This window comes from Vombatus ursinus, unplaced genomic scaffold (genome assembly GCF_900497805.2).
Source record: "Vombatus ursinus unplaced genomic scaffold, bare-nosed wombat genome assembly UNPS02012319.1, whole genome shotgun sequence".
Classification (NCBI taxonomy): domain Eukaryota; kingdom Metazoa; phylum Chordata; class Mammalia; order Diprotodontia; family Vombatidae; genus Vombatus; species Vombatus ursinus.
In genome coordinates this window covers 2198342-2342520 of record NW_020952097.1, presented here as the reverse complement: position 1 = coordinate 2342520, position 144179 = coordinate 2198342, and the positions used below count along the sequence as shown (strand labels likewise).

The following is a 144179-nucleotide window of genomic DNA, read 5'->3' as shown; positions in this document are numbered from 1 at the left end:
GCAAGTTCCGTCCATATACCACAGCAGGATTACCTCTTATTTTATGGGGACGTCATGTTCTTACAGACATGGGTGTTACAATCAGCACGGATTTTTCATAAGGGCCACTGATGTTTCATTAACAGCACATAAATTAGTTTGGCTTTCAAAAGAGCCAGTGTGGGTTGATCAGTGGCCCCTTACACAAGAGAAACTCACTGCTTTACATTCTTTAGTACAAGAGCAATTACAGCAGGGACACATAGAGAAAAGCTCTAGTCCATGGAATTCTCCTGTATTTGTCATTAAGAAAAAATCCGGAAAATGGAGAATGTTAATAGATTTAAGGGAAGTAAATAAAAGAATGGAAAACACGGGTTCTTTGCAAACAGGACTACCTTCACCTAATATGATCCCTTGACATCAACCCTTGTGGATCCTTGATATTCAGGTTTGTTTTTATTCCATTCCCTTGCACCCTGATGATTGTAAATATTTTGCATTTTCTATACCTACACTAAATCACTGTGCTCCTGCTCGGAGATATCAATGGAAAGTTTTACCACAAGGAATGAAAAATAGTCCTACTATTTGCCAAAGATATATAGCAGACCTACTAGAGCCTTTAAGAATCAAATATAAAGGAGCCTATTTAGTGCACTATATGGATGATATTCTTTGTAGTCACGCCAATTTAGAAGTCCTTGAGCAAATGCTCCAAGAAACAGTATCTATTTTGACAAACAAAGGGCTTCAGATAGCACCAGAGAAAGTGCAAAAACAACCTCCCTTTCAATATCTGCGATTTCAGCTTGACTTGGAGGAAGTCTCTTTACAACCTCCTGAACTTAGACAAGACAAGGTACAAACTTTAAATGATTTCCAAAAATTGATAGGAGATATTCAATGGATATGACCAAAGATAGGCATTACTAATGAGGAGATGCAACCCTTATATTCTATCTTAAAAGGGGATCCTCACTTAAATTCTCCTAGAAAATGGACCCCTGAGGCTGAACAAAGCTTAAAACAAATCATTAGGAAGTTAGGAAATCACACCCATCGGGTATCTCCACAGAAGGAGATTGAAGCCACATTGATAATGGCTCAGCAACATCCACACATTATACTTCACCAAGAAGAAAACATTATAGAATGGTTATACAGCAAAACCAGTAATAAAAGAGTTTTAACTAGTTATCTAGAAGAAGCCTCTATGTTGGCTAAAAAGGCACTTCTTTGCATTTCACATCTTAGTGGACAGAAAGGCACTTTGTGGGTCCCTGTTACAAAAGAAAGACTTGAGACCCTTTTATATTGTGATGAAAATTGAACTGTGTTATTGAATCTAGGTAATATTCAAGCAGGACAAAAATACTCCTTTGCAAAATGGTTTAACAACTGGCCATGGATATTTCCCAAGATTGTCAGGAATACACCTGTTGATGGCTATAATGTCTATACTGATGCTACTAAAGAAAAGAAAGCTGCTATATATTGTCCTGACTTAGACATTCATACAGTTATACAGACTCCATACACTTCCACTCAAAAGAATGAGCTATATGCTCTTCTACATGCTTGCAGAATACCTCAACCTATTAACATTATTACAGATAGTCATTATGCTGCTGGTGTGCTTTCTCACATCGAAACAGCATATATTAAACCTGAAGGCTCACCAGTAACAGAATTGTTTTATGAACTTCAATCATGCATCAGATCAAGACAATATCCTCTGTATGTAATGCATATAAGATCCCATACAGATGGATTAGGTCCCATATTTTCAGGGAATAATATTGTGGATTCTATGCTTATAGGCAATTGTCAAGAAGCACAACAAGGACATGGTAAGTATCATATGTCAGCCAGGTCTCTACGTCGCCTTTATGGCATAACCAGAGAACAAGTCAGAGCTATAGTGAAAATGTGCACTCAATGTGTTCCTTTCAATTCACCATCACTTTGCTCTGGTATCAATCCTAGAGGATTTTTTCCTAATTCTCTATGGCAAATGGATGTTACACATATTCCACCATTGGGGAAACATAAATCCCTCCATGTTACTGTGGATACATTTTCAGGATTTTGTATAGCTACTCCTCAAACAGGAGAAACTGTTAGACATGTTATTAATCACCTTTATCATGCTTTTGCTATAATTGGCCCACCATGTGTGATAAAAACTGACAATGGGCCTGCTTATACTGCCAAACAATTACAAGCCTTTTTTCTAGAGTTTGGCATACAGCACATATGTGGTATTCCTTATAACCCAACTGGTCAAGCCATTGTTGAATGAATGAATCAAACCATCATAACTTTCTTTCAAAAACAAAAAGGGGGAGCTGAGCGGATATCCCCTCAAAGACAGATTAACAAAATCTTGTATACTATAAATTATTTGAAATTTGATGGTAATGACCTTACCCCTGCTATGAAATTCTTTTTACCTCACAATTCACCTACCTTGACTCATGATGGCCCAACAATATACACAGATAAAAAGAAATTGGTCCTGTGGAAAAATCGCAATAATGAATGGGTAGGACCTTTTAGGGTACTAACCTGGGGATCAGGGTATGCTTGTATCTCAACAGGTGAAGGAGCTAAGTGGGTGCCAACGAAAACTCTCAAGATTGTCCCTACTCAGGAGACACCCCTGGAAGAAAAGGAGGAGATCCAGCAAGAGGAAAAGGAGACGAAGGACAATGCAGACCTGTATGAAGTTGCTTCTCCTACTAAGCCTGTCAACACTTGTGGCAGGGAATCAGATCTTACACCGGTGGGCGATCTACATGGACCCCCCGTGGCCTCGAGTAGTGGCTTGGGGTGAACAGCTACCTAACCTTGTGTTCCAGGGGACTGCATCACGAATGGTGAGGTATGAGTTTGACCTCCCCACACAAACTAATGCGACTCCATCGTCAGTAAAATACAATTTCACAGGACTGTCCATGTGGCAGCCGCTTTGTTGGTCCCGCACCAACAACGTGGAGGGCTGCATACAACTGCAGAACGTCACCCTTGCCATGAACATTCCTGGCATAGGGCCAGACCAGATTCGCCTACTCGGCGGACAGGGGACGCCCTGCTCCAATGCCACCTCCCTGCGCGCGGGGGGTCTGGACAAATGTAAGGTGAACAGTGACTCTGGGTCTGGCTGGCCTCATGTGGAGACTTGTGTAGCAGCGCACCACCTTTGCATGAACTTAAGTGGGACTGTTGTTCAATCATGGCATGATTCGGGTAATATGATGTATGACTCCCTACCCCTACCTGTATGGGTCCCTGAAATGGGAAAACCTTGGAGGGATCTTGGGAAGGCTTTTGCAGCCATGGGTAATATAACAATCACCCAACAACTTGGGTCACAATTTGGAACTTGGAAAGGTGTGCTTGGACCACACTCGTGGTACAAAGGAACCAAAATTGGGTATACTTTTGGCACTCGGGCGTGTCTAGGGGAGCACTATGCCTTTATGTGGGGAAATAAGGTGAATATCACCAGAGAGGGTGGTGGCGATTATTATAATGTTATTTGCTACAATTGTACAGTGTCTGAATGCCTAGGACTTTTAATATCCTATCAAACGGTGTTTGTCATTACGCGTCCTCGTGAAATTATGCTTCCCGTAAAAAGCAAGGATTGGTATCACACTAAATCTGACCGTGTATTTGATACCATAATTAAGAAAAAAGAGAGTCACAATTCCCTCACTTTACATTGAGAAAAACGATGCATCAGCTGTGTTGTCATGGGCATCACTCTATTGGTGTCTTTGCATCCTCTGCCTCGCTAGCAATGGCAATATCCACAGCCCAAAATAACATAGTACAAGCCAGATTTCTAGATGAACTCACACATAATGTTTCTGTGGGTTTTGCAAAGCAAGCTAGAATAGATGAGCAGTTCTATCAAATGCTAAAGGTTCTGAAGGAAGCTACTTTGGAAATAGGTGCTGAAATTGAATTCATCAAATTACGACAAAAGTTATTATGTGATTACTGGTATACAAATTTATGTGTGACACCACTTACACATGACAATTCTACTTACAGCTGGACAGTAATCAGAAACCACTCGAATGGTCTATTCTTAAATAACACAATAGAATCTGACATTGAAACTTTATACAGCTCAGCCTCTGAAATGAAAAAGGCTTCTGAACAGGACTTGGATCCTGACGAAACAGCAGAGAAAATCATACATTGGTTTGATAATGCTTCCAATTGGTGGAGATCATTTGAGTATTGGATTATACTGATTGTTGTAGTGTGCTTACTTTTATGCTGCTTGCCTATTATAGCCGGATGCCTCTTGAAAGTAATGATCTCCACGTTCAAAAATGTTATGTCTCAGCTACAAGTGCTGAAAGACACACACCCACAACGACGCCTTCTTTAAAACAAAAAGGGGGAATTGTTAGGGTGAATGTCTCACGGTCTCATGAGAACTCTGTTGAGGGAATTTTCCCGTGGGAGTTCTAGCTTCTATCAGTAGAAGCTGAGGGTCACAACATAGTTGCGTGGCAAAAATAAGGAAGTCTCCCAGGACCTCTCCTTTGCTGACATGCAGCTCCCACGGTTGGTTTGGCTCTCCTCTCAATGGGAGATGAGCCCTGACACGAGCTCCAGCAGACCAGATGATTGGCTATCACAGGGGGATCACGCTTTGAATATGCATCACTAGGGCCATAAAAGACAGCTAACTGCACTCAATAGACAGAGCTTCTGCCACCTTGCTGTCTCCCGCCTCATCCATGCGTCTCCGGGTTACAGAGCATTGAGCTGGTTTCATGCTCATCACTGCAGCGGCCGTGTCACTACAAAATAATTTTTGGTAGTTCGATTGGAATGGCACTGAATAAGTACATTAGCTGAGACAGAATTGTCATTTTTATTATATTGGCAATTAATATTTTTCCAATTACTTAGACTTGTCTTTATTTGTGTGAAAAGTGTTTTGGAATTGTGTTCATATAGTTCCTAGGTTTGTCTAGGCAGGGAGACTTCCAAGTATTTTATATTGTCTGCAGCTATTTTAAATGAAATTTCTCTTTCTATCTCTTCCTCTTGGTCTTTATTGGTAATATATAGAAATGTTAATGATGTATATGGGTTTATTTAACATCCTGCTACTTTGCTGAAGTTAATTATTTCAACTAGTTTTTTAGCTGATTCTCTAGGATCCTCTAATTATACCAAAATACCATCTGCAAATAATGATAGTTTTGTTTCTTTATTGCCCATTCTAATTCCTTCCATTTCTTTTTCTTCTCTTATTGCTATACCTAGCATTTCTAGTAGAATATTGAATAATAGTGGTGATAGTGGTCATCCTTGCTTCATCTCTAATCTTACTGGGAAGTCTTCTAGCTTATCTCCATTACAAATAATGCTTGCTGGTGGTTTAGACAGATACCAGTTATCGAAGGAAAGCTGCATTTATTCCTATGCATTCCAGTGTTTTTAATAGGAATGAGTGTTATATTTTGACAAAAGCTTTTTCTACATCTATTGAGATAATCACATGATTTTTGTTGGTTTTGTTATTGATTTGGTCAATTACACTGATAGTTTTCCTAATATTAAACCAGACCTGAATTCCTGGCATAGTGTATGGTCTTTGTGATATATAGCTGTAACCTCCTTGCTCATAGTGTATGGTCTTTGTGATATATTGCTGTAATCTCCTTGCTAGTGTTTTATTTAAAATTTTTGCATCAATATTCATTAGGGAAATTAGTCTATAATTTTCTATATGTTTTTGCTCTTCCTGGTTTAGGTATAAGCACCATATATGTATCATAAAAGGAATTTGGTAGGACTCCTTCTTTGCCTATTTTTCTAAATAGTTTATATAGTACTGGAATTAGTTGTTCTTTAAATGTTTAGTAGAATTCACTTGTGAATCCATCTAGTCCTGGGGATTTTTCCTTAGGGAGCTCATTTATGGCTTGTTCAATTTCTTTTTCTAAGATAGGATTATTTAAGTATTCTATTTCTCACATGTTAATCTGGGCAATTTATATTTTTGTAAATATTCATCCATTTCATTTAGATTGTTGGATTTATTGGCATGTAATTGGGCAAAATAGCTCCTAATGCTTTAATTTCAAGTTCACTGTTGATGAATTCACTCTTCTTACTACTGGTAATTCATTGTCTTCTTTAAAAAAAAAAAAGTAAAATTAACCTGTAGTTTACCTATTTTATTGGTTTGTTTGTGTTTTGTTTTGTTTTGTTTTTTAATAAGAACCAGCTCCTAATTTTATTCATTAGTTCAATGGTTCTTTTACTTTCAATTTCATTAACCTCTCCTTTGATTTTCAGGATTTCCAATTTGGTATTTCATTGGGGATTTTTAATTCATTCTTTTTCTATTTTTTTAATTGAATGCTCAATTCATTGATCTACTCTTTCTCTGTTTTGTTGATGTAAGCATTTAGAGATATAAATTTTCCCCTAGGTGCTACTTTGGCTGCATCTCATAAATTTTGTATGCTTTCTCATTGTTGTTGGTCTCTTTAACAAAATTATTGATCGTTTCTATGATTTGTTCTTTGACCCACTCATTCTTTAGGATGAGATTATTTAGTTGCCAATTAATTTTTAATCTATACTTCCACAGCCCTTTATTTTATTTAATTTTTATTGCATTGTAGTCTGAAAAGGATGCACTTAATATTTCTACTTTTCTGCATTTGTTAGGTCTTTATGCCCTAATACATAGTCAATTTTTGTGAAGGTGCCGTGTACAACTGAGAAAAAGTTATACTCCTTTCTATTTTCATTCAATTTTCTCCAGAACTCTATCATATATAATTTTTCTAAAATTCTATTCATCTCCTTAATTTCTTGTTTATTTTATGATTGGATTTATCTAATTCTGAGAGAGAAAGCTGAGGTCCCCCACTAGTATAGTTTTACTGTCTATTTCCTCCTTTAACTCATTTAACTTTTCCTTTAAGAATTTGGATGCTATACCATTTGGTGCATATATGTTTAGTATTGATATTACTTCCTCTTAGGTACCTTTTAGGAAAATGTAGTTTCCCTGTTTATTTCTTTTAATTAGACCTGTTTTTTTGTTTTTGCTTTGTCTCAGTTCATGATTGCTATCTGTGTTTTGTTTGTTTTTTTACCTTAGCTGAAGTATAATAGAGTCTGTTCCAGACCCTCATTTTTAATCTGTATATGTCTCTCTGTTTCAAGTGTATTTCTTGTGAACAACATATTGTTGGATTCTTGTTTTTAATCCGTTCTGCCATATGCTTCTGTTTTATGAGTGAATTCATCCCATTCACATTCACAGTTATGATTATTGTTTTTCCCTCCATCCAATTTTTCCATTTATCTCTCTCTCTCTTTCTCTCCCCCAACCCTTCTCAAAAGTCTGTTTTGTTTTTGACCACTACTTCCCTTAATGCACTCTCTCTTCTATTAATCCTACCTCTTTTCTTATCCCCTTACGCTCCTACTTCCCTGTAAGGTAAGAGAGATTTTTATACCCAAGTAAGTGTATATGTTACTCCCTTTTTGAGCCCATTCCAATGAAAGAAAGGTTCAAGCGAAGCCCCCACTTTTCCCCCTCTACTATAAAATCTCTTCCTTTCATGACTCTTTTATGTGAGATAATTTTCCCCATTCTTCCTCTCCTTTCCCCTTCTCCCATTGCATTTCTCTTTCTCATCCCTTAATTTTATTTTTTTTAAATCATACCATCATAGTCAACTCATACGCATGCCTTCTGTCTATGTATATGCCTTCTAACTGCCCTAATAATGATAAATTCCTTAGGAGTTACAGTATTATCTTGCCATGTAGGAATGTAAACAGTTTAGCCTTATTGAATCCCTTATAATTACTCTTTCCTGTTTACCTTTTTATGCATCTCTTGAGTCTTGTGTTTGAAAGTCAAAATTTCAATTCAGCTTTTCATTAGGAATGTTTGAAAGTCCTCTATTTCATTAAATATCCATTTTCCCCTCTAAAGTATTATGCTCAGTTTTGCTGGGTTGTGATTCTTGGTTGTAAACCTAGCTCCTTTGCCCTTCAGAATATCATATTCCAAGCCCTCATATCCTTTCATGTGAAAGCTGTTAAATCTTGTATGATCCTGACCATGGCTTCACAGTATCTGAATTGTTTCTTTCTGGATGCTTGCAATGTTTTCTCCTTGACCTGGGTGTTCTGGAATTTGACTATAATATTCCTGAGATTTTTCATTTTGGAGCCTTTTTCATAGGTGATCAGTGGACTATTTCAATTTCTATTTTACCCCCAGATTCTAGGATACCAGGGCAATTTTCCTTGATAATTTCTTGAAAGATGATATCTAAGCTCTTTTTTTTTTATAAATAAAATAAAGGGCTGTGGATCTTTTTTTTTTTTATTTTTTGGCTTTCAGGTCTAATAATTCTTAAATTATCTCTCCTTAATCTATTTTCCATCTCAATTGTTTTTCCAATGAGATATTTCAAATTTTCTTCTATTTTTCATTCTTTTGATTTTATTTTATTGTTGCTTGATATTTCATGGAGTCATTACCTTCCACTCAACCAGTTCCAATTTTTAAGGAATTATTTTCTTCATTGAGTTTTTTCCATTTAACAATTTTGATTTTTTAGTTCTTCTCTTCAGTAGATTTTTGTGCCTTGTTTTAACCATTTGGCCAATTCTGTTTTTAAGGTCTTCTTTTCTTCAGTATTTTTGTGTCTTCTTTACCAAATTGTTGATGTTCTTTTCATAATTTTCTTACATCACTCTCATTTCATTTTTCCCAATTTGTCCTCTACCTCTCTTATTTGATTTCTAAAATCCATTTTGAGCTCTTCCAGGAATTCTTGTTGGGCTTGTGTCCATTTTACATTTTTCTGTAAGGTCCTACTTTAATGCTGTTTTGACATCATTGTCTTTTTCTGAGTTTGTGTCTTGATCTTCCAGTCACTATAGTAACTTTTCATGATCAGGCTCTTCTTTTGTTATTTGCTCATTTTGCAGCCTATTTCTTGACTTTTAACTTTATGTTAACATTGGACTCTGCTTCTAGGGTGGAGGGGGTATTGTCCCAAGCATCAGGTTTCTCATGCTGCTATTTTCAGAATTAGTTCTGGAGGTCTGTAGGTTTTTGATTCTTCCAAGGTGGTATGATCTAAGGAGAGGTGTGATCACTGCTCTCCTGGCATGTGCCTAGGTCATTACCTAGGAAGGGACATTGTTTCCCTATAGCCACAAGTGCTAGTGCTCCTTTTAGCCATGAAACTGTGACTAGGTCCCCTGTTCTCCTGCAGCCACAAGCACTAGCACTTGGAATTGAGACCAGGGCCTACTCCCTTGTGAATGACCACAAGCACTTTTCTCCACCCTAGAACTGTGACCAGTGCTCCTACTCCTCCGAAGCCACAAATGCTAGTGTTCCTCTTCACCCTGGACCTGTGGCCCAGAACTACTTATGGGCAATGCAACAGGGTCCTGAACCCAGTGCCAGCAAAGGTCTCTTGTAATCTCTTTCTAACCAATTATCCAACCCCTCTTATCACCTGTGGACTTAAAGATCTCAAAGCTTCTGTTGCCACTGTTGCAGCTGCCCTTAAGGCCTACTGCTGGCATTACCATGGTCCAGGCCTGATCACCACTCCAGTGTGATCAACTTTTTCTGCCAACCTCCTAAGTTGTCTGGTGTTGCTTCACCCTGACCTTTTGCTGGCTCTGTAGCTCCAGAATTTGATTTGAGATGTTATTATACAGTTGTCGGGAGAGTTCGGATGAGTTCCAACCTCTATTCCACCATCTTGGCTCCCGTCCTACTTCCTGTTCTTCTGAGGAAAAAAGGAGATAAATAACTGGACTTCTGAGAATCTTATAACTTCAAAGTTGAAAGAATCCTCAAAGACAATTTAATCAGCCAGTCAATAAACATTTATTAAGCACCTATTATGTGCTATTTGGTAAAAAGTTTACTGGAAAGCAGTCTGGCAGAAATGTGGTATAAAGCAACATCTTACACCAAGATAAGGTCAAAATGGATACATGACCTAGACTAAAAGGAGATATCATAAGTAAATTAGAGGAGCATGGAACATATTACCTATGTTATCAGTATTACCAGATTCATGGATAAGAGATTATACTTAGTTTTGCTGTGTAATATTCCTGGGAGTTATCATTTTGGAATCTCTTTCAGGAGGTGATCAGTGGACTCTTTCAATTTCTACTTCACCTTCTCATTCTAGGATATCAGTACAGTTTTCTTAATAATTTCTTGAAAGAAATGATCATGGATTTCAGATAGTTCAGTAATTCTTAAATTATCTCTTCTCAATCTATTTTCCAAAACAAAAAGGGAAAAGGACCTATACGTACAAAAAAATATTTTAGCAGCTCTTTCTGTAGTGGCAAAGAATTGGAAATTAAGGGAATGCCCATAAAATGGGGATATGGATGAACAAGTTGTGGTATATGATTGTGATAGAATACAATTGTGCTATAAGAAATGACAAACAGGATGCTCTCAGAAAAACTCACCATTACTATATGGAATGTGTGCACACTTATGGGCCACACAAAATCCAGTCGACCTGAAATACGGACAGCTCTTTTTGCAAAGTAACTCAGCAGGTATTGCATCAAACAGCAGCCCTGAGGGAAACAAGGTTGGCAAATGAGGACTAGCTTACCAAAGTTAGAGCTGGATACGCATCTTTCTGGAGTCATCATCATCATGAGGAGCACTGGGAAGCTGGCATAGCTTTCTCAATCAAATCTAATCTAATTAACAAGCTTGTATGCCTCCCAAAAGGAGTGAATGACAAACTCACAATAACGTGATTGTCACTTGCAGGAAAGTGGCACGCTACCATCATCGGTGGGTATGTTCCCACCATGATGAACACTGATGAGGTCAAAGAAAAATTTTATAAGATGTTTCCCATTTTCTTCTATTTTTTTTTTCATTCTTTTAGCTTTGTTTTATTGATTCTTGAAATCTCATGGAGTCATTAGCTTCCATTTGCCCAATTCTAATTTTTTTTGAAACTTTTTTTCCCTTTGATTTTTTTAAAGGTAATTTTTATTTATTTTTTTGTTTTCAACATTTACTTCCGCAAGATTTTGAGTTCCAAATTTTCACCCCATTTTCCCCTCTCCCCGCCCCAAGATGGCATGCATTCTGAATACCCCTTCCCCTAGTCTGCCTTCTCTTCTATCTCTTCCCCTTTCTCTTATCCCCTTCCCCTTCAATTTTCCTGTAGGGCAGGATGGATTTCTGTACCCCATTTCCTGTATTTCTTATTTTCCAGTTGCATGTGAAAACATTTTTTTTAAACATGTGTTTTTAAAACTTTGGGTTCCAAATTTTCTCCCTTCCTCCCTCCCCACCCACCCTCATTGATAAGGCAAGCAACTCAATATAGGTTATACATGTGCAGTTATGCAAAACACTTCCATAGTAGACATGCTGTGAAAAACTAACTCTATTTCCCTTAATCCTATCCCACCCACCCATTTATTCTATTCTTTCTTTTGACCCTGTCCCTCCTCAGAAGTATTTGCTTCTGATTACTCCCTTTCCCAATCTGCCCTCCTCTCTATCATTCCCCTACTCTCTTGTCCCCTTGCCCCCCTATTTTCCTGTAGGGTAAGACAGATTTCCACACCCAATTGAGTGTGTATGTTATTACCTCCTTAAGTCAAATTCTATGAGAATAAGATTCATTCATTCCCTCTCACCTTCCCCTGTTTCCCCTCCACTGTAAGAGCCTTTTCTTTTCTGGGGTTTTTTTGGGGGGGATAATTTACCCCATTCTACCTCTCCCTTTCTCCTTCTCCTAGTATATTCCTCTCTCATCTCTTAATTTTATTCTCCAGATATGACCCCTTCATTTTCAATTCACCCTGTGCCCTCTATCTATCTATCTATCTATCTATATCTATATATATGTACATATAATATTTTCCCCTCCAACTACCCTAATACTGACAAAGGTCTCATGAGTTACAAATATCATCTTTCCATGCAGGAATGTAAGCAGTTCAACATTTATAAGTCTCTTATGATTTTCTCTTTCCTGTTTACCTCTTCATGTTCCACTCCAATCTTGTATTTGAAAATCAAATTTTCTATTCGACTCTGGTCTTTTCATCAAGAATGCTTGAAAGTCCTCTATTTCATGGAATAACCATTTTTTCCTCTGCAGGATTACACTCAGTTTTGCTGGGTAGGTGATTCTTGGTTGTAATCCTATCTCCTTTGCTCTCCGGAATATTATATTCCGTGCCCTACGGTCCCTTCATGTAGAAGCAGCTAAATCTTGTGTTATCCTGATTGTGTTTCCACAATACTTGAATTGTTTCTTTCTGGCTGCTTGTAGTATTTTCTCCTTGACCTGGGAACTCTGGAATTTGGCTACAATATTCCTCAGAGTTTTCCTTTGGGGATCTCTTTCAGGAGGAGCTCGGTGGATTCTTTCAATTTCCATTTTGCCCTCTGGTTCTAAAATATCAGGACAGTTTTCCTTGATGATTTCTTGAAAGATGATGTCTAGGCTCTTTTTTTGATCATGGCTTTCAGATAGTCCCAATAATTTTTAAATTCTCTCTCCTGGATCTATTTTCCAGGTCAGTTGTTTTTCCAATGAGACATTTCACATTGTTTTCTAATTTTTCATTCTTTTGGATTTGTTTTACAGTGTCTGGATTTCTCATCAAGTCACTAGCTTCCAATTGCTCTATTCTAATTTTTAAGGAAGTATTTTCTTCAGTAACCTTTTGGACTTCCTTTTCCATTTGGCCAATTTTGCTTTTTAGGGCATTCCCCTCATTGGCTTTTTGGACCTCTTTTGCCATTTGGGTTAGGCTACTTTTTAAGGTGTTATTTTCTTCAGTGTTTTTTGGGGTCTCCTTTAGCAAGCTGCTGACTTGTTTTTCATGATTTTCTTGCATCACTCTCAGTTTTTCCTCTACTTCTCTTACTTGCTTCTCAAAATCCCTTTTGAGCTCTTCCAAGGCCTAGGACTGATTCATACTTTTCTTGGAGGCTTTGGATGTAGGAGCTTTGGCTTTGTTGTCTTCTTCTGGTTGTATATTTTGATCTTCTTTGTCATCAAATATAATATAGTCTGACTCTTTTTGCACTGCTTACTCATGATCCCGGCCAATTACTTGAGTTTTAAACTGTTTGTTAAGGTAAAAGTCTGCTTCCAATGTGAAGAGTGTACTGTCCCAAACTTCGGGGGTTTGTACAGCTGTTTTCAGAGGTGCTTCTAGTGACCTGTAAATTTTCAGTTCTTCCAAGGTGGTATGATAAGGGGCGAGGTGTTTCCTCTCCACCACCACAACAAGCTCCACCACACCAGTGCTCCTCCTCGACCCAGGCCCACCCCTCAGAACTGTGACCCAGATCCAAGCACCAGTAAAGCAAGATTCCTGCCTCAGTACTGGCAAAGAGATCCTTGCAATCCCCCTCTGATCAGCCACTCAATTCCCCCTCAGTCTGTGGGCCTGAAGCTCAGGAAACAGCCACGGCCCCGGGCAGCGCTCGAGACTTGTGGCTGAGACCTAGCTCCTCTCTCACCTCAGTCACAGACTTTTCCCATTGACCTTCCACATTGTCTTTGGCATCAGGGGTTGAGAAATCTGGAAACCATCACAGCTGCCTGTGATTCAGTCCTGTGAGGCCTGCTCCAGGGTCGTTGCAGCCTGCGTGCCCATGCTGAACTGCGCTCCTCTCCCCACCCAGCACGATATAACTTTCTCGATCAACCATTTAGGCTGTCTTTGGCTGGAAATTTGTTTCACTCTGTCTTTTTGTGGGTTCTGCTGCTTTAGAATTTGTTTAGAGCCATTTTTTTAGGTATTTGGAGGGCTTTGGGAGAGAGCTCAAGACAGTCACTGCTTTCCCTCCACTATCTTGGCTCCACGCCTTGCTGCCCAATTCTAATTTTTAAGGAATTATTTTCTTCAGTGACTTTTTAGAGTTCCTTTTCCATTTGGCCAATTCTACTTCTTAAGGAATTCTTTTTTTCAGTGAATTTTTGTGTACCTTTTTTCATGTGGCCAATACTGCTTTTTAAGGAGTTCTTCTCTTCAGTGAATTTTTGTGCCTCTTTTTCTATTTGACCTATTCTGTTTTTCAAGGTGTTATTTTCTTCAGTATTTTTTGTGCCTTTTTTACCAAACTGTTGGTTCTTTTTCAAGATTATCTTGTGTCACTGTCATTTCTTTTTTCAATTTTTCCTCTACCTCTCTTGATTTTTAAAATCCTTTTTTGAGTTCTTTCAGGAATTCTTGTTGGGCCTAAGACCAATTCACATTTTTCTTTGAGGCTCTTGATGTAGCAGTTTTGACTTTGTAGTCTTCTTCTGAGTTTATATTTTGATCTTTCCTGTCACCATAGTAATTTTCTAGGATCAGGTTCTTCTTTTTTGTTGTTGTAATGTGCTCATTCTTCCAGCCTATTTCTTGACTTCTAACTTTAGATTAAAGTTGGGTTCTGCATGGAACTGTGACCAGGGTCCCCATTCCCCTGCAGCTGCAAATTCTCATGTAGTAGTGGTCATCCTTGCCCTGGGACTGTGACCCAAGACTGTGACCCAGATCCCTGTATGGGCAACGCAACAGACTCTTGCATCCAGTGTCAGCAAAGGGGTCTCTGTAACATCCTTCTGACCAGTTGTCCAACCTCCTTATCATTTGCAGACTGAGAGCTCCAGAAGCCACTGCTGCCTATTCAGTTTCCCCCCAGGCCTCCTGCTGGTTTGTCAGGAGTTGCCCGCACTATACTGTGCTCCACTCTCACCCCAGCGCAACAGACTTTTCCAGCCAACCTTCTAAGTTATCCTGAGCTGGAAAATTGTTTCACTTTGTCCTTTTGTAGGTTCTGCCACTCCACAATTCATTTTAAAGTTGTTTGGAGGGGAATTTGGGAGAGCTCAGGTGAGTCCATGCCTTTTCTCTGCCATCTGGGCTCCACCACCTTCCCCACCACCACCTAAGCCTAAACTCCAAAGACACAGGGCAAGACATTTCCTCAAAATGTCTGGCTCTCTATACCTCTACCCTACAGCCTGAGGTAGGTAGGAGGTAATCACTTAAAAGTTTAGGTTTGTTTCAAGTCTAGAGTTTTCCCAAAAAAAGAAGAGTAAAAAGGCACTCAATGCTCAATTCATATTTGATTCTGGAGGTAATAGGGAGCCACTGGAATTTCTTGAGTAGAGACAGGACATAATAGGAAAATCACTTTGGACATGTGAAAGTTGGAGTGAAGAGACATTTGAGCCAGAAATATCATGTAAGAAATGATTACAATAGACCAGATGAGAGGTGATGAGAGTCTATACTGGTATGTTTTGTGAACACAGACTCCTGATCACCACTGCCCTGACCCTTCCCTCCCACCCCCCAAATAAAAAGCCTCCAAAGGCATTTAACAACCAAGGAGCCTCTTCAGGGACCCAAACCTTGATTCTATTTCAGTGCTGCCAAACCTCACTGAGAGTCTCTTCATGGATATATACACATAGGGTACCAACACCCCATAGGCATCCACATGCCAAGGTACACAGGGGTGCTCCCTTCATGTGATCAGTGCATAGCCAGGGTCTAGGCTGTTACAATAGTAATAGTGATGTTTAGAGGGTCTTAGAGTTCCTTTGCCCTTCTCTATAGCAACAGAACTCCAAACCCCTCTCAAGACACTGGCTGTCAACATCCACAGGAAGGGATCTTCCAGGCCGTGAAGAGCTAGAGATGAGGTGACCCCATGAACTCAATCAGGCTCTAGCTAGACCAGAAAAAAACAGGTCAGCAGCCCCTGACCCCTCAAGGTCTGTCTGCCTTTTCCTCCTGTTGAGTCCCTACCCCCTCTCTCTTATTCCTACCAGGTATAGGGGAATGAAAGGATTGATCCTGGAGGACTGGGGTGGGGGTGGAGGAGATGGGATGGCAGGGAGAGGGAAGAATGATCATAGAATGACAGCAGACTAGATAGTGTGACCTCGGAGGATAAGGGAGTGGGTGACAACCTCAGAGGGATAAAGGAATGGGTGGGATGACCCCAAGAGCACAGAGTAATCAGTGGGATGATCCTGGAAGGATAGATATGATGAACCCAGGGCATAAGGCAGTGGGCAGAATGACCTGGGCAGTGCTCCTGAGGTCCCACATATCCCCACAGGCCCCTCCCCATGGCCTCAAAGAAGAAGAGTGGGGGCTCGGGCCGCCAGGGTGCAGGGGGCCTGGGCACAGATGGCACAGAGACGGCGGTACTGTCGGATCGCTACCAGTTTCTGCAGCGGGAGTTTGCAGCATTGACTGAGCAGCTAGACACCTATGAGAAGCGTGTGCAGAGCGTGCTATGGGAGAATGACTTCCTGGACCAGGAGGCTGCCCAGCTACGTGAGGAGAACCGGCAATATGCATCTTATATGTCCTCACGGGCCCAGCGCTGTGCCAACTTCATCATCACACTGGATGCCCAGAACCGGGCAGACCTGGCCCAGGTGCACTTCCAACAAGAAGAGCTCACTGCTCTATACCAGGGTCGCGAGGGTGTCGTGCGCTCCCAGCTCACAGAGATGGAGGCCCGCTTGGCCAAAATGGCGTACCAGGTGGAACTGCTACAACCCTTCAAGGTCAGTGACCCATGGGTGAGCAGGGGTACAGATGCGGGTTGCACACAGGGCTAAGGAAAAGGGAGAAGACACAGACAAGGGATCAGATAAGGAGGACTCAACAATGCCTTCAGAGAAGGCTTGTAAAGACTCAACCCGCCTAGTTGCTCTTAGCCCCATACACTTACCTGTCTCTGGAACCTTGGAGCCAGAGATACTGGCTCCAAGGTCTGGACATGGGGTATATAGAACCTAAGGGATTGCACAAAGGGGACTGTCCATGTCAACACCTTGGGGCTGATCCTATGGTCCTCTGGACCCGCCCAGGAGCTACAGCTAGAGCAGCTGGCCAGGATCAAGACCCTAGAAAGAGAGTTGCTGCACATGCGGGTGGAGCACACCCAACTGCTGCACCGTGTGAAAGGACACTTCCTGGAGGACAAAGCCACATGCGAGCGTGAGGCCCGGCAACAGGTTCAGTTGCTGGTACGCAGGGCAGAGCGTGAAGCCACTAGCTCCCTCCTCACACACATTCAGTCTATCAAGGCTGAGAATAGGCGTCTCCGGCAGGAGCTCCTGGAGCTCCTGCTCCGGACAAAGCTTCTGCATGATACCAGGCAGGAGCTGCTGGACCAGCGAAGGCGATTACGGCAGGAGCATGAAGACACCAGGGAACTGGCCAAAATGCACGGCTGGCTTCAGCGGGGCCCTGATGGGCCCCAACTTTGGGAGCCACCACTGCATGAAATCAGCTCAACTTCATTCTCATCCTGGCTCACACCTTCCTTACCCATGCCCACCTCTTCATCCTTGACCACCTCCTTACCCATGTCCCTAGCCTCACCTGTTCCCCTAGCCTCACCCACACCCCCAGCCTCACCCATACCCCCAGCCTCACCCACACCCCCAGGATCTTCAGAAAACACTGCAAGGCCCAGTATGTTGGCTGGTAGCCCAGATGCCCCCTTATCTGCCTCCACAATCTCCAATACTGAGTCTCCAACTCCAGTTGGACCTCATGAGGTTTCCTCTCCACCCTGTTTGTAGAGCCATGGTACTTCCCATGATGAGTCTATGAGCATGTGATCAAAGGCAGGGCCCTAAGCAGGGCCCCGGGAGCTGGAGAGGGTTGGGGGTGGGGCGGCGAGGAAGGGGAAGCAAGAAAGGGAGAATTTCTAATAAAGGTCTATGTCATGTCCCATGTCCTGCCATTTATGATGATCTATATATGACCTTCGGCAATTTGCGACCCTTCTCTGTGCCTCAGTTTCCTTAGTAGTAACAAGAGGGAGGTGGGTCAAGTCATCTTTAAGGTCCCTTCCAGCTCTAACATTCTATGATTCTAGACTTACTCTTCGTTCATTTATTTACTGATTTGTTGCTATCTTTCGTTTTCGAAGAGGACCAAAATGACATCACTATACTAAAGTCAAGTTACAGTGTGTCCGACTGTGGCTGATCAAACAAATATGCACTCAGCATGTTCTACCACAGGTTAGGCACAAATAGTTCATGTGAACATTTGGTGTGAATTCTCTAAATGTGTGCATCTCGCATTTCTTTTGAGCCCTTTCAATTCTACTTTGCTTATAGAGGACAGTACCTTCTCTGATGTGGGCATGCCATGCTGGGCAGTCCTGTGCCATTGTCTCCCATGTCACACAATCAATTCCAAAGTTCTTAAGAGAGACCATGAGAGCAGCTAGGTGGCACAGTGGATAGAGCACCGGCCCTGCAGTCAGGAGGACCTGAGTTCAAATTCAACCTCAGACACATAACACTTACTAGCTGTGTGACTCTGGGCAAGTCACTTAACTCCAATTGCCTCACCAAAAAAAAAAAAAAGAAAAGAAAAGAAAAGGAAAAAAGAGAGACCTTGAGAATGTCCTTGTATTGCTTCTTCTGACCACCACATGAACACTTGCCTTGTGTGAGCTCTCCATGAAATAATCTTTTTGGCAAGCGTATGTTTTGCATTTTAACAACATGGCCAGAGCCAAAACAGAGAAAGAAAATTATAGGCCAATTTCCCTAATGAATATAGATGCAAAAATTTTAAGTAAAATATTACCAAAGAGATTATAACAACTTATCTCGAGGATAATACACAATGACCAGGTAGGATTTATACCAGGAATGCAGGGCTGGTTCGATATTAGGAAAACTATCAGTATAATTGACTATATCAACCACAAAACTAACAAAACAACATGGCCAGGCCATCAGAGTTGCGCTCTCTGAAGCAGAGTTTGAATGGTTGGCAGTTTAGTTAGAGAAAGGACCTTAGTCAGGGCAGCTAGGTGGCGCAGTGGATAGAGCACTGGCCCTGGATTCAGGAGGACCTGAGTTCAAATCTGGCCTCAGACACATAACACTTACCAGCTGTGTGACCCCGGGCAAGTCACTTAACCCCATTGCCTAGACAAAAAAAAAAAAGAGAGAGAGAGAAAGGACCTCAGTGTCTGCTATCTTACCTGCCAGGTGATTTTCAGAATCTTCCTAAGACAATTCAAGTGGAATCAATTCAGTTTCCTGGCATGGCGCTGGTATGCTGTCCAGGTTTTACAGGCATACAACAATGAGGTCAGCACAATGGCTCTATAGACCTTCAGTTTGGTAGTCAATCTAATACCTCTTCTCCCCCATACTTTCCTTCAGAGCCTCCTAAACACTGAGCTAGCTCTGGCAATGTTGTGCCTCAACCTCATTTCTCAGCCCTTACGCCCTCCCCCTCAGGGCCCTCTGGAGCTTCAGTGGTGGAACCTGGTGAGGGGACCCCGGCGAGGGGACCCCGGCAACTGCATCTGTGGCCCTCTCCCAAGAGAGAGATTCAAGAGTGAGAGAGAGCACGATGAGAAAGAACACCTGAAGGCAGGTGGCTTTCGGTGGGCCTGTAGGGGGGCTTCTTTTTCCCGAACTGTTGGTTCCTCATTTCTTTCTTCTAATTACTGATTTATTCATAATATGGATTGGTAACTAGCTGGGCTAATAGATAGAGCACTCTGACCAGAGTCAGGAAGACCTAAGTTCAAATGTGGCCTCAGACACTTACTAGTTGTGTGACCATGGTCAAGTCAATCAACCTGTCTGCCTCAGTTTCCTCATCTGTAAAATGGGGGTAATAATAGCACCTATCTTGCAGAGAGTTGTTGTAAGGATCAAATGAGATATTTGTTAACAACAAAAAAAAAACTTAGCACAGCACCTAGCACATAGTAGGCACTACATAAAAGTTTCTTCTCTTCCCCCTTCCCCCGAGCCAAAAAAATGGGATAGTTGGTGTGGGTTCAGTGCACACCAGTGCTACATTTGCTGTAGAATCCTACACCTGGTTTATTTCTCTGCTCTCTGCAACCTACCGTCAATTAATTGGTTAATGAACTAGGAAGGGAATGCAGTAAATAACTTGGCCACCAGGTGGCACTAGCCTCTAGCCACTACTCAAAGGCTTTAACCAGATATTCAGAGCAGATATTCAGGTTTTCCCAAAAGCCTCAATATTTCCACTGCTCATCAAAAGTCTCTCAGTCTACCAACTCTTAGACTCATTCTTCTCCCAGTAATGCAGCCGCAATTAAATGTTGGTCTATGGGTATGGAATAAGAAAATGGTGAGTTGCCCTCAAATGTTAAAATTAGAGAAATGTCAATGGCTCTGCCCCAACCCAGCATTTAGGACACCTCTCGTTCTCATTGACTTCATAAGACTCAAATTTTGACATTTTTAAGTTATATTGTTTATTCAAACAAAGCAGAGTAAATTTTTTAAAGTAAAAGAACTATCATGCCTCACCTTTCCCCAAAATCTTCTACCCACTCCTGCTCCTGGAGATATGAAAAAAAAGAGAAGTTGCACACCTGAGCTGCCAGTATTTAACTCAAAAGGTAAAAGAGCACAAGAGAAAGACATGCCTCCCTCTTCCTCCCACAACTAACTGTTCCTCTTAACTCTATGACAGCAGTCCACCCCCAGCACTCCGGAACATGCTCCAACAGCAATACTCCCACTAGATCTTGTCCCACAACTTCCAACCCCATGCCAGATTCTGACCTCAGTTCTGCCTGGTCTCAGGCCCAGTAGTTAGTATCTCAGAGGCCAATGAAATAGCAGCAGTAATATTACCATTACATGCTGCCACTATCTGTTCTCCTCTTCTTCCTCCCCTCCCTTCCTCTCTCCTTTCCTTCTCTATCTCCCTTCATCTCTCTCTCTCTCTCTCTCCTCTTCTCTTCTGTTCTCTTCTCTTCTCTCTCTCTCTCCCTCTCTCTCTCTCTCTCTCTCTCTCTCTGTCTCTCTCTCCCCCTCCTTCTCTCTCTTTCTCTCCCCTCTCTTTCTTCCTCCCACCCTCTCCCTCTCTCCCCTAACTTGCACTCTAATGGGAAAGAAAGTTGGGTTAGCCATATAGACTCATATGAAATTAAAGACCAACAACCTCTCCCTATGAGTTGCAAGTTTGCATGAATAGTCTCATCCTTCCTCCCAACTTCTTAGCTTCACCATAGTCTCAAACTTGTGACTAAGCAGTCCTGCTTTCATGTCTTGAAAACTCAGTTTCTCCTGTGCCTTGCCTCAGAGTTCCTCAGACTCCTATAGAAATATAACACATTGTTAGCCCTGATCATGGGCTAAAAATGTGAGTCTGCACCTAATTATGAAAGCTTGGGCTACTTTCTCTAGCCTTTACTTTCCTCATCTATAAAATCAAGAAGTTAGGATAAGTGATCTATAATGTCCCTTTCATCTCTAGAGAAGATGATTATTCTTAAGCTACACAGTGGCCTACATGATGCAAGGATGCCCACTCTTTCTACTATTATTTGATATAGTTTTGGAAATGTTGGCAACATTTCACTCTTCGTCATTTTGTGCAAATTTTTCCATGCCTTTCTAAAATCATTGAGCTCATCATTTCTTATAGCACAGTAGTATTCCATCATAAACATACACCACAACTTATTCAGCTATTCCCCAATTGACAGGGATCCCTGAAATTTTCAGTTCTTTGCCACCACAAAGAGAGCTGCTATAAACATCCCATTCATATTCAAAGTTATAATTACTATTTGTGAATTTCCCTCCAGCTTATCTTTACTCACTATTTTCTATATCCCTGTTATCTTATATTCTCCCCCGACACTACCACCTTCCACTTCATCCATCGCTCCAAAAGTCCCCCATTCCCTCCCTCCATCTCTCCAATCTCAATCCAAACACTCCTCCAAAAATCCTCCCCATCCTCCTAAATCCCAATCCACACATCCCTCTAAAAGTCCCTCCCCAACTCTGTCTTCCAGTTTTCTGTTCTCTGGACATGTTCAGAAGACTTCTACACCCTTCCAGATATACACGTTGTTTCCTCTTCAATCTGGACGAGAATAAGGTTCCAACATTATCAGCCCTCTACTTCCACTTGCTTCCTCTGTATTAGTTCTTTCTTTCACACCTCATTTTTATAATATAATTGCTCCCTTTTACCTTTTCCTACCTAATTTTGTTTTTTAGATTCACCCCCAGCTCAGCTCCAACCTTTCTTTCAAACTACTTTAGTAATGATGACAGTTTTAAAAATACTGATAACATTTTCATATATATAATAAGTAAATAGTTTAACCTTAATGAGTGCCTTATAATTAGTCTTTAATGTTTTCCTTATATTCCTTCTGGATCTCTTATATCAAATTTTCCATTGAGGTTTTTTGTTCGTTTGTGTTTTTGTGAGGCAGTTGGGGTTAAGTGACTTGCCCTGAGTCACACAGCTAGTAAGTGTTATGTGTCTGAGGCCAAATTTGAACGCAGGTCCACCTCATTCCAGGGCCGGTGCTCTATCCACTGTGCCATTTAACTGCCCCCGAGTTTTTGTTACAAATACCTAAAAGTCTTTCAGTTTGTCAAATGTCCATTTTTTTTTTCATTTAGGATTATACTCAACTTTGTTTGGTAAGTTATTCTTGGACACAACTCTTTTGCTCTTTGAAATACAATGTTCTAAAAGCTGCTAGGTCTTGTGAAATCCTGATTGTATTTCTGCAGTATTTAAATTGGTTTTTTTCTTGTTGCTTGCAATATTTTCTCCTTAACCTGAGATTTCTGAAAGTTGGCTATGACATTCCGGTAAGTTTTCCTCCTGGAATCTCTTCCAGGTGGTAAACAGTAGGTTTTTTTCTTTTTTCTACTTTACCCTCTTGTTCTAGAACTTCAAGGCAATTTTCCTAAATAATTCCATGTAATACTATATCTAGGTTCTTTTTTTTTTTTAATCATAATTTTCGGATAGTCCAACAATTCTTACATTGTCTTTCCTTGATCTATTCTCCAGATCAGTTGTTTTTCTAATGAGATGTTTCAGATTCTCTCTTATTTTTTTTCAGTTTTTTAGTTTTATTTTCTAGTTTTCTTATTTCCTGGTATCTTATAGTATCATTCAATTCTTCTTACCCAATTCTAGTTTTCAAAGAGTAATTTTCTATTTTTCCAATTGGTTAACTTTCTTTTCATAATTTTCTTGGATTGCTTTTTTCCCCCTAATTTTTCCTTGATCTCTCTTATTTGATTTTTAAATTCCTTTTTAAGTTCTTTCAAGAACTCTTTTTGAGCTTGTGACCATTTGATGTTACTCTCTTTTTATGTCACTGTCTTCCTCTGAATATGAACCCAGATCCTCTTTTACATCAAAGTAGCTATCTATGGTTGTATTCTTTTTCCTTTACTTACTCATTTTTATTTTTATTTTGTCTTATTTTATTTTTAGTGGCTTATTATTATAATCAATTTTTAATCCCAAATTGAGGGAGATGTTGCCCTGGACCTCAGGTCCTCCTTGTTGTTATTTTCTGAATTCTCTCTGAGGACTCAACCTCAAGGACTCTTCTCCCCTCAGCCACAGTTAGAGCCCTCAGGCATGCTGTCCCAAAAATGTCCTTACTCCCTGCGGTACTGCACTCAACAGGCATGTGCTTGCTGCCCCTCCTCACCCACAGCCACAACCCAGGATCATTTCTGGGTCCTTCACTTTTCTCCCACTCAGCCACCTGCTGTTGTTTGTGAGGTGAAAGTTTGTGAGGTGAAATTTTTTTGAGGTAATAAGTGAGGTGAAAATTGAGGTGAAATTTCTTGAGTTTATAAATGAGGTGAAAATTGAGGTGAAATTTCTTGAGGCCTAATCTGCTTCCTAGTGGAGCGGCCCTCAGGGCCTACTGTTTGCCAATTCAGTGGAGTTAGCCTGGAGGTGTCTATACTTTACTTGGGCCAAACCTCAGCCCCTGGAGGTCCTGTCTTTTCTGAGGTTCTCTCGAGTTATCTTAGGAAGACAACTACTTTACCCCTTTACTGTTGATGCTCTACATTCATTTCATAGGGATGTCCTGTCTGTTTGTGGAAGAAATCTGGAGAGCCCGAAAATTTCTGACCTACTCCACCAGCTTCTCAGAATGTCCTTTTCCAAAGGGCTCATTGAAGAAATAAAGAACAACTTAAAGAGCTAGAGAAATACTCAGGCCATGCCAAAATAATAAATATGTCAATACTACCACAGCTAATTAACATTTAAAATGCTTTACTAATCAAATTACCAAGGAGATACTTTATAGAAGTTGATTTTTTAAAAATTATAGCATTCTTCTATAAATGATAATAGTCCACCCCCAGCACTCTGGAACATGCTCCGGCAGCTCCATACCCCCTATAGTCACTGACCAAGATTATACTTTGCAGGGAGTTTCTGACTATGGCTGCAGAGACACTGAAAGGGTATAAATTATAGGGACAAGGGCATGGGAGGAAGTGGGCGGTCAGCTCCAAATGTGGCTAAGCCTGCGAAGGAAGAGTGTTGGCGGGGGGGGGGGGTGGAGAAAGGACTGTTTTATCACTGACATCTCCAGTGTCAGGGGTCCTGGGTTCAAATTCTCACAAGGGGTCCTTTGGTTTCAAGGGTAGTGACAGAGTCACAGGACACCATGACAAATTATTTTAGCTCTCACCTCCTAACATCCCTTAACACCTCAATTAGTCAATTAGCTATGTGCTAGGCACTATTCTAAGTGTTGGGGATACAAAAAAAGGAAAAAAACAGTCCCTGTTCTTCAAGGAGCTCACAATCTAATGGAGGAGACAAGATACAAATAACTATATGCAAACAACATATACAGGATAAATTGAAGATAACCTCAGATGCTAAGCAAGAATAAGAAGGAAAGGGAAAGGCATCTTACAGAAGGACTTTGGGTGAGACTTGAAGGAAGCCACCTAGCCAGGAGGCAGAGATGAAGAGGAAGAGCATTCCAGGCATGGGGGACATCCAGTGAAAACGCTTAGAGTCAGTATCATATTCAAGAAATAGCAAGAACATCACTGTCACTGGATCATAGAGTACAAGGAGGGAACTGTGGTATAAGAAGACTGAAAGTTAGGGAAAGGCCAAATGATGAAGGGCTTTTAAAGCCAAACAGAGAATTTTATATTTGATTCTGGAGGTAACAGGGAGCCACTGAAGCTTATTAAATAGAAGGGTAGCTGGAATTGTTCTCTCCTGTTCAGTCACCAGCTCCAAATCTCAGATTCCAGCTCCCTGGTTCCATATAGGCCCTACAGTGCATTACCAATCTGTATACCAATCCAAACTTCCTGTCACACCAAAGAAGGCGTCCAGGGCTCATTCATGAGCTAGATGTGTTTTCATCTTATAAACGTACCCGAGCTAAGTGGAGTGGGGTAATTTCCCCACTAGGGGACACCTAGTTAACCCATATGTGTTCTCATTCTATAAATGTCTCAGGGTGTAGCATCTTCTCACTTACTTTAAATGGGGTGGGATGATTGTCTAGGCTGACCACCCCCACCCTTACATAAAATTTTTTTAATAAATAAAAGAAGAGTGATTAATTAATAACTGGGACTTCTTGACGGAGTTGAGAGAGCCATTTAGGAAGTCAGTATAAGGAGAACAAACCAGGGCTGGGAGAATAGGGAGAAAGGGCAAGATCATCTGTCATCCAGAATTTACGGAAAACAATAAACAGCTACAGTGAGTCCCACCTAATGATCAAGTAGGATCGGACTGGGTGAGCTGCAAGTCTTTGCTCCTTCACCCTCATTATACTTAAAGAACTATCAAAATGCCCCCCACCCCCACACTCAGGTAGGAGTTTGTGTGGAAATTCCTCGAATAGAAGAAAGGGACAGAGAAAAGAAAAAAAAAACCAGGTAGAGATGTCAATCTCAGCTTACATCCCTATGAGAGTGAGTGTGTATTCAACTTTCATTTTTAATTTTACTTAATTAAATTACAGTAACCATATGTTGCCAACTTGAATTCTTTGGCACAATGAAGAGTATGGAATTGGGAGGGGGGAAAAGAGGAGGGAAAGTGATAGGGATAGTTGTTCCAAAGGAAATGAAGGCTCAATCAAGGTAACCCAAGCTCCTTTAAAATATTTTACTAATTGTCTAATCTTAAAGTTGAATTCTGGCTGCTTTTTGCATAGAAAAGCTCAGGCTTTATGCTCCCTCTAGTGGACAGAAGGGATATTTCAGTCTACCAAAAGGTTGAGAGTCCTGCATGTGTGGTTAGGAAGGAAATGGCTCAAGGAGCGACGCCACCAAGTGGCTAATTTGAATACTGTACTGAGGTACTCCCCAGTCTCTCAATAGATTTTATTTATTATTATTATTTTTTTTTTTGGTGAGGCAATTGGGATTAAGTGACTTGCTCAGAGCCACACAGCTGGTGAGTGTTAATGTGTCTGAGGCTGCATTGAACTCAGATCCTCCTGACTCCAGGGCTGGTGCTCTATCCACTATGCCACCTAGCTGCCCCCTCATTAGATTTTCATACTGCATTCCTTACGCAGAAGGGAGGCAGCGCCAAGTCCAGTGTCACATTAATTATTCAGAAGCTAATTGCCAAAGGCAGGAAATGACAGCAGAGTCAGGGACAGAGGCCAATTCAGGTCCCCCAAAATTTAATTCATGCCCTTTTTTAAGCACATTCCACCTAGATGAACAGATGGAATGCATCTAATAATCATCTGGATTATTTTTCTGCAACAATGATCGTCATTTTGAAGATGGGATGTCCTGCTGTGCCTGGACAGAATATGGCAAGGGATAATTGTATTCTGGTCATTTTAAAAAAAGGAAATTTACAGCATATACATCTACAGCCTATGCAAACATTAGGCATCTGTGGACTAAGAAAGTCTACTTATATGTAACACTGACTACCTTGACTATTCCCTACCTGAAGGCCAGGTAGGTTAGATTTTACACACACTCAGACACACATACACATGCACTCTCTCTCTCTCTCTCTCTCTCTCTCTCTCTCTCTCTCTCTCTCTCCAACTCCAGTACCCTAAAGGGGGCTGGAAGTGTATAAACTCTCTGGCATGGACTCCAGGTCTACTGATGGTATTCCTTCAAGTGTAGACAGTGGTCCCCTACACCCCAGTTCCATTTAGCAGGCTAACAATCAGATTAGCTTTTACACGGAAATATTTACTTCAGAAAGTATAATAAACTATACAAACTTATTCCCCTACATGTCCCCCTTAAATCTCAGTCTCTTGTGAAGGGAAAGTGATTAGGTTCTCAGTTTATCTCAATTCCTTTAGAAAACAATCCTAGTTCCAAGTCTAACCTCCACCCCACCCCACCCCAGTCCCAGGTACCCTGGCTTCCTACAGCTTCTGTGCTGGGCTGGTTGGCTGTACCACCTTGCCTGCTCCAAAAGCTCAGGGACCCCAAAACTGAGGACAAACAACACAGAACAGAAACAAACACTACCAGGCCCATTTCTTGGAGCCAGGGTAAAAGGAGAGCAGAAGAGCTTTCCTTCTCCTCCCAACAGTTCAGTTCATGGTGTCTGCTGTGGGTGACACTTGATAAGAGTTGCTGAAATGGGAGCAGCAGAAAGAATGCAGAAAAGAATGAAGCCAGACCAGCTCAATCTTGCCAGTTATAAAGACAGAGGCAACCAATCAAAGGAGGCTCTCCCCACCCACATGGAAGGGGACGAAGAGACCTCCATGTTAGACAATCTAGACATACTCCAAAGGTAGGGTGCCTCCATCTTAGGTGAAATGGGTATGCCCAGACATACCCTGGTTATATATATTTGGATTAAATAATAGACTGAGCTTGGATCCAGTAGTAAAAACCCATAGCCTCAAATGTCTGTTTGCAAATGCCCAAAGTTTAAACAACAAAAAGAATGAAGTAGAGGTCTTAACACAAAGATGCAAATTTGATCACATAGATGTTGTTGAGACTTGGTGGGATGAAACCCATAATCATAATAAGATTCTGATTGGGTACAACTTCCTAATAAGAAACAAGACAGGTAAAGAAAGTCCACTCATATTAGAAAATGTAAGAACCAGAGTGGGAAAGAATGGTGCGGGGCATTGGAGTAAAGGTGAATGGATAAATAACAGAAGGAATTTCATCAAGTTAGTACACTACAGAGCAAAAGAGCACAGATAAGGAGTTTGAGAAACAGATCACAAGCCCAGTATAGAGGCATGATAAGGTAGTGATAGCAGACTCCAATTATCCAGGCATCTGCTGGATCTCTCTCTGCCAAATGTAACTGATAACTTTTTTAAAACTTTAATTATTTCCTTTTATTTTTATATCACATATATTTCTAAATATATCTTTTCCTCCTTCTCTACCCATTAAGGTTTTCTTTGTAACAAAGATTTTAAAAAGAAAGGATATTTTAACAAAACCAACCAATAGATCTGACACATCCCTTTATAATTTTATGTTTTCTGTTTCTTACATCACCAGTGTATACCATGTATGCCTCCTCCACCCAGAGCCAAACTCTACAGCCATAGTTCTCTACTTCTCCAATGAAAGAATAACAATAAGCTAATAGTTTATTGACATGCCTTAATAATAACTTCATCCTTCGAAGGGTGAAGGAACCAACAAGGGGGAATTTTATTCTGGATCTGACCAACAGGGAAAAATTGGTAACTGGAGTGGAAATTATGGGAACCTAAGGAGTAAATGACTACTGTTTCCTAGAATTAGTGGTAGAGAAGAAGAGAAAAGTCAGGCATAGTCAGGTATGAACTCTAAATTTTTAGGAAACTGTATTTCAAAGAGTTCAGATGAAGGATAAATCAGATCCCATAGACTAAAGTTATTCACTGAAAGTCAGTTGATGATGGATGAAAAACTCTCAAAAATGAAATTCTGAAGTCACAAAAGAAAACAATTACGATGAAGGAAAAAAATGGGAGTTGTCTGAAGAACACAATATGGATACATAGAGAACTCACCAACTTTCTCAGATTTTTTTTTTTAATACATATAGAGTATAAGAGCAAGGCAAGGTAACAGGATAAATACAAAAGCTTAGCACAATTCTGTAAGACATGTGCCTAAACAACAGTCAATGTTGGAGAGGTTGCAGGAAGATAGGCACACTAACATGTTTTTTGGGTTTGTTTGTTTTTGGTGTTTTTTAGTTTGGGTGTTTTTTGGTTTGTTTTGTTTTTGGTTTTTTGTTTTTTGTTTTTTGTGGCTAGGCAATGGGGTTAAGTGACTTGCCCAGGTTCACACAGCTAGTTAATTGTCAAGTGTCGGAGGCCACATTTGAACTCAGGTCCTCCTGACTCTAGGACCGGTGTTCTTTCCACTGTGTCACCTAGCTGCCCCAATATGTTGTTGGTAGAACTTTGAAATGGCCCAACCATTTTAGAAGGTAAATTATGCAAATAAAGTGACCAAAAAGTTCACACCTTTGAACCAGAGACTCCATTACTGGACTTATACCCCAAGGTATAAGAAAAAATAAGTCACCGTAAGAAAAATAAGATAAGAAAAAAAGTCACCATATATTCTGAAATATTTAGAATATCACTTTTTGTGATAGATACAAATTGGAAACAAAGTCAGAGAATGGTACACGTAATTGTGGCACACAAACATAATGGAATTCTACTGCACTGTAAGAAATGATGCACACATTTGCATCATCCATCTTCATTCTTGAAGCTGGAAGTCAGAAGCCTGAAGAAACTGAAGAGGTTGGCTCTTTCTTCTCTCACTAACTCTGCCCTACTTCTCATGAAGGGGCATTTTTCTCCACCAGTAAACAGAGAGTCCCATACTCATTGGCTCTTGGGTTAGGGTTGCACATTCAGTAAGAGGCATTTGAAGCATTACCACAAAGGAAAAAATATATTAAAAAAAAAAAAAAGACATGAGCAAATTATGAGACGTGCAAACATCCCAAGCAACAGAATCATAAGAAAGGTAAACAAATGTGACAACCAAGGAAAGAATAAGTAATGTTCTTGTAGTAATCTACAGATATTTTTACAAAGAAAATAGAAAGAGAAAGACATTTATTGTTTTTTTTTAAAAGGGCCATTAAGAAATTTCTTTTGGAAAGTACACAAGGGGATAAAGATAAAAGTGGAATTTAAAGAAATAAGGGACATGACGATAAAGGAGTAAGTCTGAAACACCGTGGAGAAACCAGGAACACGTTCATCAATTTGAATCAATGTATTTTATGGGACTAAGTTTCAGAAGAAGAGGAATATATGAAATGGCAGAGGATGGCTGAAAATGTTTGATGTACCCTAATCAAATCCATGGGTAATAAAGTAAAGATAACTCCTGTAGTCAGTCTTTCAAGGAAAGAGATTCAAGAAAATTGAAGAGGCAGTAAAGGAAAAATTGAAATGGGCAAAAGAAGGAGAACTTGTATAGATCCAATCCAATTGCAAATACTCCTACTAATAGTTAAATCAGGGAAGGATAAGGCAAAAAAGAAAAGGGAAAAGTTAATCCAATAGGTGTCAGAAAGAGCAGAAAAAGCCAAGAAAACTTGATCAAGATATAAGAGTGGTAAGGCCTGTGGTCCATTTTCAGGAAAGGAGAATCATAAACATTCCCCTTGAGACAGAAAATAAAAGTCAGTATTGTTTTCTTTGGCTATCTACACATGATGACAATTTTCTCAAATGTTTATTAAAAGTGCTATATAAAAAAAAAAGAAATGATGTACACAATAAATACAGAGAAGTGTGGAAAGATCTACATGAGCCAATGCAGAATGAAATAAGCAGGGCCAAGAAAACAATACATGCAATAACTTTGTTGTTTAGTTATTTTTGGTCACGTCCAACTCTTTGTGACCCCTTTTGGGGTTTTCTTGGCAAAAATACTAAAATAATTTGCCATTTCCTTCTCCAGCTCATTTTACAGATGAGGAAACTGAGGCAAACAGATTACGTCACTTGTTCAGGGTCACACAGCTAGTAGGTGTCTGAGGCCAGGATTGAACTCATTAAGATGAGTCTTCCTGACTCCAGGCCCAGCACTCTATCTACTGTGCCACCTAGCTGCGCCTTATACACAGTAACTACAAAATGGAAAGAACCACCACACACAAAAATCAAAAGGAAATGTAATGATATTATATGGATCTAGCAGGACTCAAGTGAGAAGATAGGAGAAGACCACCTATCCCTTGGTGAAGGTGGGAAGTCCACAGGTGACACACATTGCACATGCTTTCAGACTTTCTCAATATATCTATCTATTATGCTGATTTTTTTCTTTCTCCTCTAAAAAAAAAAAACACTATCTGTCATATGGGATGGCTCTCAGGGGAGGGATAAATGGGATACTATGATGATCTAAGAAACAAAAAAAAAATCAATAAAAATTATTTTAAAAAACAATGTGCCTAAAGAAACAAAGCTCAGAATGAGCTGAGGGTGGCAGTGAGAACAATGGAGGACAAAAGGATGGGGTTTTAAGAGTGAGGAAGAGTATTGAAGAGAAATATGTCTACTGCTTGGTGTTAACCTAAAGGTAACTTCCAAAGCCAAGAAGCCAGGACTTCCCACACAGGCCAAATGAACATGAACACTTCTGCTTTTGCCATGGTATTCTGTAGGGAATCCCTCAGCCCCTTTGCTGCAATCAGTTCTTCCACTGGAAAAGCCAATTCTCAAGCCTTCCATCTCTAATTTGTTCTCTTGGATACAGGATGAACCTTCACTCATTCATCCAAACTCAATCATCATGGTTGGTTCAATTAAATTATGCCTTGCTCCCTATTGCCACTTCCAGGCTTTCCTTCTACCACCATGAGTCAGTCACCTCTCCTACCCTGAGGTTTATTCAATATATATTTATCATCCAATCAAAAATCTGGTGGCCATTGTCTACAGACCTCCAAAACACTCTTCTCCCTTCCTTAATAAGTTTGGTGACTAGCTCGAAGTATTTCTCTCTTCCTCAATTCCTGCTTTCACACTAAGGAACTCCAGCATATATACTTCCTCAACTACTCTAACCTCCTAATTCCCCAATTTATTAATTCCCTATGAACTACATCTTTTCACCACCACAAGTCTACACATCAAGGGTCATACCTTTATTCTTTCCATCAGTCACAAATGTTCTACATCTATGTTCATGAACTCTAAAATTCCTTTATCTGATTATAATGAGTTGTCATTCTACCTCTCTCTCTGCCTTGCAAAACCACTACAAGTTTATGTTACATAGTCTCAAACTAGGAGCTCACCACTGCAAGGCAATCCTTTTACACCTCCTTAATCTAATCACCATCCCATTTACTACAATGGCTTTTCCAATACCTTTTCTTCTCTCTTTAAACCTACCCTAGCTCTCCCTACCCCTACCCTCTCAGTTAAGAACCTTGCTTCATATTTGAGGAATTTTGAAACGAAAAAAAAAATTGATGCCATTAGCTAAGAGCTCCCTTTTCTCTCTTGTTCCTCACCTCACATTACTCTGGATGCCTTCTGCCACTATTTCCTCTTTCACCCCTGTTTTACATGAAGATGTGGTCTTTCTCCTTGTCAAGGATAACCCCTCTTTGTGAAGAAGTGATCCCATTTCATACAATCTTTCCTGGCAGATTCCCCCACCCTGTCCTGTCTCATTATCCCCACTCTCCCACTACTATTCAACACAATTCTCAAAAAACCTTCACTTGATCCATCCATCCCCACTAGCTATCATTTTATATCTCTCCTTTTATTGGCTCAGCTCCTTGTGAAGGCTTTCTATAATAAGTGCTTCCACTTCCTTTCTTCTTACTGTCTTAACACTTTGCAATCTGATCTCCAACTTCATCATTCAACTGAAACTGCTTTTTCCGAAGTTATTAATGCTCCCCAAATTGCCAAATTTAATGTTCTTTTTTTCACTCCTCATCCTGCTTGCCCTCTCTGCAAACTTTGACACTGTTGATCACCCTCTTTTCCTTGATAATCTCTTCTCTCTTTCATAACACTACTTTCTCCTGGTTCTCCTCTTACCTATCTGACCACTCCTTCTCTGTGTGTTTTCCTGGATCTTCAGCCATGTCATGCTTGCTAAATGTGGGTGTCCCACAGGGCTCTGACTTGGACTTCTTACCTCTCTCTAAACTATTTCATTTGATGATTCTCATCAGTTCCTATGGTTTCAATTATCACCTCTATGCAGACGACTCTCAGATCTACTTGTCCAGACCCAACTTTTCTTCCAGTCTCCAGTCTCTTGTCTGATCTGCCTATTAGACATCTCGAACTGGATGTCCTGTAGATATCCTAAACCCAACATGTTCAAAACTGAACTCATCTGGGGCAGCTAGGTGGCGCAGTTGATAGAGCACCAGACCTGAAGTCAGGAGGACCTGAGTTCAAATGTGACCTCAGACCAAACACTTGATGTGTACTAGCTGTGTGACCTTGGGCAAGTCACTTAACCCCAATTGCCTCACTAAAAAAAAAAAAAAAACTGAACTCATCTTTCTCTCCAAACCCTCCCCTCTTCCTAACTCCCTTATTACTGTGGAGGGTACCACAGTACTCCTAGTTACCCAGGCTCACAACCTAGGTGTCATCCTTACTCTCAACCCTCTCCCCATATCCAATCAGTGGCCAAGGCCTGTCATTTACATCTTTGTAATATCTCTCATGTATGCCCCCTTCTGTCTTCTGACACTGATACCACCCTGGTTCAGGCCTTTATCACCGTTCACCTGGACTATTACAATAGCCTGCTGGTTGTTCCCCCTGCCTCAAGTCTCCCCTAACTCTAATCTAAATTCAGAGAGAGAAAAGAGAATGAAAAGGAATAACTTGGTGTAACAGCTCTCTTAAACATACCATGAGAAGCAAAGGCAACAGTCCTTCCCCCTGAGTCTCAGTCAATCAAGTTCCCTGTGTCTTATCAAAAAAGGTACAGGTAAGTGTCCCTTAAGTGGCTTCAAAGAAAGGATCAGACTCCATTTGTCATCATAGTGATTGGGAAATTCATGAAACTGATCATTTTATACTAAAATCTGGGTGAAGTATATCCAGTCAGTCAACAAGCATTTATTAATCTACCAGTTTAATAACCTTGCCAAAAGTGGCACAGTGGCTAGAACTCTGGGCCTGGAATCAGAAAGACCTAAATTCAAATACAGTGTCAATTACAAGCAGTGTGACCTTGGGCAAGTCACTTAATCTCTGTTTGCCTTTCCTCAACTGTTTAATGGGGATAATAATAGCCCCTACCTCCAAGGGTTGTAGTGAGGATTAAATATTTGTAAAGCACTTAACACAGTGCCTGGCACACAATAGACACTATCTAAATGCTAGTTGCTATTATAATTATTATTATTATTAAAAGGAAATAAGGTTAGTCTCCCATGAAATGCTGTCTCTTGGTCACCTGCTCATGTGCACTCATGCCTGTACAAGCATGCTGACTTGTACACGATACATGCACAGGCAAGGACACGCACCTATCACCTGGCACGTCCTTGTCACTCTCTGGGCGTCACTTTCCTCCTCTGTGAAATGAATGGGTGGGACTCTAATTTCAGCCCTTCCAGCCCTCAATTTTTTTGAATCTATGAGACACTGTTGACTAGCTAAGGACAAGGTGACGAATCAACAAACTGAGGCTGCAGGAATAATGGAAACCGATCCATGAGGAAAAAGAAAAGAATGAAACTCTCAGCCACCTCCATCCCACATCCTGGGGCTAAGTAATGGGCGGGAGAAGAATGTTGGGAGCAGGGGGCGTGGCCACGAACGCCAGGGAGGAGCTGGAGGGCTAGGTGGGGCGGGGACTAACTTCAGGTCACGCCCAATGTGGGCGTGTCCCGGGCTCCCGGAAGTCACCTCTGAGAAGAGAAAGGGGACTGGGCCAAACTGGAGGCAGGGGCCAGGCTTCCCCGCGCACGATCCTCGGATTGGCCCAGAGGCGCTGGCGCCGGCGCAAGCGCAGCGTCGCCTCTGGTTTCCACAGCAACGAGTTCAACAGCTGCTCCGAAGAAGGGGAAGAAACGGGAGGAGACGAAGGAAACGGAACGTCCTTCGGCCATGAGTTTGTCCGAGGTGGATGAACACGTGTCCCAGCGCTACCTCATCAAGCGGCGGCTTGGGAAGGGGGTGAGAGACCCGGTTGTGAGGGAGCTCCTGGTGTGTGAGGAAAGACACCGCCGGACCTGCCCCCGAGAAGACTGCGGTCTGTGGGGGCCCCAGGGTGGAGCCCCCTGTCTGAGGAGACCCACCCCCTCCTGTCCTTTAGGGGCCCCCAGATCTGATGGGTCCCAGGACCCTGCCCTGGGGGAGCCCCTGTCTGAGGAGGAGACCCACCCTTCCTGTCCTCTAGAGGCCCTGAGATCTGATGGGTCCCAGGACCCCACCCTGGGGCAGCCCCCTGTCTGAGGAGACCCACCCCCTCCTGTCCTCATGATATCAGGGGAACTCAGAACCCCCACCCTCAGGAAGATCCCTGGTATGAGTGAAAGAAACACCTCTGCCTATCCTCAAGGAGCCCCCTGATCTGAGGAATACCCAGGGTCCTACCCTCAGTGAGCCCCCTGTCTAAGAGGAAAATACAACCCTGCTTGGCCTCTCTAGGCCTCTGGTCTGTAGAGAACCCAAAGGCCTGTTAAGGAGATCCTGGTATAAGGGAAAGATACAGCCCTACTGTCCTTAAGGAGCCTCTGGTCTGTGAGAGACCCAGGGGCCTTCCCTCAGGGAGCCTTTTGTATAAGGAGGACTATAGCCTTGCCTTTAAAAAGCAAAGGGTCCATAGAAAACTCAAGGACTTGACCTCAGGGAGTTTCTTACTTAAGGGGGTAATAGCCTTGAACTGTCCTCAAGGACAGGCCTGAGGATAAACAACCTCAAGGGTCTTGTATTCTATGAGAGACTCAGGGTCTTGTCCTCAAAGAGCCCCCTATCTGAAGTGGATAGACAGCCTTGCCTCTGGTCATTGAGGACCCAGGGCCCTGCCCTCAGGGTTTCCCTGCCTGAGAAGGAGACCAAGCACTGCTTATCTTTAAGAAACTCCATGATCTGAAAGGACTCAGGACTCTGACCTTAGGGAGCCACTGGGCCTGGCCCACAGGAAGACATCTGGTTTGTCTCCTGCCAGTCCTCAAAGAGCTTCTGGTCTATGGGACACTCAAGGAGTCACCTATCTGAGAGGAAGACGTATACTTACCTATATTCATGGAGCTTCTGGTCTTTGGGGTGGGGGAGAGGTTGGACCCCACTCTCAGGGAGCCCTTGGTCTGAGGGGGAGACCCAGTACTGCTCAGTTCAAAACAGAAGAGGCAAGGTATTGAGACAAGAAAGGCATTGTAGCAGATTATATAGTGTCAAATAAGTATAAATAAAGCACCATTTTGCTTTTTACAGTGGAAAAAACTGCAAATCAGAGTTATATAATGTAACATCACATACCAATTCTGCCCCATTGGATCTCTCTACATGCTTAGGGTCATGTCTCTCTCAAACACTCCTTGGCTGTGGAGATCTCTGGCTAAGCCCTGAAGCTAACCTGAGTCTCTTGACCAAGGACAAACTAGAGTTGGGTGCTAAAAAGCAGGTATGGTAGTAATTGTTAGAGAAGGGGTGAGGAATGAATTCTAAGAAGGCCCACCACCAGCATCAGGTTGTGGAAAGGTCAGAGGTCAGGGATGAAACCATCCTAGCTGGGGTGGCCCCTAGCCACCCTACTTTCCAGGTCCTACGGAAAGGAAAAGGCACGGTTTCTGCTCTCCCAGGCCTATGGCATCGTTTGGAAAGCTGCAGATCGAAGGACAGGAGAAATTGTGGCCATCAAGAAGATTTTTGATGCCTTCAGGAACAAGACGGATGCACAGGTGAAAGGAGTAACAGAGAAATGAAACTTCGGAGGGAAGGGAAAGGTGATGGTAGAAGGGACAGACATATTGGGGAAATGAGATCACGTACCACTAGCAATGCCCTTTATGTTTTATTACAGAGAACGTTCAGAGAGATCATGTTTCTCTAGGTGAGCATCTATGATGTGACATGACCTAGCTTCATGCCCACAGCACTCCTTAGACACATAAATACTGCCCCAGGTTCATGCTTACTTGGATGAACTTGTGATTGCATTGATATGGGTACTCTCTCTAGTAGTTCAGACTTATCTGTCCTGAATCAAACTCACCCCTATATCAGAGGCCTTTTAAGGGAAAAATCTAGCATAGGGAGGGAGACATCCCTGCTTCCATGAGAGTCTGGCCTTACAAAATCACAAAATTTCAGACTTAGAAGAGATCTCAGTGGCCATCTAATACAATAAATATCCCCTCTATGATCTGTACAACTAGCAGTTTTCCAGGTTTTATTTGACAACCGCTATGCTTTAGAAGAATCTGTTTGGAGGCAGCTAGGTGGCGCAGTGGATAGAGCACTGGTCTTGTATTCAGGAGGACCTGAGTTCAAATCCAGCCTCAGACACATAACACTTACTAGCTGTGTGACCCTCGACAGGTTACTTAACGCCATTGCCTAACCAAAAAAAAAAAGAAGAAGAAGAAGAAGAATCTGTTTGGCAGCTGTGTGGAGGAGAGGCTGGATATAAGTTCATATGAAAAAAGATCTGGGGGTCTTAGTGGATTGCAAACTCACCAGTGAGGTGAAAACCAAATATACCAATGAGATCTTAGGCTGTATTAAAAGAATAAAAAATGAGACAGTAAATCTACTATACTTCCCCTGGCGAAACCACAGCTGGAGCAATAGTGTTAAGCACCACATTTTCAAAGATCATGGACAAATTGGAGTGCATCCAAAGAAAGGCAGCTAGAATGATGAAGAGACAGGGAACTATGCCATTTCAGGACTGGTTGAAGGAAATGGGAATTTTTGGCTGGAAAAGAAAAGGCTGGCACATGATCTTTGTCTTCAAGTATTTGAGAGGTTGTCATATGAATGAGGGGTTAGAGTTCTTTAACTTAGCTCCAGACAAAAGAAGTAGGAATTGGATAGAAGTCCTTGGGAAGCAGATCTCAGTTTTATGTAAGGAAAAACATCCTAACAATTAGAACTGTTCAAAAGTGAAATGAGCTGCCCCAGGAAGGATCGTTCCTCTTCATTCAGACTACGGAAACAATTACTGATCATTTTGTAGAGCAAAAGTGACCAGTAGGCCATATGTGGATCACAACACTCCTGTGGCCCAAACCAGATTAAAATGTAATTGGGAAATATTTAACAAAATAAAAATACAATAGAACATAGGTATCATTACATTTCAAAACTCAGTAAATATGCTGCCCACAGGGAGCCTTATGAATAGTAGTAGTAGTAGTAGTAGTAGTAGTAGTAGTAGTAGTCCCTGTTTCTATTTGAGTGTATCACCTTTGTTGTAGAAGGTATTCTTCCTAGACAAGACTCGATGATGTTTAAGGTTCCTTCCCACTCTGAGATTGTGTGATTCTGTACTTCACATATGCAGTATATAGATTCTCTTCAAATTATGTTAGAGACTATTCTCCTTAAAGGAACCTTCTACAAGGGGCCTCAAGAATGACAAAGACTGGAACCAAGACTTGTCACCTTGCCCTTGAGCAAGAAAGCCTGGTGCACTCTGGACTGCCAGGTCAGTGTCAGCGAAGCCTTTATGTAACTCTTGCCAATTTGTGCTTCCTGACCTTTCATCCTTAGGAGTTTGATAATCATCCCAACATCATCCGGCTTCTGAATGTCATCAGGGCAGAAAATGACAGGGATATTTACCTAGTATTTGAATCCATGGGTGAGTTCCCTTTCCCTCATGTCCTGAATTTGTAAACACAAGTGAGTGAATTCTTATGTTCTAACATCTCATTATCCCATTCCCTAAACTCTACTCACCTGGCCGCTGTGCCCTTCATTTCCCATGCAGACACAGACCTTCATACTGTCATCCGGAAAGGGAATCTGCTGAAGGATATTCATAAGTGTTACATCCTTTACCAGCTCCTACGTGCAACCAAATTCATTCACTCAGGAAATGTCATCCACAGAGACCAAAAGGTGAAAACCCCAAGGCCTACCCACTCCCTTCTACCTTCTCCCCACTCTTCTTACTGACACCTGCTTCACCAGGCCCCTACATCACTGATTCCCTCTGAATCCTCACTGACTCTTACCTTAGGGTCCTTGCACCTAAAGGGATGTAAGGGAAGGGTAAGGTTTCCTGTAACATAAAATTCTAGATTTTTCCTACAACCTCAAAAATAAAACATTCCTCCAAAAGTACACAAATACCCATCTATCATATTGTTTCTCCCATCAAGTTCCTCACATCATCCTATTAGACTCACTTTTTCCTAGTATCCTCATCTTTAATCTCAAGGTATCCACCACACCCCCAGAAGGTCCTAATCATTATTCCTTGGGTCCTCACACCTCCCCCATAACATTACGACAGTTTTCCAAGCCTTGACATATACACACTTAAACTTCCTACACCCTTTAGCCTTCCAATGTTCTTCTGGATGCTGACTGTTGTGTAAAACTCTGTGACTTTGGCCTTGCACGTTCCCTGAGTCAACTTCATGAGGAACCAGGGAACCCAGCCCTGACAGAGTATGTGGCCACACGCTGGTACCGAGCCCCAGAAATCCTGTTGTCTTCACACCGGTAATGGGGGACCTGGAGAGTGGTGACACACCAGGAAAACAGGGATAGGGAGGTGGGCAGCTGTGTTCATACTGGGCCCTGAAGATCCTTTTGTCTTCTGATTCTTCACACCTAGTATTTCCCCTCGCCTACTTTTGTGCAAGACTTGTCCCCTCTCCCTGCCACCAATCCCAGGCATGCCTTTATCTTCACCCCACCCTCACTTCTGTTGCAGCCTCATCCTTACCTCATCTTCCTCCCTCATCCTGGGCATGTCTTTACTCCCTGACCCTGCAGGTACACACAGGGTGTGGACATGTGGAGCTTGGGCTGTATCCTAGGGGAGATGCTGCTTGGGAGACCTTTGTTCCCAGGAACTTCTACCCTCAACCAGCTTGAGCTAATCCTGGCAGCCATCCCAGCCCCAAACAAAGAGGGTGAGGACTGACTGAGGAGGTATATTCATCCCAGCCCTGACTAGTGTTCCAACCATGTTACTATGTAATCACTGAGTAACTAGGTATTTCCCTGCCCTTCCATACTGTTTGTGGCCTAACCAGAGGGGGTGAGATTGAACAGAGAACTATCCATCCTGGTCCCAGCTAGAGAGAACAAGGCTGATTGACATTTGGCTGGCAGGATTGGGGCGGGGGGGTTACCCTGGCCCCTACAGAGTGGGTGAGAGTGACCAGGGGGGATGATCATTCTACCCTCGGCCAGAGGAAGTAGTTTCCCCCAGGACCACTTTTTGAGCCCCTGTTCCTCCTCTGTTTGCCCCATCTGTCCACTTTCATTCCACTACCTTCTGCTCTTTGCATCCAGAGTTCCTGACCATTGGCTCAGACTACAGTGCTTCGGTCCTCTACCGGATGGGCCCCCGGTAAGTGTGGGTTTGAAAGAGAAGGGTTTATGTAAGACTAATGCTTCTTTTATCTTCTTGATACATTGGGATCAGTCACTCAGTGCTAGGTATAAAAAGTAACTCTAAACATTGAGCACAATGTTTTTTGGGTCAGAGGCCAAAATGATCACTGAAATTAGGGGCTGCTGGTAAGAGACTTTGATGAAACATGCATCTCCATGGCAGTTCTCAAGCAAAAAGATCCCCAGCTGGATTCCTGCCACCAGTATTGGTTAACTTTTCACTACCTGCTATGCAGAGTATCAAGAGAAGTATGATTTATCCTCCAAAGACCCTGACTTGGCGATCAGAGCCTTTTTCTCCTCCTCCTCCTCCTCTTCTTCCTCCTTCTTTTTCCCTTCCTCCTCTCCTTTTCTTCCTCTACCTCAACCTCTTACCTGCCTCCTCTGTTGGCTCTGCTTCCCCTACCACCATTCATAACTATATTTGACTATAATATTAGTGAATCTTGAAGTATAAATTATATAGAGATAGAAATGTTTCTGTTATAATTCCATGTTTTTTCAATGCCTAATACATGCAAGGAGCTGTATAGACAGTAGAGTTACAAAGATAGGAAATTGTTCTGTCCCTGTTCTCTCAATTTCATCTATTAGAGGAATGACCCGCATGTACTACAATTTATTTGTGTACAAGGCAAAGTATACTGGGAACAATGGAGAGATTTAGACAAAAATACTTTAAGAAAAATCTGAGGAAAGAGAACTCTAAAAGCCTGGAGGAGGATAGCCCCTCAATCAAACCTCAAAGGAAGAAAATCTTAACCAGTGGAAAAGAGAAGGGAGAACATTCTGTGATGGAGGGCCTGTGGTGATACACAGAGGTGGGAGAGAAGAGGTCAAGATCAGACCAGTTTGACTGGAATATAGTGTGCCAAAGGGAATAAATCAACTTGTTCAGTGTTATGTTTAGTGATCAAATGCATTAGAAACAACATTTATTACTTATATCAAGTAGCTGCTTAGAGGATGGTTTCCTGATAGAGAGGTCTTGCTATCCAACTAAATGTCCCAATTTAGAACAAAAATTCTGGTCTTTAAACATCCTTCCAAAAGCTTCCAGGGAATTCTAGGTAATTATTTCAGACTAGAAAGTTTATATTAAAGTTACAAATAAAAAACAGATGGTTTCTCTGGCAAGAAGGGAAAACGAGTCAATGATTTTTTTTTTTGTGATGTAAGATTATGACTGTAACATACAATTTCATTAACTCTAGGATGAGATATAGGTATTGTAAATACAAAGATTCAAGAAATAGCCAAGTATGAAAACAAACCCAATTGTATAACAGAAATTGTTAATCTCATCTGAAACCTGACAGCAGTAATTCCAAACTTTTTTTGTTCTGAGAATCCCTTTCAACAACAACAACAAAATGTGTTGAGAACCCCCAGGACAATTTAATGTACTACTCAGAATATTCTGCAATTGATTACTGTTTAAGGCAATATTAAAGAATTTTAGTGCAAACCCCTTGGATGATCAAAGGATCCCAAAGGATTCATGAACCACTAAATGAGACCCACTGCCTTATAATATCTGCCAGTATTGGTATATAGGCAATTCATACTTTTAATGGTAGAGGTCTTTCAAATAAGCATTAGGCTTTTCTTAATTTTTTATTTCATTTGTCCACAAATTTGAGAGACTAATTCTGTTTCAAAAAGTGTATTTAGGAAAGGGAAATTATGTGAAATAAAGAGAGCAATATGAAATAAGGCTCAAAAGATAGGTTAGAGACAGACTGTGGAAAGCCTTAAATGCGAGGCTAAAGAGTTTAGATTTTATTGTATAGGTAACAGAAAAGCCACTGGAAGCCTTTGAGCAAAGGAGTGATATGGTCAAGACTGCCTTAGCAAGATTATTTTAGCAGTTTTGTAAAGGATGGATTGGGGTGGAAAAAGGATCTGAGGTAGGGAAAACCAGTTAGGAAGCTTTTATGATATTCTAGTCAGGAGGTCATGAGGATCAGCACCAGGGTACCAATTACCTTAGAATTGAGTTGGGGAAAAACCCTAGACATTCTTTACCTCCTAGGAGAATTTCATCCAGTTGGTGAGCTTCTATCAGGCTTTGGAGCACCTCAGGGGCTTTCTGCAAGACCTTTGTTATAGGTCACTGTTTCATGTTTTAAGTATTTGTTTTAAGCATTAAATCTTTGAGGGATTTGAGAGGAAAAGATATTCAAAAGGAACATTATGAGGGATGTGGTAAGGAATCAACAGGAGATAGTGAAAGGTGTTTGTTCAGATAGAGCCAAGCTAAGTTTTTAATGTGTCTGATCAGTGAGGTTCCTTGACACTAACTATCAAGCAGAGAAAAGTAAATGGTCCATTTTCCTAGGGTTGGAGATTAATGTGGTGGTTTTGAGGGTAGCCTTGTGACCAGGCTCAGAGTATTGCTTAGGCAGAGAGGTAATAAAATTCAAGGGAACCCGTGGGGTGGGCAGCCAGGATGTTGAAGTCATTGAGGCAGCCAGGAAAATGTCCTAAAGATCTGTGGACAATGGCAAAAACAGGCTGGGAGAGCACGCAGGGATTTCAGTAAAATAGTGAAGAGATGGTGATCTGAAAGTGGCTATAGGGAATATATAGATACATAAAACATGTTTTTATATATATATATACACATATATACATATATACACATATATGTTGGGGAATAGAGGGGTAGGAGAATTCTCACTGCTAGGCATAGCTCATGTAAGGGTATACAGGGTGTCCTTGATTCTGGGCATTCCCATTTGTTATTAGGAACATAATCTGGCAGCAGTATGTATGCCAGGTGGATTATAAACAGAGAGAGAATATGAGCGATTCCCATTAATGGGACAGAATATAGGAATCTAATAAGATGAAATTTAAGAGATATGTCACTACTTACACTTGGACTCAAATTCCATTCAACAAGTACATGTTCTGTACCTACTACATTGTGATAAGTGCAGGGGATACAATGGCAAAAGGACAGTCCTGCCCTTGTGGAGCTTTTATTCTACTGGATTATTATACTGGATTCTACTGGAAGGAAGAGGGAAAAGTCAACTTTACAAGTATAAGATGGGAAATATATGGCGAGAGAGCATTTCACCTGAAAAATATCTGGGAGATGTGGTAGCCTGGAAGCACAGATATGGAGGCTGTCTGAAACTATATCAGTACAGACATGGGGTCCCGGACTAGGGAGGGATTGATTTCTTTGGGCTCTGCCCTGGTCAGGTTGTATCTTGTGAAAACATATTGTGCTCAATTCTGGGATATTGATAAACTGGAAAGAGTCCAGAGTGGGCAGCCAGGATGGTGAAGGGTCTTGGAACCATGCCATATGAGGATCAGTTAAAAGAACTGGGGATGTTTTGCTTGAAAAAGAGAAAATTTAGTATGGACATGATAGCTGTCCAGGTATTTTAAGAATTATGATGAGGAAGAAGGATTCAATGTATTCAATTTGGCTCCAGAGAACAGAACCAGCAACAACTGGTGTGAGTTGCAAAGAAGCAAATTTAGGTTTAACCCAAGGGAAAACTTCCTAACAACGAAAGCTGTTCTACTAAAGTAGAATGGTCTGCCTTGGGAGGGAGTGGCTCCCCCTCACTGGAGCTTGTCTTCAAGCCAAGGTGGATAACCTCATGGTAGGTGTATTGTAGATGGGATTTTCATTCAATTAGAGGTTGAACTAGATAGATAGCTTCTGAGGTTCCTTTCAACTCAGATTTTGTGATGTGATTCCTAATACAGATTCTGAATTCACTTGACATCTGTTACATTCAGTACCCCACTAATTCTCCAGGCCTCTTTTCCTCCCCATTTCCTCCTCTCCCTTCCTCTTACCTTCCTTCCCACTCTCCTTCTCTACCTATCCCTCCCTCATCTATCCCTCCTGCCTTACTGCCTTCACCCTTCTCTCTTCCCTCTTTCCCTCACTTCTCTCTCTCCTTTTCTCCTTCCCTTCTTTTTGCTTTTAACCTTACAAGTTCTTCTCCAGGTCATCCTGCCTGAGTCTTTTCTTCCTTTTCCAATCTTCCTTTTTCTCCTCCTACCTTCACCCTAACTTAGATCTCTCTAGGGTCCAACCCTAACCAAGGACTACAGGCCCTCCTCCATTGACATCTTTTAGGCCTTGTTCTATTGTATCAAGCAGATTAGACTTACTTCCAGAGTTAGGATTCCTGGGTTCAAGAGAACCCCAAGATTTATCAGTTATAAGACCATGTGTCAAGACCTTTCACCACTCTGAGCTTCAGTTTCTTTATTTGTCCTTCCACTGCCTACCTCTTGGGTGGTTGTAAGGACAGCACTTTGTAATTATCAATGCACAATAGAACTGTGGGTTATTCACATCCCTGGGATTAAGCCGCCATGGCCACGGTGTTGGATCCCTCTGGGGTTAGAGGGCGCAGTGAGGGACAGTGGAGCTCCCAGATATGGGACTACAACAGAGTGACAGAGTATGGTGAGATCAGCACTTGCCTCCAGGCAGCTACTGACCCTGGACTCCCGCCTCCCACCAACCACTCCTCCTGAGGCCCTGGACCTGTTGCAACGACTCCTGGTGTTTGACCCTGAGAAGCGGCTGACAGCAGATGAGGCTCTGAGGCACCCTTACGTGAGGAGGTGGGGAGAGAGCCGAGGTGGTTAAGGGAGGCCCCAGGGGAGGCTGACAGGAAGGGAAGGCCAGGAGGGAATGTGAGGCCCCAAATCAGGTAGACAGTGGAGAGAGGCAGGGAAAGGGAAGGCCAGCACCAAGGAGCTAAGGATGGGGGAGAAGGAAAGGGGGCAGAGTTAGAGAGCAAGATTCGCTGACGACAAGGATGGAAGGTAGAAGAGAGGCTGGGGTTGCCTAGGAAGGAGGAGAGTAATCCAGGCAAGGCTGACAGTTGGCCGCAGAGTGGAGGCCAAGATTGGTTGAGGGAGGGGGAAAGATGTGGATCTTTTGGTGTGATGCCGATGAGCTGAAGACAAAGGAGTCTGGGTTTAGAGGATTCCCAGATGAAACCAACAGCAGCAGCAGGTTAAGATGGAGAGAAGGCTGAGGTCAGAGAACTTCCTGAAAGGAAACTGTCATAGCTGCACCCCTTAGATGTGTGAATGGAGAAGTGAGGGTAGAGGAAGCACTCCCCAGGAGAGCAGTGGGCAACATCCACCTCTGAGTTTCCCTCTGACCTCTGACTCCAGATTCCACTGTCCAGCCAAGGAGCCAGCCCTGGAGTATGAAGTGATCCTGCCCATCGATGATGGCGTGCAGCTCTCTGTGCTGGAGTATCGCAACCGGCTGTACAAGGTGACCTCCAGGAGCCTCTGCCTCTGCCTCTTCTCTGTCATATACACAAGTGTACACATGTGCACACGCATACAGGCACATATACATGCACACATGCACTCACCTATGTGTGCATATACCCTGTGCATGTGTGCCTTGCACTACATATACATATGTGCAAATGAAACTCATAAACACCGCAGATGATGTGTGTACTGAGCGCGCGCGCACACACATACACACACACACACACACATACACCTCCCTCAGAACCTGGATGGCAGCTACTAAGGATTCCCCTGGTCATCTCCCTACCAAGAGTTCTCATGAGTTCTCTCCTGAATGCTCTTTTATCCAAATACTCCTTCCCCACCTCAGGCCCATGGAGTTTGACTTGCCTGGGTGTCAGTCCCTCCCCAAGACGTTCTCACTCCCACTCTTAAGTATTCCCTCACTCCAGGAAATCCTTCATTTCAGGTTCTACACACACATAAGTTACTCCCTCGGCCTAGATATTCCCCTCACCCCTCCACTGGCCCACTTTGAATACTCGCCAGAGGGACTCTGAGATGTCCCCTTCCCATAGATGATCCTAGAGCGAAAGGCAAACAATCGACTTCAGAGCCTGGAGATTCAGAGAGAAGCCCTGGGGGATCTTCCCAGGTCAAGCCCTGTGCCCCTGCCCTCCCAGAAGGATCCCCTCCCGCAGAACTCTACCTCTGAGCGGGCCCAGGCCCCAAGGGAACCTCGAACCTCTGCCCTGAGGGAACGTCGTTCACAAATCCCTGGACCCAGGCCACAGAGTGAGCCCGCTCCCTGCCATGGTATGTGATCTCTGAGCCTTTCTGATGTTGCTATATGGTGTGACCCTGAATCCCCACACCACCCCCAATGGCATATGACTCCTTGACCCTTTGGTGTGTGATTCCTGATCTGAATCCATTTTATGTTATCAATTTCCCAACTCCTTCCCTCCCCACCAGTGTTATAACCCTTGACCTCACCATGGTATTTGATTCCCTAACCCAAACCCACACAGTTATAATTCTAGCCCTCACAAAGGTGTACAACCCTGACCCTCACCATGACATGCTCCTTCACTCCCACCCCAAACATAGACACCCTTGGTCCCCGGCAGGGGTCAGCACCCTCTATCCGGCTACAACATCGAGGTTTCTCGGGGAAGAGGGGACAATCATTTTGGGGTGATGCTCGCACTCTCACTGGCCCCACTGGGGTAAGTTTATTCGTTTCTAATCAACTAACACCTGCTATGTACCGCGTCAGGGGTTAGGACAGCACAGGGGGGAATGATTTCCCTGTCCTCTGAGACCTCACAGTGTAATCTGACCACACATGTCACTACAGTAGAAAAAAACTTGGTCAGTCAGTGAAGTGCAAATTGAGGACAGTGTGAGACCCAAGGGAGGAGAGATCACTTCCATTTGGGCTTAAGTGGTAGTGACAGGGAAGGCTTCATGGTGGAAATGGCAGCAGGGCGAGGCCTCCGCAGAACCAAGGGGCTGCAGCAGGCAGAGATTGGGGATTTATATGTGTTCTGTTCCAGGAGCAGAGAATGTCTGAGGAGATGCACGGATGTGGGAGGGGCAGTCAGCACCAGAGCCTAGCCAGATGTGGTCCAATGGAAAGTGTGTATAAGGATAGAGTGTGAATGAAGGTGAGAAGGGTGGGTGGGATCCAAACTGAGCAGGGCCTTAAGTGCAAGGCTGAGAAGGCTATGTTTTCTCCTGTAGAGCAACAGGGAGCCACTGAAGGGTTTTGGTCAAGGAAGGGACGAGGTCAGACCTGGCATCGGGTCTGGAGGAGCAGCTCTCTGAAGGGTGGATTGGAGGAGGAGAAACTGAGAGCAGGGAAACAATGTTAAGGTGGTCACAATGGGAGAGGAAGAGAGGAATGTGAAAGCTGTGGTAAAGGTAGAATCAACAGGATTTGGCAAGTGATTGGATGTGTGAAGTGAGGGAGAAGGATAAGTAAGTTCAAGATGACGCTGAGGAATCAGTCCTGAGAAGGAGGAGGGGGATATTAGGGAGGTTAAGAAGAGGATGCTTTGAAGGGAAGATGATTTCAGGCTTGAACATGTCAAAGCTGAAGGCCATCCATATGGAGATGTCCATGTAGGTATTTGGAAATAGGCCTTGGGGGCTCAGGAGAGAGACTGAAGCTGGGGATGCAAGTCTGAGAATCATTCGCATAAAAGCGAATGACACTAAAGGGAAAAAGTAGAAAGAACAATGGACAGAACCTTGAGGCAGCCAGGACACAGGAGAGTGACTCAGCAGTTCCAGACTGTCTCCCTCCTCTTATCCCACCTCGTCTAGCCACCTCCTGGTCTTCCCCTAAGCCCTCCGCCTTTAATTCTCATTGCTGCAGCCCTGATGTGCCCCATCTCAGGATATGATCACTCACCTGAGGGCAATAACCCCATCAGCGCCAGACAAGGGGTACCTGTCTCTGTTTTTAGGAGAAGCCAGGCCTGAGGTCAGCCACGTCTACCCCTTCCCTCACTGCCCAGGCGGCAGCTGCAGTGACCAACCAGGCCCTAACACGAAAGGACAGTTCCCTGATGGGTGTGATGACTTCCACAAACACCAAGCTGGTGAGGGAGACCAGATGCAGAATGCTATCATTTTCCTGATGCTGACTGTCCCTCCACAGGCTTTAGCTGCATCTTCCTAGACATTAAGAAGTCAGAGAACCTGGGTGTGAATCCCAGTTCTGCTCTGTGACCTTGACCAAGTCACTCACTCACCCTTTCTGAGTTTCAAGTTCTTTATAAAATGAGGTGATTGGACTAGATGATCTCTAAGGTCCTTACTCCCTGTAAACCTTATGATGCTAATTGTCCTTCCCCCAAAGCTAGTCATCTCTCCATCTGGCACTGACTGTCCCTTCCCTGACATCACTGTCATTTCCCCAACATTAACTGTCCATTCTTTATACTGGTCCTCCCTTCCCCCATGAATTCTTCTTTCTTCCCAGGTCCCTCGCTTGCCCCCTGGCCCCACTCAGGAAGCTCGAGCTCCCCTGCGGCCTGCAAGGAAGATGTTCCAGTCCTCTGCCTCCCAGGGGACTATGGGGGCAGCTAAGGCCTCCCTGGGAGGCTACTCCCAGGCCTACGGAACCATCTGCAGGTCAGCCCTGTATGATCTGCCCCTCTCTTACTCCTCACTCCATCCCCTCCCCCATGTACCTCCATCCTGATTCCCTTCTAGAGACATCCTAACTTTTTACCCCTATGTACTTCTTCTAGCCCCTGACTGTCTGTATTTGCCCCCCAGAGATATCCCCAGCCTGCTTCACCCCATGGACTTCCCTCACCTGATCCTCATGACCCCCTGAACCCTCACTGAAGCTCCCTTACCCAGACACTCCCAAGAGATAAGAAACCTCCTCTGAGCCATCCTCTCTGACTCATTCAATGGGGTCTCTGGTTTGAGGAATGTTTGGCTTCAGCCATGGGAGTCCGTCCCCTTTACCCTTCTCGTAAACACCAACAATTTATTTTCAACATTAAAGTCTCTGATTTTCTGCATGGCTTGGTATTCCTCAAGCATAGGGAGTTGAGCTCCCCCAAACCCTGACTTTCCTCTTCCTGCCCTCTACCCAGGACTGTGTGTCTATGAGTGACAGTCTTTATCTGATCATGCATCTCTTGCCAAGACTTAATGATTCCACATACAGATATATTGTTTATGATCATCTCTTCCTTTGTCATTGGTGTTAACCATATGTAGTAATGTGAGTCTCAGAGCATGCTCAAGGTTTCTGATTCCAAGAGGTTATTGAATCTCGGGCCTGGGCCTCAGCTCTACAGTGTATCAGTGGGATACTAACTAGGGCATTCATTGTGGGGGAGGGTGTAGTTCACCAGGCATCCAGAAGTCTGGAAACATATCAAAGACCACAATACTTCACTGAATCAATGGGACACATAGACACCCGTGTGATGATACGATGATCTGAGTGGTAGAAAGTTCGAGTAAATGGGGGGATCAGCTGCGCTAAGTCTGGGCTCTCTTTTCTCTGGTATTTTCACCAGGGCTGGCTGACATCCAGCCCTGGAAACAGCTTTTCCAAAGCAGTGGCTTTTATAGTCTTTAGGTAGCAGGGAGATAATCAGGCAGCTTTTCAGGCCTGGTCTCAAAAGAAGCAACCCCTTCCTCCTGCTGGCAAAGCCAGCCCACACCTGAGGCTTTCTTATCCCAAACGGGGCACATCATGTGTTGGGGCCCCTGGCCCTGTTTAAATGTGTGCTGAGCAGCAGAGGGGAGCACTGTATGAAGAAAGGCCATTGGATGGGGATAACTGGATCTTTCTTAAATGGAGTAATAATACCCACCAACCCCATAATAGAAGGCAGAGAAAGAAAAGATGGTGGAGGAAGTCAGAACCTGTTTAACTCCTGGGAGGGCCTCTGTCTGGCTCACTCCCACCCCAACCCTCATTCTCTTACCAGGGTCTCTTTTCTTCCTTGGTCCCCTGAGAAAAAGGCAGAGATCCTGGGGTACAGCCACTCCCTGGTCTCCTACCTCAAAGCAAAGAATTTCCTTCTCGTTGCCTGCTGAAGAGGCAGCCTGGTCCAGGGAAGAAGCAATAGCTTAATGACCAGGAGACCTTGGTCCCAGCCTGGTCAGTGCAGGCAGGCATGGAGCCCACTAGGGGCTCTAAAGAAGGGTTCTCAACAATTGTAAAGAACTACAGAGGAACAGGTGGGAAATAAGAAATGTGACAAAGACATCTCCTAAGGCCTGTCATTGATCTTCTCTGGTCTGAACTCCCTGGCTCCCTCACACCTTTGTTCTCCTTCACTCGGCCCTGCCCACATCCTGCACATACCTTGTAGGATGAGGCACAGGCCCACACAGGTGCTAACACTGGTCTTATGTGTGATTCATCTCTATGTCATAGGAATCCCAGACTGACTCCATCTCGGTACTTCTGTTTCACACACTCCTAAGACATTCCTGATAAGATGTTTGTGTAGTTTGGAAGAATCTAAGACTCCAAAGCCAGGTTTAATAAATTCAAGTCTAATTTATTGATGCAGCAAATTAGTGTTCCCTCAGCCCTCCCTCTCTCATCCCCTGGAGAGGGTGGAGGACACATAGGCACTGGGTCTGTGCCATCCCCTCCCCAAGGGGAACTCTCCCAGCATCTTATGTCCATCATTGTGGGTGCCCCTCTTCAACACCCAGAGAGGCATGCATCCATCTAGGAGTAGGAGAGATGCTAGCTCAGAGCCTCAGACCACACTGCCCCCCTTTTCTAGACACCCAACCAGAACCCATAACTCCCCAGGGTCCTACCCCATCCACCATGCAAATCAACCAGCTTTTATTAAGTGCCTACTGGGTATGAAACACAGTACCTGGTGCTGGGAAGACCATCTTCCTTGTAAATTCTGTAAGATAGGGTTTTCTCTGATCCTAAGACCTCTCCCTGCCCTCACATGTTCCCTCCTCCCTCCCCTAAGCAGGGAAGAACTCCCCTGGGAGCGCAGACACACACACACACACACACACACACACACACACACACACACACACCCCCACAAAGCAAAGATTTTCCACCCTTTCTCTCTGTTGGAGAGGCAACTTGGTACACTGCAAAACAGCACTACACAAGGAACCAGAAAACCTGCTCTCTTGTTCCAGCTCCACAGTTTTCTAGCTGTATATCATGGAACAAATCACTTCTCCCAGCTCCTTTCCTCATCTGTAAAAATACCTCAGAAGGCCATTATGAGGCTCCAATGAGACAGTGTGTGAATACTCTTCATAAACTGTCAAGCTCTGTTCAAATGAGGATTTGTTACTTCCAAATTCCTTAGACTGAGAGATGCACTAATAGGCTGGGCAGAGAGAGAGAGGGATAGACAGATTGTTTAGCAGACCAGGGGGAGAAAGGACAGGCAGATAATTAAGCAGACCAGTAGGAGAAGCGACAGGCAGATAAGTAGACCAGTGCATGGAGGTAGGGGGTTGGAGCATACATCGTCCAATTGAAGATGTATTGAAAAGCTTTGGAATAAAGGAAGATAAAAAAAATGAACAGATGGACAGACAGACCAATATAATTAGATGGGCAGATGGGAATAGTCCCCCAAAAAGGTACAGCCCACATTCCAAAGGCAGGCAAGGCAGTAGCGCATCATTGTGGGGACTAGGTCTGCCCACGTACACTGGCCTTGTGAGCACAGTGAGGATAGGGGTGGTCCTCTACCCCTGGGCAATGATATCCGTCATAAGCCCAAGGGGACATCCTGCTCTTCAGGATATGGCACCCACTCCCCACCCTATCTCAACCCACCCTATTTAGAGATTTGGCATCTGCCTTGGTCACTGGACCCACGATGGAGTTGAGCGTGTTAGTGGTAATGTGAGTCAGTGATAGTGACACTCTGGGCAGGAAAGATTGCCAGGGTGTTGGATCATTTCTTGGTCTTGAAAGTGCCCAATATCTTGGGCATGAACTTGCCCACCTTGCGGTCCCTAGCATCAGCCTCGCCTGCCCCAGCCTCGCCTGCCCCAGCCTCACCTGCCCCAGCCTCCTCCTTCTTACAGAAGACCTCAAAGCGACTATAGACACGCTTTTCCTTCCGCATACTCTCCATCTTTCGCAGCAGGGTGTCTCGTTCTTCTAGGTTAGCCGGGAGTGTCCGGCTGAAGCGATTCTGGCTCCCAAAGCTGTCTGAGCGGAAGATGGCTGAGCACTTGTCCTTATCAGACATTTCATGGGCCCTGCTTGCATCCAGGGCAGCAGCAGGTGAGCAGTACAGCTCAGGGCTGCTGTGGGCTGCACCTCCTGCCCCAGCCCCAGATCCAGCCCCACCACGATGTTTCTGGTTGTGAGCATTGATCTGCTCCAGTATCACCTTCGTGTCATCTCGAAGGTTACTACTGTAGAGGGCATTAGGTGTGGCAGAGGCCAAGCGATGCCTGGAGCCCCGTTCCTCTGCCCCTACCTCTGGGCTATCTCCCCGTGATGGTCGACGGGGGCCCTCAGGCTGCCCATTCTCCTGGGGCCCTAAGAAGCCACCCTCCTCCTCTAGCCTCTTCTCCCCCTTGGGACTCAGCAACTGTTTCAGGCGAAGTGAGCTCTTGCGCAGGAACTCCATGGAACTGGACTCTGGTTGGCCAGTATCTTCCTCCCCAGGGGTCCCTATCTTCTGGGTGTCCCCAGCAAATGTGAGGCTACTCCTCCGCTCAGGCACTGGGGGTATAGGACTACTCCTCCGCTCAGGCACTGGAGGTAGGGGACTGCTCCGCTGCTCAAGATAGGCTGAGGTGGGGCTTCCCTTCCTTTCAGGATAGGCCAAGGTGGGGCTCCCCTTCCTCTCAGGGACAGGTGGCACAGGGCTTCCCTTCCTTTCTGGAAATGCTGATGTGGGGCTCCCCTTCCTCTCAGGGACAGGTGGCACAGGGCTCCCCTTCCTTTCTGGAAATGCTGATATGGGGCTCCCTCTCTTTTCGAGCACTGGACTCCCCTTCCTCTCTGGATAGGCTGGTGTGGGGCTTCCTTTCCTCTCAGGTGGAGGACTTGCCCTGCCCTGGGGCAGGGCAGCCCTGCCATCAGAGACAAGAAATCGAGAGGGCAGTCTATCGGTACCCCGACCCAGGGTGTCAAGAAGCTGGGCAGCACTCACAGTAGCTGCACCTGGCTGTCTCTCAGCCTCTTCATGCAGCCGACTGGCAAAGGAATCCCGCAGATCTAAAAGGCAGCTCTCGAGGCTACGTCGCTCCCCACCAGCGCCCCCACCACCTGTCCCGGTCTCTTCCCGCCATAACTGTGACACTGCTGCTTTGCTAACAGTGATCAGACCACCTGGCTTCTCCTGGTCCCGGTCCCGGTCCCGGTCTCTGTCCCGGGCCGGGCCCTTGTATTTCTCCAGCAGCTCTGCCACCTTGGAAGAGGAGGCTGTCCGCACTGTCTCGCCACCCTCACCCACTGTCTCACTGACTGTCTGCTCCTTCTGGAAGAGCTGTACTTTCTCATTTGTGGCCCCAGCACCAGCCCCACCTCCAGGTCCCTCCTTTTGGGATGAACTGAAAATGAGGGAAGAGCGAAGCCGGGAGCTTCTCTGGATCAGGGGGTTAAGGCGGGAGCGGAATGAGTCCTGCTTGACCAAGGCTACCCCTTCAGCCACCTCTCGCTCTGGGCCATCCCCCCCACCTAGAGCCTTTGGGGGAAAGGGCCCCCCAGTCCTGAAAGAGGAGGGGAGCAGATCCCCAGTGGGTAAGGGATAGCGGCCAGGGGGATCACCCAAGACTTCATCATAGGATTCTGCCTCCATGGGGCCAGGCAGACCCTCATCTCCACCATCAGAGTGGCAGCCGCTGAGGTAGGAGGAGATACGCCAGTTGCGTAGCCCTGCCCGGCCCTCAGCCCCACCCTTCCGGCTGGGTTCCATTTCTGGTTCAGCCTCTGGTAGAAACCACCGTTGGTCCAAACTCTGCTTCTGTGTGGGTGACGACTGGCAAAGGAACCTTTGCCCAATGTTAGGGCGCTGTGGAGCACCAGGCTCCGGTCCACGGGGTTCAGGGTCAGAACCATGCCGGACTTCCCTTGAGGCACTGGATGGCACATAGTCCAGCCGCAAGTGTCCACCAGGACCCTCAGGATGAGGGCCAAAGCCCTCTAACTCTGGGAAACGGGGGCTCCCCTCTACCCCACAATCTTCAGGGTCCCCAAAACCCGGACGTCCAGCCCGCAGCTTCTCAAACAAGCCCTGAGGCCGGGTAGCTGTGAACTGAGGTTCAAACTGGTAGTGTTGCTGGTAGAGCTGGTCACGGTGAAAGTGGCTGGTCTGAAAGCGGAAGTCATCACCATGGCTAACAAACATCTGACGGGACACTTGGCGGGATGCAGCAAAGTTCTCCGTGGCTCCATCAGCAAAGGTATGTCTCTTAAAGGCGTCCATCTCTAGATGCTTGGCTCGGAGAAAGCCCCGGGAGCTGGGGTCCCCACTATTGCCAGCCTCCATCTCCAGGTGTTTGGCACGGAGGAAGCCCCGATTACCAGAGTCTCCACCATGCCCAGCTTCCATCTCTAGGTGCTTGGCACGGAGAAAGCCACGAGTGCTGGGATCCCCACCATGGCCAGCCTCTATCTCCATGCCAGGCCGACGTGAGAGCATCCTCAGTCCATGCATATCTCCCACACCCCCCGAATGCCGGAGTAGGTCATCCCTGCGGAAGGCTGATAGGAAGTGACGGTCAGGGTCCAAGAAGGAGGGGAAGCCCAGGCCCTCATCACGTGGTGGGAACAGCAAGTGGGCACGCTTGGGGAAGAAAGACCCTGGTCCTCCTACAGGAGCCCCCATCAGGGGCCCTGGGCCCCCATATGGAGTCAGGGCATACGTGTCTGCATGGGTCAAGGCCAAGGCCAAAGCCCCAGCTGCAGGGATCAATGGCTCAGACTGAGCAAAGAGGATGCGAAATTCCTCATCAAAGCTGGATACCAGCTCTCCCTGGAAAATATGAGCGATGCTCCGATGAATCTTCTCAAAGGACCACATGAAGCTAAAAGGAGGAAGACATAGAGGTCAGGGATAGGAAGGACAGTGGAGGAAAAACAGTGGAAGGACCCCACAATGAGTCTTCTCAAAAGACTACAAGAAATTGGGAGTATAAGGAGGTAGGGGTTAGTGGAAAGGACACAGAAATAAATTTAAGGAGAGAGTGGGAAGGTGGGGGAAGTACTCTTTATCCCACAAAGTCTTTTTTCTTCATATCCACCCCTCTCCTGAAGCAGCTCACCTGTAGCTCCCACTCAGCACCACAGTACAATCCACCAATAGGAACTTCTCCTTCACGTGGCCCTTGAAGGACTTTCCTGTGCGGCAGTAATAGGTGGGGCCCGAGACTGTGCGAACCCGAAGGAACTAGATGGGAAGGGGTTATGAGTCAGGGGCATAAGAAGCAAGGCAATCTCCATGCAGACTCACCCCCCAAATGAACCCACCTGGTACAGGTTGAACCACACCTGCTAAGATTGCCCTTTGTTACCTCCTCATCTACCACTTCCACCAGTCTCTGACGTCCATGAGACACAGGTTGAACCTCCCATAATTATCCCCTACTCCTTTCCACAGTCACTCACATCCACATGATGCAGATTGACTCGGCACTTTTCAGCCATGTCCAGAAAATGCTGGGCATTCATTTCATCCAGGAGGATATAGACAGGGACACGTCGGGCAGCTGCCTCTAAGACCTCACTCAGCAGGTCTATGTCTGTGAACATGTCCATCACAATGGCCACCACCTGGAAGATGCACAAGGGGCAGATGTGGGAGAGGTGTTGCTGGTCAAATTAGTGATACTTCTAGGTTAAAGAGACTCCTGGGGGCAGCTAGGTGGTGCAAGGGATAGAGCACTGACCCTGAAGTCAGGGGAACCTGAGTTCAAATGCAGCCTCAGACTAAACACTTGACACTTACTAGCTGTGTGACCCTGGGCAAGTCACTTAACCCCAACTGCCTTGCAAGGAACGAAAAAAAAAAAAAAGAGACTCTTCTTCTCCCCACTCATATAACCTTGAAAGCCTTCTTGCCATCTGTCCCCATCAACAAAGTATCTCACCCTCCTCAGAAGAGTTAAGTGTCATCTGCAATCCAGTACGCACTTTCTCTCCTAGATTTATATACTTAAATAAGGCTGATCCCAGCACCAATCCCTAGGAAACCCACCCAACTGCTCACAAATTCTCTATCCAGAAAAGTACCCATGTATCCCTATCTTTTGTTTCCTATTTCTATATTTTCCTGGTTCCAACAAACAGGCCTACCAAGGAAGATAACAAAAACAGTAGCTGACATTCACACAATAATCTAAAGTTTAGCAAGCACTTTATACATATTATCTCATATGATCCTCAAAAGAACTCTATGAGATAGGTACCAGCAGTAATTTTATACCCATTTTACGGGTCATGAAACTAAGGTTCAGAACAGTGAAGGAACATTCAGTAATACAACAAGTAAGTATCTGAGGCAGGATTCCTACACAAGTCCCCTGACTCCACATCAAACTCCTCTCCCATTATGCCATGCTGCCCACTCAACTGAGGTAACAGGAAGAATGCAAAGATGACACAGGCATGACATCAGGAACACTAAATGCCAGAAAGAAGCGGGTGATGAATGCTAAAGACAACAAAAAAGGACTGCCCTTTTGAGTTATGAGACAGATCAAGGCAGGAAGTAGACTAGTGAGCAGGGTAGCTAGAAAGACATAACCATTGACTGAACCTCTCCAGTGGTCTTCTCTACTATGTAGAATGATCTTCAGACTGGGACAGGGAAGTGGGGGGAAAAGGGAATGGTTAGAACCAAAATGGAAGCAAGATCACATCACATGGGTTGAATGCAAAAGCACAGCAGGAGACCTGATAAGACCTCAAAGACTATCTAATCCAACCTCCTTATATTGGAGAAGGGGAACTGAGGCCCAGGGAGGTTAAAAAACTCGCCCAAGGTCACACAGTGAGTTAAATATTGTAGGCAGGATTTAAAACCACACCATCCTGATTCCATGTCTAGGACTTTGACCACAACAATTCACTGTCAATTTTGTGGGAACAAAGAAATGAAAACAAAGTCAGTGTACCTCATTTGGGGAATGCCTAAACAAATTCTGGCATATGAATGTGATACCGCATTATTATATCTTAAGAAACAATGAATATGAAAAATTCAGAGAAACTAAGGAAGTTTTTTATGCAATGATGCAGAAGAAAGTAAGTAGAACCATCAGCAAACAATCACAATAATGTAAGAAGAACAACACTGAAAGGCTAGCAGAACTCTGATCAATGCAGTCACCAATCCTGACTTCAGAAGTCTCATGGGGAAGAACCCTTCCCCCTTCTTAGCAACATGGGCTACAGCTGCAATATGAGACATTATCACACCTGCTCAACGTGCTCATTTCTTCTGCTTCATTTTGTTTCTTTGTTTTGTTGGTTTTTTGTGATTTTGTTTTTGTTTTTTTAGTCAGGGATGGGAGAGGAGTCATTGGGAAGTGACAAGGTGAGAAAGAAAAAAAGTATCAATAAAATATTTGTTTAAAAATAACTAAAGCATGGCATGGTGCTATATGTAAGAAGTGTCAGGAGTCCTAAAGCGCAGATGAGCTGAAGATGATAAGGAAATCTAAGGACGACAAAAACAATTTTCTTAGCTATGTTAGAGGAAGAAGGCCTAAAGAAGGGATAGGGCTATTGCTAGAGTAGATGAGATAATGATAACTAACAATAGAGAGAAGGAAAACTGCTTGGCTCATACTTTGCTCTTTGGGCTGGAAAGAACAAGATAAAAATAGTTAATAGTGAGCTAATGCCCAAGAGAGTGATTTGACTTGATAAGAGTATATTACATATTATCCTCTATTTGAATAACATAAGACTAGTCTACACTCATTTGAAACTACAGGAGAGAACAGAACAGTAGGTTCCTTGGAACAAAAGAACTCAAGATACAATACAAGGTAACCAACCCTGCAAGTCTGAGCCTAACAAATCATGAAAAAAGATGGACATTCAATGAAATGAGGTATTTGAAACTTTTCTAGAAAGAAAATCAGACCTGAAGAAATTATTTGTTCCTCAAATACCCCACACAACAGAAACACAAGAAAGGGAGACAAATATAGCAACCAAGAACAACAAGAAAATAACAAAAATGAAACCATTAAGAGATTCTTTTCTAAATGCACACAAAGTGAGAAGGGTAGAAGCAGCAACCACATAGAAGTGATAGTGGAAAAGAAGGCCTGAAACATCACATACTAAACCTCACAACATTCTTCCTACAGGTTAATCAATTCTTTTGAGGGACTAAATTACAGAATGAGAGAGTACATAAAAGGGGAGAAGGAGAGGAAGAAGATAGAGAGTAATACATAATGTACTCTAATCAAGTCAAGGGCTAACGATGAAGGGAAAATTAACTCCTGTAGGAAGAGAGCCTAGAGGAGATTGGGCATGGAGGAAAAGGGGGGGATTAAAAAGGGAGGAGGGAAGACTGAAATCTTGCTTCAGTAGTAGGCAAGGGGTACCTCTCATAGGAGAAGAGAGATATTCTATAAAGGGAGACTAGGACCTAACAATGGGCATGATCCACAGGTATTTTGTACTTTGAGAGAAAGCATTTATCCTGCCTCAGGAGAAAGGGAATCAGACCTTGTGGAAGCAACTAACACAGAGAAAAGTGGGAGGGCATGGACCCAGGGAAGAAATTTCAAGGAAAAAAGTGATCAAAAGGGAGGGCAGAGGTCAATGATGAACCAAAAGATCAGAGAAATAGGAAAATTCCTGTTTTGGAGCAATATTCTCTCTATCACCTGCAGGAATTGGTATTTCTAAGAATGAGACTCTAACAAGAAGAAAGCGGTCAAGAGGTGGGGAAAGATCTACAAGAAAATCACCTAAAAACCATTTAGAACAGGGGTGGGGAACCTGCAGCCTTGAGGCCACATATGGCCTTCAGTTTTACAGAACCATCCTTTTACTAAGGAGATGTATTCTGTGAAGTTTGGATTCAGTCCAAAGGGCCGCACTTGAGGACCTAGAGGGCTACATGTGGCCTTAAAGCTGCAGGTTCCCCACCCCTGGTTTAGAAGAAGGAACCCAAAATAAGTACTTTAGAAGCTTTAATTCCAAGAGGAATTAAATTCTAGACTAAGAAAAGGACTAAATAAGCATGAGGGCAATGAATCAAAGGATAAAAGTCTGAAATAGAGTAGATAAGTAATGAAGAGAATATAGGAAAAAAATCCTTTTTAGAAAAAGACACAAGGGGCAGCTAGGTGGCACAGTGGATAGAGCACCAGCCCTGAAGTCAGGAGGACTTGAGTTCAAATCCGGCCTCAGACCAAACACTTGACACTTACTAGCTGTGTGACCCTGGGCAAGTCACTTGACCCCAATTGCCTAAAAAGAAAAAAAAAAGACACAGAAAATGAAATCTTAAAGTTAATGAACAAAATGAGCTGAAGGAGGAGGAGAGGAAGGGGGGAATTTTACTTGACTCCTTAATTGAGAAAGAAAAAAGGAAGAGAATTAAATAACTATATAAAAACAAGAAAGCAAAAGGAACTAATAAGAAAAACTCCAAAACTAGGGCAAGGTAACAAACAAGGTTGGAAAAGATAACAAACATTTAGAGATGCTTCAAGGTGAGAAAAAGAGAGCTGGTAGGAATAGGGTTGCCTTAAATTAAGCTAAAATAACTTAAGAGATAGCACTGTCTTTACAGAGGAAGAAGAGGAAAGAAGAGGTCATGTCAGGCACATAGAATCACAGCATTTGAGATCTGGAATGGACTTCAGCAGCCATTCAGCCCAACTCATACCCAGTGATTATAATATACTCCTTAACTAGTCATCCTGCCTTTACCTGGAGATCTCCCAGAACCTACCACCTCTCAAGGCAGCCCATTCCACTTTTGGATAGCTCAAATTGTTAAGATGTTTCTCCTGACATCAAAACTAATTTGACTTGTCTGCAATTTCTATCTCCCACTCCTGGTTCTGCCCTATAGAGCCAGATCGAATTTTAATCTTTCCTCTCTATAATATCCTTTCAAATACCTGAACAGAGCTATCATGTTCCCCTTGCAGTCTTCTCCATGCCAAACATGCCTGGTGCCTTTCAACTGACCCTCACATGACATGTATTCACAACCATTCACCATTCTAACTGCCCTTCTCTAGACACCCTGCAGTTTATCTATGTCTTCTTACACTGTGATTCCCAGAACTGGGCACAATACTCCAGATAAGATCTGACAAAGGCAGAGTACTATCACCTCCTCATTCCTGGAACCTATGCCTCCTGGGACACTGAATGATCACATTAGCTTTTTTTGGCTGCCGCATCACACAGCTGCTGACTCATATTGTGCTTACCTCCACTAAAACCCTGAGATGCTTTTTCAAAACTGCTGTCTCATACCTCCCTTGCTTATCCTTATGAGGTTGAGGTGTTTGCATCCAAGCATAAGGCTTTACATTTGTCTCCATTGGATTCCATCTTATTAGAGTTGGCACAATGCTGAGAGCCTGCCAGGGTCCTCTTGGATCCCAAGTCTATCAATCAGTATATCAGCCATCCCTCCCAGCTTTGTGTGATCTGCAAATGTGATGAGTATACATTCTATGACTTCCTCCAACTCACTGATAAAAAACGTTAAGTAACACAGGGCCAAACAGAGATTCCTGGACTACTCCATTGCAGACCTCCTTCCAAGCTGCCGTTGAATTATTAACAACTTATTCCTTGATCCCAGCCATTCAGTCATTTATGAATCCATCTGAATCTATACAATCTACTCTACATCTCTCCATCTTCTCCACAAGAATAATATGAAAACACTTTTTAAAATATTTTGCTAAAATCTAAGCAAACTATATCTAGAGCATTCCCCAATCTAAATAAGGTTTAGTAACCTTATTGTAAAAGAACATAAAGCTTATCTATAAGACCCGTTCTTGATGAAGCCATAGCAGTTCTTAGTAATCCTGATTTTCCTTTATAGATGTTCACCAATTACCTCTTTAATATGATCCATTCTATAATTTTCCTGAGAACCAAAGTCAGTTTCACTGACCTATAGTTTACATACTCTGTTACCTTCCCTTTTTTGAAAATTAAGAAATTGAGCTTTCTCCAATTTTATGCTACCTCCTCTATTTTCCACGATCCTTCAAATATTACTGATAATGGCTCAGCAATTTCTTCAGTAGCTAAGGATGTTCCTTCTCATTGGAATTGTTTCCTTTCGTGTCTTCAGAATTTCATTTTTGAGCATCTCTCAAACCTCCTGGGCTGATTTCCCCTGAAGAATTTTAGCCCTTGTGATTGTACCAATTCTTCCTCTGAACAGTCTAAAACCTGCTTTCCGAAAATCTAAGGTACATGTCAAACTATATCCAGGTTTCCTCTTTCTCTGTCACAGACTATTATTATTTCTACCCCAGTAACCAGCTCCTTCCCATTAGTGAGAATAAGCTCCAAATGGCTATAACTCTTAAATACAAAAATTCACATCATCAAAAATAACATTAAAGAATACTAGTGTAACTGAGCAAGAATGCAAGAGAGATATGAGTGGTGTCAGGGATGCTAAAGCTCAGAGAATGGAAGGAGATAACTTTCACAACTATGGCTGGAAGGAAAATTGTTAACAGCCAAGTATAGAAGAGATCACACAAAAAAATACATAATTTAACTTAGATAAAATATAAAAGCTTCTGTACAAATGAAATCAATGCAACTAGAATTAGACAAAACCCAGGTTGGGGAGGGGGGTGGATCTTGAAATCAAATACCTGATAAAAGTATGATATTACAGACATATAGGGAATTGACATTAATAAGATCAATGAGCCATTTGTCAATTAAAGAAGTAGTCAATGGAAATTAATAAATAGTTTTCAAAAGAGAAATTGCCAGCTATCAATGGCCATGCAGTTAGCATTGTAAAATACAAAGAACAACTAGATTTAAAGTCAGAGGACTCATTTTCAAATCCCACCTCTGATATTTACAACCTGTGTGACCTTGGACAATTCATTTAACCTCTCTGAGCTCCAGTTTCCTTATCTGTAAAATGAAGAGGTTCGATGGAAGGGCTTTTAAGGTCCCTTCCCGGTCTATTTGGAGTATCTATAATTCTAGGTGAAAAAAACGCTCTAAATCACTAAAAAGAAGAATGCAAATTAAAGCAACTCTAAGACCACCTCAGAAGGGAAGAATTTATGACCAAACAAGAGATAGAGAACACTATGAAATGCAAAATGGATAATTTTGATTACATTAAATTGAAAAGTTTTTGCACAAAGCCAATGCAACCACGATTAGAAGGGAAGCAGAAAGCTGGGAAACAATTTTTACAGTCAGTGTCTCTGACAAAGGCCTCATTTCTAAAATATATAGAGAACTGAGTCGAATTTATAAGAATACAAAGTCATTTCCCAATTGATAAGTGGTCAAAGGATATGAACAGGAAGTTTTCAGAGGAAGAAATCAAAGGTATCTATAGTCACATGAAAAAATGCTATAAATCATTATTGATTAGAGAAATGCAAATCAGAACAACTCTGGGGTACCACATCACACCTATCACATTGGCTAACATGACAAAACAGGAAAATGATAGATGTTGGAGAAGATGTGGGAAAATTGGAACACTAATGCATTGTTGGTAGAGTTGTGAACTGATCCAACCATTTTGGAGAGTAATTTCGAACTATGCCCAAAGGGCTATAAAAATATGCATAACCTTTGACCCAGCAATAGCACTTCTAGGACTGTATCCCAAAGAGATCATAATGGGAAAAAGACCCACATATACAAAAATATTTATAGCAGCTCTTTTTGTGGTGGCAAAGAACTGGAAATTGAGGGAGTGCCCATCAATTGGGGAATGGCTGAACAAGTTGTGGTATATGAATGTAATGGAATACTATTGTGCTATAAGAAATGATGAGCAGGAGGACTTCAGAAAAACCTGTAAAGACTTGTATGGACTGATGCTGAGCGAAGTGAGCAAAACCAGGAGAATGCTGTACACAGTAACAGCCACATTGTGTGATGACTAACGTTGATAGACTTAGCTCTTTTCAGCAATGCAAGTATCTAAGACATCTCCAAAGATCTCATGATGGAAAATGCTGTTCACATCCAAAGAAAGAACTATGGAGTTTGAATGCAGATCGAAGCATACTATTTGCTATTTTTTTTCTCCTGTTTTGTTTTCTTTCCTCCTTCTGGTGGTTCCTCCTATAGGTTCTAATTCTTTCTTACAACATTACTAATGTGAAAATATGTTTAATAGAAATGTATATGTATAGCCTATATCAGATTGCGAGCAGTCTTGGGGAGGGAGGGGGAGAAAAATTTAAAACTCAAAAGCTTATGGAAGTGATTGTTGATAAATCAAAATAAATTAATAAAAAAAGAAAAATAATAAAAAAGAAAAAAAAGCAAGAGAAACCTTTAAATTGACTAGGAAAAAAAAAATAAACTAAGATCTTCCAGGAAAAAAATGGGAAAAGGACCCACATGTACAAAAATATTTATAGCAGCTCTTTTTGTGGTAGCCAAGAATTGGAAATTGAGGGAATGCCCATCAACTGGGGAATGGCTGAACAAGGTATGGTATAAGGTAATACTATTGTGCTATAAGAAATGATGAGCAGGAGGACTTCAGAAAACCCTGGAAAGACTTGTATGAACTGGCGCTGAGTGAAATGAGCAGAACCAGGAGAACACTGAACACAGTAACAACCACACTGTGCAATGACTGACTTTGATAGACTTAGCTCATCTCAGCAGTGCAAGAATCTAAGACAACTCCAAAAGACTGATGATAGAAAATGCTATCCACACCTAGAAAGAGAACTATGGAGTCTGAATGCAGATGGAAGCAAACGATTTGCTCTCCTTTTCCTTTGTTGTTTTGTTTTATTTCTTCTTTCTCATTATTCCTCCCTTTAGTTCTAATTCTTCTTTACAACATGGCTAATGTGAAAATACGTTTAATATGAATGCATTAACTAGAGCCTACATCAGATTGTATGCTATCTTGGGGAGGGGGGGAGGAGAGGGATGAGAAGAAAATTTAAAATCCAAAATCTTACAGAAGTGAAGGTTGAAAACTAAAAATAAATAACAATTTTTAAAAAATAGTTAGTGGTTAAAAAAAAAAACCACCTCAAACACAGGAAACTGGCAAGATAATGAAAAACAGAAAGGACTGATGTTGGAAGAGTCATGGGAAGGCAGGCACACAGATAAACTTTTGGTGGAGCTGGGAATTGGTACAGCCATTTCGATAAAATTTGGAATTATTTGAGAAAGGTAACTAATCTCATCATACCCTTTGGCACGGCAAATTCTAAGTTGATTATTGTGTTCCCCTTATATCTACTCTGGTATCTTCAGGCAAAATCCATTTTTTCCTTCTCATTGGAATTGTTTCCCTTTGTGTCTTCAGAATTTCATTTTTAAGCATCTCTCAAACCTCCTAGACTGAGTTCTGCATGGGAGATGACTCACTGCGCCTGGAAAAAATAGCTGGAAGTCTAGAAGTCAAGTTGTCCCCAGATGAGGCTAACTAAGGTAAAAGAGCATAAATATTCTTATATAAAATGGACCTTGAAAACCATCAAGTTTCAAGAAAAAAAAGAGAAAGTCTTTCTGTAGATCTGCAAATATAATGTGTCTGGTGGATGAAAACTTAAGAGCGCTTATGAGAGAAAAATATTCTTTCAATCACAAAGTTCCCTCCTAAAATGTGTACAGTTACCAAGGAGACACAGTCTAGCTGTTTTCATCAAAGACTGTCCTTTTATCCAAGGTTATAATTTGGAAAACTATGCTGATCATGGAGGGGAGGCAAAGGTAGAATGAATGCCAATCAATTGTGGAATGGTGGAACAAGCCATGGCATAAGGGTGCAATGGAATATTATGGTGCTATAAAAAATGATTAATAATAGGCATTCAGATGAACACAGCAAGTTTTGTATGAAATGATAGAGTGAAAATAAGAACTAAAAGAATAATACATGAAGTAAACTACAGCAATTTAAATGTTAACACTAAAAATCAGTCAAAAGCTAATGAATTTTGGTAAACAACATCAGTCTTAGAGTGCAGGTAGATGGTACAATGGTTAAAGCACCAGGCCTGGGCATCTTTGGGACTTCAAATCTGGTCTCAGATACTTATTAGCTGTATGACCCTGGGTAAGTCACTTAACCCTGTTTGCATCAGTTTCCTCACCTGTAAAAGGAGCTGGAGAAGGAACTAGCAAACTATTCCTGCACCTTTGCCAAGAAATTCCAAATGGGGTCATGAAGAGTCAGACACGACTGAAAAACAACTGAACAACAAAACAGTCTTAAAGAACTACAAGGAAACCCACTTTCCTCCTCCTGGAAGAAAGGTCGAGACCACGAATGTGGAATTTGACCGTTAGGCTATTGGATAGGGATCTGGGCAGTGAGGTAGCACAGTGAATACAGCACTGGATGTGGAGTCAGGAAAACCTGAGTTCAAATCTTGCCTCAGACACTTTCTAGCTGTGGTACCCTCAGCAAGTCATTTAACCTGTTTGCCTCTATTTTCTCAACAGTAAAATGGGGATAAGAATAGAACCTACCCCCAGGCTTTGTGAAAATGCTTTTCTCTGTTACAATAAAAGTTCAAAAGGGGATAGGGGAGGGGATAGGGTTTTAAGGGTAAATGACAGTGGTGTAAAAACAAAAAGCAACATAAAACTTTTCTTTTTTTTTTTTAAGGCAATTGGGGTTAAGGGACTTGCCCAGGGTCCCACAGCTAATAAGTGTCTGAGGCCATATTTGAACTCAAGTCCTCCTGATTTCAGGGCTGGTGCTCTATCCACAGTGCCATCTAGCTATCCCTGAAACTTTTTTTTTTTTAAAGAACATATGCTCATCTCTGATTTACCTGGGTACCAGTGGGGCAGGATCAACATACCCAAAAGAAGCTATCATCATTCCCTAAGCCTGCTCATCTCTTTGGCATCCCACTATTAGTGAATGACACCCCTCTCCCATATAAACACATACCCAGCCTCTCAGTCCTCCAGTCACATGTGACTGAAAGTGGCTAGACTGGCAGGTAAGATGGATACCAGAGGTCTACAGCTTACTAAAACTTCAACAAAGTCCCTCATGCTATTTGTGTGCCTCAAGTCTTTTTTTTTCCCTCATGCTATTTGTGCAGGAAAAAAATGGAGCTATGTGGGCTAGACGGCAGCATAGTAGGGTGAATTTCGAATTGGTTGAATGACCAGACCCAGAGAATAGTCATGAAAAATTTGACATATGAACTTGAAAGTTCATCTCTGGAGTAGAGCCCTAGGGATATGCGCTTGGCCTTAAAAGATTGAACATCTTTATTGATGACGTGAATAAAGGCTTAGGAAATGTGTTTATCAAATCTGCTGATGACACAAAGCTGGGAGGGAAAAATGGTTAACACAGGGAATGATAGTTACAATCTGAGCAGATCCTTATAGGCCAAAATGTTGGGCCAAATGTCACAAGATGAAATTTGGTAGGGATAAAGGTGAAGCATTATACTCGGATTCCAAAAAATCAATTTCACAAGTATAAGATGGCAGAGATGTGGCTAGGAAAGAGGTCTTCTGAATAAGATCTGAGGTTCTTAGTGGCCTGCAAGCTCAGTAGTGTGATATCGCAGCCCAAAAAGCTAAGGGGATCTTAAGTTACATAATGAGAGACATAAGGCCCAGGACTCAGGTCTAGAGCTACAGAAATGGCACTACAGATGGCAGACCTGCAGCCAGAAAGCAGACCTCAGGCAAAGGCTTAATACTAGGTTGGCTGGGACTCTGAAATGAACTGGTCTGAACAGACTGGATGCCAGAAGGACCAGAGACTTGGACATCAGGACTGACACAGAGCCAAGCACATATTCCAAGGACGGCATAATGCCTGGCTATGCCTAACCTTCTGCCACCTTGAGATATAGCTACCAAGCTAGTGCTAACCGTGAATTTAGTCCAGTTCCTGGAGACCCAGACCTCTTAGATTCTCAGTGTTTGGAGAGGGAATACCATACCAACACTGCCCTCCATTATCACAGGACTCCAAAAGATAGAGGCTCCAGGCAACTGGTGACTAAATTTGAAAATGTATACCTATCACTCCCAATCACGGTGACTCAGCATCAATGTCTCTCAAAGTAAAAGCCTACTTCACCTGCTACCTCTCCCTGACAGCTAATCCTACCAACCCCCTTCCTCCTCTGCCCTTTCTTTCCAAACCTTTCTTCACTTCTTTCATCTTCGTATGCTCATGGAAACCTCTCTCTTTAAGATGCTTCATCACCAGCCACCTTCTCTAGTGCCAATGGCTCCTTCTTCTATGTCCCCTGATACACTGAGATGGGTGAAGGAGTTGGCATACTCTTTGCTTCCCTGGGCCACAGCCAGACCTTCCCTAGCCTACCATCATTCAGCAACTTTATCTAATCCATCCATCTATAGAACCTGGTCAGTTGCTTGATAATAGGATCTACCAGCCTCCAGAACTCTTCCTCCTTTCTCACATTCATTATCTGGCTCCAAGTCTTTCCCTCCAACCCCAAGTACTCTCCCATACACTGGCCACCCAGTTCATTCACTTCTTCCACTCCTGTGACTTCACCTTCACTTCACCTCAGTGACCCAAAGAGATGGTGGGTCATACCCTAAATTTCACCATCACTCAGACTAGTGTCATTTCCTTGATTCTTAACTCACAAATCACCCCTTGATGACCATATCTCCCATCCCTCCATCTCTCTCTGTCCCTCCCTCCTCTCTCTTCCATTACCCTCCTTCCCTTTCTTTCTCTCTCTTCCTCTCTCCCCTCCTTCCTTTCCCCTCCATCTCCTCCATTACCCTCCCTTTCCCCCTCTCCTTCTGCCTGTCTTTCTCCCTCCCCCTTTCTCTCTCTCTCTCTGTCTCTCTCTCCTCATACATTAAGTAAAGGAAAACCAGTCTGTTCCATACATTTTTGCAATGGTTAATACACTGTCTATCTATATCTAATCTCCATGTTCTCCTCTCCTCATCCCAATCCACTCCCCAAGTGCAGGGCCTGGGTCTGCTCATTTTCTAATTTCTCCAGACTGGCTAATGTCTTCCCCTCCAAGATTACCTTCCATCTACTCTGTATATACCTTGTACATGCTACCTCTTCTAGTAGAACACAAGTTCCTTGAGGGCAGGGACTGTCTGCTTTTTCTTTGTATCACCAGGGCTTAGCATATTTCCAGGCACAGAATAAGCACTTAATAAATGCTTGCTGATTGATTGACTGGGAGCTCCCTTTTGTCTGCTCCTCCTGTCTACCCAGGGCTCTAAGCTTCCTAAGGCCAGGCAGGCCCTGAGTCCATTCTTACTTCTTCTCCCCTAGATTATAAGCTTCTCTATGGGCAGGGCCTGGTTCTACCCATCTTGTTTTCCCACAACTTGACTTGGCTCAGAGCTGAACACAGTTGCTCAGTACAGACTTGCTGATTGATCCTTACAACTTCTGCTACTTGTATCTCCCCTTTGTCCCCACATGACTGGTCCTGACCTGTTGGGCAGCTCTGATCATCCTCCTGGCCTCATCCTTGATGCTGGGGTTGTCAGGTGGCGGCGGCTGCACCAGAGTGGTCACTTCAGTGCCCTGAAAGCCAAAGGTCATAGGCCATCCGAGGTCAAGTTCAGGCACAGCCAAGTCTGAATTCACAGGCCAGTAGGTACCAGAGGAGCCGTCCATGTCTACGTCAGCATCTGCGTGGGGAAGGGATCCGGAGGCACTTCCCTGGCCAGTGGCATTCTCCCGGGAGGCATGCTGTGGCTGCTGAAGATGGCGGCTCACGTGAGCCAGCTCATCAGGACACAGGAAGTCAGGGGCTCCCTCATCCGCCAGGAAGCGTCGGTAGGCCTCAGCTCCCCCCTCAGCCAGGGCATCTAAGGCCAGCCGGTAGTATTCCTTGTAGTGGGGGGGCAGGTAGTCCGGGGCTAGGGGGTTGTCCCCCTGGGAGGAGCTCTGAGATCGTCGAGCCATGGCAGTTGGGCCAGGGAGCTACAACAGAAGGGAAAACAGTGTCACACGAGAAGACCAGATTAGGCCCAGGGCTTCTAACAAGACAGTGACCTGTCCTTCAAAGTCTAAGAAAGCACAGGCCATGTCCCCCAGACACATCCACAGAATACATCCCATCCAGGGACGATTACATCCTCACGTGAACACATACACAGTCTGCCTCAGAACACCACACAATCAGCACAAACACAGACAACCACATGGCCATATATGGGTAGAGAGACGGGCTACATTCCTGAGGAGCCCCTCAGAGGTCAGGGTTCGCTGGGAAAGCCAGGCACAAGGGTGAGCTGGATGGGCTCTCCCTGAAGGTTCGGGACATGAAATACTCTGGATTCTACAGGAACAATGGACCCACCTTATGGCTGGTAGGTCAGACCCACCAGTATCCTTCTGAGTCCTCCCATTATCCCCCAAGGCCAGGGGATCAGGATACCTCAGTATCATATGACTTAGAGTTATATAGCACCTTAGAAATAATGCAGTCTAAGTTTCTCAATTTTATAAAGAAACTGAGGCTCAAAGAGATGTAGGGAACTCCCTCTCCTCCACTAATCTTAGCTCCCTTCATGATCACCTCTAGCCAGGGATTTGAGACCCCAAACCTCATTAGCCCTATCACTTCTGCTACAAAGGGGATAGGACCTGGAACACACCCCCAACATGAAACCCTCAAAACTCCCTAGAGCCAAGGGTCTAAGACTTGGCCTGCTCTCACTAACACACGAGGAAAGGAAATAACCCAGGTGTCCGGCCTGAGCGGGCCCCCACCCAGCCTGGAGGGGAGCAGGGAATATTGCATCAGGCGACACCCTGGCCCCGCCCCTGTAGCACATCTCCCGGAGTGGGGCAGGGCCTGAACAGCCCAGGGGCGGAGACCTGCAGCCCCAGGTTACCTTTACCTGGGCGGGGAGAGGTAGGAGGAGGGTCCAGCCACGCCCCCTCAGTAGAGGCAGATGGAAAACCCGGAGTGGAGAAATCCAAGACCGCTAAGAGTCTTAGCCCTTCCAAACAACCAACTGAAGACTTATTACTTTCCCATTTACACACACACACACACACACACACACACTTATACACATACATGCACCACCACCACCACCATTATCTACTTGAACCCATATATTATTCCATCCATTCCACCCCATTTCACATAAACAAAACTTGGGGTTGTTGTTAGCCTAGAAATTACTTATACGCATCTGCTGTTGTCATCCCCTGAAATTACACACACAAAAGACTCAAACACATGCTTTTATTAACTGTTTCACTAAACCTCCCCCCTTAAACAGAGAAATCCTCTTGTTAACCACCTGCAATCACACACACATATATACACACAATACACAAGTTGCTACCTGCCCCATACTCAACCCTCAAATTATATGCACACTATTGTCTTTCCCCTGATACGCTACTGTTACCCTCCTTCCAGAGATCAGAGAACCTGCTTGTAGTACCCACCACATAGGACCTTGCTGTTATCACCTTCCTCAAGTTCTGTACAGCGTAAACCCTCACCATTACCACCGGACCATCCTCACCCCTAGACCTTACTGTCATCTCCCCTCACCAAACACACACACACACTTCTGAATGAAAATTATTTATCCTTATACCCAGACTCTGAGATCCCGAGGATTGGGGGAGAGGGAAAGAGAGGACGACACATGGGGTTGGAGTACCTGAGTTCAAATTATGACTCTGCCTCTTACTACCCATGCGGCCTTGGGCAAGTCACTTAACCTGGGGACCTTGGTTTTCTCATCTGTGAAATGAGGGGAGTTAGACTATGTGATCTCGGGCTTAAGTCTTTTTCAGCTCTAAATCTTTGATCCTATGACGTTACACACACATACACACAGGCTTCTGCTACTCCTCTAAAGACCTCTAATTATGCTCCGCAAACAGACCCTACTCCACAGAGGTCCCAAATTTATCTCCAGACCCTAATTACCCTCCCTCTCCCCATCCTACACTGGACAGAAGTGAGTCTTGTTTTCTAGGGAGTTCCAGCTGCACACGTTAGCCATACACAGGCAGGCCTCCCCTCTAGTCAAGCAATTGTCAGTTCAGGAGGTTAGGATGTTAGAAGTCATCTAATCTAGATGTCAACCCCTTCATTTTATAGATGGGGACATTTGAAACCCAGCGCTTGCCCAGGATCTCACGGGTACTAAGTGGCAGATTCCAGCTCAGGTGGTACAACTCCAAGTTCAGTACCCAAAGTCCTGGGCTCTTTGCAGGGCACCCCACCTCTGAGGTGGATTGACCTTGTGACAGACAAGCACTGACATATCATGAGGCAGCTAGGTGGTATAGTGGATACAGTGCTGAGACTGGAATTAGGAAGACCTGAGTTCAAATCTAACTTAGATGCTTACTAGCCATATATCCTTGGACAAGTCACTTAACTTCTGTCTGCCTCAGTTTCCTGAATTGTAAAATGGGGATAATAATAGCACCTACCCAATGGGGTTGTTGTGACAATTAAATGAGATAATAGGCATTTATAAGTAGGTACTTAATAAATGTTTATTTCCTTATTTTTCTTCCTTCCTCCTGGTTAGACAAAGTTTCTCACATGCTACATATGGGTACAAACTAGATAACCATTTTTCTTTTCCTTTTTTTAAATCTGTAGGGAAAAAATGAGGAAAGGGACTGGGTCCATGATTTCATTGGCATAAGCAGATCCCAAATGAGGAAACTCTCTCTACAATGCAGGTCACCACAGTCTCTGCAATTTCCAGGCTTATGAGTTGCCTAGAGCACTGAGAAGTAAGTGACTTGCCCAAAGTCATATGGTCAGTATGTTTCAAAAGGCAGGATTTGAACAGCTTTCCTGGCTCTTGGGCCATTGCAGGAAAAACAAAAACTAAAAAAAGCAAAGGAAAAACAAATATATTTTTACTAAGTTCTTGATTCTTAAGAACTTAAGTTACTCCACTAAAGACCCAATTTATCCCCTGATTTCATTATTGTCCTACCTATATACATGCACTAACTACTGTTACCTTTGAAAACTCTGCAATCACTACCCCTAAAGCCTCTGCAGTTAAACCCTTCCCCTCCTCCCTGTCCAAAAAAAAGTACTACCATCTTTCCCCAATGACCAGGAATTTGGGCCTCCCCCTCGTAGGAATCACAGGCAGTAATTTGCCAGGATGTGTTGAGAAAGGGACATGGAGTGGGGAATGGGTAAGAGTATGTGGTTCAAGAATTGGTACCATGATATCCCCCAAGCAGACCTCCTTTACTGGCTTCCCTAGAATTGAAAAAGCCAAAGACACCTCTTTACCACCACGGGGCGAGAAGGCCCTGAGGTATATACTCCCCATCTAGAAATGGAGAAATATAACACTCAATGGATCTCAAATGTCTACAAGTGTAAGCAGATCTTATCGCCTATGCTTTTGGCCATTTCAGACTTGGCCTTGATTCTCCAGGAATGTGCCCCCATACACACACCCTCCCTAGATTTGTCATTCTTCCCCAGGCCCTTCAACTCTCCAATTACTCTCAAAGACTCATAAAATATTATCACTGGAAGGAACCTTGTGTAACCTTACATGTCTAATCCAAACCCTTCATTTGACAGATGAAGTAACTGAGATTCAGAGAGGAAAGTGACTAGCCTACGGTCACGCAGCATCCTCTGTCCCCTATCACAGGGTATGTAACAAGCCTATGTAACATACACAAGTGTTAGTGCTGGAATTTAAAAACCAGGCCTGGTGTTTTTTTCCTGTACACTACAACCAGCTCTTTCTCCTTTGTAAACTCCTTCCTCTCCCAGTCCTATCTCCCTAAAAATTAGGGGAATTCCTGACAATTAGCTCTGTCCAAAAACAGAATGGGCAATCTCTGGAGGTAATGGGTCTTCAAGTAGGGATTTGGTGGAGGGAATTCCTGCCCAGGTACAAGATGGCTTCACGGCCAAAGTCTCTTCCAACTCTGGTATTCTGTGATTCCTCAATGACTCTCATTTTCTCTCAACCCATTTCCTACTATCCCTATCCCCATTATTCTACTCTACCTTCTTTCAATGTCCCTCATCTCTCCCCCATAACCCATTCTCTCCCTCCCTACTCTCTCCTAATCCTCAGTCTCCCTCTTTTCCTCCCCTCTACTGATCTCATTCTCCCCAATCCCCTTTTCTCACCATCTCCTTCCTTTTCCCCCAGCCCCTTTCTCCCTTTAAAAATCCTCTTTTTTTTCCCCAAATTCTTCTCATCCTACTCCAGTCACTTTCTCAAAAGCTTAATCTTCTTTCACTCACTTTTACTCTTTCTTCCCTCCATCCATCTCCTCCCTGAGAGCTAAACTACAGATAGCCTCTTGGGTACCTCCCTCAACCCTGGTGGCCTTAGGGAAAAGAGAGGCCTCCTCATTCAGGTAGTTTATCCTGAGTACCAAGGAAACTGGCCTCCCAGGTCTGATAAGCAAAGTTCTTAGCCCTTTTTCTTCTCTGGGTTTAGCACGTCCTTCCTGGGGTATGGGCCATTAGGACACGATCAAGGCAAAAACAGGAGAGATTCAATTCTGACAACAAGAAATAGTCCTAAAAGAGGTTCTGAGATTTAAGACACAGCCAGGTGCCCTCTGAAGAACAGAGGAAGAGCGGGGCAGCTAGGTGGCACAGTGGATAGAGCACTGGCCCTGAAGTGAGGGGGATCCGAGTTCAAATTCGGCCTCAGACCAAACACTTGACACTTACTAGCTGTGTGACCCTGGGCAAGTTACTTAATCCCAATTGCCTAAAAACAAAAAACAAAAAAAAAAAGAATGGGGAAGAGGCTAACCATCTCCCTCCTATGGTAGGGTCTGCTCAAAACCTAAGCTCAGGGGAACTCCTAACCCTACAGGAATCACAAAACCCCTAAAATAGGCAGGGCACTAAGAGGATTGAGCAGTGGAAGGACCATAACCACAACTGACCACATCAGGTCTGTGAATCAATCAGTCAATCAATAAGCATTTATTAAGCACCTACTATGTGCCAGGCATTTGGTAGGTGCTGGGGGATACAAAACCAAAATTAATTAGCCCCTGCCTTCAAGGAATTTACATTCTGTCACAACTACATTCAATGTGTCCAGAATAACCTCAGAAATAGTTCAATGGTCCCCATATCCCCCTCAAATCCAAATGGAGGGACCCTGGAAATATCATGGCATAGTAGAAATAATCTGGCTCTGTTATTTCCTTCTTTGGGACCTTAGGCAACTCACTTTCTCTCTCTCATCCTCAGCAAGTTATATCATAGAAGGGATTGTACAGAAAGAAAATGGCTTCCATGGGCCCTAAGGATCCTTCCAATTCTGAGATTCTAGGAGTATATAATCTCCAAAGTGATCTGTGAGCTCATGACCTTACTGACCCTAGAACCTAGAAGTACTAAGACTGGCCCACAAGGCCTTTAATATCAGCCTCAATTTCTACTCTTCAAGTTATCCCCAATAACCCAATGAACTATGACCCTCCAGCCAGCCTCCAAAGTCTGACCTTTGACTCCCAGACCCAGGCTCCTATCCTCCCCCATCTCCTGACCCTCTACAACTTCACAAGTATATCATCTACAAAAAACACTCCATTAAGACAGGAGTCCTTAACCTGGTGACTTCTAACTTTAAAAAAAAATATGTCAATAACTATAATATAATTGGCTTCCCCTGTAACTCTATGTACTTTATTTTATTCATTTAAAAACATTCTGAGAGAGGGTCCGCAAGTGAACCAGACAGCCAAAAGGGTTCCATGACACAAAACAGGTTAAGTACTGCTGCTCTAAACTGTACTAATGGCCAAGTGCTGCATGCAGCATGGAAGAAGCCCACTCAGTCAGGAAGCTGGGGTGTTTATCTGTCTAGGATATTCAGGAAGGTGAGGGCAAAGACAGGAAGCAGGGGTGTTCATAAGGGACACAGACAGGAAGTAGGGGTTTTTGGATGGGAAATGGGGGCGCAGATAGGAAATAGGGGTGTTTACATAGGAAAGTGGGGGCAGACAGGAAGTAGGAGAGTTTAACTAGGATATAGGGGACACAGACAGGAAGTAGGGTGTTTATATAGAAAATGGGGGCACAGACAGGAAGTGGGGGTGTTTATATAGGAAATGGGGGCATGGACAGGAAGTGGGGGTGTTTATATAGGAAATAGGGGCACAGGCATTCCTGCTTCTGCAGGAGTGTTTAACTTGGATACAGAGGACACAGATAGGAAATACGGGAGTTTAGCAAGGATTTGGGGGCATAGATAGAAAGCAGGACTGATAGGAAGTGGGGCAGCAGACTTTCCAGAAGGGCTCACAGAAAAAAATGGGTCCATAGAAGGAAAGTTGGGCCTTAAACAGGAAAGGAGACATAGTAGAAATGGGTTCATATACTGGATGTGGGAAACAGACAGGACCCACTGGGAGTTCAAATAGGAAATCAGTTCACACTAGTGGGGGACACAGAGGAAACAAGTTATTTATCTTGGTTGTTTGAGGCCATACAAATTAAGTCCCAGACAAGAAGTAGAGCTCAGAAAACACATAAGGGCCATAGAGAAGAAATGGGGTCACAGACAGAAAAGGAACTGAGATGACCAGTTAACTTTAGTTCATTGTAGACAATAACTGCCCCCAGTCCTAACTGTCAGAAGACCCAGGTTCTAGTCTCATTTTGGCAACTGATTCTCGGAATTCCTTAGGGCAATTGTCGTCCCCCAGGTGCTTCCCACCTCTCCCCCACCCTACCTGGCACTCCCGGAACTTTAGGCCTCAGTTTGCTCCTTGACTCAAAAAGTGAGGGGATTACATTTCCTGACCCCCTAAGGCTCCTCCCAGTACCACAATGCAGGAATTTCTTTCCTGGCCCCAGGAAAGGAGAGCAAGGAGTCACTAAGTCCTCCTCCCAAAGCTCGCCTCGCCCAAACCTGCCCAGGGCCCGATTCCCAGATCCCAGATCATTCTGACCTCACTCTGATCTTTGAGGGCCCCCCTCCAAGGACACCAGTTCCCCCTACCTGGAATCTTGCCCTCTCAGTTTTCTGCCTCCCATAGACCAGGCAGGCTCAGAAGAGCTGAAAGAAGGACAGACCTGCCAAGAAAATGGGTGTGAGGAAAGAAGGGGGAAGGGGGCATTAAAGACACTGGCTCCCCAAAGCTGTTTTAAGCTACCCCAAAAAAAACAGGCTAGGGAGGGAAAGGCTGGTAAGGTAGGGAGCCAGGCCAGGGTGTTCCCCACAACCCCAGCCCCCCATAGCCCTATCTCTCACACTCACTTTCACAGACACACCCAAAAGGACTCACACATATTGTACTTACAAGGCAAATCTCAGAGCCCTGCTTCCTCACCCTGAGCCTAGAGCACTTGAAGGCTGTCTCCCACTCTCTCACACTCTCAAACTCTTCTCAGACTCTCTTTCTCTCTCTCTCTCTCTCTCACACACACACACACACACACACACACACACACACACACACACACACACGAACGCACACACGCAGATCCTCCAAAGTCTAGATCTAGGCATCTGGTTCACCACCTCCCCTTTCCTCCCAGTCCTACTCTCTCCTCTCCCCCTAGCTCTCCCTAAGGTGCTGGGACTCTAGTCTGACCTAACCCCGCCCCCGCTGTGTGAGGAGGGAAGGTAGGCAGGGGAAACCTTACCTGGCCAGGTGTGGGCCCAGGGCTCTCCGGAGGTGACCAGTGACCTGGTGCCGGCCCAGGCTGTCCCCTCCGCACCCGCACCCCACCCCGCAGCCGCTCCCTGCCTCCCTGCCCCACGGACTGATTCACACGCTCCCTCCCCCAGCCTAGCCCTGCCCAGCCCCCTCGTTGCCTGCCCGGCCTGCCCGGGCAGCACCTCTGGGGGGGCGGGGAGGAAAGCCCCACCCCGGCTGAGAGGGAGACACACAAACTCTGGAGCTCCCTCACTATCCCTCCTCTCCCTGCTCCCTTCCAGGGCCATCCCGCTGCCCCGGGACCTCACTTGGTGCAGAAATCAAGGTACGGGTAGGAAAGGTCCTCACTGACAGACAAGGCTCCAAAGGGAGCCTTCCCCAGGTCAGGACCTGCCTCTCCAGGACAGGGAGAACTGCACCAAACTGTGAACCCCTTAAACCTACAGTCCTCCTAACCCTAGAACTACCTCCCACCTCTCTCCTCATCCCACAGACCCGTCAAAGAGGGCTTATAAATCACTGAGGCCATTGTGGAATATGGGCAGGAAAGCTTTCATCTCCTGTTATCCAGTTTCACTGACCTCAACAACACTGTCCCTGCTCACCTAGAAGTTACAATTCAACAGGAGGCTGTCAGAACAATTATATTAATACACTGTATTACATCAAAAATGCATTGAGAGCTGTGATACAAAATGCTCTCTAAGGGGAAGTCTAGGGAAGGTTGTTCTCAACTGGGAGAATCAGGGAAGGCTTTCTAGAGATAACTTATTTAAACTGAGCTTTAAATAGAAGGGAATTCAATAGAAGACAGGGAGAATGGGCATTCCAGGCAATAGGGACCTTCATGAGGAGAGACCCAGGGGCAGGAAAGTAATCTCCAAGCCCCAACATAGTGTTTTATGCACGGTAAAGAATTTAGTAAGTGTTTGCAGAATGGAATGGAAAGAAATGAAATTCCATTCCATTAAATACTTTTATTAGACACCTACTATGTGCAAGGCACTAAACTAACTTCTGTTCATATAAGATAGTCCCTTCTCCAAGGAGAGCTATAACTCCAAAACCCATGTCTCCTCTGAACTATTTTGTATACAAATCAGCATGATACAAAGTAATTTGAAATGGAATTAATCTGAAAAAAAAGGGAGTATGATAACTGGGAAGGGGATTGGGATCTGGGAAGGCTTTACAGTGTTGAATTTTGAGGAAATACAGGAAATCTGAAAAGCAGAGATGAGGAGGGGGCATATTCTGGGCATGTGAGTAAGGAGACATGAGAGAGGCTGACCAGTTCAAGGAGCTATAAGTATCCCCAGTCTGGCAGGCGCTGAGAATTTGTTACATCATCTCCACCAAGGGGTCTGAAAGTTTGTTGTATCCTGGACCCCTTGGGCAGTGTAGAGAAGACTGTGCATCCCTTCTTAAAATAATGCTTTTAAATGCATAAAATGAAAGACATAGGATTACAAAGGAAACCAATTGTATTGAAATACAATTATCAAGATATTATTTATTTATTTTGTGAGGCAATGGGGTTAAGTGACTTGCCCAAGGTCACACAGCTAGTACACGTCAAATGTTTGGTCTGAGGCTGGATTTGAACTCAGGTCCTCCTGACTTCAGGGCCAGTGCTCTATCCACTGCACCACCTAGCTGCCCAAGATATTTTTTAAAAAGCAAATTCACAGACCTCAGGTCTGTTCTACATTATCCTTTACCCTTGAATCTGTCACCTTCTTGTTCCGTTGACAATCACACCTTGACAAATTCCAACCCTAGATTACTCTCACCACCTGCTTCTTTAATTCCTATCCAGTGCTGGTGAAAGGAGATGGAGAAAATGAGGGGGTAAACTGTATTATCTAATCTCAACTGGGTCCTCACTGCAGCAAGGCAAACATTCTATTCCTCCCTAATGGATTTGCTATCCCACTCTTCACAGCTGCTATTCTAAACATTCTCATTTCTCCCCAAACCTTCCATAGTACTCCCAACTCCTACTCTCTTAGAGGAGGCATATTACACTGGCCAAGAGATTTCATTTCATTTCACTTCATTCAAACATCTGCCACCACTGTTACCGCCTTCATTCCTCTCTCAGATTAAGGGGTGGCCTTTCTCCTTGCTAAGGTCAAACCCTCTACAAGCATACGCACCATTCCCGCCCTACTTTTCCAACAAATTGCCCCCACTGTTATCCCCACTTTCTCTTTTCTTCATATTCTTATCTATTGGTTCCTCCTACTTCCTATAAACATGCCCATATCTTCCAGCCTTAAAAAGTCTTCACTTGAGCCTATCTATCCCCTCATAGCTATCACCCTTCCCTTCATGGATAAACTCCTTAAGAAAGTTATCTATAATCAGTGCCTCCACCTTCTCTCCCCTCACTCCCATCTAAATCCTTTGCAACTTCCAGCCTCACCATTCCACTGCAACTGCTCTCTCCAAAATTATTGTCTCTTCATAGCTAAGTCTAATGACCTTTTCTCAGTCTTCATTGTGCTTGACCTCTACTGTCTTAAATATTGTTGATCACTTTTCCCTCCTGGATACTCTCTCCTTTATGGGTTTTTCATGACATTGTTCTCCCCCGTTCCTTCTCTCTCTCCAACTGCTGCTTTTCTGTTTCCTCGGTTAGTTCTTCATACAGGCCATGCCCACTAACTATAGATGCCATGTCCCCCAAGGATCTAGATGAGTCTTCTCTTTTTTCTCAATACTATCTCACATGGTGATCTCATAAGCTCCCATGGGCTGGATTATTATCTTGACGCAGATGATTCCCAGATTTAAATATCCAGCCCTAACTTCTCTCCTGATCGATACAATCATACATCACAAATTGCCTCTTGGATATCTCAAGCTGAATGTCCTACCGGCATCTCAAACTCAAATGTCCAAAACTGAATTTATTATATCACTCCCCCCAAGCCCTCTCCTCTTCCCAATTTCCCTATTACGACCTAGGGTATCTCCATTCTATCTCTGTGTTATTCTCAGCTCCTCACCCTCATATCCCCTATATACCCACAGTCCTTTGCCAAATCTTTTCTTTTCTACCAAAATATCTCTCACATAAGTTCCCTTCTCTCCACTCACACAGCTTCAACCCTAGATTAGGACTTACCACTTGCCAGGATTATTGCAATAGCCTTCCAACTGGTTTCCTTACTTCAAGTTCCTCCCCACCACAATCCATCCTCCACACAACTACCAAAATGATTTTTCTAAAGCACAGCTCTGGCTGTGTCATCCCCTACTCAATAAACTCCAATGGCTTCCTATTACCTCTAGCATCAAATATAAACTCTATATGACATTTAAAGCTTTTCACAAATATGTTTTGCATGACTTCACATGTATAATTGGTATTATATTGTTCACTTTCTCAATGGGTGAGGTAGGGGCTGGAGGGAGGGAAAGAATTTGGAACTGAAAATATTTTTTTTTAAAAAAGGTCTAATAATCTAGCTCTTTCCTACCTTTCTAGTCTTTTTATACTTTACTCCCTTCTATGATCAAACTACAACTGGCCTCTGTCTCCCTTCTCAGTGCCCTTAACCCCATGGCTGGAATACTCTGCCCAGCAACCTCACCTCCACCACTTGATTTCCCTTCCTTCAAGACTCAGCTCGAATCTCACCTTCTGCAGGAGGCCTTTGCCATCCCACCCCCCTGGCTGCTAGTGCCTTTCCCTCTCAAGCTATCTTCCATCTAACTTTCTATGTTGTATGTACCTAGTTATTAACATATTGGCTCATCCATTAACTCTATGAGCTTCTCCTGGGCAGAGACTGTGTTTTGCCTTTCCTTGTATCCACAGCTCTTAGCATAGTGTTTAGTACACAGCAAACACTTAATAAAGGCTTGTGGTTCACTGACTGAGAAGGTAGGTTTGGTTCAATTCAATCCAGCAAATATTTTAAGTAGCCACTATATGTTGGACCCTGTGCTAGGCAATGCATCCCAAAAACAAACCAAAAAAAATGAAGCGGTCCTTACCCCCAAGGAAATTACATTCCACTAAAGGAAAAACATAGGCACATACAAAATATATTGGGGGAGTATTGATAAGTGGATCAGAAAAGGGCTGGCGCAGGAGGTGGTACTCAAGCTGAGCCATTCTAAAAGGAGTGAGGATAGCATTCCAGGTATGGGGTTGGGGAGGAGAGACAGTCTGAGCTAAGGCACAAAGCTGGTTCAGTATGGGGAACAGCAGGCACACCAGTATGGCTGGATCCTAAATGTGTAAAAGGGAATAATATGTAATTAGCCTTGAAAGTTAGGCTGGAGCCAGATTTTTAAAGGCTTTAAATGCCATACAGAAGTTTTCACTTTATCTTAGAGCCAATTGGGAGCCTGAATATCATTGAGCAAGGAAATAACACGGTCATACCTATGCTTTAGTAATATCAATTTGACCATTGAATGGAGGACAGAGGAGAGAGTGAAGGTTGGGAGACCAAGAATGGAGGCAAGAGGTGGTGAAAGGTGATGAGGATCTGAATAAGGGTGGTTGTGATATGAGTTGAGACATTCGAGGTACGGTGTAGAAGTAGACAGAATTCACATACCTTGACAACTGATTGAATAGTATGAAAGAAAAGTATAGGAAGTACAGAAAGGAAAGAATCAAGGATGACTCCTAGTGTACAAAGGAATCTGGATGACTAGAAGGATATAAGATGCCTTCCACAGAAAATTTGGAGATGGATAGGTTTAGGGTGGAATAAATTGATTAGGATTTGTGATGTCTACAGGATATCCAGGAGGAGATCACCAACAGGGAGTTAGCAACTCAGGATCTGAGTTCAGGAACTTAAGGAAACCCAAGATCTCATTGTCTTCATGAGCCCATTTGGGGTTTTCTTGAGAAGGATACAGTACTAGTTTGCTATTTCCTTCTCCAGCTCATTTTATAAATGAGGAAACTGAGGCAGTCAGGATTAAGTGATTTGTAGAGGGTCACACAACTAGTGTCTGAGGCTGGATTTCAACTCGGGTCTTCCAGACTTCAGACCCATAGTTCTATCCACTGAACCACCCAACCTATAAAATATGGACCTTATAAAATAAAGACTCCTACTAAGGGTAAGCTTAAAACCCTGAGTCTGCACATCTGATTGACCCCTAAAATTACTGTCCCACAAAAATTAAGGCCCCCAAATGTGCTGTTCTTCCAAATTGTTGGCCCCAGACTTATGACCTTACTGACCTCCACCTTCAAAATAGCTGAACTAAAAGAGAACCACTTGCCCCCCCACCAGAATTGGCAGACACACCACCGGGCAGGGGGCGCCCCCACGTGGTCATGCCGAGACCTACAGGGCCGCGCGCGGGCACGCGCACTCACTCCGCGCACCCGCCCGGAACCTGAAAGCCCGAGAGCGCGCAGGCGGCCACGAGTCTGGTGTTGCCGGGAAACCAGCCCCAGCCGGCAGCGGCAGCGGTAGGGGCGGGGCGGGCCACCGCCCAGGTGCGAAATTTGGGGAGGGGAGGAGGAAAAGAGGGAAGGGGCGGAACCGGAACCGGAAATGAGTCTTAGGGACCTGTCTGTGAAAACTTGTTAGTCTCCGCCCTGCCCCTGTTTGTTTTCCCTTTTTCAGTCATCCCCACCTCCTCCGGTATTCCCTACTCCTCAGGCGCCCCCTCCTCTTCTTCTTCTGATCCCCCACCTCACTCCAGTCACTCCGTCTCCTCTAACCCCCCCAACTTGATCACCCCTTCCTCTCCTCTGACTCCCCACCTTGGTCACTCCCCTCATGCCTTCTGATCCTCCCTAAGTCATCCCCTCTTCTCTTCCTCTGACCCGCCTCAGGTACCCCGCCCTCTCCTGATGCCCCCTAAGTCATCCCCTCTTCTTTTCCCCTGACCCCCCCAGGTACCCCGCCCTCTCCTGATCCCCCCTAAGTCATCCCCTCTTCTCTTCCTCTGACCCCCCCCAGGTACCGTGCCATCTCCTGATCCCCCCTAAGTCATCCCCTCTTCTCTTCCTCTGATACCCTTAAGGTACCCTGCCCTCTCCTGATCCCCCTAAGTCATCCCCTCTTCTCTTCCTCTGACCCCACTTCAGGTATCCCTTCCTCTCCTCTGACGCCCCCTCAGTTACCTTCTTCTCTCTTCCTCTGACCTTGCATCCCAGTCACTCCCTCCTTACCTTTTCTGACCCTCATACCCCACCCCTTCTCATCTGACCTACTCAGCTCAGTCTCGCCCCTTCCTCTTCTTTTCTGATTCCTCCTCAAGCACCCACTCCTCTCCTCCTCTAACCCCCCCTGACCATCCCTCCCTTTCCTCCTCTGAATCTCCTCTACTCAGTGACTCCCTCACCCCTTCAGATCCCCCTACCTCAGTCACCTGTTCTCTCCTCTGACATTCCCCCCACCTTGGTCACCCCCTCCTCTCTTTCTTAGACCTCCCCACCTCAGTCTTACCCCCTTCTTTCCTCCCTGACCGCTGACACCTAGTTACCCCCTCCTTACCTCTTCTGATCCCCCTACTTCAGTCACCCCCTCCTCCCACCTTCAGTCACCCTCTCCCCTTTTATTCCCAATATGATCACCCCCTACCATCTTCCTCTGATCACCTGTCTTTCTCTGAACCTCCTGTATTTCTCCTTCCCTATGTGCAAAACTTTGAGTTAGGTGTTGGTGATACAAAAGAAAAAAAAAATGAAAAAGATGGTCCCTGCCCTCAAGAAGCTTAGAGTCCACTGGGGGAATATAACACATAAACATAAGTATATACATGATAATTAAAGAAAGAGGAGGGGAGAGAGAGAACATTAACAACTAAAGGAATAAAATATTCTTGCAGAGGAAGCCCATAACCCAAATCTTAAAGGAACCTAAGAATTCTAAGAGATAAAGAGGGAGTGTGTTCATGCACCAAGATTTGCATGGAGATGAGTGCCTCTGTTGGGGTGCAACAAATACTCCATTCTGGCTGGAGTATAGTTTGTGAAGAGGAGTAATGTATGATAAGCCCAGAAAGGAAACCTAGAACTCGAGTGTGAAAGTCTTTAAATGCAAACTGGGTAGTTGTCTTTTATCTTATAACAGAGGTTCTTCATCTGGGGTTGTGAACTTGTTATTTTGATTTTGATAATTGTATTTCAACATAATTGTTTTCCTTGATAATCCTGTATATTTTATTTCATGCATTTAAAAATACTTTGAGAAGTTGTCCATGACACGAAAAAGGTTAAGAACCCCTGTCCTAAAGGATAGGGAGACACTAACTTCCATCTACTGCTATTAGTTCTTCCCTTTCTTTTTTTTTAATTATATATCTTTCAATCAGCAAAAATACTCCTTTTCACCCTAACCCCCCCAAACTTTCTCCCAATGAGAACTAAAGAAAAACAAAACTCAATCCAAAACATATAGTCAGTCAAAACAAAATTCCACATTGGCCATGTACAACAACAACAACAACAAAAAAAAACATTGTCTCATTCTAAACTCTTTCACCTCTGTCAGGAAGTGGGTGGCTTGTTTCATCATTAGTACTGTGGAATCTCGGTTGGTCACTGATGAGAGTTCTTAATTTTTTCAAAGTTGTTTGTCTTTGTATAAACTGTTGTTATTGTATGCATCATTCCCCTGGATCTGTTTACTCAGCATCAGTTCATATAGGTCTTCCCAGGTTTCTCTGAAGCCATCTCCCTCCTTTCTTGCAGCACAATAGTATTCCACCACATTTATATACCATAACTTGTTGAGCCATTCTCCAATTTATGGCCACTCCCTCAGATTCCCATTATTTGCCACCTCAAAAAGAGCTATAAATATTAGCGTTTCTTTCGTATGAGAGTGCTTCAAATACTTGAAGACAACAAACTTCCCTCTCCACCTCTTCCATAGGCTTCAATCAACTTCCAAGTTCACTCAATCAACCAGCACTTCTTAAGAACTTACTATGTGGGGGGCGGAGCCAAGATGGTGGAGGGAAAGCAGTGACTGTCTTGAGCTCTCTCCCAAAACCCTCCAAATACCTAAAAAAAAATGGCTTTAAACAGAAATGGCTTTTTTTTAATCCACAAAAAGACAGAGTGAAACAGATTTCCAGCCAAAGACAGCCTGGATGGTTGATCAGAAAGGTATATTGCACCGGGCAGGGAGGGAGCACAGTTCAGCTTGGGCACACAGGCTGCAGAGACCCTGGAGCAGGCCTCAGAGGACTGAATCGCGGGCAGCTGTGGTGGTTTCCAGACTTCTCAACCCCTGAACACCAAAGACAACTTAGAAGGTCAGTGGGAAAAGTCTGTGACTGCGGTGAGAGAGGAGCTAGGTCTCAGCCACAAGTCTCGAGCACGGCCTGGCGCCATGGCTTTTTCCTGAACTTCCGGCCCACAGACTGAGGGGGAATCAAGTGGCTGATCAGAGGGGGATTGCAGGGATCTCTTTGCCAGGGCTAAGGCAGGAATCTCTTGCTTTGCCCGTGCTTGGATCTGGGTCACAGTTCTGAGGGGCGGTCCTGAGGCAGGGAGGAGGGCTGGTGTGGTGGAGCTTGTTGTGGCTGTGGAGAGGAAACACCTAACCCCTTATCATACCACCTTGGAAGAACTTAAAATTTACAGGTCCCTAGAAGTACCTCTGAAAACAGCTGTACAAACGCCTAAAGCTTGGGACAGTACACTCTCCACGTTGGAAGCAGACTTTTACCTTAACAAAGAGTTTAAAACTCAAGTAATTGGCCGGGAATCATGAGTAAGCAGCGCAAAAAGAGTCAGACTATATTGTCTTACTTTGGTGACAAAGAAGATCAAAACATACAACCAGAAGAAGAGAACAAAACCAAAGCTCCTATATCCAAAGCCTCCAAGAAAAATATGAATCAGTTCCAGGCCTTGGAAGAGCTCAAAAGGGATTTTGAGAAGCAAGTAAGAGAAGTAGAGGAAAAACTGAGAAGAGAAATGAGAGTGATGCAAGAAAATCATGGAAAGCAAGTTAACAGCTTGCTAAAGGAGACCCAAAAAATACTGAAGAAAGTAACATCTTTAAAAATAGCCTAACCCAAATGGCAAAAGAGGTCCAACAAGCCAATGAGGAGAAGAATGCCCTAAAAAGCAAAATGGGCCAAATGGAAAAGGAAGTCCAAAAGATTACTGAAGAAAATACTTCCTTAAAAATTAGAATAGAGCAATTGGAAGCTAGTGACTTGATGAGAAATCAAGACACTGTAAAACAAATCCAAAAGAATGAAAAATTAGAAAACAATGTGAAATATCTCATTGGAAAAACAACTGACCTGGAAAATAGATCCAGGAGAGAGAATTTAAAAATGATTGGACTATCTGAAAGCCATGATCAAAAAAAGAGCCTAGACATCATCTTTCAAGAAATCATCAAGGAAAACTGTCCTGATATTTTAGAACCAGAGGGCAAAATAGAAATTGAAAGAATCCACCGAGCTCCTCCTGAAAGAGATCCCCAAAGGAAAACTCCAAGGAATATTGTAGCCAAATTCCAGAGTTCCCAGGTCAAGGAGAAAATATTACAAGCAGTCAGAAAGAAACAATTCAAGTATTGTGGAAACACAATCAGGATAACACAAGATTTAGCTGCTTCTACATTAAGGGACCGCAGGGCATGGAATATAATATTCCAGAGAGCAAAGGAGATAGGATTACAACCAAGAATCACCTACCCAGCAAAACTGAGTATAATCCTACAGGGGAAAAAATGGTCATTCAGTGAAATAGAGGACTTTCAAGCATTCTTGATAAAAAGGCCAGAGTTGAATAGAAAATTTGATTTTCAAATACAAGACTGGAGTGGAACATGAAGAGGTAAACAGGAAAGAGAAAATCATAAGAGACTTATTAAGGTTGAACTGTTTACATTCCTGCATGGAAAGATGATATTTGTAACTCATGAGACCTTTGTCAGTACTAGGGTAGTTGGAGGGGTATGTAGATATAGACAGATAGATAGAGGGCACAGGGTGAGTTGAAGATGAAGAGATCATATCTGGAGAATAGAATTAAGGGGTGAGAGAGGATTATACTAGGAGAAGGAGAAAGTGAGAGGCAGAACAAGGTAAATTATCCCACAAAAAAAAAAAACAGAAAAGAAAAGGCTCTTACAGTGGAGGGGAAACAGGGGAAGGTGAGAGGGAATGAGTGAATCTTATTCTCATAGGATTTGACTTAAGGAGGGAATAACATACACACTCAATTGAGTGTGGAAATCTGCCTTACCCTACAGGAAAATAGGGGGGGAAGGGGACAAGAGAGTAGGGGAATGATAGAGAGGAGGGCAGATTGGGAAAGGGAGTAATCAGAAGCAAATACTTCTGAGGAGGGTCAGGGTCAAAAGAAAGAATAAATGGGTGGGTGGGATAGGATTAAGGGAAATAGAGTTAGTTTTTCACAGCATGTCTACTATGGAAGTGTTTTGCATAACTGCACATATATAACCTATATTGAGTTGCTTGCCTTATCAATGAGGGTGGGTGGGGAGGGAGGAAGGGAGAAAATTTGGAACCCAAAGTTTTAAAAACACATGTTTAAAATAAAATGTTTTCACATGTAACTGGAAAATAAGAAATACAGGAAATGGGGTACAGAAATCCATCCTGCCCTACAGGAAAAATTGAAGGGGAAGGGGATAAGAGAAGGGGGGGAGAGATAGAAGGGAAGGCAGACTAGGGGAAGGGGTATTTAGAATGCATGCCATCTTGGGGTGGGGGGAGGGGCAAGATGGGGTGAAAATTTGGAACTTAAAATCTTGTGGAAGTAAATGTTGAAAACAAAAAAAATAAATAAAAATTGCCATTTAAAAAAAAAAGAACTTACTATGTGTAGGAACTAGACTAAACTCTGGAGATACCAAAAAAAAAAAAAAGACATGGCCAGTCTTTGCCCTCACAGATACATTCTAAGGGGCAGAGACAATATATAAAATAATTGGTACATACAGGATACACACAGAGTAGATGGAAGGTTCCTTCAACTATTACTCATGGGATGAATGGTAGGCCTTTCCCCATCCTGGCTGCCTTCCTCCATTCTCCCTCTTGCTTATCAATGCCCCTCCTAAAGGATGGCACCCAAAAATGAACACAGTAGTCCAAATGTTTAACCAGAACAGAGAAAACAGAGTCTCAATTTAACCCATCTAACACATTTTAAGTGACTGATTTTGCAAGACATTCATCTTGGCATTGAGGATACAGAGACAAAAATACAATAGCTCTGTCCTCAAGACTTTATGCTCTGTAGAAAAGATACAACATAGAAAGAAAGATGCCAAAGACAAGGAAAGTTAAAGAAGAGGAGGGTGCTAGCACCAGGGAAGATGAGGGAAGGCTTCCAGGAGAAGGTGACACCTGAGTTGACCCTTAAAGGAAAACAAGATTCAGGGGAGGAGATTAGGAGGGAGTTCATTTCCAGCCTGGGGAATAGTTTTCAGGAGTGCATGGAGTGGGGTGATGGAGTATGGAGTCTGGTTTTTCACGGGAATAGAAATGAGGTTGGTGGGGCAGCTAGGTGGTGTAGTGGATAGAGCACGGCCCCTGGAGTCAGGAGGACCTGAGTTCAAATTTGGCCTCCGACACATAACACTTACTAGCTGTGTGACTCTGGGCAAGTCACTTAACTCCAATTGCCTCACCAAAGGAAAAAAGAGAAGAAAAAAAAGAAATGAGGTTGGAGAGGTAGGTGGGATCCAGACAATCTAGGGTAATGAGTTTGTATTTTGTCCTATAGGCAACGGAAAACCACAGAGGAGGGGAGTGACTTCAGTTCTGTGTCTTAGGAGGATTAATTTAGCAGCTGTGTGAAGGATGGGTTGGATACAGGAGAGAATGAAGGCAGAAAGAGCAATAGAGTTGTTGCAGTAGTCTGGGCTAGAAGTGATAAGGACTTGATCTGAGGTGTGGTCGCATTTTGAGTGGATAGAAGGGGACAGATTCAAGAGATGTTATGGAGTTAAGATTGACAAAACTCGGCAACTAACTAGATAAATTGAAGTAGGAGTGAAAGAGGGCGAAGCAATGAGTCCAAGGGTATAGAGGAACCTGGGGGACTAGAAGGATGGTGGTACCCTTATTAAAACTAGGGAAGTTTAGAGGAGGGGTAGGCTTAGGGGAAAAGATAATGAATTCCATTTTGGGTATGTTGAGTTTGAGATATCTATGGAACATCCATTTGGAAATGTACAATAATTGATATGGGACTGGAACTCAAGAGAAAATCTGGAGCTGGGTTCAGTTATCTGTGCCTTCAGTTACCGCTTCTCTGTGTCTTCTGACCTCCACAATCACCCTCTCCCTTTCCCCTCTGATTTCCCCTTCAATCACTCTTTCCCTTGCCTTTCTTTTGCCTCTCCCTGTTTCCTCTGATTTCCTCCAGTCCATCCCTTATCTGATTGCCTCGCTTAGACCTGCCTTTAGCACACTGCCTGGCACATAGTAGGCACTTAATAAGTGTTTGTTGAATGAATGAATGAATATTCTCTAATTCTCCACCTCATTCATCTCCTTTCCTTTCATCCCATTTTCACTTCTCCATTCCTATTCTTTTCTCAGTTATCCTCATCTCTCCTCCCTCTGATGCTTCCTTCTTCTCTTCCCCCTCCCCATCTCTCCTATGGGTTCTTCTCTATCTTTTTCATTTTGAATCTTCCTCAGTAATCCCCATCCTTAGCACCCTCTTCAGTCATTCTGCTGCCTGTCTCTTCTTTCTGATCCCCCTCTCAGTCAACTCCCCCGTCACAAGAGGATGAGTGGTAAAAAGCAGGGAGGCAGATCTACTGTAGTACCTCGGAAGGTGAAAAAGCCTACCCCTGGGCCTAAATCAAGAGCACCTGATGGTGAGTTCATGGGCTTTCCCCCAACCCACTCTGGGTCGTACCATCCACAATCCCAGGGCTAATCCTCAAACTCCCCCATTCAATGTGGCTTTTGACCTTCTCCACTACTGAGGGTCTTTATACCACCCCCTCTAAATTCATATCTGACTGACTGGTCCTCAGTCCCCCACAACCCTTTCCTAACCTGTTGGATAACCTTCAGACTTACTATATATACTCCCTTCAACACCTCCTCCAAATCCACCTCAGACCTAATGGGTATCCCTCAGATTCTGCCTTCACTTCTGACCTACTGAGAGACCTTTCAAACCCCACTCCATCCCCAACCATCTTCAGAGATTCCTTCTTAATTCCTGAATTTGGAGTAGAAAAGTGGTCAAAAGAGAAGTCTGTGTTGCCCCTAGAGTTCAGGATAGTGTCATTCTTGTAACCTTGCTGGGAGGGAGGGGGTTGAAGAAGGGAGAAGTGGGGGTTAGATGATGGACTATTGAAAAGATCTTTTTGAGATTTTGGCTTGAATTTGTTGATGAGATCAAATGACATTTGATGTGGGTCTATCCTTGGCTAGATCTGTTGGAGGAGGAAGGTAAGAGCAAAAATGGGGTAGAGATTGAGACCAGAGAAGAGACTTAAGAAGGGGGTGGTATTATATTAAAAAGAGCACTGTACCTGACGTCAGGATTTGGGTTCTAATCATGACTCTAGTATTTATTACCCATATAACTTTGAGGTACATCAATTTCCCTTTCTAAAAAAATGAGTGGGTTGGATCAGATGATCTCTGAGGTTACTTCCAATTTGAAAGCTATGTTCTTATAACTTAGCACAGCCTCATATACAGGGTGTCCCAAAGGTTCAAGCTGCACTCAAGCTTTTGGGATTTCCCAAGTCTTGTCTTCCCTAGCTAACTTCCCAAGTTCACTCAATCAACAAGCACTTCTTAAGAACTTACTATGTGTAGGAACTAGAATAAACTCTGGAGATACAAAAAAAAAAAAAAAAGACACGATCAGTCTCTACCCTCAAAGATATATTCTAAGGGGCAGGGACAATATGTTAAATAATTGGTACACACAGGATACACACAGAGTAGATGGAAGTTTCCTTCAACTATTACTCATGGGATGAATGGTAGGCCTTTCCGCATCCTGGCTGCCTTCCTCCATTCTCCCTCTTGCTTATCAATGCCCTTCCTAAAGTATGGCACCCAAAAATGAACACAATACTCCAAATATTTAACCAGGGCAGAGTAAACAGAGTCTCAGTTTAACCCATCTAACACATTTTAAGTGATTTACTTTGTAAGACACTCATCTTGGCATTGAGGATACAGAGACAAAAATACAATAGCTCCATCCTTAAGACCTTACATTCTGTAGAAGAGATACAACATGGAAAGAAAGATGCTCAGTTCAAGGAAAGTTAAGGAGGGAGAGAAAGCTAGCACCAGGGAAGATGAGGGAAGGCTTCCAGGAGAAGGTGACACCTGAGTTGACCCTTGAAGGAAAATAAGATTCAGAGGAGGAGATTAGGAGGGAGTTAATTTCCAGCCTGGGGAACCCCTTATAGCAGGACAAAGCAGCGTCAGGCTAAATATATTGTCACATCTGGTCCTCAGAATAAGCAATTCCAGTAGCACCCAGAGTGATCCCAGAGAAACCTATAGTGAATCCTGGGAGATCCTAGCTGAGTTCAATGTGCCCCCAGAGACATTTTTCTCATTTCTGAGAGACTCCTGACTGACCCCAGCTTGCCCTTGATGATGCTGGTAAAATTTTAAACTAATCCTGAAAAGTTCATTCCTCTACATCTCCAAATCTTGATTACTCCCATAGAGATGCTTCAATCTTCCCCTTTATCAGCATTTACCAATCCATGTCACTACCGCTAATCCATGTCTAATCTATGCACGCATATATTGGTCTCCTCAGGCTCAGAAATGCACATTGCTCACAATCTTTGACCCTTCTCATTCCATTCCCTCCAATCCTATGTCCCAAGACTCTAGGTCTTGCAGGATTCTCCATGCTGGATCAAAAGACCCAGGAGAACCCACCCCCCAAGGCCTCACACATGACTCCCTGAAATAGCCCCAACTGAGTCTGAGGCTAGGGCCAGCCTCCTTAATGAGAGTAATGAGTACAGCCACAGCATGCTTCCCCGATCCCTAAGCATCCAATAAATGCCAGGGAAGGGGACAAATCAACCAGGAAACCAGCCCTTAAGGGGAGATGGGGGTAGCGCAGAAAAGGATGCTTAGAAACACGAGCTTTCTCTGCTCTCCATCAGTCCTGACTCACCACACTCAGTCTCAGTCTCTCCCATCACACACACAAACATGAACAGGTACGCTGTACCTCAAGTAAACAGATGTTTCCCCATACACCCATGTAGACATAACTATGCCCTCATCCTGGGAACATTCTCCTTATGGGAGCACTGCCCCCAAAACACATACATACACACAGTCCCTAACATAGCATCATCTGAACACATAGGTGCATACATATGCTCTCCACAGGAACAACTTCTCTCCTAATACCTTCCCTCTTCATATTACTTGGCTACCTCAGGCTGACTTGGGACCCTATAGCAGCTCTTCCTTTCTCCCATACTCGGCCTTGTAAACCCAGCTCACAGACTTTTAGTTTCCTGTGGGCCCATTTGGATGTGGCCCTTTCACATTGTCATCTGGCCAGCATCCTCTCACAGAACATTCCCCATCACGTATGCCTACTAAGCCCCCGTGACTTCTTCCCAGAAAAGATTCCATCACTGGTCATGCCGACCCCTGCCCAGAATATAGCCCCTCATACATGCTTATCATCTGTCCAGATTCCAGCCTAGAATACATTTCATTTCATGTGCCATCAAACATCTTCCAAATCTCTGCTTGTAACACACTCCATCATACAGCTGCTAACCCCCTTGCCCAGATCATGATCCATCAGATGTTTGCCAGCTCTCCCCACTCCTGCTTAGAACCTGCTTCATCAATGTCTTTCAGCAGCCCCTTCCCAGAACATGTTCCATCACATATTTGCCAACCCATTGCCCAGAATGTGTTCTATCACATCCCCCAAATTGCTGCCTCCCTAAATATCATAAGATCTATCCCCCAGCTCCTTCTAAGACAGACATATCATCAAATGCCCAATTTACCATTACAACAATCTGTCCTTTATATGGCCTTTTCCAGTCAATTTCCTATATACACAATGGCTATTCCTTCCCAAAGACTCGATGACCAGCCAATCCCCTCCCCAAGAGGCCACAGTTCTCCATGTCTAGTCCCCTCAGGGTCAGTGACCAGCTTGTCCAACGACTGAGATGTCAGCGACCAGTCTCTCTGTGGAGTACTGACTATCAGGGGTCCATCCATCCCTCTAAGAGGCCAGTGACTGATCAATATCTACACCACCTCCAGCGGTGGCCCTTGGCTGTAGGCCCTGGTTCTTCTCTCAGTGACTTACCTGACCATGCACCTGTTCCTCCTGCTCTTCAAAGCCACCCGTCCTGAGCTGCTCCAGCTCCAGGGCTAACTCAATCCCCTCCATCCGGACCCATGCGTGCTCCTCCTGTAACTGCTCAAGCCACTGCTGTTCCTCTTGCCATAGTTGCTCTTCCCGCCAGAGTTGCTCCTCCAGCTGCAGTTGGAGCTGAATCTGCCGCCGGCGGTCCTCCAATAAGAACTGCTCCCTCTCCAGACAGAGCTGGACCTCTTGGAGTCTCAATACTTCCTGTGCCAGGGCTGGGTCAGGGCAGCTGGCCCCATATCCCCCCAGCTCCATGGCTGTGACCAACACCAATTCTGGGCTTGCAGTTGAAGCCTCTGTCACTTCTACTGCCCCTGAGCAATCTGACCTGACCACTGGCCCAGGCTGCCCCATAGCAACTGACCTGCCCATCTCCTCCATCTCCTCCATCACGTGTTTTCCCTGACCCGCCCCATCCTGGGGGCCCCCTGGGGCCAGTGGCCTAGTCTCAACCACAGGGCCTGTCTCACCCCCTCCCTTCCGACCACGGCCCTGTCTCTTAGTTCGGGGTCTACGGGACCGACCGCGCTTCCCAGACATGGTGTCCAGTCTATGCTGTTGCCCCTGAAATGACTATCTGCCCTGCCCTGCTGGTCACAGTCCCCTCTCACTCCCCAACACCCCAGAGGGCCTGGTCATGTCGCCCAAAGTGTTCTCTCTGACCAGCCTCCAGCAGAGATAGTGTTAGGGGGTGGCACAAATTCTCAGAGGTGAGTGCCAGGATAGACCAGCCCTCAGGCTCACCCCACCACCGTGTTCCCGTGCTTGCCTGCCGGTATCCCGTCTGGTCCGTCTGCCTCTCCCCCAAGCACCCTCCCGGTCCTCCAGCCGGCACCTCTAGCCTGAGAGCCTTCCGAGTGTCTCTCTCAGCCCAGGAAGGCGGGGGCTAGGCCAGGCTAGGTTGGAGAGTTTATAGGGACTCCGAGCTGCCGCCTCTCAGCCAGGCCTCAGAGGCTGACTAACAGGCTGACACATGGCAGCAGGGACTTTACGGGCCACAGGCCTGGTTAGCCAAACCAAGGTAGAGCTATACAGAGACAGTGAGAGAGGCAGCTTTCACAGAGGCAGGATCTGACAATGTGTTTACAGCAACTTGTTGGGTCCTGTATCTGGGCTGGGCATACACCCACAGCACTGCCTTATATGGAGTCACTTCAACCCCTTGCTGATGGGACCGGGAAACTCAAACCCCAAACCCTCACTTAGCCTGTGTGCCCTGGACCCTTAAGGGGCAAGGATGCCTCGAACCTTCACCGACCACTTGATTTTGTAGTGACAAACCATTGATCGTAGAACAGTTAGCTGTCTAAATAGTGTAGCTGTTCAAAAAAGAGTGCTTAACTTAGGGCATCTTAATTTTGAAAGGTAGCATGGTGTAAAGGAAAGAACAATGGATTTGGAATCTGAGGACCTGAATTTGAATTCTAACTTTCCCACTGTGTGATGCTGACAAGTCTCACTCCTCTAAATGATTTTGAACATCCCTTTCTGCTCCAAAAATCCTAGGAATTCAGAGGAGTCCAAGACCCCCACTGACAGTAGGAAACCCAGAACCCAAGCCCTCCCTAACTCACTGACTAAGAAGCACTTCAGCCTCCCAGTCTACTGACTGGGCCCTCACTAACCAGGGAAACAAACCCCAAATCCAGCAATTCTGAGGTCTGTGTGGGCATGACCGTGTTTGCTGCTAGGGGAACACTGTGGGAATATGGTACAGAGAGTATAATCTCTATGCTCAGAGCTATTTGAGAAGATTACAGCTGGCACATAGAGTCTTTAAAAGGTTTACAAAGTGTTTTACATACATTATCCCATTTGATCCTCACACTAACAGGTAAAGTAGGAGACCAGGCTTAAAGTTTAACTTGCCCAGGGTTATATCCCTAGAAAACATCAAAGGCTAAATTCAAACCCACGCCTCTTATGACTCCAAGTCCAGAGCTTTTTCTTTTTTGCCATGCTCCCTTGCAAAATGTACAGGAAAAGATTAGTAGCAGGACCAGGTGGCACATGAGCAGTATTAAGTGAGTAGTGGGGCTGCTGGGGATACACCTTGAGCTCTGTGGACTCAAAGGGATGTAGCAAATAGGAAGGGAGGGATCTTTGTGGACTAAGGTAGTCAGTGAGAGTAAGGGAACTGAGGTGTCTGCTGATTACAGAGGGAAGCTTGAGCTCATAGACTACCTATAACGGTTGGTAGGTTTTGGGTCAGTGGAGGGCACTTAGGGGAGCAAACGTTTGGAGGCCCTGAAAGTGCAGGATGTGTCTGAGAGCTGTGAGTGGCCCAGCTGAGGGGAAGCATTATCGTGGCCTTCAAGTATTGGAAGAGCTTCCAGGCAGAAGAGGTTGGCCTGAGAGGGCTGAATGAGGAGCGAAGCATGGATGCTGAAGGGAGGCAGATTCAGGCAAGATGTCAGGCAGAGGCACCTGACAATGAGAGCTGTCCCAAGTGCACCCAGCTGCCGGGGGAGGTCTACAAACAAAATGCTGAATGACTATTTGCTGGGAATATCTCAGAGGGTTGGATTAGATCAGACTTCTGCAGTCCCTTCTTGATCTGAGAATCTGGGAACGGGGAATCATGCAGTATGCAGAGATGGAACAAAAGGAAATAAAACCAGACCGTCCAGATTATAAAGGGCCTCGAATGCCAAATGTATGAGTATGAGCTTTACCTCACAGTCAGGGAACCCAGAGAGAAGGCCCAAAGATGGCCAGAAGTGCTGACTCCTGCACCAGCTTTAGCCCTTCCTCCCTTCTTCCCCCCTTCCCTCACCAACCCATCACTTGCTGTGATATTTCACACAGAGGCAAGGCATTCTTGTTATGTGAGTGTGGAAAGGGGGCTTCTTTAACCAAAATGTAATTGTTAATCAAATTCCTCTTAAGTACATGGGTGTGTAAAGGCCCAGTTGAGATTGGTCCTAAGCAGAGAAAAAAATAGGAGAAGGGATGCAGTTGGGTGGGGCCCAGATGAGACAAACAGTACTAAAGAAGGGGTATGGGTTGGGGTTCCCTAACAGTAATATCTCGATCCCTCCCCTTCCTCACTTCTTCCCACCACCGTCTGCTTTGGGTGAGTCATACCAACGCCCAGAGCTCAATAAACTCCTCAACCTACCGGCCCTTCAGGTTTGGCCTCCCAGACCCCTCCCCCACCTCCCTGATTCCCCACCCTGCCCTCCCTTTCTTTCCTCTCCCCATTGGTCCTGAGAAGTGGCTAGAAGAGGAGCCCTGGGGGGAGGGGTGTGCTGGGCAGGACAAAGCAGTGTGTTGGAGAAAGTCGTTGTGAATGTCGTGTGGAGCCATTGGTGAGTGTGGAAGGAGAGGAGAACCACAGGTGCCACCTCGCCTCCAGCTTTAGTGCCAGTGGGCACTGAAGCTACTTCTATCATGAGTCCCCAAACCCAGCCCCCTTCCCATGACCCTGGTTTACTGGGTGTCCTGGTGAGTCACTGGTCTTTTTTGGTCTTCAATTTCCCCTCATGCTTTATGAGAAGAAGCTGAGGCTACCTTAGACGAAGATGGACTCGCCCTTGGATGTCAAGGGCTGAGTTTGGGTTCTTGGCCAGTAGCCAGACGCGTCCAGATTTCCCCCAGACAGGTGTCCCAATGTGGCTTGGCACTGGAGTGTGGTTGGTGTATGGGGGCTAGTTCGGAATCTGGCTCTAAATACTGGCTCTGTCACTTGTGACCCTGGGCAAATCACTTAACCTCTCTGGGTCTCAGTTTCCTCATCTGTAAAATGAGGGGGTTGGACTAGATAACCTTTCAAGTTTTTCCCAGCTCTAAATCTATGATCCTAAGACCCTTTGCACTTCCTTACCCTACATATGCAATCAGTAGTCAGTTTTTGTTTATTATATGGCTAAAACATCTCTTAAATCTGTCCCCTTTTCCTCTTCAAATTCCTACCTCCCTAGTTCAGGCCCTCATCAACTCTTAATAACAGCAATAATAGTAACTGATACATGTAACCCTCTAAGGTTTTAGCATTAAACAACCCTCTGAGGTAATTGCTACACTTTTCCCCAGTCTCATACAGATGAGTAAACTGAGGCCAGAAAGGCTAATAAGTGAGACAGGTTTGAATCGAGGTTCCCCCAGTCCCTCAGGTTCTCAGTCTAGGAGTCATCTCGGATTCTCCACTATCTATCACCCCCCCCCCCCCCCCCCCCCCCCCTTCCCGGGGCCCCCCGGTTTCCCCCCCTTCCCACCCCCCCCCCCCCCCCATTTCCAAGCTGTTGCCAAGGCCCTTTGATTTCACCTTTACAACATCTCTCGAATACACCTCCTTCTCTCTTCTGACACTGCCCCCAACCCGGTGCAGGCCCTCATCACTTCACACCTTAATTATTGCAATAGCTGCTGGTGGGTCAGCCTGCCACAAATCTCTCCTCCCACTACAATCCATCCTCTCTATTCATACACTAAAGTGGTTCCCTAAAGGGCAGATCCAAACTTGTCAACCCCCCTCCCCAGTTCCTTAAACTCCAGAGGCTTATTCCCTCTAATAACACATAGAAAATCAAAGTCCTTCACAACCCGCCTTACTCCCTGGCATATACTCTTCAATCCGTGTACCTGGCCTCCTGGTTGTTCCACCTCTGAGTTCTAGGCAGGTTTCCTGGCTGTCCCTGGTGCCTGGAACATTCTCCCTCCTCCACTGCCAATTCCTGACTTCCCTGGCTTCTTTAAGTCTCAACCAAAGTTGAGGATGCCTTCCCATATTTCTCTGAATTCCAGCGCCTTCTCTCTTTTTAATTATTCCCTATTTATCCTGAATCTAGCTTGCTTTGTATACATTTGCATTTGCTTGCATGTTGCCCCCCCCATTAGATTCTAAGTTTCTTGAGGGCAGAGACTTGTCTTTTACCTCTTCTTCTATCCTCCATGCTTAGCAGAGTGCCTGGTGCTTAGTATGGGGAGAATAAATGTTGATCAATGGATTCGCTGTGGAAAGCCTTTAAACGAGAGAACAAAATTTATTCAATAACATATACTTCATATAGAAAAAAAAATCTTATTAATATAATATATGAAGCATGTAAGCCAGAATTATCACACTAAGGAAGACCTGAGTTCAAATCTAACCTCAGATACTTATTAGCTGTATGACCCTGGGCATGTCACTTAACCCAGTTTGCCTCAGTTTCCTCATCTATAAAAGGAGCTGAAGAAGGAAATGGCAAACCACTCTAATTTCCTTGCCAAGAAAACCCCAAATAGGGTCAGACACAACTGAAATGACTAAACAACAACAAAATTTCCCTTTTTACCTGGACAATCATACCAGTCTCCTGAACCATCTCTGCACTTCCAATTTCTTCCCTTTTAGCCTATGCTTCGTATTACTACCCTGGTAATATATCTAGTGCATCGGATTGACCATGACACTTTTACCCAAAAACCTTCAAGGGCTCCCCCATTAACTAGAAAATACAGACGCCTCAGTCTGATGTTGAAGCCTCCCCCTAATCTCTTCAAATGACTTTTCCTGGCCCATCTCACTCTAGTAGCCTTCACACAGCTGATGCTGTGGCCAAGATGGACTACAAGCTATTCCTCACCCTCCTGCTAACCCACCCCACCCCCCTCTCCGAGAGGTCCCAAACAAACTCCAGCTGTGTCTCCTTCTACTAAAATCCTTTTCCCTTAGGTCCAGCTTTCTTCCCCCCTCCCCAAACTGACAGTGAGCTCTCTTGTCACAAGTTTCATGGCACTTTTTCTGGATCTCTTCTTTGCCCCTAGTCATACTCTAATCTTATGTCATACTTAGCTATGTCCATGTGCCCTTGTATTAGAGAGTAAGCTCCCTGAAGGCAGTGACTTTGTGCTTTTTCATCTTTATATCTCTAACTCCCAGAACAGTGTTCCTGTTACCTACTGTTACACATAGTAGGTGCTTAATAAACATTTGTTTAGTGGAATTGTTGGATCCTTCTCTGATGAGGGATCCCCATAATGGAGGAGTGTTGTGACGTTTGCTAATTAACGATGTTGTGTGTGGGTTTTTGCTGCTAATAATGGTGCATGTGGAGTTGATTTGTTAACGCTGTTGAGTGCTGGGGGAACTCATTAAAGGCAGACGCTGGGAACCTTTTAGGAGCCCCATAAACATGACTGTGACTCCTGGGGTGGGGCACTGGGGGCCATACTTCCCATTCCTCTTACTAACTACTGTCTTCCTCAAATTAGTGAAGTCAGCCAGTGGTGTGAAAACTCCTGAGAATACCAAACAACCTTTACCTTCTGTTCCAGACAAACCCACTCAACCCAAAGGTAAGAACAGGTACAGAGTTATCACAAATGTGCCACATCACCCTGAAGGCTGCTGGAGTGCTAGTCTGAGTGCTTACCCTTAGAGTGAGGGATCTCCAAGTGCAGGGCTATGTCTGTCTCCTCACTGGGCAGGGGAGCTCAGTCTAGGTGAGGTAAATGGGAATTAAGTAAAGGCAGACTCAAGAGAAAAAGTGTGGGGGTGCTTTGGGTCTGAAACTCAGTCTTCTGTTTATGTATACACCTAGTTAGATATATGTACATCAATGTCTATGTCTGTGTGTGTTTGTGTGTGTGTGTGTGTGTGTGTGTGTGTCTGTGTGTGTCTGTGTCTGTGCCTTTATGTGTAGACTCCCTCTTCTGGTTGGAGAGAGAAATGACTACTCAGCTCTGGGCTCCTGGGATCCATACCACATATTGCCAAGTTTTCCCTGACTGCCTTACAGCCCCCTTTTATGCTTTACCCTCTACTCAGAGGCAGCTGGTAGTACAGTAAATATAGCACTAGACCTGGAGTTCAGAAGACCAGAGTTCAAATCCAGCCTCGGGCACGTACTAGCTATGTGAGCCCAGGCAAGTCATTTAATCTCTGTTTGCCTTTGTTTTTATAGAAATCCCTGTAAAATGGGGATAATGATAGCACCTACCTTTCAGGGTTGTTATGAGGCTCAAATGAGATAAATTTGTAAAAAAACAAAACAGAAAAAAGACACTTAGCACAGTGCCTGGCACACAGTAGGCACTATATAAGTTATTTTCCTCTTACACCCTACCCTGGGCATTGACATCTCCCATTACTTCTTCCTTCTCCATTTCTCTATATCCTGAGGTCTTTTTCTCACTGAAACTCAGGCGTCATGCTCTTCATATTCTATAACAAGAGGGAAAGGATTTGTGCTTTTGTAGGGTTGAACCTGAACACTGGAGTAGCACAAAATCTTCCATATTTCAAGGAATAATGTTAGCAATAGAAGGGAATGAAGAGATTAAATAGTCGTAAATTTTAAAATAGAAAAATGAGACCCAGAGTATCTCCTAGAGTTACCTAGGCCTTAGCCTGGCCCATCACTGTTCCTGCTAGGCCAGCCTTGCCCTTAACAAGAGAATGTCTTATGCCCCAGAATTCTTCCCTTTCCCTTCTTTCCCTGCCTCCTCCCACCCCCTCAAGATAAAACTGATTTGGAATTTGCTCACCTAGATCAAGCTTATTGGCCTGTTCTTCTAATTCCAGGCTCAATCTCAGCTAATCAGGAGGCCTCTTGATGACGTGGAAGGCTTTGGTGCTTCATCAGTAGGACTATAAAATCACTTGGCTACCTCCCATCTAATGAGAGGGAGAAATGTACTATCACATAATTTTTCCCCATTACCTCAAAAATCAGAATAATTAAGTAACACACCTAGGTTTACACCCCCCTCCCCCAAGGGTAACTTTGTACGTTCACAAAAGAAGAACCCCTTTCACAGCCTAGCTACTGCAGGCCTCTATGAGATAGAATCACTTCATCTTCCTAGCTCACATCTGTCTTAATCACCATGTGGCTGTCAAGGATGCCTAGTTGCCATATTCCTCACCTAGTACCTTTATAAGAATATTTACCATGTGTTGTAGACTGAGCCTGTCTCAGGCTGATCCATGCTTCAGTTTTGGAATTGGAATAACATGAGACATTTGTAGACCATCTAATAATTAATAAAAGAAAGTTTATCTAGCTTAGCTAAAGCAGGGAAAGGATCTCAAGCAAGGATACAGCATCAATTCATTTGGTTGTACCTTCCTTGCCTCTGTGTTGGCCTCAATGGTTTAAAGCCAAAGGGAGGAAATCCTTACTCCTTGCGTGATGGCCACCAGGAAGCTATATCAATGACTCAAAACTTATTCCCTTTGGCCAATTAAGCCTCAATGACATTTTCAAATACTTTAAATGAAAAACTAGCCTACTCATTTTAGTTCTCATTATTTCATGTTTTTCTAAAATGAAATAGTGAGTGAAATGAGCCAAATCAAGAGAACATCGTATACCTTAACGGCAATATTGTTTGAAAAACAACTGCAAATGACTAAGTTATTTTGGGTATTACAAATACTCAAATCAACTACAAAGGACCTATGAAGGAAGATGCTATCTACCTCCAGAGAAAGAACTGATAAACAGAAGTATGGTTTTACACACACACACACACACACATATGTATGTACACATATCTATGTCAAATGGTAGCCTTTTCTGGTATGAGATGGGGAGGGAGGAAGAAAAAAAATAAAAAGTTCACAGAAGAAAACAAAAGAAAATTCAGAAGGAAGCACAGAATAGCAAGGTAGTTTTACAAACTATGTGTAGTATTTATTACTTTTTTTTTAACTAAGTAATATGAAATGGAGATCCGTGGTTTTATATTGAATCCTTTTTTTGTGTTGTGCTGTGTACATGGAAATGCTTTTTTTGTCTTTTAATGCAGAATAAAAAAAATTTTTAAAAAGAAAGAAAAACTAGCCTAGCCTGCAAAGGGTAGGACTTTAGGATATTACTCCTGCCATAGTAGAGGAAATAAAACTATGGTCACTCAGTAAAGCGTGCTGACCATAGGGTCCCCTGAGACTCTATCCTGGGCCCTCTTCTCTTTTCCTTCTATACTATTTCACCTGATGACTTTATGGTTACAACTATCACCTCTATGCAGAGGACTCTCAGATCTTCTTCTCCAGCTCTAACCTCTCTCTTATGCTCCAGTTTCACATCTCCAACTGTCTATTAGACATCTTTAACTTGCTGTCCCATAGACATCTTAAACTCAACATGTCCAAAACTGAACTCATTAGCATTCCCCCTAAACCTTCACTTCTTCTTAATTTCTCATTACTTTTGAGGATACCACCAACCTCCCAGTTTCCCAGGCTCAAAGCTGAAATATCATTTTCAATTCCTTATTCTCTTACCACCCCCACCCTCACCCGTTTCCAGTCAGTTGTCAAGTTCTGTCTTTCTACCTTCCTAATTTCTCTTCTATATGTCCCATTCTCTCCTCTGACACACTGCCACCACCCTGATATAGGCCCTCATATTATTGTTGTTCATCTTTCATTCTTGAAGAGGACCAATGACATCACATGTGTGTGTGATGTCTTGACTTGCCCATGAATTGGATTTGAGTGAGGCAGAGCTTTGCAAAGTCATCAGTCTCACTCTCTCCTCCAGAGTCATCAAAGTCTAGTGACAAGACAAAGGTCGACACAACTGGTGATGGCCCAGGATGCAGTGGGTGACCTTGGCTCTTTACAGTAAGGTCTTTCCCAGGTCTCATTTTGTCTGAGTAGGCCTTCATAACTTCATGACTGCCTCAAGTCTTTCTTCACTCCAATGCATAATAATAACTAACATCTATATGGTGCTTACCATATGCCAGGCACTGTGCTGAGTGCTGTACATCTCGTTTGACCCTCACAACAACCCTGGGAGGAAGGTGCTATTATTACCCCATTTTACAGATGAGGAAATGGAAGCAAACAGATTAAGTTACTTGCCAAGGATCACATAGCTAGTGTCTGTGGTCAAATTTGAACTCATGTCTTCCTAGCTCCAGTAATACAATATATCCTCCACTCAGCTATCAAATTTCCTAAAGTACAAATCTGACCATATCACCTCCCTATTCAGTAAACTCTTGTGGCTCCTTATTACTTCCAAGATCAAATATAAAACCTTCTATGTTTGGTTTTTAAAGCCCTTTGTAACCCTTCTTACCTTTCCAATCTTCTACACCTTATTCCCCTCCACTTACTCTGCAATCTAGTTGCACTGGCCTAATTGTTGTTCCTTGCATATGGCAGCCTGTCTCCTGACTCCAACCATTTTCACTGGCTGTTCAAGCCTTTCTTAGACCTCCTTAATCTTAATGAGATAATATTTGTAAAGCATTTAGCACAGTGCCTAGCACATAGTAGGTGCTTAATAAATACCAGTTGACCAATTGACTAATCATACCCCTTATATAAGATGTACAGTGAAGCTGGCTTATTAACACTGAGCCATCCAGTAGGAAGGTGTGAGAAATAGCAATGGGCAGGAGATGGTATTATTCAGGAAGAAAGGAAGGAAGGAAGGAAGGAAGCACTTAGGTCCTTGCTATGGGCTAGGCACTTCGTTAAGCAAATATGAACAATTTTTAAAAAGACACTTCCTGCCCTAGAGGAGCTTACATTCTTTTCAGGGTAGATAACACACAAAAGGAAGTTGAAAAGTAAGGGGAGGGGATTGGGGGGAAGGAAAGTGCCCATTAAGGACATGGTTTTGAAGTTCAGAACTCCAGGAACAGGGCTGGGAGGAGAGCAAAGGCTGACAGGCTGGCTTGGGCCCTTCCAAAAAATGGAGGCCCCAGAAAGAGCTCACCAATGGGAGAAAGAGAAAGGCAGCCTTTCTGAAAGAAGAAAGGAAACAAGCATTTATTAAGTACCTACTGTGTGCCAGTAACTATACAAAGCACTGTACAAATGTTAATCTATTTGATACTCACACCAACCCTGGGAGGTAGGTACTATTATTTTCCCCGCTTTACAGTTGAGGAAACTAAGGCAGACAGGGATGAAGTGACTTGAGCAAGGTCACACAACTAGTAAGTGTCTGAGGAGGGATTTGAACTCAGGTCTTCCTGACTCCAGGCCTGCTTCTTTTTCCCCTGCACCACCTAGCTGGAAAGGATATTTCAAAGTGAGCAGACAATAGGAATGGTAGGCTGTTCCAAATCAAGGTGGCCTCAGGCACTGAGGAAGTTTCAGGTTGAGTCAGCATGGCTAAGTAGAAGCTGCATGATTTTGAAATCCAGAAAGCCAGGAACAGGACAGGGAGGAGAGTGGAAGTACAAAGAATAAAGCAATACTGACTCACCAGAAGGTTACATTCTAATGACATAAATAACTTTCTACAGGATAAACATAAAATGAATAAATTACATCTGTACATGTATACAGTATAAATATAAGGTGAATAAATACAACTCTATGCAAAACAGTCAAATACAAGGTAGTTTGGGAGGAAGGGCACAGGCAGTTGGGATCAGCAAAGGCTTCATGCAGAAGATGGTGCCCAAACTGAATCTTAAAGGAATGCGTGTCAGGCATGGAAGGTGGTCAGCGCCAAGGCCTGGAAATAGGAGATGGAATGTGTATGAGGAGGGCCAAGTGTCCAGTGTGGTTGGAAAAGATAGGCCCAGGGCCGAGTCATTTCAGACTTTAAAAGAAGCAATAGGAAGCTGCTGGAGTTGATTAAGTAGAGGAGTCATGTGGTCACACCTGTGCTTGAAGAAAAGTACTAGTACAAAAATATGTACAAGAGACTGGAGGCAGGCAGACTAGTTGGGAAGCTTTTGTAATAATCTGGGCAAGAGGTGATCAGGTTCTGAACTCAGGTGTGTGAGTAGAGAGAAAGGGTTGAATATGAGAGATGCTTTGAATGTAGAAATGGCAAGCTCGGGCAACTGATTAGGTCTGCAGAATGAAGGAAAGTGAAGAATCTAGGATAATGCCGAGGTTATAAAATTAGGTGACCAGAAAGATGGTAGTGCCTTCAATGAAAATAGGGAAGTTTGAAAGAGGAGAGTGTTAAAGAGAAAAGTTAATGAAGTTCAGTTTTAGACATGGTGAGTTTGGGATGACTTTGGGAGATCTAGTTTTGAAATGCCCTGAAGCTCAGGGGAGAGACTTGTGATGGGAAGGGGGTGGGGAGAGAGAGAAAAAAAAAGAAGAAAGAGAGAGTATACACATCTTCAATGTGCATGTATAAAATATGTGTATACACACATCCTCATCTTCAGTTCTCATTTCTCTGTCATCTCCATGGCAGAGCTTTCCAAGGAAGAACGAGCAGCAATCACCATTCAGTGTGCCTACAGGAAGCACCTAGCGCGGAAGGAACGAAGCCGTCGAATAAAAGAGAAGGAAGAATACACAGCCTTGATGGACCAGCTACAAAAGGAAGTAGGACTCCACGTGTTGGGGGGGGGGGTTAGGTAGGGTGATACTGGGTGAATGGTCCACAGTGACCTTTGTCTCAAGGGGAGAGTGATGCGTGACCAGGAGTCAGCAACTTGCACTCTGTGTCTGCCACAACTCTCCTGAAGTTTACTTTTGGGGGCTGGTATCACCCAGCGGTGAGAGGAAACCACACTTTGGCTCTCAGGCCTTCCTAGCTATGGTGAAGCGTGAGCAGGAAGAGGCTCGAAGGGAGCGTGAGAAGGAGGAAGAGCAACGGCGAAGGCGTCTGGAGGAGCAGAAGCGTAGGAAGCGGATGTTGGAAGCAGCATTTGAGGGAGATGTGGAGGAAATGAAGGCTGTGCTGAAGGAGGTCAGCATGGGGCATTCCAAGCATGAGTGAGGGGTCTCACCTACAGGTCAATTCAAGGTCAGCAAGAGGTCAGCCAAGGTTAATCGTTGGGTCATCCAGGTGTAATAATAGTGACCAAATAGTCAACAAGGAGCCATTGAGGATTCATCAAGGACCAGAAAAAAAGTTAGAGCCAGCAATAAAGTAAGGTCCAGGGACTGGCAGCAGGGTCTTGTCAGGAACATGTTGAAACCTATTTCCCATATTCCTGTCCAGCTTATTCCGAGGGAAACCTCAGATTCCAAAGCAGAGCTCAGAGAGGATATGACTCTATTTGTGTCTCCCCCATTCCATGAAGTTCAGAAGTCTTCCCAAAGCTGCCTAAGGGTGGCCTCCTATCCTCAGAACACAATGTCCCAGCTTCCATATACTCTCATGGTACCCAATGTTCCACTATAAGAACAGGCAGAAGACAAGAGTACACTTACTGCCGGGACAGATAGAGGACAGACGTCAGAGCTGAAACACTAAGAGAGATAGGATTGTCTCTGCTTTTGTCCCCTGCTTCCTCCTGTACGAGTTCTCCCCTAGACCTGACCCCTGTATGTATCATCCACACTTCTCTCTGTCCTTGTCCCTTCACACATACCCAGCGTATATCCCTGTCTGTGCACGGCACCCATTGTAACGCCATTATCCATTAATCCCAAGGCATGTCACTGAGGAATATGTCCTTCCGTCACCCCACTTGTGTATCTCCAGGCTGTGTCACATGAGCACTTTTTCCCATGTGGCCCCTGGACATGTTTTCTCCTGTCACTCCCTTTGTGTCAGTTGACATGTTGTGGGTCTTTGTGGAGGTAGGGGACGTGCTGAGCCAGGAGGGCGTGGGCCACGATGACCCGGGGAAAGCAGTGAGGCTGAAGAGCCGCTTAGCCATGGTGGAATGCACTGATGCAAATGGGAACACGCCGCTGTCAGAGGCTTCAGGAGGAGGTCATCCTGCTGCCATCAAGTTCCTCATAGAGAATGGTGCCCACCCCAACTGCAAGGTATGGAAAGAAAAGAGGGCCTTAGAGGAAGAGAGGGGAGTAAATGCAAGGGAGATTTGGGCCCTAGCTTAGGGAGTTCTGGGGATGAGACAATAGGGTGGGGTGGTGAGTAATGGTGTGGTAGTCCTGGACCAAGGAGTCCTGGCAAAGAAGGGAGCGAGTGAGGAGACAGGGTAGCTCTAACTCAGGAAGGCCTAGGCCCTTTGGCTTAGGGAGTCCTGGGAGGTAGGGAAAAGAGAGGCTGAAGAATTATGGCTTAGAGAGTGTTGGATGACAGGGAAGAGGGAAGCAGCTGAGGGGGCCATGCTCAGGGAGTCTCTTCCCTCCCAGGGAGCCTTTAGTCGGACCCCTCTGTATAGAGCTGCCTTTGGTGGACACCTGGCTGCAGTGGAGATGCTTTTGCAGCATGGATCAGATCCACGGATCTATGCAGATGATGGAAATACTCCAGAGCAGGTGTGGCCATGAATAACCCCTTTGCTCCCCTTCTCCCCTACCATGATGCCTGCCCTCCCTATGAAAACATAGACTAGATTCTCCATACCCTCTTCCTCTTAGGAAGGGTCCTGACCTTGTACATGGTTGATATGAAGACTGAGCAGCTCAGCCTCCAGACTGGATAAAGGGTCAGGGCCCTGGGTCACTGTGCAAACAAGTGCTGCACAGTTCAACCGTGAGTGTAGGCTCCCCTTCTAGACCCTTGGGCTCAGGGCTTCTTTCTTAGCCCAGACTGAGACTTCTTCTCCTGGAGAAGACCCTGTCCTCATTTTAATTCCTCTAATACCAGCCTCAGCCTCCTGCTTCACCTAGCCCTGGTTCTAGTGCCTCTTAGCTTTTCTTTTCTTTAAAAAAAATTTTTTTAATTAAATTTTTTTTTCATTCAGTGAAAGTCTGCCTTCTCTTCCTCCCACCTCCTCTCCTATAAATTCCAGTCTCCCACTAAGGGAGAAAAAAATATCCCAAATCCTTATTTTAGAAACAAGTATAGATAGTCAAGGAAGGAAGAAAATAAGCATCTATTAAGTACTTGCTATGTGCCAGGCACTGTGCTAAGTGCTGAAGATACAAATGGGGAAGGGAATAGGCATTTATTAACTACTATGTGCCAGATACTGTACTAAGCACTGTATAAATATTATCATATTTAATCCTTATAACAACCCTAGGAGGTAAATGTAATATCCCATTTTATAGATGAGGAAACTGAAGCAGACAGGTTAAGTGATTTGTCCAGGGTTATACAGCTAATAAGTGTCTGAGGCTGGATTTGAACTCAAGTCTTCCTGAGTTTGTGCTCAGCACTCTATCTACTATGCTACCTAGTTGCCAAATACAAGAGGGGGAGAAAGAAAAAAAAAAGACATTCGCTTACCTCAAGGAGTTGACATCCTAATAGCAAACAGAACAGACTCCTACGTTGACCATTTGGCACCCCCACCCCTACCTCAAATCTCTCTCAGTCTGCACTCTAAGCCTTTCATTCCCCCTTTTATCTAGAAGTAAGTAGCTTGTTTCATCATGAGTCCTCCAGAATTTTGATTGGTCATCGTGTTAATCAAAGTTCCTAAATACAAACCTCAGGGGCTTTTGTGGCCAGCCAACCCCTTTCCAGCTATTGTTACACAAATATTTGAAATGCTTGCATGTGGAAGAGAGATTAGACTTGTTCTATTTTGCCTCAAAATGTAGAAACAGGAGCAATGAGTGAAAGTAGCGAAGAGACAAATTTAAGCTTGACATTGAGAAAAACTCCCTAACAATTAGAGCTTCTCTATCTGTAGCCAGAATGGGTTGCCTCATAAGGTGATGGGTTTCTACTCATTGGAGTTCATCAGGAAGAGGTTGAATGAGAACTTGTCAGCAGTATTGTAGTCCAGGATTCTTTAAAGTTTGCACTCAATGGCCACTGAGATCCACTCCAATTCTTAAATTCCATGATTCTTTGTTACGAAGTGGGATTCTTCTGAGATTGGGAGGATTGAGAAATGATAGAATTGTAAATGTCACCTATGGCCCAGTTCTCCCAGGGACTCTGGCTTCATACAAAGGAGGTTCAATGACCTCAAATGGTTAGCTTCACTCTTTGACTTCTTATACTCCTACTCCAGAATAAAACTTTAAGAAAGTCTCTAGAACAAAACTCCAATATGCTCTCCCCAAATGCAGAATAACAGGTTGCCAATTCCTGCACAGGCACTAAATGTGTAAATATAGGCATAGGGTATGGTGTATGGAACAACCTCTATTCTACTCACCAGTGGAAATACATAAAATGCAAAGGATATACAAGAATCCATGAAGAAATATAGAAACATGAAAGACTCAAATAGCTCATTAGCCTGATTAGAAACACTAGCCCCTCCCACTACCAGAAAAAAAAGCCCCTTATAGGCACTGCTAAATAAATATTCCCCTTTCACCTCAGACATACTGAGTGACTCATTCGAACATCATAGATGGTTGGCAGGGTCCAGGTGTCCCCTTCCATGTCCTGGTTTTGGTCTTCAATCTGCAGGGTGATCTTACTAGAAGCACTCTTCTTCCTCTGATAAATGCTCTGTTAAGGAAATCTCCCTCTGGGTGGACAGGTCCTGGCTCAAATCCACGAGCTCAAACTGAAGATTACTCATGAGGTAACCCTCAAGACTGGAAATGTCCATTCTCAGGGTCACTAGTCTTTAAACTGTGTTCAGAAAAAGAAACAATAGTAGAAGGCATCCAGAAATTGGAGGTCCAGGAATGCCCATCTCAGGCTCACCTGGGCAAGCCTGGTCTGGTTACCATGTGCTTCTCCTACAAGTCATCCATTTCTGCTACTTCGAGGGGTGAAGGTTCCCTCTATTCTTCCTTGTTGCACTCTGGTCTACAAATCCAAGGAAGAAAGAGCACACAAAAAGGAAAATGGGTAAAAGGGGTGAGCTATTTCACAGCTTGCTTTTGTAGACCATAGAACAGGCACAGCTATTTTGACCAGAGTCTGCTTCTCCTGATTCTCAGTAACCAGTCATCTTTTAGCCATCCCCAGTCATTGGGGACCAATCAGAGGAATTCTTTGTCATCTCAGCCAGGGATTATAGTACTGGTCTACCTTCATGAGTCATGCCCCATCCAAGAAAAGTCCACATTCTGCAATCTCATCAAGCAAATTGAGGGACTCATCAGATTAATCAGGGCATCTCCTAAAAAGTATTAATAAAATATCCTTTTCAGAAAAAAAAGGGGGGGGGCAGCTAGGAGGTGCAGTAGATAGAGCACTGGCCCTGGAGTCAGGAGAACCTGAGTTCAAATCCAGTCTCAGACACATAACACTCACTAGCTGTGTGATTCTGGGCAAGTCACTTAACCCCAATTGCCTCACAAAAAAAAAAAAAAAAAAAAAGGAAAATAGGCTTGAATAAGGTGGGACCTGGAAGCAGGGACATCAATTAGGATCATAAAAGCTTACAGAATTGAACTGAAGTTATTGTAATTATTCAGACAAGATGCAATGTGAGATGCCAAAGTATTTCATGAAATGGTGTTTCTTATTGCTTTGGACCTATGATAAAACCAATTCCATCAATTCCTTTATTTGCTTCTCCAAGGAGAACCTGTACCTGTAAGTTCAATTTCACTACAATTTCCTCATATCTTGTGGGTTTGTTTATATTGAGAATTTCAATACTGATGTAATTCCATTCATTCTGTAATATGGCTCACTGGTCATTGGATAAGAATCTCACATTTAGAATACCATCAGGAAATTTAACACGTGTTAATCTAAAAACTGGGAGAACATTGGTGCTGAAAAGAAGAATTTTTGTTTCAAGGAATAATTTGTGATCGTTGGAAGCATTGTGCAAATATAGGCCAGTCCAGTCTTCTTTGTTGTTGTCCAGTCACTTCCAATTCTTCATGACCCCATTTGGGGTTTTCTTGGCAATTTCCTTGACATTTCCTTCTCCGGCTCTTTTTAGAGATGAAGAAATTGAGGCAAATAAGTTTAAGTGATTTGTCCTTAGTCACATAGGTAGTATCTGAGATTTGAACTCATGAAGATGAGTTTTCTTGATTCCAAATCCAGTGCTCTATCCACTGCCCCACCTAGCTGCCTAGTACAGTTTTAGATACAGGGTTTATCCAAGATACGTGATAAATTAATAACCTAATGGGTTGCTGTCATAATCTGGAAATATGTAATCTCCATCCACTTGACTTTTTTACTATGTAGATTGCTGGACCAATTTCTTTTAAATGCTAGTGGCTCTCATTAGAGTGGCCATATAGTATCCTGGGGCATGATACAATCAGTATGATATCATTTACAAAAAGAAGTATTTTGTGGAAGAAACAACACTGTGTTTTAGCCATATCTTTCAGTGAAACATTTTTATTAATATGCAAGCATTCTGCTTGGATAATAATAGCTAGCACTTACATAGCACTTCAAGGCTGTAGCTACTACAAGGCTTAGAGTCAGCTTCTTGGAAAGTGTCCTCCATCTCCTGCAGCTCTCTTCAATTCTCTCTGCTGCAGTTCCTCTCCAGAGAGATTTTTTTAAAAAATGTGATGTAAAACTCCACCCTCCAGTTTTGATACTAGGAAAACTTTATCTCTTCCTGAGCTGGGAAGAACTTCAACACCCAAGCAACTCATGCCTCCTCAAAAGGCAGCGGGTCAATCCAAATCTTGTTGGCGTAATAGGGGTTTGAGAGGTTGTTGTTGTTTGTCCTTCATTCTGGAAGAGGACCAGAACATCAGGGAAGTGGTGCCATGGCATGCAAGTGAATTGGACTTAAGGGAGGGAGGACTGTGCAAAGTCACCAGCCTCACTCTCTCGTCCAGAGCCATCTGGGTCCAATGGCCAGATACAGATCAGGATGACTGGAGATGGGGGATTGAGAATTGGGAATATCAAAGTCTTGTAGTCAGAAGGTGTAACTGAGTCATGCCCTGGAGTTCTTAAAGAGACACAGTCTGTAAGAGACAGATTGAGAGGAAGGAAGGGGACCTCAGCTGACCAGGAGCAGGACTAGAAGCCCCACCCAGGACTGAGGCCGAGCTAAAAAGAATCAGAGGCACAAGAACAATGGGCAAAAGAAAGAAAAAGTAGGGCTGACAAAAAGTTACAGAGAAGGGAGAAGTCAAGAAGGGCTGAAGCCACCAGCTGTATCCATTCCTTCAAAGACTGAAGGAAATCCCAAGAAAGGTCTGCTTTTCTCCAACTTCTCCTCCTACTGAGCTCTCATCTATTAATAAACATTGTAATATACTCTCCTCACTTCTTGGTTTGTCTCAACAAAAAGAGGCCAGGACTTAGCTAAAGATAAAGATAAATTTAAATTAATACAGAGAGCCAAACTTTTACCTAAATGTTAAGAGCTTTCTGATTGGGGGCTCTGAGCTATTGTGGTCATACTACTAACTTTTTGTTTAATAGAAATTCTATGAAGCAGCCAAGGAAAGGGATCATATGGACCTGAGGGGCCATTATATTGTCCCTATGCTAAACAATGAGCAAATTGTTGTAATAGGGTGTGACTAACTAAATCTGCAGAGATAGAGGAGATAGGGAGAAGGTGGTGATCTGCTACCAACTGCATGCTCTACAGCCGCACTATACACCTACAACCACTAGTATTACACCAGAATGATTGTTACATTGGTGAACATATACGTCAAAGATGTGCTTCTTTTCTTTATTCCTACGTCAATATTAATTATCAGGGGATATTTAACAAAATTATCTCATTTTTCTTGTGTCAAGGAATCCTGTGTATTTTTAGCACATTCATGCAGACACCTTGTTAAAGCTGCATTTTGCAACCTGAAATGTTGCATTTTGCTGTAGTGAGTCAAATGCTTTTTTCAACAAATTGAAATTAAAATTTCCATACTTTCATAGTCAATTGTGTGACAGTGAAGATGTCTGCTGTAGGAAGTGGTCTGAGAACACCTGTTGGTTCTGTCCTCGTGCTATCATAAAGGGTAAACTCACTATGTTCATAGACTCTCATAAAGATTTTAAAGAGATGATAATATGGAAGTTGCTAATGTCTTTTTGGTTGCTTTCTTGGGATATCTGAATACTTCCCTGTTTTCTTTGGGGAAAGTGGGGCAGGAATTTCTGACAAGCATTTATTGAGCACCTATTATGTGCTAGGCACTGTTCTAGTTTCTGGGATTAAAATACAGCGAATGAAATAATCCCAACCCACAAGGAGTTTACACTGTAATAGGGGAAACAAGAAGTATATTAAAAAGTGTATGCAGGATAAATATAAGAGAATAAGTACAAAGTAATTAATACAAGGTAGTTTGGGAGGGACGGCACTAGCATTTGGGATCAGAAAAGCATTTATGGAAGGTAGCGCTTGAACAATGTCTTGAAGGAAGAGGGATTCTATGAGATGGAGGTGAGGAAGGGAATACATTCCAGGTGTTGAGGATAGCCTGTTTAAAGCCATGGAGATAGGAAATAGAATGTGGTGTTTGAGGAACAATGATAACCACATCTTATTGTTCAGTGCTTATCACGTCCAGTTCCTTCTGACTCTCTTCTTGAAGAAATTATGTGTGGGGGCAGTTAAGTGTTGTGGCGGATAGAGCACTGAGACTTGAGTCAGAAAAACTCATCGTTGTGAGTTAAAATCCAGCCTCAGACACTTACTAGCTGTGTGACCCTGGGCAAGTCACTTAACCTCTAAATAGAGGTTAAGCCTCAGGTCCTCATCTGTAAAATGAGCTGGAAAAGGAAATGGCAAATCACTCCAGTACTTTTGCCAAGAAAACCCCAAATGGTGTCACCAAGAGTCAGACATGACTGAACGACAACATAGACAACGAAGTAAAATCATTTTTTTAAAAAAGTATATGTGATACGCACCCATGTATGATACCTAATAATCTACAAGATTTTGGCCCCTTTATTTCCTTAATCCTAACTCATATTTTTCACTGCCTTTCTGTATGCACACTTTCACACTGAAGTCATCAGGTGTGTGTTGACTTAGTTTGGAAGACTTTATTAAGTTCTTCCTAGAATTTCTGTCCTTTTTCATTTTTTGCTTATGTTTAGCTGGAATGTTGAAATACGAGATGATAAAGCATCTCATAAAATGAAGTTGCTTATTGTCTTTGGGTGCATGAGGAAAACAACTTTTTCCAGCAACATTTCCATTTAGCTGCAAATTCTTTGTCTTCATCTGTAGCAAAAATGTCAATATTCATGTGGTTCAGTTCTCCCAGTAGTGTCAGTGAGTTGGAAATGGAGTTCACGTTGATAGTACCAAGAATTAAATTAATGTTTTTAAAGGGTCTAAATGCCATGTGATTCTTAGCCCTCTCTGCCCCCCTTTTTGGTTCTCTGCCCCCAACACTGTGTAAGCTGAAAGGGGCGGGGCGTATGTACTGGGTTCAATGTGTAATTGTCTTTATGTTGCGGGCTACTATGGCCAAGGAATTTTTCAGCTTGCAACAAACCCTACACACTTAAGTAGGCTGCGTTCTCAGCAGACAGTCTGTCACTGGGACTGTCCTCAAAATTTTTTCCACTTGGTAGAACCTACCAAGGTTTATGATCTCCTACCATCACCTTAGAGGGCCCAGAATTACCTCCACATCATGATGAAGTATCAGAGTGGAATGTTTCTGGAGTGATAACATAAACACTATGATGATACATACACTAATGACTGTGATGATGCATGGTATGGTAGAAAGAGTGTTGGATCTAGAATCAGGATGCCAGGGTTTTCATTCTGGATCAGACATACTAGCTTTGACATGTTGCTTTGTTTCTTTGAACCTGTTTCTTTATCTATGAAATGGAGATAAAAATGTGCTCTCTCTCTTACAGGGTACCTAACATGGGCGTGTATATCCACTTGCATGTATAGGCACCTGTGCATATTCATGATGTCCTTCATCTATTCTCCACGTGTAGGTAGCCTCCCTGGATGCTGTGGTAGATGTCTTGAGGTCCTGGGACATTAGTCTCACAGATGCCATGCTGAAAAAGATGGAGGCTGAGCAGCAACGTCGGGCCCAAGAGGCCCAGAAGCAGAAGGAGGCAGAAACCAAGCGGTGCCCATGGGGAAGGGAAGGGTGGGAAAAGGGGTGTTTTCAGGTGCTAAATGAGAGGCACCGGGATGGGTTTCAGGGTGGCAAGTGAAGGCTAGAGTTAATGCATAGAAGTAATGACTGGGGGAAACCACCACCCTCACTTCCCCTTTCCATTCCTACAGAATGGCTGCCAGTGTGCAGGAGCTACAAAAGGAACAGGAACGATGTCAAAAGGAGGTCAGTATGAGTAGGACCCCAACCCTGAGCCCATTGAGTTCAAATTGGAAGAGTCCTCAAAGTATACCTAGAACTACCCTTCTTTATCATGAATCCGCTCAACAGCAGCCCCAGGCATCCACCCTCTGCTCTAAGACTTCCTGAGAAGGAGAACTTGCTGACTCCTAAAGTAACCATTTCACATCTGAACAATTCTAATTGCTAGGAAATTTTGTCATGTCAAGCATACGTTAACCTGTCTACAGCTTCCATCCATTACCCCTAATTCTGTCTTCCTAGGGTCAAGAAGCCCATCTAACACCTCTTATACATAACAATCCTTCAGATTCATGAAGGAAGATATCATGTCCCTCCTGGGCAGCTAGGTGGTGCAGTGGATAAAGCACCAGGCCTGGAGTCAGGAAGACCTGACCTGAGTTCAACTCTGACCTCAGACACTTACTAACTGTGTGACCCTGGGCAAATCACTTAGCCCTGCTTACCTCAGTTTCCTCCTCTGTAAAATGAGTTGGAAAGGGAAATGGCAAACCATTCCAGGATCTTTGTGAAGAAAACCCCAAAATGGGGTCACAGAGAGTCAGACACAACTGAAAAACGACTGAACAAAAAAAAAAATCACATCCTTCCTAAGTTTCTTCTTCAGATTAAACATTCCCAGTCCATTGAACCACTAGGACCTATTGCCCAGTGCTCTCACCACCCTTTTCTGGATGCTTTCCAATCATTCAGTGTGGCATTAATCACAAGATGTATTGTGGCCATGGAGACCGAAGCAGGACTATTTCTTTAGTCTTTATACCAGACCTCTCTTAATGCAGCTTGGGCAGGAGAGCATTAGCATAGGGGAGGCCATGTCCACTCTTCACTCCTATTGGTCACAAAGTCCACTAAGACCCCCATCCATATCTTTTTCACAGGAATTTTAATACAGTCATCGTTCCTCCACTCTGTATCTGTGACATTAGCTTTTTAAACCCAAATGTAGGAAATTACATTTGTTCCTGCTACATTTTATCTTATTTGATTCACCCCATTGTTCTAACCTGTTGAGACCTTTAGGAATCTTAATTTTATCATCAACTGTATTAGAGATTCCTCTCAGTTCCATGTCATCTGAAAATCTCATAAATATGCCTTTCTGGCTTCAAGGCATTGATAAAACATTGAATATCACAGTACCAAAAGTAGAACTCTCAGACTACCCTTCAAACTGACATGAGCCTATTAATGATTACTCTTTGAGTCTAGTCATTCAGCCAATTCTGAATCTCCCTCGTTGTATTATCAAAGGGCCCACATTTCTCCATTTTGTCCACAAAGATAATGTGAAATTATGCACTGAATGCTTTCTTCAGTATGGTATGTCTACAATATTCCTCTTACCTACCAGTCTAGCTACTGTGTCAGAAAAGGAAGTGAGTCTTGGTCTGGCATAACCTGTTCTCATTGAACCTGTTGTATTCTGATTGTGCATGCATACTTGTATTTGATTTTTCTTCCATTTCTAAATGTTCTCAAACCATCGCTTTAGTCATGTCTTCCAGAATTTTGCCAGGAATGGAATCAAGCTCGTTGGTCTATAGTTTGCAGACTCAACACTCTTCTCTTTTTTGAAAATTGGGACAACTTGCCATTTTCCAGTTTTGTAGCAACCTTTACCATTCTCCAAGATCTTTCAAAGATTATGCACAATACATTAGCAGTCACATCTGCCGGTTGTTGTTTCTTTCTTTTTTTTTTTTTTCAGTACCTTGGGACAAAGTCTAAGCGTTGGCTTGAACTTACTGAGGAAGATTGGGTTTTCTTTTACCACCTCACTTATCTTGAATTTCTACTCCCTACTATTCTTTTGTTTTGTTCTTTTCCAACTAAGGAATGTTTGTCTTGGAAGAGAAAACAAAAGCAAAGTAAGGGTTGAATAGCTCTGTCTTCTCCCGTTATCGTCATCATCCACCTAGATCAGCAGTCCTTCACAGTTTTTAATTCTCCTATTGGTCACAGAATAGCTAAAAAGCCTGTTGTGTTGTCCTTCACATTCCTTCTGAACTCATTCTGTGCTTCATCCCTCTTGACGTTCTTCTTACAGGCCAGTACTTTTCCTTTCGTATTCAGCCTCAGTTATCTGCTCTTGCAGATTTTTCTGTCCAAGTCTCTTTAGAATTTGAATTAGTCATTGAGGTGTCTGTACATTCACATTTGTTTTTTTAGCTCCCTTCTCTCCTCAAAATCATTTATGCTTGTTTCTTCTCCCTAAAACGAGTCCCCCCCAAAAAGTTATGTGCCCCATTCCATGGTCCTCAAGAACCTAGCTTTCTTCCAAAAATCCAGATCTTCACATCTCAGGCCCTTTAAACACCAACGTAGCCCTCCACTCTTAGGAAGCTCCACTCCTAGGTCCCCCTAACCAACGGTCCACAAACACAGATTTTCTGAACCTAGGATCCTTAAATCCAGAGCCCTGCAAACCCAGATTCCTATCATGAGCCTCCCATACAGAGCTGTCCAAGACTCAACCAACCTTTCTCCCTTACCCCAACAGCTGCAAAGAGCCTACTGTGAACTTAACAGAAGGATCACAGAGCATGACAAATGTGAAAGGAAGAAGATGGATAAAACAGAGATCACTCTGCAGGTGGGAGAGGCACCACTACTGGAGGAGGGGGTCATACTGTGTGAGAGACAAGGCACTACAAAGAGGACAGATGGGTCACTCTGGAGGCCTTGAGGAGTCCCCATGGGGAGGGAGACATGAATGACATAAAAAGGAGGGCCATCGCATGGCAGGGGTAACAAACAGAAAAGCACACACGAGACGGACTGTCACAGTGAAGAGGAGAGTCACACAGCAGAATCATGGATAAAGAACTGAAAGACACCTTGGAGGGCATCTCATCTAAACTCCTTATTTTACAGAGAAGCCCAGAGAGGCTCAGTGACTTTCCCGGGAATGAAACCCAGGGCCTCTGACTCCAAATCACAGGATTTGAGAATTAAAAGGCACCTGAATAGCCTAGTATCTATATCTATATATATGTAAAATCTAGTGTATATGAATATATATATATATATAATCTAGTGTATATATAATATATAAAATCTAGTGTATGTATATATGATCTAGTGTATATATATATAAAACAATCTAGTGTGTATATACTATTATATAGTATATATATACTATATAATATAATATATGGTATATATATAATATATATATAATAATCTAGTGCAACTCATGCATGGAAGGGATGCCCATTATAATATATCTGACAAGTGAAGACCTCCTAGGAGGGGGAGCTCGCCACTTCTCTAAGGCAACTCTTTGAGACAGTACTAATTGTTAGCAGGTTTTACCTGATATCATACGATGTTCTGGGTCTAGGTAGCTCTAATTTTAAGGATTTTTTTTTCCAGTGGATCTGAATCCAGGGTCTGAATATAGTTTTGTGACAGTCTCATTTCCCCATCATCTTCCCTAACCTAGATGTGCCTGTCAGATCCCATCAATCAATAGAACAAACATTTATTGTTTACTATATGCCTGGGATTCTGCTAAAGCCTGGTGATGAAAAGAAAAAGCAAAGACTGCCCTCAAGGAGCTTGCATTCTAATAGGGGAGAGAACACATACAAGATGCATACAGAGTAGATGGAAGGCAGCCTTGGAGAGCAAAACATTAGCAGGTCAGAGGAAGACACAAAATGAGCAGACCCAGGCTCTGATCTTCAGGGCTAGGGTGGAGCTGGATGGAGATTAGACACAGAAAGCTTGACAATAACCCAAGACAATGCAAAATGATTGTTAAAATGTGTGAAACAAACTAGTTTTCTCTTACATAATATGTTTTGGTTTGCCTGCCTTATTGAAGTCAATTATTTACATAGATTCCAAGTACTACAAGAGTCCTCAGAAGGGGGAGAGTTCACTGTGGACTGGGGTGAAGGATGCAGAGAAGATAGGAGGGTGGAGATGGGTCTTGGTGGATCAGGAGTTGAAGATATGCAAAGGAGTAGAAGAAGGGGGGATATCATAAGCTAAGGTGCAAATCTAGAAATGAGCCACTGTCTGGCTGGAGTGGGTGGGCATTAGGAGAATGGGGATGAGTAGTCTATTTTGACTGGAACCAAGAGTGGGCACGAGGGAAATAGTTGGAAATAGTTGTGGGATAAGACTGGAAAGGCAGATTGGGATCAGAAGGAGAGGGAGCTTGAATGACAGGCTAAAGAATGGGCATTTTATTCTATAGTCAGTGGGTTACCATTGAAGTTTATAAGTGATTTGATCAGAGCTTTTCACTTTAGAAGGGCTAGTCAAGCAGACTGGATTAGAAGGGAGAGAGAGCAGAGGAGGGGAGGCTACTTAGGAGTCTATTGAGACGCTAGCAGCCCTGAAGCCTGAACTACATTAAAGGCTGCTGGGCATATTGAAGAGGGGACTGATGTGAGCACTACTGTAGAGGAAGAATAGATAAAGCTCAGTGATTGAGTGGGGATGGATAAAGATGATGGGAATGGGATGGCAGTCCAGGCTTTCCTTGGTTCTGGTGCCTCAATCCAAGTCACAGAATTACAGAAGCTTAGGATTGGAAGGGACCTCAGAAACTACTTAGTCCAACCTGTACCTGAGCAAGGATCTGCTCTACAACAGACCCAACAAGCAACCCAGGCACTGAGCCTGGCCTTTGGGATACAAAGACAAAAATAAAATGATCCCTCCCCTCAGGGAGCTTACATTCTACTGGGAAGATACAATGTGATAATCTCTCCTGTTGGGGTTTTTGTGACTCCTCTCTTGGTTCTTCTGCCTGTCAGATCCTGCCCAGTCTCTTTTCCTGGGTCTTCATCCAAATCACACCTGTTAAGTGGGCACGTCCAAGTCTCTGTCTTGGGCCCTTTTGTCTCCTTTATTCTCTCACCTGGAGATCTCGTCAACTCCCATGAATTCAATTGTCATCTCTATGTAGATGATTCCCAGATCTATATGTCTGTCTCTGGTCTTTCTCCTGAGCCCCAGTCCTACGTTACCAACTGCCTATTGGACATTTCACAACTGGCTGTTCCAAGTGCATCTCAGGCTCAATATAGCCAAAACAGAATTTATCATCTTTCCCCCAAAACCTTCCCCTTTTCTGAATTTCCTTATTATTGTTGAGGGCACCTCAACATAATCCTTCTAGCTACTCAGGTTCAAAACCTCAGTGTCATCCTCCACTCATCCCTCTTGCTCACCTCATATAGCCAATCAGTTGCTAAATCTCATAATTTCTTTCCCTACAACATCTCTCACATATGTTCTCTACTCTTTACTCACACTGATGTCCCCCTAATTCAGGTCTTCATCACCTCTTGCTTGGACTATTGCAATGGCCTTCTAATTGGATTCCCCACCTCAAGTCTCTCCCCACTCTAACCCATTTTCTGTTCCATTGCCAAAGTGATTTTCCTAAAGTGTGAATCTGACCATGTTATTCCCCCTGCCAGCAAATTTTTTTTAGTCTGTTAAGATCTTTTTGGATCTCAATGGGCCCACCTCCTTTTATTAACATCCATGTTCTTGATGATGTCTTTTATAATTGCTCCCCACTCATAAATTATCCCTGTTAATATGCAACTGCCTGCTAGCATCCAGCTTGTGTTTTTCAAATGCCCTTCAGGTTGCCTGAAATTTTAATTCTTCTGAGAGCGTGGTACCATATTCCATAAATCACAGTCATATAACATCACCAGGAAAATATTGGCATTAAAGAGAGTCTTTTAAGCAGAAAGAAGCTTAGAATCACTGAGCATACTCCACAGTTTCCTATATGTGATATAGCATAAGTTCTCGTTTGCTTCTGGTTCTAGCTCATCGTCCATTGACAGGTCCCATCCCAAAGGTGTGCAGTAATAGACCAACACAGAGGACTGCCCAGCCAACAGTATGCCATTAACTTGACAATATGCATTCTTCATCTACTTGTTTTTTCCTCTGCGGATTTCTACCTGAATATTTTTGAGTGGCCTTTAGATCTCACTGAGGAAACTCTAGTGTTTGGGGGCCTGGTAGAGTCAGTACAGTGTCATCTCTAAACAGTATCTGGAGAACCTCATCATTTATAGGGAATCCCTCCTCCACTGGGACTCTGAACAGAACATTCTCCATGACTGTGGTGAACACCTTAGGTGAGTAACAAACATCTCACTGGTCTATTCCCTGCTTACTGTTAATATTCAAGTGATTGTTGAATAAAATTCAGCAATCACATTTGTCAGGTTTCTAATTAATATATGCATGGTGGATAATTTTACTGGTAAAGAACCTTTAAAATTAAATTTTGTTCTCTCGAATTATATGCTTTTAAAAAAAGAATCCACAATTAAGAAATACAATGGAATTCTATATTCTCTAAACTCATTCCTATTATCATGTTAAAGAAAATCTCTATACCTGTGTTTAAATTTTTTTAATTTGTGAATGAATGATACATTTTATCAAAGGCCTTTTCTTTTATACTTTTTGTATTATTTTTATTATTGCTAAGACTTACAGTGATTTTCTCCTACTATTGAATATACATTCCTGGTATAAGTACCATTTGGGTTATGAACAGTATTTTGATATGTTGTTTAATTCCATTTGTTATTATTCTGTTTAATATATTTGTGTCAGTATTCTTTAACACCTCCACAAAGTCCTACTCCAGTGCCTCAATGTGGCACAGAGATGATCTTACATTTTCAAAGACTTTATCAGCAAAGCATAAACCTGTTAGCAGGTTCCACCATGCTGGAAAACACATTAAGTATGTTTGTGGCAACAACGTACGTCTGCTTTCTAGAGACCAATCTACCTTAGTACAGAAAGGCTTGTCACCAGTAGGCTGGCCAGTAAGTGATGAATTATTTGGCCATAGTAAAGAAAAATGCAAAATGTCCCTCAGCCCTTTGTGGCCACCTTATGCTTTTGCAATGACAGAAGTAGATGCTGCTCAGGATCATAAAGCTTTTAGGCCATCTATAAACAGTAAATTAGCTATTGGCATTCTAAATATGTGGCTCTTGTCCAAATGAGAAAACAAAAAATAATCCCACCATAAAGAGCTATTACGGTAACAGGGACACCCACTTAGATGACGAGAATGACTCCAAAATCTCTACAGGCAAAGCCTCAGAGAAAAACATAGCTTGGGTACAAGTTCAGCTAGAATTCCTAGAAAAAATGAAGCAAGAGTTTTTAATGATTTTATAAATGAAATGAGAGTGTTAGAGAAAAAAATTGAAAAAGAAATGAACTCTATGGGAGAAAGACATGGAAAGAAGAATTAACAACTCAACACAAGTGGTACAAAATCTTAACCAAATTATAGATCCCTTGAAAATTAGAATGGACCAAACAGAAATGAGTGATTCCATGAAGCAACAAGAAATATTAAAACAATGTCAAAAGATTTTTTGTTTTTGTTTTTTTGGTAATTGGGGTTAAGTGGCTTGCCCAGGGTCACACAGCTAGTAAGTGTCAAGTGTGTGGTCTGAGGCCAGATTTGAATTCAGGTCCTCCTGACTTCAGGGCCGGTGCTCTATTCACTGTGCCACCTAGCTGCCCTCAAAAGATTTTAAGAATAGAAGAAAATATAAGATATCTCATATCAAAAACAACTCATCTGGGAAATAGATCAAGGAAAAACAATTTAAGAATCGTTGGACTAGGGGCACCTAGGCAGTGCAGTGGATTGAGTACCAGCCCTGGAGTCAGGAGGATCTGAGTTCAGATCCGGCCTCAGACGCTTGACACGTACTAGCTGTGTGACCCTGGGCAAGTCACTCAACCCCATTGCCTACCCCCCCCAAAAAAAAGAATGGTTGGACTACATGAAACCTATGACCAAAAGAAGAGTTTAGATTTTAAGAAACCATGGAGGAAAACTGCCCAGACATATTACAACAAGAAAGCAAGAAAGTAAAATGGAAATAGAAATAACCACCAAATCACTTCCTGAAGGAAACCTCAAAATTAAAACTCCTAAGAACATTAAAGCCAAAATCTAGCACTTCAAAGTCAAAGAAAAATTCTGTAAAATGGCTAGAAAGAGCTAAAGTCTTGAGGAACCAGTCAGAATTAGAGCTAATCAGAAATTTTACTTCTTTTTAGTGTTGATTTCATTCATATTATTGTAGTAATTGTCAATAGACAACAAGTATTTATTAAGCACTTACTATGTGCCAGACAAGGAGTTTATAATCTAATGGGGATTAGATAGGAAGGAGAGGGGGAGGGGGAAAGTTACTTTGTATGGAGGGTGGGATGGGGATGGTGAAAAGATAAAGAATTCTAAAATGAGGGCAGCTGGGTGGGAAATGAAGCAATATCTGTGCTGTTCCCTTTCCTTAACTGGAGGAGTTTATGACTGACTACAGCCTCCAAGCAGAGGGCCAGAGGGTACTGATAAGGTCTGAGTGACAAGGTTGGCTGGATTTTGCAAGATGGTGAAATTTCTCAATGATGAGTCTGCTGGGGGCATGAACTCCAAAATGGGGGATGAGCATGAGGGGTGGTATGCATGTTGTAATTACATGTGTTGTTTCGGCTCTGTTTACTTCATACAAGTCTTTCCATTTTCTCTGAATTCATCATATTCATAGTTTCTTATAGCATAATAATATTCCATTACATGAAATAGATTGTTTTTCAAAATAATGATGTTTTTCAAATAAGTTTATTCACATGAATCTTTGATTTTAACATATACCTGGGAAATAATTTGTGTAGACTATATTGTTCTCCTTCATATGGTAACTGAATTATTTATATTGGTTAAGCTTCCTTAAGAAATGGCAATAGTCTGTTCTGATTGCCATTCTTTTTTTTTTTTTTTTTTTAGTGTTAACTGCTTGTTTAAGTAGGTGTGATTGGGGTTGCCTCAATTGGGTATCATATCTTTTTCTCATTTTTATTATTTCTTTAAGTTGATATTGATTTTGAGCTTTGCTCATAGGAGCAAGATCTACCTCACACAGGCTAGGCTAGTTCTTCTTTAAAAGGTAATGAAACCATACTCAAAGACTTACTTGGTACAGGGGACGAAGGCTCAGACCATTGATGTAGCTTCTCGTTCACTCATGTGTACGAGGAGTTTGGGGTTCCTCATACTTGGCACACACCAAGCATGTCTAGCATGCCTCTTTAGCAAACATGGAGTCAGGGAAGTTGTAGCCACTTGAATCAACACTACATTCTTGCCAAACATTCTTTTCACAATATTGTTAAGTAAACTTATTCGTTAAATCTTAAATGATCTGTGAGTATCTCATTTTGTTTTAGTTCTAAACTTGAACCATCAGAACAGGCCTCTCTAAAACATTGATATCTATGTGCTTTCTGAATCAGCCATCTATGTATAATCACACTGACTCATTAAAGCAAAGCTCAAAATCAATATCAACTTAAAGAAATAATAAAAATGAGAAAAAGATATGATACCCAATTGAGGCAACCCCAATCACACCTACTTAAACAAGCAGTTAACACTAAAAAAAAAAAAAAAAAAGAATGGCAATCAGAACAGACTATTGCCATTTCTTAAGGAAGCTTAACCAATATAAATAATTCAGTTACCATATGAAGGAGAACAATATAGTCTACACAAATTATTTCCCAGGTATATGTTAAAATCAAAGATTCATGTGAATAAACTTATTTGAAAAACATAACACCATTTTGTTTGACAACTCTTTGGTTATTACCTTCAAATGAGGCATGAATGAGGTAGACATATACTCACCCAAGATATTTGCCATGGTCTAGAGGATATCCAACACAGAGTACAAGTAGAGGAGGGATTCCATATAAATTGTGAAGTCCTCCAAAATGCTCCTGTTTTTGAATGGCATTATGCTGATTGCTTCTAACCCAGAAATTTCTACTGAGATCCATAATCACCAAAAAGAGTTTGATCAAATTATGCAAGAAAAACCAAGTAGATAAATAATGACTTTTGTACATACTATAATAGGTACTATAATAGATCCATAATCACCCAAAAGAGTTTGATCAAATTATGCAAGAAAAACCAAGTAGATATATAATGACTTTTGTACATACTATAATTGACCTATAAATCTGGTCAATCAGAAAGTTTTACATGTATGTATGTGCATACACATCTGTGGACGGACAGTTATTTGGGTCTAGAATTGAGAAAGGGAAGAAACTGAGCTGGATTTCCTTTGGGAAATGGTACAAAATTTTTAATGTCCCCAAGCTTCTCCCTGAAATAAAAGCCAATCTCTTTTTAATATCAGTATCCTACTGATATTATATGGATTTGAGTCATGGACTACCAAAGTCTCAGAAGAAAGTTGAGAATAATGGTAAACAGAGAGTCATATGAACACAGTACAGATTAAGAATTGCTCAAGAGAAGTGGTGTAAAAGATGTCATCAGAATGAATGTGACCAGAAAAGGTGGCCCATCTGTAGGGGAAGGGAGAGATAGGAGATAGATAGCCCATTCTTCTCCTCCTTTTGTTTCATTGACAGGAAGCAGAATTGCTTTTCTCTCCTCCCTTTTTCTTTTACTCGTACTACTGATGATGATGGTGTCATTGATGATGCTGATGATTTTGATGGTGATGATAATGACAATAACACTGATGAAGGTGACAGTAGTGGTAGTGGTAGTGGTAGTGGTAGTGGTGGTGGTCAGGGGTACAGTAGATTAGTTCAGACTAATAAGCAGAGGGCTGCTCACCTGGCCCGGAATGGAGAAGGAAAATAAAGGGGTTAAGGACAAGGTATGTCCACCTCACCAGTCTCTGTAATCTGCTGGCTTCACTCATACCCAGGATTATCTGGTCTGCTGCATTCCTCACTCTGTTCTTATCCAGACCTCAAGGCTCCCTTGAGTCTATCAGATGGGTGATGGCCATCAGGAATTATTTAGCCCTCTGATCAAACAGTCCAGGATGTTGTACCAGATGTCTCCATTATAATTGCAACTCCTCCTTGGAAGTCTGTCAGATTCAAAATCACAAGCATTTGGGGGAACTTTGTACAATATCTGTCCACCCATAAGACAGGCACTTCTGATGCCTTGTTTCCATGGTAATGCCTCTGGGAAAGGACAAGTTCAGGGCTAAGCTTTTAAAAATTTTCCATTTTATTGATTTATTTTGTTTTTACATCACCTTCTTCTCTAATTATTATCCCCCTCCGAAAAAAGAGAGGGGGAAAAGCATCTCAGGAAAAAATTGAATAAGCATATCAACCAAGTTTAACAATATATGCAGTATCTTTTGGGGGGGGAGGGGTTAACTATAAAATATTAAATCATTTTATTTGCATCCAATTTATGTGTGTAAGAACTAACTAGATGTAAATTATAAACCTGCCAGGCAAAACTCGGCTATCTGAATTTAGGGAAGCAAATCAATTTAACTAGAATATAATATTCCTTTTCAAAGCCATTGTTAAGAGAAGGTCATAACTACATTTAGAAATTCTCAGAAGGAAAAATGCTACATCTGCAATTCTGTATTACAAATGACCCTTCAGCTAATACTACAATCTGTTTCAAAATGCAGTCCCACTCTCTGAACATATCAATTACAACACCAAATCACAGACTGTATCAAGGAGAGAAAAGGCACGTTTACATCTGTAGCAAGTCTGCTCCAGGGTCAGTCTCTCAGAGTCAGGCTGCTACATCTCTCCCTCAAGGTTTGTAAGGGTAGCATTGAAGAGTTGGGGGCCTCCTATTTCATGTTATCATTGTGAGCCCCTCTTCTGGGTGCATTACCCCACTGTTAACCAGCACTTATTAGCACCCCAGTTCCATGTAATCAATTAGCATCAATTAGCTTTTATAAAGGGATATTCAAAGATATAGCAAAAAATAGAAGTATAGACATTTCCCCCTATGACCTCCTTAGTCTCTAACGGTTGTGGACTCAGACTTAACACAGTTTATACATAGCACTGGTCCTCCCCAACTCATATCCACTGCTGGATGACTCTTCATCTCAGCTGTTGCTGGACTGGGTCCCTAAGGTCACTTGTCAGGACATTGTTATTGGACTAGCTGCAAAATCTGTCATGGATTTGACCCCTGGACTCCCAGATGGCCTGTTTTCTCGACCCTTCAAACTCAGTCATACATTCCAACTTCCTTTACCTAAAACAAAAGGAAAAAAAAATGCCAAGGCAAAGAACTGAGGGTCACATGTATCCTCAGAGGAAGAGGGCCCAAGACCTCTCTCTTTATATAATTCTCTCTTACCCGAAGTCATAAGTGAAGGAGTTAGACTAAGAGAAAAGAACCATCTAAGAGGGAGAGAGGCCAAGTCCAACTAATGCCTTTTCAAAGGACCCTCAACTGCAGTAAATTAAAGGGACTGCTACTCAACATGTGCTTGGCAGACTGGAACCAGTTCCATAAGGTCCACACATTTCTAAATCTCTCCACAGCACTTCTATTGTGTGCTATCATAATTCACCTGGGAATTATCTCTCTGGCCTCTTCAGTCAATAAACATTTATTGAGTGCCTGCCCACTATGGGCCAGGAGCTTGTGCTAAGCATCAAGAATACAAAAAGAGTCAAAAGCCAGTCCCTGCCCTCAAGGAGCTCACAATCTAATCGCTTGGGGGCTTGCCTCAGCTGAACATACTGATTCATGTTCATGGGCCCCCAAGCCAATCTTGCAATATACATCCATGCAGGTAAAATAAGATCTTTATTTTCTTATAACACTCACACACAAATAAAAAAATTTCAAAATACCAACCATCCACTTGAGAAGAAAATTCTTCACAAATAGAATAAAGAACTGATGTGAGGTAATCTACAAAAGTAATCACTTAAGGCTCAATTTATTCTCTCAAAACTTATAAAAGTCATGGAATAGGTAATACTGAGTTTAAGTATTTAATAAATACAAGTTCAGAAAATAATTAAGGAAATAAATTTAAAAATTAAAATTGTATATACTTTGCATATGCCCTTAATAACTTAGAAAGCTACTAATTAGTTAAATATTTTAACTTGTAATTGGGCTAAGAATTACTGGTTAAGATCTATGGAGCTTGAGAACTTCAGACTTTATGCACATAATTAGGTTTATGGCAAAGTGCTATTATGGAGACAAGTTTACCAAGGCTCAGTTCTGTGGCCCAGCATGCTGAGTTCTCCCAAAAACAGCATCTTTTCCTCTGGGTTTTATCTCATCTTTATGGCCATGATTGACGTCAGCTTTTTCACTGGATGTCATACAACACTAATATTGTTTTTCTGACAGGGATGCACAGTCTCCACAAATGGGCAACCCCATACTTAAACTAAAGCTCTACCTTCTGTAAACAAAAACCTCCTTCTGACTCTAGAGCTACTTTATTCCCTACTGGATGAGTGGAGCTCATTAGTGTCTCTTCACTCTGACAAACTGGCCCCTCATTGACTTAATATCCCTACCCAGGTGCTGTGGAGTAGCCCATTCAGCATCATTGCTGCTGTCACTGCCATACTGGATGGGATCAGGTCAGGTCTGGTGGTTGCATGGGCCAGCATATGCAATATTCTAAACCCATAATTCCCAACCTCCACAAAGAAGGAAGGTTGACACATTTTTTCATCCCTTCTTCAGAACCAAATTTAAAGGTATTGCTTGAGCTGTGTCTTGAAAGAAGAGAGTGATTCTGAGAGGTAGAGGGAAGGAGAGAGTGCATTCCAGACATGGGGAGGAGGGGAGTAGAGGTAGAGGGAGTGGCCAATGCAAAAGGCATAGAGCTGGAGTGTTGTGTGAGGACCTGAGAGAAAACTAGTTTGGATGGAGTGTGGGAAGGAAAGGAATGTATCATAAAACTAAAGAGATGAGTTGGAGACCCTTTGTAAAAAGATCAAACAGAGAAGTTTTTATGTTATTCTACAAGAAATAGGAAGCTACTGAAGTTGATTAAGGGAATGACATGTTCACATCTATACTTCAAAAAAATCTCTTTGACTATAGTCTGTAGGATAGACAGGAACAGTGAGAGATTTGTAGCAGAGAAACCAATTAGAAGGCTATTACAATAATTTAAGTGAGAGGTGATGGGGCCTAAACTAAGGTTGCAGCTGTGTGAATTAAGAAAAAGAATCAAAAAGAAAAAGAATCATGTGCAAGAGATGTTACAAAGGTAGAAATGGCAAGATTTGTCCAATGATTAGATATGTAAGGTCAAGGAGAAGAGAAGTCAAGGATAATGCTGAGGCTACAAACCTGGGATTCAGGAAGGATACTGGACTTTCGACAGTGAAATTTGGAAGATCGAAGAGTTTGGGAGGAAAGAGAGTTTGTTCAGTTTTGGACATGTTGAGTTTCAAGAGGTCTCCAGGACACCCACTTTGAAATGTCTAATTAGATAGAGAGATGCTGTGAAGGATAAAACCAGTTTAAAGAAAGCTTGTTGAGAGATGCAACTTAGCAAAGTCAGGCCAAGAGCATTCAGAGATGAAATAAGAAAGAGAACAACACTTGAAATAAAAATGGAAGAGATCTACAAGGAATTTTTATAACAAATTCTTTTCCATAGGGAACCACCACACCTGGCCCTTAATATCACAGAACCAGATATCTTTACCGAGGTAAAATAAGAGAAGAGAGACAGGAAAAGCAGCTGCCCCAAAGATTACACAATTTTGAAGAAACCAAGGGATTGATTGATTCACAAGGGTCATGAAACAGGATACCAATGGCATCAGAAAAAAATCTCAGGCACTATTAATACAAAAAGGGAAAAAAAAAAAGATGACTGAGAACATCAATGACTACCAGCCTAAATGCTTGTCCTCCCTTGCTTATAAATTTTATGAGAATAATCTACATATGTATCAAGGAGGAGCTAGGTGGTACAGTAGATAAAGCCTTGGCTCTGGAGTCAAGAAGACTTGAGTTCTAATCCAGTCTCAGATATTTACTAGCTGTGTGACCCTGAGTAATGAGGATAATAATAGGGACTACCTCCCATAGTTGTTGTGAAGATAAAATGAGATAATAATTATAAAGTGCTTAGCATAGTGCCTGGCACATAGTAAGTGTCTGGGCAAATGTGAGCTATTATTAAGGGTGGGAAACACAGGATTTACCAGTGATATTCCTTAGTAGATGACTTCCTTACCATTATACAATTGACTTAAAAGTATAAGGAATATACCTAAATTAATTTACTTATTCAGTACCATACCAATCAAACTACCAAAAAATTATTTTATAGAGCTAGAAAAATAATAAAATTCATGTAGAAGAACAAAAAGTCAAGAATATGAAGGGAGTTAATGAAAAAAAAATGCAAAGGAAGGTAGCCTAGCCACACCAGATCTAAAACTATATTATAAAGCAGCAATCATCAAAACTATTTGGTACTGGCTAAGAAATAGAGTGGTGGATCAGTGGGAAAAATTAATTACACAAGACACGGTAGTCAATGACTATAGTAACCTACTGTTTGATAAACTCACAAACTCCAGCTTCTGGGATAAGAACTCACTATTTGACAAAAACTGCTGGGAAAACTGAAAAATGGTATGGAAGAAACTAGGCATAGACCAACATCTCACATCCTATACCAAAGTAAGGTTGAAATGGGTACATGGTTTAAACATAAAGGGTGATCCCATAAGCAAATTAGGAGAGCAAGGGATAGTTTACCTATCAGATCTATGGAGAAGGGAAGAATTCATGCCCAAACAAGAGATAGAGAACATTATGAAAAGCAAAATGGATAATATTAATTACATTAAATTAAAAAGTTTTTGCACAAACAAAACCAATGCAACCAAAATTAGAAGGCAAGCAGAAAGCTGGGAAATAATTTTTACAGTTGGTGTTTCTAATAAAGACCTCATTTCTAAAATATATAGAGAACTGAGGTAACTAGGTGGCACAGTGGATAGAACTCTGGCCTTGGAGTCAGGAGGACCTGAGTTCAGAACCAATCTCAGACGCTTGACACTTATTAGCTGTATGATCCTGGACAAGTCACTTAACCCTGATTACCTCACCAAAAATAAAATAAAATAAAATATATAGAGAACTGAGTCAAATTTGTGAGAATACAAGTTACTACCCAATTGATAAATGGTCAAAAGATATGAACAGGCAGTTTTCAGAGGAAAAAATTAAAGCTATCTATAGTCATATGAAAAAATGCTCTAAATCACTATTGATTAGAGAAATGCAAATTTAAAAAACTCTGAGATACCACCTCACACCCATCAGATTGGCTAATATGACAGAAAAGGAAAATGATAAATGTTGGAGAAGGGGTGAGAAAATTGGAACATAATGCATTGTTGGTAGAATTGTAAACCAATCCAACCATTCTGGAGAGCAATTTGGAACTATGCCCAAAGGGCTGTAAAACTATGCTAACCTTTGGTCTATCAGTACCACTATTAGGTCTGTATCCCAAAGAGATGATAAAAAAAAGGGGAAAGGACCCACATGTACAAAAATATTTATAGCAGCTCTTTTTGTGGTGGCAAAGAATTGGAAATTGAGGTGATGCCCATCAATTGGGGAATGACTGAACAAGTTGTGGTATATGAATGTAATGGAATACTATTGTTCCATAAGAAATGATGAGCGGTGGATTTCACAAAAACCTGGAAAAACTTACATGAACTGTTGCTGTGTGAAGTGAGTGGAAACAGGAGAACATTGTACACCGTATCAGCAATGCTGTGTGATGATCAACTATGATAGATTTAGTTCTCGTTAGCAATGCAATGATCCAAGCCTATTCCAAAAGACTCATGATGGAAAATGCTATCCGCATCTACAGAAAGAACTATGGAGTCTGAATGCAGAGTGAAGCATACTATTTTCACTATTTTTTTTTGTTTTTTCTTTCTTGTGGTTTTTCCCTTTTCTTCTGATACTTCTTTCACAACATAACTAATATGGAAATATGTTTAACATGATTCTATATGTATCAGATTGCTTGCTGTCTTGGGGAAGGGGGAGGGAAGGCAGGGAGAAAGAAAAATTTAGAACTCAAAATCTTACCCAAATGAATATTGAAAACTGTCTTTACATGTAATTGGAAAAAAATAAAATACTACTAAGTGCAAAATAAAATAAAATATCTCTGAGGTATCACCTCACACCTAAAAAAAAAAAAAAGAACTCACTATTCAACAAAAACTCCTGGGAAAACTGGAAAGCAGTCTGGCAAAAACCAGGCATAGATCAACAACTCACCTAATATATTGAGATAAGGTCAAAATGGTTATGTGATTTAGACATAAAGGGTGATATCATAAACAAATTAAGGGAGCATGGACAAAATTACCTGTCAGATCTATGGATAAAGGAAGATTTTGTAACCAAACAAGAGATAGAGAGAATCATAGAAGGTAAAATAGATTAATTTGATTATATTAAATTTAAAAGTTTTTGCACAAACAAAACTAATGCATCTAAAATTAGAAGGAAAGAAGGAAACTGGGGAAAAATTTTACAGCAAGTTTCTCTGACAAAGACCTCATTTCTCAAATATATAGAGAACTTAGCCAAATTTGTATTTAAAAAAGAGCCATTCCTCAATTGATAAATGGTCAAAAGATATGAACAGACAGTTTTCAAAGGAAGAAATAAAATCTATCAATAGTCATATAAAAATGCTATAAATCACTAATAATTAGAAAAATGCAAATTAAAATAACTCTGAGGTACCACCTCACACCCATTAGATTTGCTAAGATGATGGAAAAGGAAAATGATAAATACTGAGGGCATGTGGAAAAATAAGGACTCTAATGCACTGTTGGTAGAGCTGTAAACTGGTCCAACCATTCTGGAGAATAACTTAGAACTAAGCCCAAATGGCTATAAAACTGACTCAGCAATACCACTACTAGGATTATATCCAAAAGAGATCAAAGAAAAACAGAAAGGACCTATATGCACAAAAATATTTATAGTAGCTCTTTTTGTGGTAAGAAAGAATTTGAAATTAAGGGGATGCCCATCGGTTGGAGAATGGCTGAACAAGTTAGGGCATATGATTGTGATGCAATATTATTGTGCTATAAGAATTGAAATGCAGGCAGATTTCAGAAAAATCTGGATTTACACAAACTGGTGCTGAGTGAAGTGAGCAGAACCAGGAGAACATTGTACATAGTAACAGCAACGTTGTGCAACGATCAGCTATGACTTAGCTCTTCTCAGGAATACAGTGATCCAAGGCAGTTCCAAAAGATTCATGATGGAAAATGCTATTCACATCCAGAGAAAAAAACTGATGGAGTCTGAATGGACATCGAAGCATACTGTTTTCACTTTCTTTGGGTTTTTGTGGTTTATCCCTTTTGTTCTATCTTCTTTCACAACATGAGTAATGTGGAAATAATTAACATGATTGTACATGTTTAACCTATATCAGATTGCTTGCTGTCTTTGGGGGGTGGGGAGCGAGGGAGAAGAAGAATTTGGAACTCAAAATCACTACCCCTCCCCCCCCAAAAAAGGTATAAAGAATAGAACATTTAAATCTAATGTCCTTTTTTCAATCTTTATCCTTCTGGACCTTTTTGCAGCCTTTGACACTTCATCACACTTTCTTGTCCAAGATACTTCCTCCTCCTTAGGTACACTGCTTCTTCCTGATTCTTTACCTGTCTGACTGCTGCTATTCAGTCCCTTTTGTGGTTTTTTCAATCTAATGTTGCCTGCTAACTGAGTCTCCTAAGGCTCTGTCCTGGTCCTTCTTTTCTTCTCCCTCTATATTACATTATATATTCTATACTTCCCTCTAACACACACACACACACACACACACACACACACACACACACACACAAAATATCTCCCTCTATATGTTGACTTGGTGATCTCATCAGCTCCCATGGGCTTAATTATTATCTCTTATCTTTATGCAGATGATTCCTAGATCTATATATCCAACCCTAACCTCTCTCCTGAGCTCCAGTCTTTCATTACCAACTTCTGAACATCTCAAACAGCATGTCTCATAGGCATCTCAAATTCAGTATGTCAAAAACAGAATACATTACCTTTTCACCAAAACCCTTCTTCCCAGTCACCTAGACTCACAAATTCAGTATCACCCTTGAACCTTCTCTCAGAAGGTCCTACAAATCCAAACTGTTGCTGAGTATTGTCATTTCTACATTCACATCTCTCATAGAAGCCCTTATCTGCCTTCTCCATTGGCACAACCACATTGGTACAGGCTCTTATCAGCTCATATTTGTACCATTGTAATTGCCTGCTGGGTAGTCTTCCTGCCTCAAAGTTCTCCTCACTACAATCCATCCTACACTCAGCAGTCAAAGAATTTTCCTAAAGCACGGATCTGACCATGTCACCCCACCACCACCACTACTCAATAAATACCACTGGCTCCCTATCCCCTCTAGGATCAAATATAATATCCTCTGTTTGACTTTTAAAGCCCTTCACAGCTTTGTCCCTTCCTATCTTTCTAGTCTTCTTACACTTTATTCCATTCCATATAATCTTTGATGCAACAAAACTTGCCTTCTTGCTGTTCCCCACACAACCATCCATCTCTCAACTCCGTGCCTTTTCACTGGCTGTCTCCTGATACTTGGCAAGTTCTCCCTCTTCACCTCTATCTTCTGACTTCCCTGACTTCTTTCAAGACTTAGTTCAAATTCCACCTTGTAGAAAAAACCTTTGCCAGTCCCCTCCACTAATAGTGCCTTCCCTCTGAAATTTTATGCCCTTTACACTGTATATATGTTGTATGTACATGGATGTTTTACCTGTTGTCTCCTCCATTGGAATATGAACTTCTTGAGAGCAAGGATTGTTTTTACCCGTTTTAGTATCCTCAGCACTTAGCACAATTTCCAGTAATATAATAAGCTCTTAGTAATGCTTGTTGACCAATTGAAATCCCATTGTGCTGGGTTTCTTGTTGATAAAGAAACAAAACATCTTTTGATTCAGTAGAGCAAAGTACTCCCTTAAAGGCTTCTTTCCAACAAGGTGTCTCCCATGTGTTCATCAGAATTTCCCAAGATTCCTTGATAATATAACAAAAAAGGTAACTTTATTCAGTGGCCCTCTGGTTAGATTGGCTATAAAATATATAGACATAGGATCATCAAAGGTGTTTGTCAGTGTCATATAGGAGATCTGTGACAAAGTCCTAGTTTAAGAGAGATTCCATGGGGCAGCTAGGTGGCACAGTGGATAGAGCACCGGCCCTGAAGTCAGGAGTACCTGAGTTCATATCTGGCCTCAGACCAAATACTTGACATTTACTAGCTGTGTGACCCTGGGCAAGTCACTTAACCCCAACTGTCAAAAAAAAAAAAAGAGAGAGAGAGATTCCAGATATTCTGTTCACAGGTGACATTATGGTTGCATGAAACCCCAAAACATTGCCGAGTCTTCTGAACCATTCAAAACAGTTAAGCCTAACCATCCATGCAGGGAAAGAATATATTTATGAATGAAGAATGTCTGTTGTTTGGATTATGACATACAGTTAGATGGATAACCTATAAAGTTTGTGCAACAGCATAAAGATCTAGGATAGATGCTGTAAATTGACAACAAATTGAGTTCAGAATTGAGGAGAACCAGCTGTACTGCCTTTGAGAAATCGCAGTATTCCTTTAATGACCTTAGCATTACAAAGTTCCATCTTCTTACCATCTGTGTTTTTTGAAGGTTGTATGGCTACAAGTCATGGAACATTTCAGTCTCCAAAAACTTAAAAATAAGTGTCACTTAAAGGGCGATGGTGGGTGTGAGAAGGCTGGACCTCATAACAAATAAGGAACCATGAAGAAAAACCAGAGGAAAGGATACCATCCTGACAAGATCTGATTGGAAAAGATGAGCTGGTCAAAAGGCAAGGGCAAGAGATAAATGATGGACAGCCTATGAGCATCACTGTTCTTCTATTGATGTAAAGAGAAAATAAGAACCCTGCTCCCCCTGCAAAGCGGGAGGATACCCTTTGCTGAACTTATGGGAGGACATGAACAAGTGCTGCACAAAATGGGTAGTCATGGGGGCAGCTAGGTGGTGCAGTGGATAGAGCTCTGGCCCTGGAGTCAGGAGGACCTGAGTTCAAATCTGACCACAGACACTTAATACTCACCAGCTGTGTGACCCTGGGCAAGTCACTTAACCCCAATTGCCTCACCAAAAAAAAAAAACAAAAAAAGGGGTAGGCATGAATGGGGGGCAATTTGCATAGCTGAGGGAACATCCCCCTTTGGCTGAGAGATCCATTTGAATATGGGGAGTCAACAATACCAGAAGAAAATTCTCATGCTTTAACTTTGTTAATATGATTAATAAGAAATTGACCTTTGACCAGGGTATTCCTAGTCACACCCCCTGTGTAATGTAGATTAAGGTCACAAGAGCTTTTGTGTTGCCAGGTCAAACTGTTGACTAATACCAAGCTTGCAAACTATAGTTTTTTTCTGAGACTGGGTTATTTAACTTCTTTTTTCTTATTTGGTTAAACTGGGCATTTTATAGTTTTGTAAATATTCATTTTATTTAATTTGTTGATTTTATTGGTATATAGTTGTCAAAATAATTTCTTAAAACTTCGTTTATTTCTTCATTTGTTGTGATTTTTTTTTCCTTTTTAATGCTGTTAATGTGGTTTTCCTCTTTGTTTAATCAAAGTAGCTAATGGTTTACCTATTTATTGATTTTTTAAACTAGCTTTTACTTATTAATCCATTCCTATTGACGTTTGTTTTTGTTGTTGTTTTGGTTTGGGGTTTTTTGGGTTTTGGTTTTTGTTTTTTGCTTTTATCATAATCTTTTTTCAAATTTAGACAATTTAGTCATAGCCAATTTTCTTTCCTTTGTCTCAACAACTTTACAGCCACATTCTACTTCTCTTCCCTTTAACTAATCTCTTCACTTACCTTGGTGGTATACTTTCCAGGGATGTACACATAAATGATGAGGTTGATGCACACATTGCCAGAGCTAGCTTGTGTTTGGGAAGCTCCAAAGGAAAGTATGGGAAAGGAGAAGCATTAGGCTACCTACCAAACAAGGTCTACAGAGCCATTGTGCTGACCACATTGTTGTATGCTTGTGAAACTGGGACAGTACACCAGTGCCATGCCAGGAAATTGAATCGCTTCCATTTGAACTGTCTTAGGAAGATTCTGAAGATCACCTGGCAAAATAAGGTACCACACACTGAGGTCCTTTCTCAAGCTGAACTGCCAAGCATTCAAACCAGGCTGCAGAGTGCAACTCTGATGGGCTGGCCACGTTGTTCGAATGCCAAATGTACACTTACCTAAAAAACTATTTTACAAGAACTCACACAGGGCAGGGGCTCACATGGTGGTCAGAAGAAGTGATATGAGGACATTCTCAAGGTCTCTCTGAAGAACTTTGGAATTGATTGTAAAACGTGGGATACATTGGCACAGGATCATCCGGCATGACATGTCTGCATCAAAAAAGGTTCTGTGCTCTATGAGGAAAGCAGAATTGCAGTAGCTCAAAAGAAATGTGAGATATGCAAATTTAGAGACATCTCCACTCCAAATGTTCACATGGACTAGTTGTGCCTGAGCTGTAGTAGAGCCTTCTGAGCTTGTATTGGTCTGATCAGCCATAATCCGACACACTGTGCATTGACTCCAACATTATGACGTTGTTTTGGTCTTCTTCAAGCATGAAGGACTAACAACAATTTATTTGTTCCACCAGTTTGTTTTGCTTACCAGTTTATTTTTACCAATTTGTTTTATAGTAATTACCTTTTTTTTAATTTACCTTGCCTTGCTTTGTCTTGCTAACTACCATTTTATCTCCTACTCCTTAATCCTACTCTTTGTCCTATAACCTTCTCTCACAAAAGCCTAAAATGGAATCTAGACCTGACAAGAGTTCTCCTTCAAATTCCTCATTTATCCCAAATTTCTCCTCAAAATCAGTCTGTGGCCTTCTTTACAAGACCAGTCACCTGTTATCTTGCCCTTCTCAGACAACTGTCTTCCAGAGAATCTGATAGTACGATCTGTCCCTACTGAATTTCATCTTGTTTGATTAGGCTCAGTGTTTTAACTTTTTGAGATTTTCAATACTGATTTTGCTAGCTTTCTCTCTTAGCATCATATCATTTGCAAATTTGATAATTGTGCCTTCATCTGAGTCATTAGCAAACATGTTGAATAGCACATCTCTCAGACAGATATAACCTTGAGGCTCTCTGCTAGAGACCTTCCAAGCTGACCTTGAGCCATTGATTATTACTCTTTGGATCCTGTACAAAGTAGTTCCAAATTCATCTAATTATATTATCATTTAGCCTACTTTTCTCCATAAGGATATAATAGAAAATTTTGTCATAAATGTGAAGTCCAGGAACACTATGTTGACATTTACCTCATCAACCACTGTAATAAACCTATCAGAAAAGGAAATTAATTTAGTCTAGCACATCTTATTCTTGATGAAACCATGCTAGATCTTAATGATCATTGCTTTCTAACTAATCACAAACCATCCTTTTAATAATATTTCCTAAGATTTTGCAAGAAATCAAAACTGAGTTCATCAATATGCAGTTTGAGAAACCTACCGCTTCCATTTTGAAAGTCAGAACATTTGCCCTTCTCCAGTCCTGCAGCTTCTTTCCCATTCTCCAATTTTTCAAAGTTCGCTGACAGTAGTTCAACAGTCACATCTTTCAGTACCACAGGATAGACTTCACCTAGACCTGGCAACAAGTTAATTGAAGACCACTAGGTTCTCTCTTACTATCTCTTCATTTATATTATGTTTCAATTCCCTGTTGATTGTACTTCTCTCCTTTTCCATATAAAGATCATTCTGGTTGGCAGAGAAAACAAACAAAATAATAGTTGACTCATTCTACAATCTCTTCATTGTTGGTTACCATCATTCTATCCCTCCCAAGCTATTGCTCTATCTCTTCTCTGATTGTTCTCTTTCTCCCACAAAGGATGGGGGGGGGGGGGTCACATAGCTGAAGAGTGACCCAGAGGATAATAAGAAGTCACATTTGGGGATAATATTGTGAAGGTCACAGTCTAAGTGGTCACTGAAGGAGGACACACCAGGGAGGTCAAAGGTAGTCATATTGGGGGATTCATTGTGCAACCATTTTATCTTGAGGGTAGCAGAAGGTTACAATGGAAAGCTGGGGATTTGTAGGAGAATGGGCCAAGGTAAATATGTGAAAATTTAGGGATTTCTGGGTCAGGGAAGTTTTGGGATTAGGAATCACAGCTATCACAATTCTTAGGCCATCAAAGATGCTGAGACTCTGGTGGATGAGTTGCAGCTAGCAGCAGAGAAGGCAGAAGAGAAGCTGGCACTGGCTCGGCTGGAGCTGAGAGAGCAGACCCAGGAGGGTTGGTACCTGGGCCTCAAGGTGCTATGAGTCCTACACACTTGGGGACTTAGGACCCTGACTGAGCTGGGGCCCTTTGGCTCTCCCACTGACTCATCAGAAAGGATGGGGGCGGGGGAGAGGGAATCTGGGGCCCCTGAAGGGAATGTTGGCATTCTGGGGGTTGGGGTGTTGGGGCAAGACCTTTGGGTCTCCATTCTAATCATCCCCACAGAGGAAGGAGAGCTACCCGGGCTGAAGTGTCCAGTGGCCGAACTCCATGATGTATTGCTCAAGGATGTGGGTGACCGGATCCAGAATGATGGGCGGTCAGTGCAGGGTAGACAATGAGCCTTGGGGTATTGGGATGATCAGAAGGATTTGGGCAGTTGGGAAGTCATTTTAACTGAAGGGACGTTAGTGTGACTCAGTGATGAGGGGTGGAGAGCAAGGTCAAGGGCCCATCAAGGTCAAAACTATATCATCATTGACCTCCCCCAGGTGGCCTCTGGTTATTGATCCCACAGGCCAGGCAGCCACATTCCTTCGCTACCAGGACACCAACTACCTGGACACTCTCAACCCAGCCCATGTGCAGCCTGACCGTGTGCGCCTGGCACTGCTTGGGGCCCTCAGGTATGGGGAAAGGGAGGCACAAATCCATTCCTGTTCAAACATGGATGCCCATAGATGAGCCTGTCCTGATCCAAAAACCCAATGAGTTCCCAGGACAGCTTCTCCTAAAGCTTGAATGACCCCTTCCTCACCTTGATTCTGGCCTTACCACACAACCAGACCTCTTTGTTTTTTGCCATTCATTCTAATACCCCTCCTTAGTGGATCCCTTATTCCTTCTTCATCCTTTCTTCCTCCTGACAATAGGCCTCCCAGGCATATAGGCCCAGGGGTAAGGGGTAGAGGAGATATCCATGACATGCCCCCCTTACCCCTGGTTCTGGCACCTAGGTTTGGGAAACCCCTGGTCTTTGATATGCGTGAGATTGACATGTTTGAGGTCGTGAAAAGGCAGCTAGATGCTATCCAGCCTGGACTGGCCCAGGACCTTCTCTCCAAGAACCTGCTAAATAACGACAGGTGTGTGGGAGAAGGAGACTTAGGGAGGCTATGATGGGGGGTGGGGGGCAAGGGTAGAGGGGGCAACCCTTCCATAGACTTTTGCCTATCCTAGTAACCTCCCTCCCTGACCCCATTGACCCCAGCAGCTCCCATAGCCAGCTGACCATCCCTGTCCCTACTGATCCTCTTTGACCACGGTGACCTTCTAACTCCACTGACCATCCCTCACCCTCTCCCTCCAGATTCCTGTCCCTGCTTCGCCCTGGGGATGGTCCTGAGTATAACCCCAACCAGTTTCAGATCTCTAGGACCATGCACTTCAAGGTCTTCTTCCTAACAAAGACCCGAAGGCCACCAGACTCACAGCTTCAGACCCTACTCCCCATCCAGGTGCTACTGCCCAAGGACCAATACTAGACATCTTGCAACAAAAAGGGGAGGGGAGGGCAGGGCTGGACAATAAACCTTGCGCAGGCCTTGGGCACCATCCATGGTTGGGATTGGAAAAAGAAGATTGGCAGTACGGAGGAGGATGGAAGATGTATGTAACTGGATCAGGATATGTGTGTGATGGGGGAGTATATGTGTGTGTGTGTGTGTGCACGTGTGCGCGCGTGTGTATGTGTGTGCGCATGTGCATATGTGTGTATGGGTGCATGTGCATGTGTGTGCATGTGTGTGTGTGTGTGTGTGTGTGTGTGTGTGTGTGTGTGTGTGAGTCAGAATGGGTCAGGGGAGCATTGTGTCACAGCCTGTTCCCGCTTTTATTTCCGGAAGGGGGCTGCATTTGTGTGGCTATCAGAAGCCTTTGCGGGTATATCTCTACGTTTCAGAGGAAGGAGGGACACTGTGTATATATAATAGGTTGTTGGCAACTCACTTACTTTGCTCAGCACTTCCACCAGCCTTAGTTACAAGGAACAAACGGTTTTCCCTCTTAATTTCCTGCCCTGGCACACCCTCAACTGGCCAGTAGATGGCAGGAGGTAAGCAGCGCAGGCCAAGCACGCCGAAGGCCATGGTACGCCTAAGGAGCAGAGTCCCGCAGAGCCTTCCCTGGCTCTCGGACAGCCCCCCAAGCCCTGGTTTCTCCATCTTCTCCACCCAACCCTTAGTCCTGGCAGCACCAGGGTAAATCAATCACATATGTAGAGCTTTGGGTTACAAGCTTCCACTGGATGTCAGAAGTGGTCACTGCATCGACTTTGAAATAAGAGTCAGAAGCCGTAGCATGCTTCTGAGGGCAGGAATAAGGAACTTTCATTGATGACCCCACAAAAGGAGGTGCCATTGTGCCATCCCAGAGTCATAAATTCTGAGTTAAAAGGAAAGAGGTTGGAGCATCTAGTTTGACTCTCATTTTATACCTAGAGAAAATGAGGGCCTAGAGAGGAGGAGTGACCTGCCCAGAGTCATGGAGGTAGCAGATAAGGCTTAAAGCCAGGTCTTCTGACTCCAAAGCTAGAGTGCTTTTGACTGTTACACCCGCACAGAGCATTTCGTTGTCAGTTTCCTCATCTGAAAAATGATGGGGTGGCTAGGTGGTACAGTGGATAGAGTGCCAGCCTGGGGTTAGGAGGACCTGAGTTTAAATCCCTCCTCAGATACTTACTAGCTGTGTGACCCTAGAAAAGTTACTTAACCCTTTTTGCCCCAGTTCCTCCTCTGTATAATGACCTGGAGAAGGAAATAGCAAACCACACCAGTATCTTTACCAAGAAAATCCCAAATAGGCTCACAAACAATCAAACACAATTAATCAACCTCCCCAAAAAAATGAAGGGGATGGCCTCTGGGTGCCTTCCAGTCCTAAATCTGTTCACTTAGTGTAGTGTCAATGGTACCTTTTCTTGCTGTCTTGGGTTGTGTCAGTCCGTACTCATCCAACCAATCCAACATGAAATCAATTACAGAATAGAATCAATTTTACTTTCCCATAACAAACGGTAATCATTTATTGCAAAAAGGTTCTGCTATAATTAGAAATACTCTTACCTGGGGGAAAAAACAGTTGAATGGATTAGGTATGCTAGTAGACAAATCCGACTGAGTGCAGTGACCTGAGGGGTGGCAGCCCAGATGGAGAAGACAAGATATCTTGAGGAACCCTGGACCCTAACCCCTGGATGTAAGTATCTTGGGGCAAAGTCCCAGTTACCCTAATTCTGATTCCGACTCTGCTGAGATGATGCATTGGAGATACAAAGACAAGAACAAAATAGTCTCTGCCTTTGAGGAGTTCACATTCCACGGACAAGTAAAAATAAGATTATTTGAGGAGGAAGAAAATACTTGTAGGGCTCAGGAAAAGGCTTTGCAGTTTGAAAAGGCGGAGACACCTTAGCTGAGCTTTGAAGGAAGCCAAGGATTCTGAGAGATGATATGAAGGATGGATTGGAGGGGGAAACAACTGGAAACAGGAGCCCCAATTAGGATATAGCAATAGTCCCAGTGAGAGAAGAAAAGGGACTGAGGAAGGATGGTGGCAGGCAGAAAGGAGAGGAGATGTGAAGAATATTGAGGGAGAATACACAAGTCTTCTCAACTAAGCGAATATGGGGTTGGGAAAGTAGACCCCTGCTATGCAAAGGAAAGTGAAGACTGGGCAACTAGAATAATGGTGGTTCATTACCAACAAGTCATGAGTGTTGTGCAATGGCTGTGCAATGATGAGCAGGAAGGAGGGGATCAGCTTTTTCCAATCTTGGATGTGGATTCAGAAATTTAATTTCACAAATGAGGCATGGCAAGACGACAGCCCATATGAAAAGGCTTTAATGAACATGTTCCCCTACTGCCCTTCCCCGACACCCCTCCCCCCCCAAAAAAACCTAACACTTTCTGAGGCCCCATTAATAGAAGCATAGTTTTCTTAAGGGAAATAATAGTCCTATCACATATACTCTGCTTTGGTCAGACCACTTCTAGAGTATTAACTTCACTTATGGCAACTCTTTGGAATTGGAATATTAGAGTTGGAAAGGCCCATAGAGTTCATCAAGTCTAACTCCTTCATTTTACAAATGAATTAAATCTCAGAGAAATTAATTGACTTGCCCAAAGTCACACAGGTAGTAAGTGATGGAGGTAGGATTTGAACCCAAGATTTGTGACTTCAAAACTAATGATTGTCACCTCATTTTCAAGAGCATTGACAAGCTCAAGAGAGTGCAACCAGGATGGTGAGAAGTTTAGAGACCTCCCCCTACTAGGATTATTGAAGGAACTGGGAAATGTTTAGCCCGGAGGCTTAAAAGGCAACATAATATTTGTCTTAAGTATTTGAAGGGTGGTCAAGTAGAGAGAGATGAGATTTGTACTGCTTAGGCCACAGATAATAAAACTAGGAATAATGAATGAAAGTTTCAGTCAGATTTAGGCATTGTATGAGGCACAACTTTCTAACAAAGCTATCCAAAGTAGAATGGGATGCCTTGGC

At 43.2% G+C, this 144179-nt stretch overlaps 4 protein-coding genes across 13 annotated transcripts; 3 read left to right on the top strand and 1 right to left on the bottom strand.

Annotated features, from left to right (window-relative positions):
* Positions 1–16169: 16169 nt before the first annotated feature.
* Positions 16170–17642, top strand: CCDC166 (coiled-coil domain containing 166). Its single transcript, XM_027857660.1, has 2 exons — positions 16170–16616; positions 16923–17642. Exons 1-2 carry the CDS (start codon positions 16170–16172, stop codon positions 17640–17642), a joined length of 1167 nt encoding a protein of 388 aa, XP_027713461.1.
* Positions 17643–34910: 17268 nt separating this feature from the next.
* MAPK15 (mitogen-activated protein kinase 15) lies at positions 34911–49235 on the top strand. 7 transcript variants are annotated; one of them, XM_027857627.1, is made up of 13 exons: positions 34911–35023; positions 36652–36750; positions 38567–38657; positions 38787–38917; positions 39363–39526; positions 39803–39942; positions 40328–40385; positions 44903–45040; positions 45602–45707; positions 46273–46510; positions 46805–46923; positions 48169–48303; positions 48687–49235. In XM_027857627.1, exons 1-13 carry the CDS (start codon positions 34955–34957, stop codon positions 48906–48908), a joined length of 1710 nt encoding a protein of 569 aa, XP_027713428.1. In that variant the 5' UTR covers positions 34911–34954; the 3' UTR covers positions 48909–49235. The 7 variants fall into 7 exon arrangements, with proteins under 7 accessions (XP_027713428.1, XP_027713427.1, XP_027713432.1 ...); XM_027857626.1 differs by having other exon boundaries at positions 36612–36750; XM_027857631.1 differs by lacking the exon at positions 48687–49235 and adding an exon at positions 47254–47364 and having other exon boundaries at positions 36612–36750; positions 48169–48252.
* Positions 49236–50717: 1482 nt separating this feature from the next.
* On the bottom strand, positions 50718–94427 carry FAM83H (family with sequence similarity 83 member H). Of its 4 annotated transcripts, XM_027857771.1 has the most exons (6): positions 77003–77078; positions 76356–76429; positions 68830–69324; positions 55809–55973; positions 55466–55590; positions 50718–55228 (listed from the first exon to the last, which is right to left on the bottom strand). In XM_027857771.1, the coding sequence occupies exons 3-6, from the start codon at positions 69304–69306 to the stop codon at positions 52138–52140; spliced, it is 3858 nt and encodes a 1285-aa protein (XP_027713572.1). In that variant the 5' UTR covers positions 69307–69324; positions 76356–76429; positions 77003–77078; the 3' UTR covers positions 50718–52137. The 4 variants fall into 4 exon arrangements, with proteins under 4 accessions (XP_027713572.1, XP_027713570.1, XP_027713571.1 ...); XM_027857769.1 differs by lacking the exons at positions 76356–76429; positions 77003–77078 and adding an exon at positions 93314–94427; XM_027857770.1 differs by lacking the exon at positions 76356–76429 and having other exon boundaries at positions 77003–77083.
* A 2199-nt stretch (positions 94428–96626) lies between these two features.
* LOC114039827 (putative IQ motif and ankyrin repeat domain-containing protein homolog) lies at positions 96627–106023 on the top strand. Its single transcript, XM_027857709.1, has 4 exons — positions 96627–96687; positions 99575–99658; positions 105493–105626; positions 105829–106023. Exons 1-4 carry the CDS (start codon positions 96669–96671, stop codon positions 106021–106023), a joined length of 432 nt encoding a protein of 143 aa, XP_027713510.1. The 5' UTR covers positions 96627–96668.
* Positions 106024–144179: the final 38156 nt, after the last annotated feature.

Excerpts from the sequence above, each read along its gene's own strand:
- LOC114039827 (XM_027857709.1), top strand. Across the intron at positions 99,659-105,492 it reads CAAACCCACTCAACCCAAAG|AGCTTTCCAAGGAAGAACGA; the intron begins GTAAGAACAGGT and ends TCTCCATGGCAG. Across the intron at positions 105,627-105,828 it reads TGGACCAGCTACAAAAGGAA|GCCTTCCTAGCTATGGTGAA; the intron begins GTAGGACTCCAC and ends TTTGGCTCTCAG.
- MAPK15 (XM_027857626.1), top strand. The coding sequence starts at position 34,974 with ATGAACACGTGTCCCAGCGCTACCTCATCAAGCGGCGGCTTGGGAAGG. Across the intron at positions 38,918-39,362 it reads TCATCCACAGAGACCAAAAG|CCTTCCAATGTTCTTCTGGA; the intron begins GTGAAAACCCCA and ends TACACCCTTTAG. Across the intron at positions 45,708-46,272 it reads ATCGCAACCGGCTGTACAAG|ATGATCCTAGAGCGAAAGGC; the intron begins GTGACCTCCAGG and ends CCCTTCCCATAG.
- FAM83H (XM_027857769.1), bottom strand. The coding sequence starts at position 93,916 with ATGTCTGGGAAGCGCGGTCGGTCCCGTAGACCCCGAACTAAGAGACAG. Across the intron at positions 69,325-93,313 it reads AGGAACAGGTGCATGGTCAG|CTCCCTGGCCCAACTGCCAT; the intron begins GTAAGTCACTGA and ends CTTCTGTTGTAG. Across the intron at positions 55,974-68,829 it reads TGATCAGAGCTGCCCAACAG|GTGGTGGCCATTGTGATGGA; the intron begins GTCAGGACCAGT and ends TGCATCTTCCAG.
- CCDC166 (XM_027857660.1), top strand. The coding sequence starts at position 16,170 with ATGGCCTCAAAGAAGAAGAGTGGGGGCTCGGGCCGCCAGGGTGCAGGG. Across the intron at positions 16,617-16,922 it reads AACTGCTACAACCCTTCAAG|GAGCTACAGCTAGAGCAGCT; the intron begins GTCAGTGACCCA and ends GGACCCGCCCAG.